At 51.5% G+C, this 142,048-nt stretch overlaps 3 protein-coding genes across 19 annotated transcripts in view; 1 reads left to right on the forward strand and 2 right to left on the reverse strand.

The window, feature by feature from the left end:
• Gck (glucokinase) overlaps window positions 1-604 on the reverse strand; it is a 36,717-nt gene extending 36,113 nt beyond the window's left edge. The window contains exon 1 of the mRNA XM_060365627.1: window positions 29-604. Within this exon, the coding sequence (XP_060221610.1) occupies window positions 29-52 (24 nt within the window). The 5' untranslated portion in view covers window positions 53-604. The remainder of the gene's footprint in view (window positions 1-28) is intronic.
• A 5,618-nt stretch (window positions 605-6,222) lies between these two features.
• On the forward strand, window positions 6,223-17,812 carry Ykt6 (YKT6 v-SNARE homolog). Its single transcript, XM_021632738.2, has 7 exons — window positions 6,223-6,467; window positions 9,553-9,635; window positions 11,286-11,386; window positions 12,426-12,530; window positions 12,790-12,855; window positions 14,875-14,976; window positions 16,073-17,812. The coding sequence occupies exons 1-7, from the start codon at window positions 6,364-6,366 to the stop codon at window positions 16,106-16,108; spliced, it is 597 nt and encodes a 198-aa protein (XP_021488413.1). The 5' UTR covers window positions 6,223-6,363; the 3' UTR covers window positions 16,109-17,812.
• A 3,880-nt stretch (window positions 17,813-21,692) lies between these two features.
• Camk2b (calcium/calmodulin dependent protein kinase II beta) lies at window positions 21,693-109,658 on the reverse strand. Of its 17 annotated transcripts, none has more exons than XM_060365633.1 (24): window positions 109,361-109,658; window positions 72,613-72,707; window positions 58,269-58,328; window positions 50,740-50,794; window positions 48,101-48,166; window positions 43,119-43,191; window positions 40,466-40,568; window positions 40,308-40,391; window positions 39,734-39,828; window positions 39,502-39,624; window positions 39,096-39,179; window positions 38,229-38,271; window positions 37,176-37,250; window positions 32,779-32,816; window positions 32,542-32,613; window positions 31,085-31,129; window positions 29,713-29,761; window positions 28,402-28,515; window positions 27,828-27,956; window positions 26,772-26,900; window positions 22,768-22,843; window positions 22,587-22,603; window positions 22,161-22,394; window positions 21,693-21,843 (listed from the first exon to the last, which is right to left on the reverse strand). In XM_060365633.1, the coding sequence occupies exons 1-23, from the start codon at window positions 109,423-109,425 to the stop codon at window positions 22,162-22,164; spliced, it is 1,923 nt and encodes a 640-aa protein (XP_060221616.1). In that variant the 5' UTR covers window positions 109,426-109,658; the 3' UTR covers window positions 21,693-21,843; window position 22,161. The 17 variants fall into 17 exon arrangements, with proteins under 17 accessions (XP_060221616.1, XP_060221612.1, XP_021488360.1 ...); XM_060365629.1 differs by having other exon boundaries at window positions 21,693-21,922; window positions 22,587-22,681; window positions 109,361-109,640; XM_021632685.2 differs by having other exon boundaries at window positions 22,587-22,681; window positions 109,361-109,635.
• Between the last annotated feature and the right edge of the window lie 32,390 nt (window positions 109,659-142,048).

Genomic DNA, 142,048 nt, shown 5'->3' on the forward strand with positions numbered 1-142,048 from the left:
GCTTCTAAAATGCCTCAGAGGTACATACCTTTTCCTTCTTGGCGGCCTCCATCCTGGCTCTGTCATCCAGCCTCTGTGCAGCCACCAGCCCGGGTGAGCTGGGACCCCTCAGAAGATTTCCAAAGCAAATATCCCAGGCTTCTCCCACAGAGTCACGGCCAGCACCAGGCCTCAGAGAACACAGGCTGGTTGAAGTCACAGTTTCCTCCTTTTCATTGTTCTCTTCAAGAGTCCTCTGTACCAAGGCCTCCTCAGGCCCAGCATTCTCCAGGAGGAGCCATGTGGTTCCAGGGAAAGGTCCTCAGTGTCGATTGACTTCCAGCGATGCTGAGCTGCGAGGGATTGGTGGCCTCTAGAAAGACTCAGCAGAGAAGGTCTCTCCCTCCAGTGGCTTGGAGATGGCTTTTGAGTAATGAGGCAACAGGTAACTGTCCCTCACGCCTCAGCTTTCTTCTCTGGGCTCAGGCACAGTTGATGCTTCTGTTCCAACCAGGTGTGGAGTAGATTTCTCCTGCCAGGGCCTCTGTGCTCCTGAGAGGGCCTGTGGTTCCTATGGTGACCATTCTGTCATTAGAGCTACCATGCAGAAAACTGGGACTGATGGCCGAAGGCCTCTACTCCCGTCACCATGGTGACCACTCTGTCACCCTGTCACCGCAGTGACTGCCAGCCTGGTAGACATTACCACCTGCTTAGTTCCTAGGCCAGTGCCTTGGTGCCTGTCACACTCACTAAGGAGCAGAGGCCTCTGTGTCTGAGAACCACAAGAAATGAAAAGGCATCTTGGCCTCCAGCCTGGCCATGGGCACGAGGCCCTGCTAAAGAGCTTCTCGCTGTGTTCCCTTCTTTCCCTGTCTCCTGTTCTAAAACCTGAACTGGAATGGTGGGCCTGAACCAGCCAAGCCCAGCTGGGTCCATACTACTCAAACACAGGCCCACGGGACCGTGTGTGTTTCTGCTGCTAGCCCAGGAAGCCTCAGACAGGGTGTAACTCCTAACTCCACTCTCACTATCACTGCCCAAATGCCCCTAGTGAAGTTGGCCTCTGCGGTGCAAGAGCCCTAGTTGATGGAACTGGAGGCCAGGGTGCTGGCTGAGAGTTCAAGCAGCAGCGGGTCTGGAAGAAAAGGCGGAGTTTCTGACCTGGTCAGAACCGTGGAATGCTATCTTCTCATACGCCTATTGATCATTGTGTTTCTTTTTTATTTTTAATTGTGTGTGTGAGTGTCAGGGTGTGAGTATGTGCTGTGAGTGCAGGTGCCAATGAAGGGCAGAGGTATCAGATCCCCCGGAGCTGGAGTCACAGGTGGTTGTGAGATGCCTGACATGGTTGCTGGGAACTGAACTCAGGGCCCCTGGAAGAGCAGTATGTGCTTTTATCCTGAGCCATTTCTCCAGCCCCTGTGTTTCTTCTTTTCAAAGTATTTATTAGCAGATGTAATCAGTGTACAAAATAATGGGTTTATAATGGCATGTTTATTCAAGTGTGTCATCTATTTTGACTACACAGAGAGAGAGAGAGACAGAGAGAGAGAGCCACCCTCTCTTCCCTAACTTGTTAGGGCCCTGGATTTCTTCTTTTAAGTATTATATGTTCAATAACTATGTTACTATTGAACTGTTTTCTTACTATCAATTGTGGGAACCATTTTTATATTTCATCTAAAATATCTAGTAATCTTTTGTTTGCCAAGTGTGTTGTATTTCACGGTTTGCTGCTAAAAATTACAACTTGACTAACAGCGTCTCACATCATACAGAAGTCTCCAATTTCATGGGTTCCAATCTCTCATCTGGGGGATTAATGTTTTGCTAAAGAAAGCCTTTTTCCATACCCAAGTTTTAAAACTAAAAATGCTCTTTCACATTTTATTCTAATATTTTATTTTATTATTTTTTTTTGGGAAATTAAAAGATAATTACATCATCTTTCTCTTTCCACCCATCTCTCCAACTCCTTCCATGCCTCCATTCCCACTTAGCTCTCTCTCTCTCTCTCTCTCTCTCTAATCCATGGCCTTTTTTCTCTGTTATTATTACATACATCTATATAAATAAATATATAAATATATAACTACAACCTGTTCAATCCGGTTAGTATTACTTTGTAAATATGATTTCAGGGCTGACCACTTAGTACGGGATAACCAGTAAGGGGGCTCATAAAAGAAGAATACTAGTTCTCCTGCTCCCAGCATTCCTTAGCTGCCTGTGGTTCCTTGTTTGAAGGTGGAGCCCCATGAGATTTCCTCCTTCCTTGTAAACATGTCTGTCCGTGCTGTACTTGTTCAGGTCTTGTTTAGGCAGCCATGTTGTTGGGTTATTATGGGTGAAGCTTCCTTTTTGTTTCTGAGAAAAGCGATCTCACAGCAAATCTCCCCTCAAGCTTTTCAAACCACCTATTTTGCAAACACACCAGTCCTTCGGTGGCTATGTTTGGCCGCATTCCGTGAGCTCTGGTTATTCTTCTGACGCTTCTTGCTACTCTTACAAATGCACAGGCAGCTTCTTGTCCCCAGTGTGAGGCAGGAGCCCTCTGGGTGGCCAGTGCTGGCATGGTGAGGTCTGGCCTGGTTCAGCAGTAGAGGCCTCTTGGGGATCACTGGCACCCACAGCCCACGGTATCATTTCCTGGTGAGCACTCTTCCTCTGTGAGTGTCGCCGTGGGTGCTGCCAGGCTTGGCTTGGTGTGGAGGCAGAGGTCTGAGGGCAGACCTCAATTTCTTGCCTTTCCTCCGTATACTCTTGTTCTGGGATGGGACCCACACCCACGGAGGCTCAGGGAAGTCCACGCAGGCTGTGAAGCGGGAGGAACCCCTGCAGGCTCTCCTGCCCACTCCTCTGTTTTCTCTGAAGCCTCCCTTCCACTTCCCGTGTAGTGTTGACCCACAGCCGTCAAGTACCATAGATGAGGTAAGCAAGCTGCCTAAATGACCGTGTATTTCTGGCGTTTGTCCAGTACAGCTAGTCCTCAGCCGGGAAAGGCTGCCTCTAGGCAAATAGAACTTTGGGAAAGCCCCATGCGGGGAAGGCAGTCTGAAAACGCCTGCTTCATTAATTCCGAAAGCTCCCACATGTCCTGACATAGCCAGCGGCAGAGGGAAAATTTCATGGCAGACCATGTCTATCCTCCCTGTTGCTTAGAGAGCCCAGCGGAAACTGGGACATCCCAGTCAGGGGTTATGGTAGCAATGCTCCTAGGGTTCAGGGTCTGCTGAGGATTTGTATTGGTTATAAAGTCTGTGCATAGAGGGTACAGATTTGTGCAGGGGATGCAGCTTAGTGGAGGAGACTGGCTTAGAATGAACTAGGCCCTGGGTTCTATCTCTAGCCCTGAAATATATACCCACACACCTAATGCTTGATAACTAATCTCATGGAAGTCTGACTACTTAGGTAATCCCTTTCTGTGTCTCCTTGATTTCTTAGGGGCTCTGCAGTGTAGCTGGGATAAACAGCTCTTGTGAGCTGGGCAAAGCTTCAGAGGCAGGTAGATGTTTGCTGTATCCACTGGGCAAATCTGGTCATGGACCCTGTTATTGCAAACATATTTGCAAAGGGGCTTTTTAAAAAATTAGGCTCTAGGGCCTGGAGAGGTGGCTCAGAGGTTAAGAGCACTGACTGCTCTTCCAAAGGTCCTGAGTTCAATTCCCAGCCACCATATGGTGGCTCACAACCATCTATAGTGAGATCTGGTGCCCTCTTCTGGTGTGCAGGTGTACATGCTGGCAGAATAATGTATACATAATAACTAACTAACTAACTAAATAAATAAATACATCTTTAAAAAAATTAGGCTCTAGAGAGATGACTCAGTGGTTAGGAGCACGAGCTAGCTGCTCTGCAGAGGTTCTGGGTTTGGTTCCCAGCACCTACATGGCAGCTTATAACCGTCTGTAACTGTAATCCAGGGAATGTAGCGATCAGATGCCCTCTTCTGGCCTCCATGGGCATCAGGCACACATGTGGTACATGCACATACATGCAGGAATAACACTCATATACGTAAAAAATAAACCCTAAAATTTTTATTATAAATCTATATTATCCAGAATACTATTATGATGTGTTTGTATGCGTGCATGAGTGTGCAGGGGCTGTGCAGGCGTGCATGTGAAGGTGAGAGGTTCTGTCCGCCCTGTGTGGGTCCTGAGGATCCAACTCAGGTCTTCAGCCTCTGCGGCAGATGCCTTTCCCCACGGAGCTGTCCCTGCTCTGCAAAGGGGCTTTTCTTCAACATCTCAGGACTCATGGGGACACTGGACACAAGAGTTCCACCGTCCCACGGTGGCAGTGCTGTGTTGTCACTGCAGTGAGCCAGCCTTGCAAGCTTTTCTCTCCAGGTTTCTTGACGCACTACAAGGACGGTGAGGGAATTTCTGGACAGTCTTTCTCTGGCTCCCTTACTGAATTTTTCTTACTGCCTCTGCTTTGTCCTTGGCGTTGTGACGTATGACCTTGGTTGTGAACTTGACTGAATCTGGAATGAACCATAGCACAAACTGCCGGGCACTCCCATGAGGGCTTTTCTTGAGCAGGTTAAAGGAAAGCAGGAAGACCCACCTTAAATCTGGGCAGCACCTCTTGGTGTTAATCAACATAGATGGATTTGAAAGGAAATTTTGCTTTTTGCGTACTCAGTTTCACTCTCCCTGGCTAGTTTGTCTCCATGGCATTCCTTCACCTATATTAAAACCAACTTTTTAGGGATTCAAATGTAGACCGAAGACCAATCTCTCCAGGATCCTCTTTACTCTTGGTATGAGACTGAGAAAATAGCACTCTCTGCTTCTCCAGTGAGAGACAGCCACTGTTGGACTATTTATGCAGACAGCACCCAGAAGCCAATCTAATGAATCCTCTTTTATTATGTATATGTTCATCTACATACATATAGACACATATGAATATCTACATATATAAACCCTTTAGTACAGTTCCTCATGTAGGCATAGATATGCCTACATGTAGGTATATATGCAAAAGAACTCTTCAAGAGTAAGCTGAATACATAATGTTCATTTGTTTCTACTCAGAAAACCAGGGAGTTTTCTTATATGGCAGTAACTGAAAGCTGGAAATGAAATCACAGTGCTATATCTAATCTATAGACTTGGCTCAGATATTAGCCTGCTTTTAAATCTCTGCTTCCAGCAGTCTGGAGGTCACCTTCAACATATAATGAGGTTTTTAATTTATTTTTTTATTTTTTGTCAGTGAACATAACGATGCAAATCAGCGTCATTCTGTGCTTAAACATCTGCAACAATAGGGCTTGGAGTGGGATACTTTGCCGTTTTTAGCAACATGCCTACGAAAACATGCCTATTTTTCAAGTGTAACAGATGGAGAGGGGAGATCCTCACTTTGGTGGTGCAGAATCCCGGGGGCTAAATTCAAGTTCGGTGACAGCTGGAGAAATGGAGTGGAAGACAAGCATCCTCTGCAACAGATTAACAAGCGTGGCTTGGGGAGTTTGCTTGTGACCAGGTGAGACTTCCTGGGGCCAAAGCGAGTAAGAGGCAGAGAAGAGCGATAAGAGGTACCGAGAGTGGCTGTGCGGGAGTTTGCTGAGCACTGGAGTGTTCACGTTTGAACCCCAAGCTCTGCCTCTTACTAACAATATTCTTAATCCACACCTCTTTCTGCCAGGTGACCTCTACCCATTCACTGTCCTGGTCATTTTGTACAACTTTGAGTGAGGCGATTTTCTTCAGGAATGGTTCTCACCCGCCGCCTGTAGAGCCACCGAGTCAGAGCAGGTGAATGGAGCCGAGTGACAGCACCTGGCCGCTTAGCTTGTCAAACAAGTGCACCCCGTCAACGCTTGCTGGGCCTGGCCACGGCCAGTGCTGTTTCTGGTGTTTATTTCTGCGGGGGAACTGAGTGAGGACATTTCTTTTAGTCGTCTGTTCTTGGGATACCCAGGGAGGAGGGCTGGTTAGCCTGGTGCTGTTACGGGAGAGGTAGAGCGAAGGGGTGGGTATGGGTTGCTGTTCTAGCTGGATGGGGAGGTAGAAGCGACGGAACGGCGCTGCACTGTCTAGGACCGCCAGCCGCGGTCCACGCGACAGCCCGGAAGACAGCACACGCCGGAGCGCCGCCGCGAAGCCCGAGACCGCGCCTTGCGACGCCGACCCGGAGTGACGCGGCGGCGTCCCGCCTCTTATAGGCCCGCAGGCGCAGGCGCATCCTCCGGTGAGCGGCGGGCGCCACCCTCCACCGGAACCGGAAGTGGACCCCGAGCCAGGAGGAAGAAGCCGGCGCGGCCCCGTCAGCAGCCGGCCGCGGCTGTTTGAGGGACTGCGGCCGCGCTCCTGCGAGCGGGTCTGGGGGCAGCCGGCGGCCCGAGGGTGCGGCGCCATGAAGCTGTACAGCCTCAGCGTCCTTTACAAAAAAGACCCCAGAGCGGTGCTGCTCAAAGCCGCGTACGACGTGTCTTCCTTTAGTTTCTTCCAGAGGTCTAGGTGAGTGGGCCGGGCCAGGGTGGCTGGACCTAGAGGCCTGGAGTCGGGGTTGGGGCCGGGAGGGTGGGTAGTCAAGCCTCGGCCTCGGGCCGCGGGCTGTGCCTGAGGAGCCATCAGCATCCCTGGCAAAGGGCTCTGCCCTCCCACAGTGTTGCCCCGTTGTAGAAAGATTAGAAGAGCGCTTGAAAACCGTGCGGATTACCAGGCACGGTACCCAGTGTTCTGAACCAGAAATAAAGATTTTGACGACCGCCTCGCACCCAGTGATTTAACCAGCGTTTGGTATCTTCGTATTTCGTCAAAGCCAATGGTTCTCACCTTCCTAGTGCTGCGACCCTTTAGTACAGTTCCTCATGTTGGGGTGACCCCCAACCATCAATTTATTTTTGTTGCCACTTCATACCTGTAATTTTGCCACTGTTATGAATAGTAATGTAAATATTTTTGGAGCTAGAGGGTTGCTGAAGGAGTTGTGACCCACAGTTTGAGACTCGCCGGTCAAAACTCTTGCCAACAGTTCCCTATGAGATGTATGGAGGCATGCCTTTTATGAGTGAAGCCACTAATTCCTCGAGGATTGGGTGTGGGGCGCAGCTATAAGTCAAACTTATTCAGTTTCTTAGTGTTTGGGCCCTAGTGATCAGAAGGGGTCTTCCCTGGTACTTTGGAAGGAACCACTGAAATTGTAGTGCTTCTAGGCCTTTAAAGGGTTTGGGAGTGCTTTAATTTCAAGTGCCACAGACACCCCGCTTTGTGGGAGTGGGCAGACTGACTCGACACAAAAGGAGAAGGACCCAACAGTGTAGGGTCTGTGGCCATCTTGCCTCAAAGTTTGGGGGGTGGGACTCTGCCTTTTCGGGTTCTGTCTCTGATTTTGACCAATCTAAAGACTTCTTATACGTGTTCTCATAGAGTATTTGTCATTTTATGTCTCGCTGATTTTACTTAGCAGACTAGCCCAAAGGTCCATCCATGTTCCTGCAGAAATCAAACTTTTCTTCCTTTTAAAATCTGTACATCATTTCTGTGCAAGCACTGTTTTGCTTACGCATCCATCTGTTGATGGACATGAGTTTGCTGCACAGTGTAGCTATGAGAACAGTGCTTGCAGGGGATTGGAAGGTAGCTTGAGCTCGGGAGATAGCTCATTGGGGAAAGTGCTTGCTGCATGACAGCCTGAGTTTGATCCCAAATACTCACGTTAAAAAAAAAAAAAGAGAGAGACAAGATGATGGGGGTCAGGGCGTGATGACTCTCACTCTGGCCTAGCCTACTCTGAGAGTTCCAAACCAGCCTCATTCCAAAAACCAAGGTGGACGGCTCCTGAGGCATGACTCCATATTTGTACCTGGGCCTGCACACGGATGTGTCCCCACATGGATGCACACGTACCAAAGACCCAGCATACAATTTCTGTGGTATATATTTCCAGAAGGTGGAATTGTGTCATCTTTTGGCTCCTTCTAGTTCTTCCTGCTACTCTGCATTATGTGCCCTGGCCTCTGTTCCCTGCTTCACGTTGTTTTTCTCTGATGGAACCTTTAGTGCCAACTTGGCTGTGGATCTTTTAAATTTTTTTTTTCCTCTTTCTGTTTCTACAAAAGGTTCTCAGAGCTTTCACTGTACCACTATCTCCTTTGTTGGCATCCTTACGTTAGCTAGGATCAGATGACTAGCAGTGACACAAAGAGACACATGTTCCTGTTGAGTGAGACCCCCTCGTTTTTTTCTTTCATGTCACTGTGATTGCTGAAGTCTTTGAGTAGTCTCTCACAATTATTGCACTTCTTCCTAATTACATGACAGTAATTGTGCTCTAGATATCATTAGTTTTATTGCAAAGGCTTTCTTTAGGATTTTTTTAAAGAATATTTTTGTAATTATTTTCATGTCATTCCCTCATGATAATACATACCACTTGTATATTATGTGCCAGGCAAAGTTTCAAGGGCTTTGTGTAATTAACTCATTTTAATTATCACACCAGTCTTAATTTTTCTACTGAGGTCGGCACAAAAATTTGCCTTCAGATAGTGGTTAGTATCCTGTAGTGCCAGATAGTGCATGTTAATCCCAGCACTTGGGAAGCAGAGGCAGGTGGATCTCTCAGCCTGATCTGTGTAAGAGTTCCAGGACAGCCAGGGCTTCATAGACCCTGTCCCCAAAAAACAAACAACTCTGCACTGATGGCCCTGGGTGCCCTTTCTTATCCATCTTCAGTTGAAGATTTCTTATCTGTCCTCTGGCTGAACATCTCCTGAAATTCTTCCATTCTGGCCAGATCTACACCTCTCTTTGGGCCCATGATGAACCTCTCCAGCAGCTTCACATGAGCTACTCTGTCTTCTTACCTCACTAAGCTCTTTCTTTATGTTTCCTCCACAGTGTCTGGGGCCTCGGAAGATGTGAGCTAGCTCTCACTGTAGGGATGTGGCAGGCACTTCTAGCCAGCGTCTGTCCTGTGGCCACAGCACTAACTGGTGTGCCTCTTCTACCTGTCAGTTTTTGCCACTAGTCCTTTTCTAGAGCAGTTTATATTTATCCCGCTTCTTGGAAATTAGCACAGGAGCTGCTTTCTGCTTTGACATGTTGGCTTTAAAAAAAAAAATGCAATCACATTTTTATTTTTGTGTGTTTTATTTTGAGTGTGTAGATGTGAGTGCATCATGGCATCATGCTCTGGAGGCGAGAGAACAACTTGTGGAGTCATCTCTCTCCTTCACCGTGTGGGTTCCAGGGATCGAACTCAGGTTGTCAGGCTTGACAGTAGGGGTTTTTAGCCAAAGAGCCATCTCACTGGAACCTGAATCATGTTTTGATCGAAATGTTAAACTGACTGTAGCCTAAAGAAGACTTCTCAGACATCTGGAAGGGGTTGTTCTGTTGGCCACTTGGTCCACGGATAGAACTTGAATGGTGGTGTATCCATTTTTGTTCATTTACATTGTGCTTATCAGTTTGTTAGGAGGGAATAAAATACAACCAGGAGGCCATGTCTCCTTAACTTAGACCCTCAGAGGTCACTTTCCATTGTGCTGGGGAGTGTGACTGAAAGAAGGTTATATATGTGTGTTGTATTTCCTAGTGTTCAGGAATTTATGACCTTTACAAGTCAACTGATTGTGGAACGCTCGGCAGTAGGCAGCAGAGCTTCTGTCAAAGAACAAGGTAAGAGTGCTGGCCTGGCTGTTACACCTTAGCATACGGGGCTGCCTGTGCCACGTCATTGCTCCCAGGACCATGCTCTTCTGCTACCCCATTTCCTCTCCTTGTTTCTCCTATTTATACAGCATTCTAAACTGAGTGTTGAAGCCCAAGCTTACTGTACAACACTTGCTGTGCAGCTGCACTTAATACAGCTTGCACTCACTAAAGGTTAGACCCTGACTCTCCCCTTGAGCTGGCCTGACAGGCTGAGACGAGATAGGCACTGATTCTCCTGGCCATCCGCAGCCTTCCCATTCTGCTTTTCCTCCCAGAGTTGCGGATGGCTTCAAAAGAGGATTTGAGGTAATACTGTGTTCTGTGTCCTTAAGTTTGTTTTTTATTTTGAGCAGGATCTTTCCTCTATTTCATAATTCGGGTTTTGGATATCAGTTTTGGGCATTGGTTTTAGATGCGTACATTTAACAGACAAAATTGAAGTTACATGAATTTCATCAGGCATAAACAAAGACCTCACTTAGGCAGTGGCCCCAGGATAGAGTTCCTGATGACAGGGTCACAGGTCAGCGGTACTGATTGTATTCTCTATGAAGAATACCTGTGCTGTGACTACCACAGAAGTGAAAAGGACTTCTGACTCTATCAGTGTTCTCTCCTTCACACTATCTTTCGCAGTTTATTACCTAAGGACTATTCCTCACATTGGCAAGCTTCTCAGTTTCTATGGAAACTGACTCCGTGTTTGGCTCTTATTTGGGAATGTATACAAAATAAGATGGTAATTCTCCATCCTACCTCCTCTCTGTTCTTGTTGAACACCTCTCTGATTCCAGAGACTTATAATCTTTCCTCTTTCGTTTTCTTTCTGTTTAACATTGGAATCTCTGGGTCTGATTTTTAAAACGAGAGGGTTGTTATTTGTAAGCCCTCATTCTAGTTTCTCTTATTTCGGGGATGTGGTTAGCCATGCCATCTCTGAATCCAAAGTGATGAAAATCAACAATCCTATGGATTATGATTATTTTGCAGAGGCCTTTCTGCAAACCATACCCTTTAATCATGTGACAGCTTTAGTGAAATAACTAGAGACCTCAGCAGGAGTGGTTAGTTTTTTCTAGACAGTTCCTCCCAACCACCCACCATAGGCTGAAGTAGGTCAAACCATGTTGTTTTACTACAGGAGATTGAAACCCTGGGAGGTAATTTTCTGCTTCTCGGGCACTCTGAAAAGAGTATTTTAAGAAAGCAGAAGCAGTTTGTCTTGTCTGCTGTTCTCTGGATTTAGGAGTAGCACAGAGCCTTAGAGGGCCATAAATTGCCAAGATAGATCTGGCCTGAGCTAAAGGCAGTGATGAGGAATTGCTCCTGGGGCCATTGCCTCTGGTGTGGTTTCCATCCCTGGCAGCTCATTTTGATCTTGTTACACACATAGTGTCAGGAAAGCTAGGGTATTAGTCAGAGCTCCTGGGTGGGCCCATAGAACTTTGGTAATGAGCCTTCTGGTAGACCTCACTCAGAGCAGTTGCATGTCAAAGTAGTTTCAGAGTGGCTTTGCTTGAACTGTAAATCATCATTATTATTACGTATTGGCAGATTCACAGCAGTCTGAAGCCCTCGTTTCAGTAGCCCTCATGAGATCATTTGTCTCCTTAGAGTACCTTTGCCACGTCTACGTCCGCAGCGACAGTCTGGCAGGTGTGGTCATTGCTGACAGCGAGTACCCTTCCAGAGTGGCCTTTACATTGCTGGAGAAGGTGAGTGTGTTGCTAGATTAGAATGACAAGGGTGAAACATGGAGATTCAGTGCCTGAAACACAGGGATGATTGGTCCAGAGGCCACATTTTCAGCCATCGCCTCCACCCAAACAGGAGACATTTGAAATCCCTGCCGATATATTTCCCCCTTGGTGCTGCCTCTGCCCTTCATGTGACCTGTATTTTTGCCACTATGTTGCATTACCTCTCCTCTGGAAAAGGGCCACCACTGCCACCCTCTCCTCTGTGCTTTTGCTGAAGGTTCCTTGTTCTCTTCCTGTTGCTCCTGCAGGCAGTCACTATAGCTCTCTCCTTTAGGGTAGGCCAACGGCTTCATGGAGTTTGTTTGTTTTTGAGACAGGGTCTTACTGTTGTAGCCTTGTCTGGCCTGAACTCATAATGTAGACGAGGTTGTCCTCCAACTCAGAATTTCACCTGTCTCTGTCTCCTGAGTACTGAGATTAAAGGTGTGTTACACCACACCAATTCCTACCCACTCCATGGAGTTTAGTACCTGGTGAGTGTTAATTATAAACCCCGAGACAGAGGCTGCTGCCTTGTCATGCCCTCATAGCACTGAAGCACTTCTAGGTGCATCTCAGGAACCAGCTTACGTTCTTTTTTTTTCTTTTTCTTCTTTTTCCTTCAAGACAGGGCTTTTCTGTCTTGGTTGTCCTAGAACTTGTTCTGAACCCCAGGCTGGCCTAAAACTGAGAGATTTACTTGCTTCTGCCTTCTGAGTGCTGGGATTAAAGGCTCCGCCACTATAGCCAGCAAGCTTACTTTCTTGAAGAGTTACTTTGGGAAACTTGAGGGCTAGTGTGAACTAGCTGAAGTTTACCCCATACTTAGGATATGTTTTAATCATAAACATTTTGGAAAGAGCTGAAGCTAGACTCTTGTTCCCTTGCCATTAGATGTCCTTGTGCCCTGGGGAGCCCACAGCTTCATTTGGGAGGAGTGCTGTGGTGAAGCTGTCTCTTCGAAGGTTCTGGTGAGCCGGGTGGAGGATAATGCTGAGTCTCCTTTGTTTTGCAGGTACTAGATGAGTTCTCCAAGGAGGTGGATAGAAAAGACTGGTCAGTAGGCTCCCCTGATACAATCCAGTACAAAGCCCTGGATGTTCATCTTAGTAGATACCAGGTGAGTTTACTGAAATGGCCTCTAGAGACTGGCACAGACGCTATGGGATCTGGAAAAGGTCAGTAACTATGACAGCTTAATCGTTTGTTTGAAAAACACAGAGAAGTTCTTTCAGACGCATAACTCTAATTCTGAGCAGTCTTTTGAGTTCTCTGTTTTGTGCCTTTTCATTGTGAGAGTTGGTTCAGCTTTCTTAGTTCAAGATTATTTATAGGTATGTACTCCAGTCTTAACTTTGATTTTGTTTTGCTCTTCCCAGAACCCCAGAGAAGCTGATCCAATGAGTAAAGTACAGGCTGAACTGGACGAGACCAAAATCATTCTGGTAAGCAAGGAGAGATGTGAGAACCAGTGGACAGAAGGATGGGCCACTGACCAAACACACAGAGTCCATTCATATTTTAATGATAGTCACAGCATGCTCCAGGGAGTGGTGACTGCCACTCCGCCAGCTTCATCACTCTCCTGTGTGTACCCATCTTAGTTCACAGCACCCTCTACTTGAAGGGGATGAGGCTGGGGTCAGTGTGGCCCTAGTGCATGCTGTCAGTGAGCTACATTCCTACCCTTCAGCTAATGTTACATCAATTAATTGTTCAGTTGTGTGCAGGAGCAAAGGACAATTTAGCTAGTTCCTCAGTTGGTACCACTCACAGTGTACAGCTAGCTGGCAGTGGCTGTCTGGGGAAGGAAATGAGCTGCTCTTCATTGTGCTCTTCATTAGCCTTCTAGTCCTCAAGGAAGGACTGGCTGCTCTTCTGAGGGCTTCCATCTCTGTGCTGTTTCCCCAAGGCAGAGATTGTAGTGCTGACAGTCTCAGGGGCAGGTGCTTCCTCTCATGGTGCTTTGAGTAGGCATGTAATCTATTGCATATATGGTTTGTGTGTGTAATCCTGAATTTTGAAGGAGCCATATTTTTAAATGACAAAAGAAAAATAGTAGAGACTTAGTGTTAATTACTTAATCTGGAATATCCAAGTATCTTTCCACCATGTCTTTAGTATAAAAAAGTCACTAATATAGTATTTCTTTTTATAATTTTTTATTTTATATGTAAGGGTGTTTTTGCCTGCATGTTGCATCCGGGCACTACATTTGGGCAGTGCCCTCAGATGCCAGAAGAAGGCATTGGATCTCCTGGGACTGCAGTAGAAATGATTGTGAACTGCTGTGTGGGTGCTGGGAATTGAAATTAAGTCTTCTGGAAGAGCAGCCAGTATACTTAACCACTGAGCCATCTTTCCAGTTATACTAATAAAGAATTTTGTATACTGAGACTGAGTCTCTGAAATGTATTGTTTTTGCACCTGAAGCACATATTAGGACTTGTCTCATGTCAAGTGCTTAGTAGCTCTTTGGCTTCTTGGTCAGATGACACAGCTTTCTTACTATATTAGTTTCCTGGGGCTGGAGAGATGGTTCAGCGGTTAAGAGCACTGGCTGCTCTTCCAAAGGAACTGAGTTCAAATCCCAACAACCACAATCATCTAAGATCTAGTGCCCTCTTCTGGTGAGCAGGTGTGCATGCAGACAGAACACTGTATACAGAAATAAATAAATCTTGACCAGAAAGAAAGAGAGAAAGGAAGGAAGAAAGGAGGGAAGGAGGGAGGAAGGGAGGGAAAAGAAAGAAAGAGAAGAAAAGAAAGAAATACTATATTAGTTTTCTGTGGCTGCTAAGAAATAGCTGAAAACTGTATGACTCCAAACAACAGAAATGTTTTCTCTCCTAGGAGGAGGCTGGGAGTTTGAATTGAAGCTTGGTCTAGGCCATGTGAATAATGTCTGTTCCAGGCCTTTCTCTGGTTTCTGGTAGTTCTGATAGTTGCTGGCCATTTCTCCTGTGTTATCACATGGCCTTCTCTGTGTGTCTACATTTCTAGTTATGGAATTAGGGCCACCCTAATCTAATATTACCACTTCTTAAACTGATGAGACTTGCAAAGACCTTATTTCCAAATAAGGTTGCATTTAGAGGTTCTGGGTGGATGTGAATATTAGATAGGCCACTGCCCATCCTAGCGCAGTCATACAGTACTCGTATACATTCTTCTCTTCACATAGAAACCTCTCTGCACATGAGTGCTTACAGCACACAGGTATGAATACAAACATGCTTTCTTAGAGCAGTGCTCACCTCAGTCTGTGCTGGGAGAGTACTGAGAAGCCACCAGATCCTGTGCTGTTGACTTGACAGGGGCATCTTCTGGTCCTGGGCCCAGGGCTTGTTGTGTTCTGGGTAGAGGCCCAGAGGAGGTACTTGTAGCCACTGAACTTCCGTAAGGGCCTATTGTCAGCAGCCACTTACTGCATGGAGCCAAGAGCTTTTTTCTCTTTTGTCTAGCATAACACCATGGAGTCTTTATTAGAGCGAGGCGAGAAGCTTGATGACTTGGTATCCAAATCAGAAGTACTGGGAACACAGTCGAAAGCCTTCTATAAAACTGTGAGTAGTTCCGCCTGGCCCTCCTGGGTATGCCCTTTCACAGAGCTGTTGCAGCTTGTTTCTGTAGCACTCTCTATTAGGCCTGGACCTTTAGCCAACATTCGATCTGGGTACCACTCCTTGGGATATGAGAACCTAAAGCAAGTGCTTCAGCCCCAGTGATTAGCAACATACACTCGGGCATTCTGCTGCTTGACTAAGACCATGCCTGGTTGGTTTCTGAGCCAGCAATCCCTTCCTGTATTGATTCCAGATTTGGTCACCAGGGTTTTTCTGATTACTCTGCTGGCAGAGCAGTTGGGCATAAGTCCTTAAGCTGCCAGCAGCTCACCTCTCTAAGGTGGGTCTTAGTTCTCTAATGCATTTCTTTTTCATTGGCAAGATACCTCCTGCCTACTGCCTGTTTCTTTCTAGGCATTATTTAAATTTCCGCTTGTCAACATTCTCTTGTTTTGTTTAATGTATACGGGTATTTTGCCTGCATGTATGTATGTGTACCTCATAAATGTCAGAAGAGGACAGAGAATTCCTTGAAACTGGAGTTACGGGTGGTTGTGAGCTTCCATGTGGGTGCTGGGAATTGAACCTAAGTCCTCTAGAAGAATAGCATAGCCAGTGTTCTTAACTGCTGAACCATCTCCTCAGCCCCAACGTTGTGCTCTGCCCATGCATATTTACGTTGTGTTGCATGTGGGAGGTAGGTGACCAGGTGGGGTTAGAAGGGTGGCCTTTGACCTAAAAGCAAGAGCAGTACCCAGCAAGCAGAAGCAGAGCCATGGTTCTTGACTCACGGTAGTCTAAGAGCACTGCTGAAATACTCAGCCAATCCAGTGTTCATTATTGTGTCTTTTACTTATTCGTGGCCTGACAGCAGGAACTTTATCAGTTTATTGAAAGCATTAGTGGGTGTGAAAAACATAAGGGACCCAGACTAGGCAGTGGAGGCAATGTCACTGTGGGCAGCTTTCTTTGAAGCCTGGAGGGCCATCCTATTCTCTTGTCTACTTGCTTCATGCTCCTTTGCCTTTCTCAGCACCCTTTGGACCTCCAGCCCTCCTTAGCATTCTTCAGCCTCTCTTTTTCCTCCCCTTTCAAGGCCCGGAAACAAAACTCGTGCTGTGCAATCATGTGATGTAGCCCACAGAGGCAGGCGCTGGATCGTCACGTCACATCAGAACTACAGCCCTAGAGATTTGAAGCGATGTCCTAGAAGAGGACCTGAAGCCAGGCAGACTGGCTGTTTTTATTTTGAAGTTCCCAAGAGGAATGGAGGAATCATTTAAGGATGGGAACATTGAAGTTCATATGTGTGGTTGTGACTTTGGGAAAGAATTTGAGGTCCTCAAAGATGTAATGTGGGAAAATGAAAACATAAACTCTAAGTGGCTCTTATAGGTGCTGAAGAGCTTATTCTCAGCTAACCCTGGAAGGCTCTGTGGGAGGGAATCTTTTTCCTGATCGTTGGTATGACTTAAAATTTCATTTGTGCATTAACAATATTAACTCTCCAGTGAATGGGGTGGGGGTGGGTTTAGGGTGATGGGGCTAAGGTAGGCAGAGTTTGAACACTCCAGAATTCTACTGCCTTTTGCACCATAGGGGTTGGGAGAAGGTCACTGTGGCCAGTAAAAGGCTGTGGTCTCACCTGTTTAACTTGCCTGTGTGCTAGGGTTGGCATCTGCCAGGGACAGGGCCCATCCTAAGGACCTTCATCCAGTACTGCAAGACCCCTTGTGGGAGGTCCTGAGAATAGGCCGAGATGGGCAAGGTGTGTAAGTTGTGGTTTTCATCAGACAGCAAACTGCATTCGGCCTGGGGCTGTTCTGCTGTTGGGTGGTCAGCTGGGAGGGTCCCGTCTTCAGGCGAAGCAGCAGACATAGGTGCCTTCAGCACACTCACCTGACTTGCAGTTAGATTTTGAACATCAAGATCAAAGTAGTGTGTGCCATCATCTCTCGAAGCTAATTTGTCTCTGTGTCTACAAGACTGTTTTGGCAACTGCTTGGGGCCTGAATGTTGGAACAAGTTATTCCTGTGGGTACCAAGACAGGTGCCAGCAGCCCAAAGATTTCCAGCACCCACCTGTGGTCTGTCCAGTTATGGCCTACAAGCCTCTTCTTAGAGACAGCTGCAGGGGAGAGGATGTTGAGGGCCTGGTCTGAGCTGGTGCCCACTGCCAGCACAGCCCAGGATGTGCTAGATCCCACATTGCCTCTTCATGTTCTGCTGTGCACCAAGTATATCCGAGAGGTCCTGTCCCCAAACCCACTGCTGGGCTGCTGGCCTCTGAGTTTTAAGCCAGAGCTGTCTTACTCTGATGATCCCTGCCCTGAGCTTGCTGAGCTGCCCTCAGAGTGCCCATATAGGGAGGATGTCTACTGTGGCTTCCAACGTCCCCATTGGTTGGTATACCTGCCTATTTCACTGGATAGTGCTAGCCAAAGGGCTCAGGCTGCCCTCTGGAGTGGCCTGCCCATGTAACGTTCCTCCTGCTACAGACTTCTCCAGCCCAGGGCCCCTGGATAGCACAGATGCATTCTGTTGCACTTGAGGTGGAATAATGGCCTGGGTGCTGCCTGCTTTTCTTGTTGCTCTGGAGGGTGCTGGGGAAGAGTAGAGATGGGTGGAGGTAGAAGTTCATGGGGAAAAGATACCTTCACCCACATATGGCTGTCTATACAGTTCACTTGCCCTGCGATGGATAGTTGCTGTTTCCTGTTCCCCCATTATATTCTAATGTTAAATCACTTGTTGAGAGTGTATTTTAATAATACCTAATTTCTCTATGTTCTGTTTGAAGGTTTCTGTCTAAATAAAATTGTCTTTTGAAATTCTAGTATTGTCCTGTGTTTACTTTTAGCTTCAGGGAAACCTCTGTCCCTCAAACCCAGCCACTGAGGGGTGGGAGAGACCGGATTCTTTGTTCCTGCAGGTACTCTGGTCCTGTCCTGGATAACCCTCTGGACCTTTCTGGTAGGAATGGTATTTCTTTTTTTTGCTGTTTAGCAGGTGAGGGAGCCTTGCCATCTTAGAACCCAGTTCTCTATATACCCGACAACTTGCCTGGGTGAGCTGCCTCTTAGCAATAGAGCCCGGGGAGGAGGCCAAACCACCTAGCCTCCCACCATGCTCAGGAAGCTTCCGAGGGCTTGTGGGGACTGCTTACTCCTGAGGAGCACAGCTAACTCGTGAGGGTTGGCATGGGAATAGTCAAATCTGGAGTATGGTTTTGAGTTTGAAGGAGCCTCAGTAACTAACAGTTTATGGTCTGAGACCTCAGCAGCCTCTGCCTCAGGTCAGCTAGGCCTCGCAGCCTGTCCTTGGTGGCCAAGACCCCTCTGCCTGGCCTGGGCTAGCAGCCCCGGCTTCAGTGGGCCGCCTTTTCCTGATCTGTGGACCTGGTCGTGTTTATCGTAACTGACCCACGATGGGGTGACGTGCCTAAGGAGCTCTGTTGGAAGTCAGCACTGTTTAAAAACGGATGAAGCGTTCAGCAAGAGTGCTCCTCTTGCTTGTTCTCGGCTCCATACCAGATGGTTAACCCTGGGTACTGCACCCTGAGACCCCTGGCAGTGTTGCCCTGCTGTCTGACACCCACAGAAAGGCTTCAGGAATAATGCATGGTGGAGGCTCAGGCTCTGCAGCATGTTGCCTTCCTCGGGGAGGCCTGGCCTGGAAACGCTCCTCCGATTACAGCTGATAGGTGACTGGAACCCTAGATAGACGGCCCATCGCTGCTGGGGGGCTGGCCTAGATTCTTGTATTCGCTCTCAGACTTACCTACTGCCTGCTTGCCCGTGTACCTGAGAGCAACTCCTTATGAGTAGCACACAGAAACCGTGAGGTAGACATCAATGGAGGCTTTGCAAAGTGAAGGGGTTTAGAAACAGAGGCTTAAGATGGAACAGGCAGTTGGGACTGCCGGCCAGTTCTGGACTCTTTGGGCCTCTCTACTCCTAGTAGACAGGACTGAGGATACAGGGGCTCACACTTGGAGACTTGTGCAAAGCTTGAAGGCAGGACAGGCCTAGCACAGATTACTGGGAAAGATTTGCTGTACGCTCGGCTGGAGATGCAGAGGAATGCCTAGGAAGGCGCCTCTCTGCTTTGCAGCCAGGACAAGATTGCCCACGGGCCCCAGCACATGCCTGTGGCCTTGGCTGTCTTGGGTCCTGGCTCTTGGAGTCTCGTCGGTCTTGGTTACGATCTTGGGCTTGAGCTCCAGGTTGGCCTCTCTGTGAAGCCTTCTGATCCCACCCGTGGTGGCGACCTAATATAAATGCTGTCCTGTGCTATATTCCTGTATAACCCATGAGAGCAGACTTGGGGGGTGCTTAATACATGACCATGTCTAAAACAGTCAATACATCAAATAGGCAGCCGGAAAAGGGGCTCAAGGATGCTTAGATTTTGGACCTGGGCTCTTCCTGGTGCAGTGGCCACCCTTTCTGGACACCACCCTTCTGGCTACTGGAATGACAGGCAAGGCCGGAGCTGTGGGGCTAGAGGCACTGAGGGATGAAGAGAAGGCCCCACTGATCACCCCAAAGGCACTTAGGTCCCCATATCCTTCTACTCTCACCAGCAGGGGAGGGTCCTAAGCCACGCCTGGGCTAGGGAGCGGATAGGTCTGTACTGCGCGGCAGGACATTGGCAGGGTCCCGGCATAAAGCACTCAGCTGTACTGGAAGCAGTTTGTCCTTTTTTTTTTTTTTTTATTTGCAGTTTCCCGAGACAGAACAAAATAAGAATAATTTTTGTACACCTACAAGGCTCAGAAAGAAAAGACAATGGAACTCAGCAAAAAGAGAAGAGGGAGGGCCACCAGCACTGCGGGCAGCCATGCGGCAGCCCTGGCCAGCGGTCGGCGCCACCGCCTGCGAACACCTAGCCAGCAGAGCAGGGGTGACCTGCTCTTTAGAGGGTCATGCAAAAGAACTGTCCCCCAGAAAAAAAACCCCAAATTATCCCAGACAGGCAGCTTTGTGGAAATAACAAGGTGGGTGGGAGAGGAAAGGAGACCCCAGGATGCCAGGGTGGCTGGCCACAGGGCCTCACGCTGTCCATGGCAAGCCCTGCCACTGTTCTGTGGCCTTGGGCCACTCAAGTGGAGCCTGGCAGATGTTTACCCTGTGTCCATGGGTAGGGGACAGCTGTCCTGGGCAGTGTGGATGAAAGGTGGTATCCACTGAGTGTCTGTAAGTAGACAGTCCCCTTTGAGTTTAGGATCCTGTGTCCCGTTCCCCACTTCGTGCCCCTCCCTTGGCTTGATTTGTAGTAGAAGATAAAAGAAAATCCTGGTTGAAAGTGATGTGAATTTAAAGTGGGCAGCCACGGACCTCTGCAATCAAAGCTCCTGACCACCCCCACCCAACCCAGCTTCATACCTGTCTCCCTAGCCCAATGCTGCAACATTTCCAGCCTCGCTGATTCCCTCCATCACCAAGGGCCAGGGCCACCCACAGCGAGCTCTGGCAGCCGGCACCTAGCAGCTCCACTGGGCCCTGGAGGTGGCACGCTATCCTAATGGACCCTCCCTCCACCCACTGGTATCCAGGCCCCACACCTATATAGCTCTGCCCCCAGCCTGCCTTCTCTCTAGGCTGTGTCTCTGGCCTACCTGCGAGGGCCTCCGCATAACACAGCCCTAACCAATTTTGGCCTTCCATGGGCCCCTAGCTGGCTCATGCTCTAGGCCCAGGTTAGGAAAGCGCTTCTACTTCATCAAACACCTGTATGGACCTGCACTGCCCAGGAGCCTAAAACACATCTTCTGGCCCCTCTTTACCACTTTCTGCAACATTCAACCAAGTCTTAAGCACCCAGACTCCAAGCTCAGTGGGCAAACACCCTAGACGCAGCCTGGCCCGTTCCCAGCATCCGTCCAGCATTTCACGTCCTCAGTCCTCCGTAGGGTCTACTGCCAACTTCGAAGAGAGGAACTGCCCGGGCCAGGGGTGGGCCTCTGCTGCTCAGCTGCTGGTGGCAGGGGAAGGGACAAGTGCCCCAAACAGGAAGGAGGCCAATCCTCCAGCCCAGTCCTCTCTTCACAGCTAGATGGGTAGGCACTGCGGCCAGGCCAGCATGCCTTCTTAACCAGCCCTTGACAGGCAAGAGGCCCGGAGGCAAGCTATGTACCTCCATACCTCACTCCCCAAAGAAACCCGAGCAGGGAGCCCAGGTCCTTCTCCGACAACCTTGAGGAGAAGCTTCTCCCACACACTCCTTGGGGCAAAGGTAGGTCCTTGGCTAGAGGAGCACCCACCCAGCCCTTCACAGGATGAGGGACGGTAGGGGGAAGCAGGAACAGCAGCAACTCTCAGGCACAACTAGCAGGAAAGGAGGCAGCCCCCAGCCCTTCCCAAGACACCTGACGCCACAACAGCCAGGTTAGCACACGTGGGGCCCATGCATGGGAGGGAGGGTGCGGACGCCCGACGTGCGGGTGAGTGCGGTACCTAGAGACTAACACGGTCAGCACGGGCACATTCACGCCCTGAGGATCCCCAAAGCCAGGAGCGCAACAGATACACGTGGAGCTTGGGTGGGGGCGTGGCCCCACGAACGCCAGATTTTTACAGCTTTTTTCCTTTCTTTAGGTTGGTTTGGTTTTTTTTCCCATTTCATCCGATGCCAATTTTTTTTTTTTTTTTTTTTTTTTGCATGTGGTTGTCGTTGTCCTCATCTTATTTTTTAAAAACAAATCTCATCTGGTCTTGTTTTTTTTGTTTTTTTGTTTTTTTTTTCTGCAGACACAGGCACCAGGGGAGGGGACGAGGCAGACACAAACATGCGACAGGCAGGCCGTGCGCCCGAGGGCGGCTGGGCTCCAAACACCAACTCTGTCCGGTGAAACCAGGCGCAGCTCTGAAACAGGGGCAGGTCACCTTCCTCAGCAAACCGTACCCGGCCTAGGGACCCCCGCCTTTGCTATCTGGGAAGGGTCCTGGCAGGAAGCCAGCAAGTTTATGTCATTTCAGGAGAACGCCTGCCAGGGGAGGTATCTGTGCCCCCACCCGTTACCTAAGCAGCCCCTCCCCCCGCCCACCATGGGCGCTAATAGTTATGAGCAGAGTTCAGGACCCACCCTGGTCCCTGACCCCATCTCTGACCCACCAAGCTCTGGCTTGTTGCAGCAGTTCCGGCCTCATCGGCTCACCCTCGGGGTATCCCCAGGTACTCACCTCACTGCAGTGGGGCCACTGGAGCGCCCGAGCAGTGGAAATGTACATTCTGCCATTTGCCATCGCGACGGTGCCACACGCGGGTCTCTTCAGACTGGCTGGTGCGGGGTCTGCCCTGGCCGTCGATGTACTGTGTGAGGCGGATGTAGGCGATGCATGCTGCGTCCTCGCCGATGACGTGCACGTGTGGGTTCAGGATGGTGGTGTGGATCGGCTTGCTGTTCTTGGCCAGCACTGTGGGCACGCGGGTATTCTGAAATGGCAGCTCCGGGCACGGACATCACCCACCCCTCCCACCTTGAATCCCCTTCACGGGGCTGCCACAGCCCTTCCCCTGACTGAAGGGAGGGTGAAGGGGTTAAGGGACCCTCCTGATGGTGTCCCTCCACATCCCCCACCCATGCCCATCCCAACTTCTTCACTCACGGTTCTCGAAGTAGAATCTGTGGAAATCCATCCCTTCGACCAGGTTGCCCAGAGCTTCAGGCTCAAATGAGGTCAGGCCTGGGTCACAGATTTTCCTGGGGGGCAAACCCAAGTGAGGAGGGGCCCCATCCTCCATCCTCGACCTCCACAACCCCCCACCCCAACCCCCCCGGAGACTCACGCATAGGCCTCAAAGTCGCCATTGTTGACGGCCTCAATGAGCTGCTCTGTGGTCTTGATAATTTCCTGCTTCCGGGCTGCAGGAAGAAAACAGGGATGACCACTAGGCTAGCCTGTCACACCCTTGGACACCCCCACTTCTGGCAGAGCCCAGGCAAGGGGCCTTGGAAGACCGGGAGCTGCAGATAGCAGCCACATAGTTGCTCTCACCCTGGCTCAGGGTCTGTCCTCTCCGGAAAGGACTTCCAGGCTCTGGCACCTGTACCCAAACTGTCTGAATCATCCTGGACCCTGCTGTGTCACTAATGGCTTTCTCTTTTCCACATGCAATAGCGATTTGGCAAATAAAATATTCTCCAAAAGTAAATACCCTATTTCGATGAGAAAAATGTCTAAAAACTGCAGCAAGGGGAAAGAAAAGAACCTGCCCGTAACCGCCCCACAGTCACCGCCCAGCCTCTGCTAGCCCTAACTGCTGGACTCCCGTCTAGCCTCTCCCTGCCCTGGACTTCTGCTTCATCTTCTGACAGCGCCTTCATCACTTAAGGACTCTTTCCTCTGACCAGCACTTAGTGGGAGAAGAGCCATCAGCAGCAGACTTGGTCAGAGGTTTCAGGGTTCCTTGGCTATGAGTAGGGGTTGGGGGGGGAAGCTTTTGAATAAAGGCCAAAGGTCAGGATGGCCTGGGGAATCTTTAGCAAGCTCGGGCTGTCTCTCTGCTCCCTTCGGTATCCTGGCCTCCACCTGCTGGTAGCCCTGGGCCATGTGCTGCCCTAGGAAAAACCCACCCTGAGCATCCTGAGCCCCTCGGGTCCACTGCCTCCCTGGAGCACTAGCTCTGGGATTCGAGATGAACTTTTTGTTTTAGCTGTGAAGAATTTAAACCAGGAAAGCACAGAGAACGACCCCGTGGCGGGGCTTTCGGTGCCAGCACCCCGTCAGGTGCCCCGAAGGAGGACTGACTCCACCACAGAGATTTCGCCCGCTTCATGGGGAGCGCATGTACACTATACGTGTGCCAGCACAGGGACTCTTCAACCCCTTGTGAATGCAGAGGCTGTGATTAGTCTGACGGTCTAGACACCCGGAAGTTGCTGGGACTTGGGTGCACTTATGTAAGAGCCCGTGTTTACGGAATCCACAGCACAATGTGTTCGTATGCATACAGCTCATGAGCGTGATTATGTGTGTGCACATGGGAAGGCACACGTGAGTGTTAATGTAAGTACCGGGAAGCTGTGTGCATGTATTCCTTGTGTTGTTATGTGCATGCCGTGTGAGCATGTGTAGGCAGGTGTGTGTGCGCGTGTGCCTGTGGAATTCCGACGTCTTGGAAAAGTCCCCTCTCCTAACCCCGTTCCCCTTCTGCTATCCTGTTTTGGTTTCTTCCCTACTCTTGAGTCTAACTCAAATCACCGTTTGAACTGAGGCCGAGGGCACCACCGCTGCCTTCCCTGGGACGCTTCCTCTAGGTGGTGGTGGGCTATGAGCTCCAGGAGCCCCTGTGTTTCCTGCCCGTGTTCCTAGCCATACAAACATGTAACCCACTCTGCCAGAGTACCAGGGCTCTGCCCCAAACACACAACAGCTCTTCCTGTCTTTAATTTCTGGACCCCAGGGCAGCCCCTGACACTCCAGTCCCCAAGTGGTACCTACTCTTCCCGGTGTCCATCATTCCTGGTACCTCCAGCCCCTCATGTTTGTTCTTTCTGGAGATGTCTCTCGGGCTTCTGGCTTGGTTTCTGCACTTGTAGGCAGCTCCTTCCCCAGAACCAGGGCAAGTCCTCTCTGCACCCCACACTTCCCAAGAACCTCTGGGGCTTTTTAACAGACTGAGCTACCCCATTCCTCCACAGGAGTCCCTCAAGTGCACAGTTAAAGTGGATGGAAGTAAGCAACAGCACCGTTTGGTTTCAAGAATGCTGTGATGCTACCACAGTGGACAGATTGTCTGTTTAAAGAAGTTAGGTTGTTTTCAAACAAACAGTAATTAAAAGTGGGAGTCAATGTTAAAAAAAAAAAAAACAAAAAACAACAACAACAACAACAAAAAAAAAAAAACAACTAAGACTATCCATGCCCAGAGCACCAGTCAGAGGTACACACTGTGCTAGAGTTTGGGAACAGTGTTCTTGTGAGAGCCACTGGCCCATTTGTCAGCTAGGGGAGCTGAGGCTTCCTATGAATGGGACCTGGACCCCTCCTGACCTGCAGAATGGCTGTTGCCCAGACACCAGTGGGAATCAAACGTGAGGGAGGGATGAAGAATCCCTGCACTCATGGACAACTGAGGTGGAGAAGCCTGAGACCAAGGACAAGCTGCTCCATACCCTGCAAGTCCAAGGAAGAAGCCAGAGAGGTGGGCAGGGTCTGGCTGGGGCCCAGCATGGGAGAATCACTCCATCCACAGCTCCTTCTGGCTTGGGAAACCAAGGAGCCTAAGGAGGCTGGCAGTTTCTGGATGGGACCAGGGAAGGTTTGTGTCCCTCCCACCAGCCCAAAGCCCCCACCCTCACAGCTGTCAGGCAGGGCAGCTGACTAAGGGATCAGCCAGGATCAGCCTGAATCCTGTGTAATCCCTGATTAGGAAGTGAGGCCTGGGGAACAGAGAGCACTGGGTGGGGAGGGGCTGGAGCCTGAAGAAACATATAACCTAGTTGATGGGCTGTCGCCTTCCCAAGAAAGAGGGACCCAAAACCATCTGACTATCATCCACATTTCCCTCCATTTTACTGAATGCCTTTATTTCCCCCTCTGCCCAGCCCCTGACAGGATGGCCAGATGCCACCATCCAACCCTTCACCACCCCCTCACAAAGGACCCACTTCCCCAGCGCTACCTACAAAGGACTCAGCACAGACCCTACAAGGGCAGATCAGCATCTTAGCCTCTAAAGTGATTGCTGAGTGCTCCCCGCAGACCTGGCCCACAGACGGGAGCAACCACCTGGCCATTGCACGGACCCCTAGGACTGATCGCGTCCCAGACTGACCCCCCTTGAGGTCAGATGAGAGAGCCCCCAGACAGGGCAGAAGCTGTCTTGCACCCACCAGCAGTGAGCACCTCGTCCATGCTTTGTGAGTACCGACTGCCATATGCCACGACCCTGTCCCCTTAACCCGTCACCAGAAATAACCTCACTTCTGATCCCCCCTCTGCCCCCTTAGGCAGCATGGATCTGTTACACCCCCCCAAAAAAAAACAACCCTGCAAACTGTGGATGCCCACCCTTGTAGGCCACTATGACCTTGTCTCTGTTCTGGCTTCCTGCCACTCTTTCCCACCCTGACCTAACAGGTGGAGGTGATAGGGATAGGACACCCCAAGCCCACCTCTTCCAGCTACTCACCCAGCCACTGCCCCGCCATGCCAAGGCCCTGGCCCGGCACCCTCTTCTCTGAAGGCATGTCAGCGCCACCCCCAGCCCTGTATCTCCCTGGAGGCGGGGGCAGCGGTGGCTGCAGCCCTGGATGTCATCCATCCCTGTAAGTGATACTGGCGGACAGTCGGCAGGCAGGCTGAAGAGCCACCTGCCTGTGCTTCTCTCCCTAACTCGTCCTTAGCCCTGGCTGCCCCGCCCCCACCGGCCAGCCTGGCCGCCAGCACCACAGAATTCCCAGGCGTTTCTTCTCCTGTCATGTTATCCAGGAAGGCAGCCCTTTCTCAGGGGTTCCTCGTGCACTGGTGGGCACCTTGCTCGCCACCTCCTCCTGTCAGAATCTGGTGGCTCGCCGCATGGTAGCAAGGACTCCAGGTCAGTGAAGTTTTTGGAGAGCCTTCCCACATGCATGAGCTCGCACACAAACTCACACGCGGCAAGACCGAAATCTGCATTTACGGAAGCCCGCTTCTTCACCCGTTTGGCTATTTTCCCGTGACCTAACAGATTCCGGGACCCACTACAACTCCACAAGCTGCTTATTCCCAGAGTCAGGCTGGCCATGCACCATGATGGGGGTCTGCCCCTCCACAGAGCCGTCAGGGGCCGCTTAAAAGGCTACTTACATGGGGCGGGCAAGGGGCCAGGGAGAGTCGGAGATGGGCAGGGTGGGGGGCCCACTGGTGGGAGGCCCTCAGCTTCTGGGGTCCCTGAGCCCCGCCTCACTGAGTTGAGGATGTCAGAAATCCTGGGGGCTGGGGCAGAACAGACACACATGAATACAGGTGGGCAGAACATGCGGGAAGGGAGCCTACAGACCGAGAGAGCCAAGCCACATAGTGGGGAGATGCGAGGGCACCAGGAGTCACAGGGACACAGGAAATGGGGGAGGTCAGAGTGGGATGTGGGGACGTAAACGCTGTAGAAGGAGGCAGCCGGACCGCAGGGGCTTTTGTCTGCTCTAGTGTGCTGAGACGGAAGCCACCGAGGGCAGAGGACGCCCTCCGAGGAGAGACGACCTGGCCCCAAAGAAGCCAGAGGCTATCACTACAAATGACTGACAGGTGGGTAGAGGGGTGGACAGAGGGGAGGAGGGATGTTCGGAAGGAAGCACTGTCTTGGCTCATTTGGGTAGCCCAGGCCAGTGGAAGACCAGGCTTCTTTCCTCCCGAAGGTCTCCTATCTACTTGGCCCTGCCTGGGGTTCCCACTCTGGCACCTTCTTTGACCTCCCCTGCCTTGGTGAGGTGAATGGTGTTCAGGGATAGGGCATATGAAGAACCAAGGGCTGCTCTGGAGACAGGCTCTGGGGCACTGTGACCAGGGCAGGGTAGGGTTTGGGTGATGCTGGTGAGGCTAGAAAATTCTTGGCAGAGATGGGCTGAGGGGCACCAGCTAATTCTTACCCAGGGGCCGGCCTGAGATGAAGTGAGGTGAGTGGCGTGCAGGGAAAAAGTAGGGGTAGGAGATGAGTCAGAGGCACTGGGCCCAGAAGGAGAAGCCAGTTAGCTGCCCAGCTGTGTTAGCGAATGTGCCTTGAACAAGGCCAGCCGGACCAGACACCTGTCAGGCATCCTGGTCCGGGGGAGCTTGGCCGTGCATGGCAGGTGCAGGAAGCTGGTGCTGGCCATTCTCAGCGAGCCCTCGGTAGCAGAGGCAGCAAGCCTGGGGGCTACTACTTACATGGGGTGGGCAGGGGGCCTAGGAGACCCGGAGACAAGCAGGGTGGGGGCCCCACTGAGAGGGGTCCCTCGGCTTCTGGGGTTCCACAGCCCCTTCTCACTGAGTTCAGGATGTCAGAGATCCTGGGGGCTGGGGCGGAACAGACACACATGAACACAAGGCAGACAGACATATGAAGAGACGACAGAATTGACAGGACAGGCGGAAGGAGGGTCCCTGTTCTTACCACAAGGGAATCTGGGACCTGGCTTCCTATTTGGTGCCAGGCTCAGAAGCAAGACGCCTCTAGAGGTAGGGTAGAGGGAGGTTTGGGTGGGCCGTGGAGGCCCTAGAGGTCAAGGCCAAATCCTTCAGAGACTGTCTAATGAACAGGAAAATAGGCCAGGACAGCATTCTCACAGACCAATAGCAGCCTGAGACTGGGCAGAGGGGAGTCCCAGTCTGAGGGTTGTGTGAGGATAGAGCCAGGGCCAGGAATCCAGGCCTGGCCAGTCCTTGGCTCTTGAATGTCCCATCAGGGAGTTGCCAGGCCCTTCAAAGTCATCCCCACAGCAGCGGGGCCCAGGCTACTTACACGGGGCCGGAAGGGGACTAATGGGAACTGGAGATGGGCAGGACAGGGGGCCCTCGGCTTCTGGGGCTCCTGAGCCCCTCCTCACCAAGCTCAGGACATCAGGGACCCTGGGGGCTGAGGCAGAACAGAAGCAAGCAGTACATGGTAGACACTCGAGACAGAAAGTGGCAGAAAGAGCCAATAGGCACAGGACAGTGGGAAAGGTTCCAGGTATAGAATCCCAGGTCATTGCTGGGGACCTAGAGGACAGAGGTGAAACGGTCACTCTCAGGAGCACCCATAGGCGTTAGGAGGGAGGGCTCATTTTTGTGGGCCCGTGCCAGGCTCTGCAAAGACTAGGCTAGGGTTTTAGAGTGGTCCTCACTGAGCATGATGGCTTGAGAACTGCCCTGCCCAAGCTCCAGTATATGGCTGAGGTAAGAGTGCCCCTGCTCTTCATTCCCAAGGTTTCCCCTACCTCGTGTCCTGCCTTGACTCTTAGCTTCATCTGCTGCTGGCCTGCTGTTCCTGTCCCCTTGCCAACCTGAGGCCTAGCCATCTCCTTTACAGCTCAGTGTCCCGCTGGCCAGCTCAAGGCTAGAACCTTTGACAGTGAGGTATGGGTACCACCCATGCTGCTCACTCTGGGGTCTGCTTCAGCTTATAGGGAAGCGTACTCTCCTAAGTGCAAGGACCAGTGTCCTGTGCTTATTTCCACTCTGGAGTGTGGAGGCCTCTTGGGGACAGCAAGGCAACTAACTGGTAAGCTGTCTGATTCCCAGGGCCATCCTAAAGGCAGCTTGAAGTGGTCAGACCTCATCCCAGGGAGGCAGAGAAAGTGGGAGAGGCTGGAAGGCCCACTCACTGATGGCAGGTGTCCTAGGGTCATCTGTGAGAACACACATCACGGACAGGGCTCAGGGTGTGGTACCGAAGCCCACCTCAGGAGGGAGCTCCTGAGTCATCAAAGGAAACAAAATTGTTCAGCCACCCGGCCACTCATCACGAGCAAGCTGGACAGAATCAGAGCTTAGGAACTTTAAGAGAGGAACAGTATCCTGATCTGGTTTCACCCATGTACTTCACACCCCAGAAAAACCGAATCCCTGGCTCTAAGAATGGAGAACTGTGGCCTCCTCACATGCTCACTAGTCCTGAGATACCCCAGCCATGGCATCCCAAACATGCTTTGACTCACACCAGTCAGGCCCCGACACCAGGGCCCTGAATCTTTGTAGCATCACCTGCACAGCAGGGCCGGAGATGCCACAGAAGGCCCACCCACTGCCAACGCCAGCCCAACATGGCCAGGCAAGGCCTCTGTGAAGGTACCTTTGGCATCTTCATCCTCTATGGTTGTGTTGGTGCTGTCGGAGGACTCCTGAGGAAACAGAGGAGACAGGGGTCAGGATGTGGTCAAAGACCTGGGTCAGGAGACAGCCCCACCCTGAAGGAAATCCTCAGGGGGCAGTGGCTGGGGAGAAAGCTCTAGCTCTGTATGTCCTTAAGAGGGCTCCAACCCCAGGGCTCATTCTGTCCCCTGCACCCCTGCAGGCTACCACATCTCCAACAGCCAGGACCTCGACTTCGCCTTCCCTCAGAGACTCTGAGAGAAAAGGCCATGTGAAATCCCAAGATGGGAGAACAAGAGACTTGACTGACTTTTAGTGAGGGAAGGTCTGGAAACCTGGGCGGTGGGCAGACTTGGTTAGCAGCTCTTAGGCGAGGGACCCCTTCCCCCAGAAGAGAGGAGACCCCTGATGCCACTGCCTCCTGAGCCTGCAACTTCAGCAAGACCCAGCTTCTACCACCTCCAAGCTGGCGGCTGACTGCTGAGGAGTCCTGTGGCAACATGTTCCCAGAAAGCCAAAGAAACCTCTCACAGGTCTTTGGGAAGGATGCTGACTGAACTTGGATCTGGGCCAAAACTGGGGCCCTCCAGATATAAGGCCAGGCCTTACCCTGGTTCAGAAGGTTGGCTAGTAGTCCCTCAGAGGGGAGTATGACCTCACTTGACAAGAGGACCCAAAGGGTACCAGTCACTCAGGTGGGAGGAAACCACATATTAGGTGCTTAGAGCTGCCCTTGGTCCCTGGCATGGAGAAGGGCCAGGTGCAGGTTCTAGCCAAAGGAAGTTGAGTACCCACTGTGTCAATTTGTCAGATCACTAGGGAGCCCAGGCCTGGGTATAAGTCTGACCTGCCAGCCCGGCACAGTTGCTGTATTGTAAACGGTTCCAACACCTGCCCATCTCTCCCACCTCACAGAAAGCCAGCCCCTCCCGGCCCCAGGTGATGATGCCGATGTGATGGGAGCAGATGGCAGAGCAGAGAGGAGCAGGAAGCACTGGGGCCACACCAGGGGGGTGGAGGTGGAGAATGGTCACGGAGCAGGGACGAGGCTCCTGGGAGGCAGACTGGCCCCAAGGCCTGCAGCAGGTAGCACTCTTGAAGCCTGCTGAGAGCCAGCCGAGGGGAGGGGCAACACAGACAGCGGCGTGAGCTCTCTTCAGCGGAGTCATTGTGTCTGCCATGGCCCTAGGCGGGTAGGCTTGTGGGCTCTGCCCTACCTTTGGGGTCAGGTCACTACACATCTGCTCTCTATCATGGGCACAAATGCTTCTCCCAGGTCACCGTCCACACCCTCCTCCTGGGCCCATACCTCCTGCCCAAGGAAAGGGTGAGGAGTGAGGTGGTGATAGTACCTTAATCCCGTCCACTGGGTTATGGATAACGGTGGTTTGAGGCTCCTATAGAGGGCGGCAGACAGAGGAAGGAGAGAAAGAGAGGGAGAGTGAGAAAGAAGGAAGCAGAGGATAGGGAGCTAGGGAGCCAGAGGAGTGAGTGGGCAGCCACCAGGGCCTGCCCAGAGAGAGTGTACAGCAGAGGGACAGGGATGGAGGCGGCAGGCGGTCAGCAAGATGGCCCAGTAGGGATGGAGGCGGCAGGTGGTCAGCAATGGCCCTGGGTGGGTGTAGAGTAGGCCCAACGTGATGGAACCAGCAGATCTGCCCAGGCCAGAGGCCAGGAAAGATGGAGTCCATGGGCTGCATAAAAACTGTAGGTGTGTGTGGGCTCTGCTTCTGGGAGTTCTTCCCACCTCCTGCCCCAGCATGGGGGTAGGCACAGGACTGGAGATGTTGTGGGGTTTGGGGTGGCATATGGGATGGGCGGGGTCCAAGGTGGGGCTGGCTGTGAGGCCGGGGTGAGCTGACGCCTGGCACCCTCCTGCCATAGCCCCACTGCCCTGAGAAACTCTCCGACTCTAGCCAGGACAGATTTCTTCTGTGCTCCCTGACTTGACAAAGCCAGATTTCCTGTGGGGGACACCTCCCTAGGGCCCGTGGGGGATGCCCAGCAAACTACCAGCAAACTCCAGACTGTGCGGGAGAGCAAACTCCTGAGACCCACAGTGCAGAAGGCTGGTGCCTGAGAACACAACTCCACGTGCCTGTGACGCCCAGCTGTGAGGCCACCTGAACAAGAGTCACCCAGGGCAGGGGACCCAGGACCTTCCCAAGGAACAAGAAGATATGATAGGGGTATCACGGGTACCCGTAGCCCTCCTCAGCAGGGGGTGCCCCAAGCTTCCCTTTCTGTGACCCACAGACCATCATGGTACATGGCTTCGGTGAGAAGTCACAGATGGGTAAGCCTACCGCTCCTTCTACCATGCACCTCCCCCAAAACGTTGCCATGGTCCCCATTAGACTCGGGATGTATCACTCCAGAGTACCATCCCCGAGGAGCCCAGCCTGGGCACCCCTAGCTGGGTTGGTGTACGAGGTGAGGTCCTTGAAGGGGACAGAGCTCCACAGCAAGCCGCTGGCCTCCCTCACTGGCACCCTGACTGCCTCTCGCTAGAGCTTCTTGAGGCAAGGTGGTCCAGAGGTCACCACAGTTGGAAAGCCGTGTCCCTCTCCAGCACCTGGGCACCTCAAGGGTCCCAAGGAAGGGCTCACCAAGCAATCTTGCACCTGCCTGGTCTGGGGCTCCTGACAGTGGCCTTTCCTCTTAAGGTTCACCCCCTCCCCCGGTGCCATGCCAATCCACTCTGTCTCCACCTGGGACTGGTTTGGTCAGAGACGGGCAGAGTCTCACCAGACCCTGCCTTGCAGGGTCTCTCTGACAGAGAGATGAGGCAGGGGCGGGGGCTCAGTACCAGGGCGGCAGGAGGGAGGGATCCTTTGGGGCTGGTGATGGCCGAGCTGTTTTTGGTGCTGTTTGTCTGGGGCTGTGGAGAGAAGGATAAAGAGTTGTTAGGGAAGAAAGGGTACCCTCCCCGCTTCAGTATCTGTTGGGCCATGGCCAGATCTCTCAAGCTAGAACCTTGGGGTCAGCAGCAGAGCTGCAGGTTCTGGTATCCTGTACCCCACAAAGGGCTCAGCTGGTGCCTCACCTTGACTCCATCTGCTTTCTTGTTGAGTAAACTCTTGGCTGCTGCATTGGGAAGGAAGGAGGGATAGTGAGTTCTTAGGGCCTAGGGTCACTGTAATCCCCTCCCTTTCCCTCCCCCACCCTTCCCTTGCTCCAGGAGTAGAGCCCAGGACCTGAGGTCCGATAGCCTGAGGCCAGAGGCAGATGTGGCCTAGGCGTCTGGCCCTAGCAGCAGCTGAACCTCTAGGGTTGCTGAGCCAAGCTGCCTGAGGAGCCTCATCCAGAACCACCCTCCTGAAGCATCTCCACTGATTCTGGAGCTCTTTGCAAGGTTCTCAGGAGCCTCCTTGTCCTGTGTCTATGACTCCCGAAAGGCAGGCAGGATGGTCTGACCCCCCACTTCCCGGGATAGCTCCGGGTCAGGACTGGTAGGCATCAGGATGCAAAGGGAAAAACATGCTCAACCTGGCCCTGCCCTCTGCAGTCCTAGGACGGTGAGCCAAAGCCGGCTGTCACACCAAAGGGCTCGTCCCAGCCCCCGCCCCTCCACCTTCTGATGGGCAACAAACTTCTGTACCAGGGCTACACCACTTGGCCTCCCTGTCCTCCCTTTGAATGCCCCAACAGCCCTTGCATGGAACCACTTCTTGGTGGCTATGACTGGGGCCAACACCAGCCCCTTTGCCCACAAGCCCTGGCAGACACCTGGGCCCAGCAAATGGAACCCTTGGTTCCAACACTCCCCTCATGGATCAGGACGGTCCTGCCTTTGCCCCACCCTTCACCCCCAGGACTTGCACCGTCTGGAGCAGAGCTTAGAGTTTTAACTACCGAATTAAAACCACAAAAATAGAGAGCGAGAGAGAAAGTCAGCTTACCTTATAGGAAAGGAAAGATGAGAGGAGGGAGTGAGGAAGGAGGAGAGGAGGAGAGAGAAAACAAGATTTGTGTTGGTTTAGAAAGGCCCCACGCAGGGCAGCAAAGCCAGCCTGTCCTGGCCCAGTGCTCCCCCAAGAAGAGCCAAGTGGCCACGTGGCCAACACAGCGGGTTAGAGACAGCCACAGCTGGTACAGCACGAGGAGCATGGAGGGATGCGCAGTCACCTGTCCCCAGGGCCCTTACCCACACATCCTGTACAGCTAGACACTGGATGGCCATACCTGACCTCAGGCTGTCCTGCCTACTAGAGGAGAACCTATGCTGCCTACAGCAGGCATGGGGACTTGGGGACAGCATATTTAGTCCTCGGGGCTGTACCACAGTCAAACGTGGTCATCTGTCACAGCAGTGACACCTCTGCTGTGGTCAGAAATGCAAACGCATAGGCCACAGCCTTCTTGAGTAAGAACCCTGAAGGGTTCTGTATCTGCCCACAGCTCTGAGGTGGTTCTTTTCAGAGACTAGACCCGGGCCCCACTGCTGCCTACTGACCACCTCCGTCCCTAGCCAGGTGATGCAGTCTGAGCCCTCCCAGGATCTGTATGCTGGGACATGGGGACATGACTCCCTGAAGCCACAAATTATCTGAACCTGAAGGGCTTTTGGAGCACCGCTGTGGTGGGCCCTGGTTTCTGACAGCTTTCCCCACTCAGGATTTTGGTACTTGTCTCAAAAATTCTGTTACAAGCAGGTCTCTGTGAGGTGAATCTGCCCTTCACATCATCTTCAGGCCTTGGGCTCCCTAAACCTTTGAGACCAGGGTAGCCTCAGGGCTAGAAGTGCTGACCTATCATTTCTCTAGAGAGCAGACTGTGAAAGACCTCTGATACTGAGGCTAGACTCCCTGGAGTTAGAGACAGGCCAGTGTTGACCAGGCATAGCTTTCCTCCTTGTCCGTGAGTTCTGTCCTTTCTCTCCTCCATCTTTCCCCATGGGTCGCCCCTCGAGACACTGCACCAGCAACATGGGCCTCCTTGGCATGAGTGCTGGCTCTGGAACTGCTAAGGCTGCCGCCTGGTACCTGCCCTCTACCAGAGACTTGGGCCTGACACAGCTGGAAGACGGGATCCTCCCAGGAGCCCTAGGAAGTAAGACAGTCTATCTTGACCATCCCCAGGAAGTAACACAGTCTATCTTGACCATACTTGTTTTGGCTTTCCAGGCGGCAGAGGAAGAGAAGCATTTCTAAGAGGTGGCAATTTCAACAGGCCGCTTGCAGAAGGCGGGCTTGAGCCCACCCCCCAGCAGACCATTCAGCCAATCTAGCATGTCCCCTGATGGATTCTGAATTGGAACCGGCGAAGGTCTCAATATTGGTCTGAGACTTAGTTGTGGTGTTGCAGCGCCCTCAGACATCTTTGAGGGGTTCTGGAGGAGAAAGACACCCTGGAAGGGTCAGGCCCGTAGAAACCCCAGGACTGTCCTTGATCTCAAAAGGGTTCCATTTAAGTCCCTAAGTCTATCAAAACCACAGTTCTGAGCTGCGCTATTGGGAAGAGGACAGGGTTTATATTTAGGGATGTGAATAGGCGACTCTAGGCCTACGACAGCATGCTTGGACCTGGATGAGCCATGTCTATGGTCCAGGCCTAGAAAACCTAGGCAGACATCAGTGTCATTTCAGCATCCTTCCTGCCCCTTTCACCAGCAGCCCAAGGGTGCACTAGACACATGGGGGTGCATGGGCCAGCCTCCATGATTGCAGGAGCTCTGGCCATATGCTTCCTGGGGGCTCTGGGGGCTGTGTTTCTCCAGCATTCACATCTGTCCAGCATTCACTGTGGCCAGGAACCCGCACACTCCACTCACACCACGGTCCAGAGGCAGAGGGGCCACACTGGCGGTGTCTCAAGTCAAAAGGATTTAATAGATGCAGCGGAGCCAGAAGCAGACTAAACAACCATGGGATTCCAGATACCTAGAGTCGGGGCTCTTCAGACCTGTGCCCCAACTCCGGAGGTCATTTTTCCATTCCCAGGCCTCAGGTCAAGCAATTACTTCCAACCCACAGCCAGCCTGATGGTCTCAAGGCACCTTATTGCGCATATCTGCTCAGTGTGGGAGGGATGACCGAAGCCAGACTGCGACACACACCACAGCAAGGGTCTTCCTGCCGCCCAAGGTGCTCTGCCACACTGGAATGTCTGACAGCATCATGGAGAAGGGAGACCCCCCCCAACACGTGCCTTAGTGTGTGGTTGGGCTGGGCCAACCCGATGGAGCAGCTGGGACCCTCAGCTCTGCCTCACCCACTGCCTTGTCACTATGGACAGCCATGCTGAGCTTTGATGACATGCACTGACCTCCCTCCAGAATCGAGGGACCCTTAGCACCTGGGACAGAGCCACAGCATGCAGGCAGCCTCATGCAAGGTTGCCCTCGCTCACTTGCAGGCGGGCGAGCATTGCAGTGGAAATCTTGGGCAGAGCATGGCTCAGAGGTGACTTGTCTCATACCGCTTTTCCCTGGCAACAAGGCCTCCCTGGCAGCCACTAGCTTTATTTCTTTTTCTTATTTTTTTTTTTAATAAACCTAGCCCCTCATAGGTTTCAAAAAGGCTATATAATGTGGATTTGGGGCAGTCTACACTGTGCCCCTGTGGGCACAACAGACCTGCCTAAGATGAGCAGGCCCCAGGAGAAGGATCCTCTAGCTGGCTAAAGCATTGCTGTGGCCCTGGAGGTGTTATGAGGTGGATCCAGGGAGGTATGTGGAGAGGGCTGGACCTCAGACTGTGAGCCCTGTGCTCTGTCCTCAGCTGACATGAAGGCTGTGGGAGAAACTGAAGCTTGGCTTGAGCCTGTGTCCCCAGTGGCTGCTTTAACCTCGTGCTAGCCAGCTCTCAGTCTGAATGGTGGCCATGGAGCTTAGGATGAGAGCTCTGGGTTACTTAATCCTCAGAGGGTCCCAGGACCATCCAAAGGAACAGGCTGACAGAGAGAGGCCACCTTTCAAACAAGGGTCTTCAGAACGAACCCTTCAGCTCCTGACACCACCCACACTTTCCCTCGGGGGAACTCTGTAGCAGAGACCACCAGATCAATTTGTTCCAAAGGAAGAACTGACCTTGGCCCTACAGCTCCTTGGGACAATACCCCTACCTCCCAAGGGCTCCCCTTCCAGGACCGAGAACCTCCAGCAGCAGGCTCAGTGGCTTCCTGTGAGGTCAGGATCATTGGGAACTGGGTCTCCAGACTTCCAGAGTCCAGGACCAAGGGTCTCAGGCAAATGTGTCTGGGGTTTGATGTGGCCTCTCCTCTTACAGATGAAGATACAAGAGTGAGTGAGGGGCAGCCTCATTGCCCAGAGGGTGGAGCCTCTGCTGGGGTGTGATGGTGGCAGGAGCAGAGCTCCCAGGGGGCTGGCAGCCTCTGGGGGAGGCTGGGGGGGCCTGGCCAGTGGCTGCGTGCAGCAGGGGGGCTGCATGCCAACAGGAGGGATGGGCAGGAGCGGGTGGACACTGGGCAAGACACATCTACCTTGTTCCACCAGCCCCATGGTGGCGCCGGAGGCCGCGGTGGACATTGTGGCCGGAGCGGTGGTCTGTCTGCCCACTGTTAGCACCAGGTTAGAGACGAGGAAGGGGGCGGACACAGACGTGGGGAGGGGCGAGGTGAGGAAAGAGAAGAGACAAAGGAAGCAGAAGAAGATTAGAGTTAAAGTTTAGGTGGGAGATGGCTCCAGAGTCCCTTTCTCGGGAGAGTCGAACAAGATTGGGCCGATGGACACCGAAAAGCATTTGCCTCCTTTCTCCTTAGAACGCCCCAAAGTGGGGCTTCCTGTGCCCTGTGGGGCATGCGGGGTACACAGCAGACAGGACTGTCCCATTAGTGTTGGTGTGGCCGTGTGCCCGTTCCCGGCAGTACAGCACCACAGCAAAGTAACAGGAGGCAGGGCGCCAGATGCAGACGGACAAGCAGAGACGACCACGAACGCTCGCACACTCGGTGTCAGACGACGACGAAGCCACAGACGTAGCTGTCCGGGCACCGGGGCTAACACGGCTCCCCAGGTGGGCCCCGAGGGTCTCTAACAGACCCCTGAGACTTCATTTTCCCACACCCACCCTGAAGAACCAGGGTAGGTGGCCCGTCCAGAACTCACAAGTTACCCCGTGCACAGACCTCGATCTCATCCACCCTGCCCCGCCCCCCGCCACTTCGGCTATCCCCAACACACAACACAATGCTTAGAGTACTGAGGACAAGGAGGCCACAGGGCTGCCCAACAGATGCTTGAATGGATACAGGTGGCAGGCCAGGTGTTGGCAGCACAGACATTGGGGTGTCAGGTGAGGGACACAGACCCAACAACACAGAGGAGGCGGGACTCGGGAGTAGCAGACTTCAGTAGCTACCCAATGAGGGAAGCCAAAAGGCCTTCTGGGCAGTGGATCTTAGAGGTGAGGACAGGAGCTGGTCCCTCACCAGCCTAGAGGAAAGGGGCTGAGGGCTGGTGAAGAAGGAAGGGGCTTTCTGTAGGACGAGGGTGGCGCTGGAACGCCGTGCCTTCCCTGGAGAAGAATGTCTCACCTGAGAAATTCCGTGTGGCCAGCATAGTGGTGAGGATGGCTCCCTGAGGAGAAAGAGAGCCAGGGCCATGCTGTTAGTGTCTGTGTCCTGCTGGCTTCTAGCCAGAAGGCCTCAGACCCCAGTTTCCAAGCTCATGGAGACCCTAGCGGCTGCGCTGACGCAAGCTGCATGCCCACGGCTGAAGCTCATACTACCCACAAACCGCGGTGCCCAGCTCCTTAGAAGAGGGCATGGGTGGGAAGGCCTGCCACCGTGCCAGCTCCTCTGGTCCTTTGGCTCCCTCCTTTCTCTAGCATAGTGGTTCTCAACCTCCCCAACGCTGAGACCCTGTAACACAGTTCCTCACATGTGGTGACCCCAACCATAAACTATCTCGTTGCTACTCCATAACTGGGATTTTGCTTCTGTTCTGTTAGGAATGAGATGCAGGACATACCATTCCACATGTTGGGAACCACTTGCCTAACAGGCCGAGGGCGGTCAGGGCTGTCCTCAGGGCCTTGAGGGAAACTCACTCGAGCAATGGCTCCCAGGCTTAGCTTTGGCCATGACTGGACAGCAACTATCGGGATCAGCCCTGTCCACCTGACTCCCTAACCTGCTGGGCCCACCAGAAACCTTCTTCTGCTCTCCCTTTACCAAACCGGAACCAGTGCTCATTGTGCCCTCGGGGTGCTGAAGCTGCCAGCTGTGCCCCTGGGGCCAAGCTCTGACCCCCTCAGCATCTGGAACCCTCGGATCTGGACTTGTAAACAGGCATGGATTCGGCGGCTTCTCCTGCCTCCTCTGCAGGCCCTGCTGACACTCCCTCTCACTTCCAGCATGGGCCCTGCTGGGACGCAGGGACAGGGACTGAGTCCTGCCTACCTTGAGCTTCCTCCTCGCGTTGAACTTCTTCAGACATTCCACAGTCTCCTGTCTGTGCATCATAGAGGCCACTGTGGAGCGTTGCTGTCGGGACAAGGGAAGTCACGGGGCAGTGAGGAGCTTTAGAAGTATCAGCCTTGTCCCCAGAGGGGGGAAACTGAGGAGGTTTAGGAGAGAGGTTTAGGGTAGTGGCACTCTAGGGACCCACACACTGAGTGCTGCCAGCCACCACAATGAGAGGTCACTTGTTCCCATCTGCCGACCCCACTTATTTCCAAGTTCAAGTCTTGTCCTTCACAGGACAAAGGAGTGGTCAGGCACAAGGATCAGAACCTCAGGGCCACCTTGGGGACTCTGGATATACCCACCAGGAAGCGGCCCCTAGAGGTTGCCAAGGATGACTTACGCAGACCCATGGGTGCTTCAGGGCCTCGTGGGCCGTGATGCGCTTGGCAGGGTTGATGGTCAACATCTGGTTGATGAGGTTTTTGGCTTCAGGGGTAACGGTGTCCCACTCGGGGGATGGGAACTACAGAAGGGCAAGGCTGAAATGAAGCACCTCCCCAGGCAGAGGCCATGGAGAGGAGGGGAGACCCAGGGTGTGGCTGTCCCCACCCTCCGCACCGTCGACCACTCACATCATAGGCCCCAGCCTTGATCTGCTGGTACAGCTTGTGCTGGTCCTCATCCCAGAAAGGTGGGTAGCCCACCAGCAGGATATACAGGATCACCCCTGTGGATGGGGAGGTGAGCAGCATAGCCCTGGAGGGCACCAGGGTCAGTCCTCAGTTTCCCTTTGCCCCTCCCTGCCATGGGGGGAATGGCATAAACAGCCTCTAATCCCTGCTCCAGCTCCCCGCTACTTCACTAGGGAGCCTGGCCAGCCTCCTCTGTTGTATCCCAGAAAGAGAAGGTCCCCGCTAAGGAGCCGCCTGGCCCTGTGGTGTGATAGCCCCTGGTCCCTATATCCTTGTGTCCACTTGCTCTGGGCAAGGACCTACGACGAGCACAGGCAGACAAACGCAATGGCCTGGGGCACACCGGTAATCTAGTCAGGGCGTGAGGTTCCTGCTAAGGCCGCCCAAAGGCACGTCTGACACGCATACTTGGCTAGGACAGGGTAAGCCTGAACACTCCAGGGCAGGGGGAGTAAGCCCAGAAACACACTGCCACACACCCACCGTACAACCGCCTCCCCCACACTGGTCTTACCACACGCCCAGATGTCAACGGGTTTGCCGTATGCCTCCTTCCGAAGGACCTCGGGGGACAGGTAGCCTGGCGTCCCTGCAAACCCTGTGAAAGGGGGAAGGGAGCATGAAGGACCGTGAGGCGCTGCCAGCACCCTCTGCCTGCCCCCTGACACTCACCAAACCATGCCTGCTGGTCTCCCTGCACCTCGATGGCCAGGCCGAAGTCCGCCAGTTTCACTGCGGCCCCTTTGCATTTGCTGGCCAGGAGCAGGTTCTCAGGCTACAGGGAGACAGCCATGAGGACACAGCGTTCGCAGGGGGCTCACACAGCGTCCGCACGGGGCTCACACAGCGTTCGCATCAGGACACGGCGTGAACACCGCGAGCAGCGGTGAGGGATGGGGAAACAAAACGGGGGTGGCAGCAGTTGGCTGGGCGGGCGGGCACACAGCCTCCTCCTAACATAGGTGTCCTTGGGCGCCGTGAGTCCTAGACCTATATCCTCGAGCTCGAGTCCTCTCTGGGGACAAGGGTGGCAGCCTCAGCCACTCAAAGGGACGTTGGCTCTCGGCGTGGACTTGGCTACCCTACTTCCTAAAATGGCAACAAACGCTGCAGCTCATCCTCACAGACAACCGTCACAGTTCTCAGCGCTGGGCTGCGGGGCTGCGTTCTGACACGGGGGAGAGTGCAGGGGCTTTGGGCAGTGGCCTCCACAGGACAGAGAGGAACACCAGGGGCCTATGATATCTGGGTCACCCCAGGGCAGCTACCTGTCAGTCACGGCCTGTCCACCAAGTCCCACCCAGCCCCAGTCAGCACTAACACCGGAGGACAGAGAGGAGGTGCGGGTCACTCGGTCCGCATCCATAGGTGGGGAAAGCTTCTTCAAGGAAGCGTCAGCTAGAGGGGCGATGGTTTCATCCTGAGGAAGTGGCCGGACAGGCTGCTGCTGCTAGGTTGTCGAGTGCCCGAGAGGCCCCTCCGATATTGCTTCCCCTGGCCTTTCTGTCTCACCTCCAGCTTGCAGGGGCCTCCGGGGGGGGGGGGGGGCATGCTGCAGCCAGACCACATACTGACACATGGCCAGCTTTTGTTGTCCATCTCAGAGACTTTACATGGCCTAACGGTGGCTCCCGGAACCAAAGTGTCCCCACCTACTCAAAAAGATGTGGGCTTTCTGAGGCAGGAGCTCTGGGGCCACGGGCAGGCTGGAGCTTCCCCAGGGCTCCAGCTGTGGGCACAAGGTGAGCAAGCCCAGAGCTGCAGATGTGCTAGAACTCCAACCCCCTGGCGATAGGTGTGGGGTCACGCTTAGCTGTGCCCATCCTCATCTTGCCACTGTGATCACGGCAGGGGCCCCAAGCTCTCTGCTCCCACATTGAAAATGTACAAACAGGGATGGTAGCTGCCTCAGTAGGACTTCTGGCTTCAATCAGTCCCCCGCCCCTTCCCTAAGGAAGTTACAATGGAGGAGATGTGTCAGGCAAAGTGAGGGTGGGGAGGGCTAGAAGGTGCAAGGGAAGACAGCCTGGGGCCTTGGAGGAAGGAGGCAACACTTGGTCATAGAGGCTGAGCTGCATTCTGGCTCCTTCACGGCCACATCCCAAGACACAGCAGCGACCCATGCTCTCTCCTGCCTTGCCTTGGGCCTGTGGCAGCAGCCTATCACCGTGCCATCCCTGGATCTGCCTCGCCAAGCAGTGGGATTTCCTCCAGGAAAGGAGGGGCATTCTATTCCCTCAAAAGAAAGGTCTTTCGCCCAGAACTGGAGATGTGAGGGAGCACATACTTCCTCTTCAGCCTTGACGTTAACTCTCGGGGAACGGAGCTCCTGCGGCTCATAAAACGGGATGACATAGGTCCCTCTCACCTCAGGGTCTCGCGCCTGACTGACGCAGATAAGACAGAACAGGACACTCAGGGGAGCAAGGGCCCATGGAGAGATTCAGGGGACATCGCGGATCTCCTCTGTTGACACTCTCCCCAGAAAAGCTGCAAAGACTGGCCCCTCGCCTGTGGCCTAGGGAAGGAGTGACTACCCATCGGCACTGACGCCCAGGGGAAGGTTGGCATTAAAGACATTCACTCCAGGACTAGCGTCTACACTGTCCCCAATCAGGCGGATTCAGCAACATGCTGAACCAGGCCTTGGCAAAGGAGAGATTACAGGGAAGAAGGAAGGAGATTAAAAAAATGTCTTCTTAGTATTCATTGCTCTTTTCATAAGGCTCTCCTGTAGGCTCGGCTGCCCTCAGACAGCTGCGAAGCCTAAACTAACCTTGAACTCCTGAGCCTCTTGCCTCAATCTCCCAGGGACTGAGATTAAAGGGATGAGCCACCACACCTAGCCACACATTTTAGCCTGGAGCCCATAGTCTAACTGTGGGCATCAGAGGATTGGAAAGAGAGATGTGAGAGGAGTTTAGCCAAGCCAGACCACTCTTGCTCTCATCACCCATGTCCCCCCTGGAGAGCTGAGGCTTAGAAGCCTAGAAAGCGAGAGGCTGAGCGTACATGTGTTAACTGCTCTAGAAGTCTGGCTCCTTCAGCGACAAAGGCACCTGGTTGTGAGTGTGCGGCCACACCTCACACACATGCATGCCCACACCCAGCTGCGCATCTACACATGCACTCAGGCCTCTATGGACAGACATATGCACATGGCCCAGCACAGAGACAGACACACATGCACTCACACTCCTTCACACAAGCGTGGAGTACGCACACGAATCGTCCACATCCCACCTCCCTCTTACTCCACACCTCCCCTTACAGGGTTTGCAGGTGTGGGTGTCAGAACCTGTTACACAGCAGGGTGGAGACTCACCTTGAGGTCTCTGTGGACGACCCCCATTTGGTGACAGTGGAGAACGGCCTCCAGGATCTGCTGGATACAGTGACTGTAGCAAACAGCAGGCTAGTTAGTGGAGCGGTCCTGGGGCGGACAGGGAGGGGAGCAGCAACAGGAGGCACAGGGAAGGCAGCAGTGCTGTAGGGAACCTGGGGGGTCAGTCCCCAGCCTTGGGGAAGCAAGGAGGATGCGGAGAATGGTGGGGAAAAGAGACGCTGGCCACAGGGAGTACTTCCTCAGCCCCAAGGTCAGCTGTTCTAGCCCTCGCGCTGCAGGGGAGGCTGGGCCCAGGTCTGCTTAGATATCAGAACCAGACCCACAGGGAAATGCTCTGGCTTCCAGCTTACCCCTTAAAGGCTGAGTTAGGCTAAACTGACCCTAAGCTGTGGGCAGAGATGCCAGCAGTGGCATCTTACAGAGGTGTGGGCAGCACTGTGGACAAGGGTGGGGACGCTAAGACAGGGAAGGGTGGAGCAGGTAAGAGCGTGGGTGCCACAGTATGTAGATGAGCCTGTCTGCTTTGGAGTGGACACAATGCATTACCACGTGGGCCTCCATCTTGAGAGGTGTGGCACCTGGGTGGCCGTCAGCCCAGCTTTAGCCACACGAGGAGGCCTGGGCAGGCTGCCTCTGTAGCCAGGGGACAGCTTGAGCACAGGGGCCCCCCTTCTGTTCCAGCTCTCTCCTAGTTGGTGACATCTACCAGTGCCAGCCTCAAACTTCCCCTGTCCTTCTGCGTATCAAACTCGGGGCTACCAGCCCCAGGTACACAGAGGCGCTGTAGCCTGCACTCAACTCCCCTGCTTCCTCAGTAGCCCCGGGAGCCAGGCACAGGGCTCATGGGACACCCAGGGGACAGCACGGTGGCAAAAGGTTGGCTTCCCTAGGGTATGGAATCCATCCTTCTCGAATACCACCCCCATCCCCAAGTTTGGCCATACATGGACATGACCAGCACTGCACTGAAAATTATAGTCAAGTTTTCCCTCCACAAAGCTCACCCTGGACATCCTAATGAATATGAACTCAGGGTTTGTGAGTTCAGAAAGAACCACGTCCAGTATGTAGGAGGCAGCCACCCACAACGTTGCCACCTCTCACCTGCTCTGGGGCCTTGAGGCCCCTTCTTCACATCCTCCTCCCAGTGTCCACCTTGGCCCAGCTCCTGTTTCTGCTGGTTTCGGAAGGACTCTGTCGCCATAAGAAACTGCCATTTCTCATGACATCCTAGTCTGCCTGATACCATCCCTTACCCTTTCTTTCTTTTTTGGTCCCCAGGAAAGCCAAACACTTGTCACCCAGGGTGGTGTTCAGTCCCGTGCAGGTCAGGGGTCAACGTAGTCATGGCAAGGCCTGTAGGACTGGGCACAGAATCCCTTACCCACGTGGGCAGAGCTCAGTCCCCCCACGACATACACCAGAACTAACAGGGGCACAGCTATACGTTCAAAATAGTTCCCCCAGCCCTGGCAGATGCAGACTGGATGGCCAGGCCCTGTGGCCCTATTTAGAGAAAACAACAGACACAGACTCTAGGTCTCTAACATGTCTGTGATCTGCACAGCCCTGCCTGGATGGCTTCTCTTCTGTCTGGGATGTTCTTCCAAAGGATTGATTTACGCTTGGCCATGGTCATTGGGAAATGCCATCTCCCTACACCACCAGCATGGGCCCAGCCTGCTCCACACACCTTCCTCTGTGAGCTTCCCCCAGTTTGGTCTTTGGAGAGGCCATTTGAGTCCAGCCAAGGCTCTAGGCCAAGCCCTGTGGCGTTACCCTCCATGATGGCATGTTCAGCACGGGTGTAGCACTGCATTTTGTTCTGCTGGCCTGCCCCCTGAGGAGGTGCCCTTCAGTGGTTCTGGGCCCCAGAAAAGCACCAGAGACCTCTTTCAGGGCCAAAAGGCCCTAGCCCATGCTGCTGGGCCCATGATCTTCCCTTCCTGGTATAGTTCAGTTCTCACACAGGTGGAAGCTTCCCTCGGAGGCCACACACACCCTGGTACTCGGGAATAAGTTGGTCAGCAAGGCAAGGCTCTCCAGGAGAACGTGGTGCCCGGCTGTGTAAGGGAACGTGATGGCACCAGCCTGAAGGCAGGTTAGGGCACTTACCCAGCCAGGAAATGGACACTCAGGGGACCCTCTGTAGGGGCCTTTCCTCACACTGCTCTGGCCCAGTGGCTACCTCCATCCCCAGGCAGAGTCAATACTTTTCTCAGTGGTTGCTTAGTTCAGAAGCCACTCTGTGGCTAGGATCAGCGTCAAGCAGCATGGTGGACACTGGCCAGGCTCTGGCCATGCATCTCTGCCTGGGATGCAGGCAGCACCACAGTAACTGGGCCTATGGGGGCAGGCCGCTGTGCCTGGCTTCGAAGACCCACAAGAATGGGTCTCAGTGCTTGGAACTTCGTTTTCCTTGTTTCGTAGGAAGACTTGGTCACCTCTAAGTTTTCTCCAAAGCTCCCGGATAAAAGCCCTGCAGCACTCTAAAGGGAACCCCCACCTTCCTCGGATAGAAACAGGTTCAGAAGAGCCACCTTTGCTTGTTTTCTCTGGGCATCAGGAGTCTGCCCACTGTGTCTGGCCAGATGGCGTCCGTCCACCTCCCTCGTGCCCTTCCTCCCAACCCGAGCACACACTTTACTCTAGTTAATGTTGGGGTCCACCCTGGAATGGGTCGATGGCTGTGGAGTAGCAACCCACAGGAGCCATCCAATCAGACTCCTCAGTAGGCAACAAAGCCCAAGGCAGAAGCTTAAAGGTCCAGACAGCCTACCGCCGTGGAGCTGCGTCCCGGCTGTGTGCTCTCCCTCCTCAGTGCAGGCCACAGGCCCAGTGACAAAGAAGCCTGGGCCACGGGGTAACCACCCTGTGGGCAATGGGGCTCTGGTACAAATGGGGTGTCGCCTCTTCGTGGGGATTCCTCATGTGCTCTCCCCGCTTCTCAGGACTCGGGGTGCCCATCCTTCCTCACCGTCTAACTATTGAGCACATGCCTTCCCTTGGATTCCTAAATCCCAGAGAGAAAGAGTGTGTGAAGAGATGGTTGGTGAGACAGGGCCAGGGCTAGGTTCAGGAAACCCCAAATACCTGAGACACTCTCGACAAGGGGTTTCCCCAGGAAGGAGGGAGTCCTGGCCTCTGAGGTGGTGTGGGGCTGCCTGACAAGAACACAAGAGCACGTGCCTCTCCCAACCTACAGGTTCCTATGGCCTAAATGGCCTCCGATCTGGGAACTCTCAGCCGCTCCCCACCTTGATCCCTCCCAGACCCAATAGGTCTTGGACATGGTTGTCTACCCTGTCCCTTCATCGCCTGTAGCAAAAAGGCTGGGAGGGCTGGAAATGGGGAGGGGAAGTGGGTAATATTTCTGGTACAGGCACCCCATTCCTCCATCACCTATAGCAAGAAGGCAGGGGGGTCCAGAAATGGGGGATGGAGAGGTTCTGATACAGGCCAGGCACCTTAGAGCCACCAGAGGGTGCTGTGGGCCTGTCAGAGATAGACTGAGGCTGGAGCCGTGGAGTGGCCCTGGAAGGACAGCAGGCCGGTATGCTGTGGGTGAACTCTGACCTCAGTGGTAGAAGCAGCCCCCAGGTTAGAGAACAAAGCTTCCAGGTGGTGCTGGGCCCCAGAAAAGCACCAGAGACCACACCACACGGAGCTATAGGAATGGAGGGGGCCAAGGGCCGACGGAGTATCAGACACACCAGCAGGCCACTTGAAGGGCCATGGCATCGCAGCTTGGTGACTTCCCACCCAGCATTTTAGGTCAGGGAATGGGGTTCCCTTCCACTTCCTGCTTCTCTTGTACGTAGAAGATAAAGAGAAATTTTATTATTTTTTTTCCAGTCCACAGGACAGGCCTCTTCTAGGATATTTTTGCAAAACACAATGTTTTTCCTGAGGGAGCCAACGAAAGGACTCCGTGCTCTTAGTTTCCTAAGACTGAGAATTGGGGCCACAGGCCTGTGCCACCCCGTCCTTCTCTGTGGTTTGACCTCTGCTGCCTGGCTCTGTGGGAAAGACCTAAGAGGCCACAATAAGCCAGGTTACTCATGGCTTCCCACAGGGACTCGGGGCCTGCGGAGAAAGGCAAGGCTGCCTGCTAGTACAGCATCAAGCCACATAAAGCTCCTGTAGAAATAATATTCATTTCTCTCGATTAGAGATGTAATACATATTCATTAAAGACGAGCTTTAAAATAGACAAGATGAAAAATTTAAAACCACCCATAACGCCACTGCTCGGAAAGGACCACAGTGGCATCTTTTCTTTTTTAAATGTGCACATCTATCTCTGTGGCCAAGGGAAGGTGGACAGGGCCCACAGGCGGGGAGTGACTATCAGCAGTTATCCTCAAGATAGGACACAGCCAGCGAAGCACGAGGTGTGTGCCTTAGGAACCCTTCCAAAAACAGACCCCTCCTCGCCCCGGCGGACACCCTTCGGTCAGGTCCTCAGCAGCCATGCCATGACACTGTCCTTCATGCCCTGGCATAGACCGGCCTGGACAGAAAGACTGTCCACACATTGATGAGGAATTCAGGCCTGGTGGAATCCATGGACTTCCACTCAGGCACACACCAGAGGCCCACGGAGCCAGGGCTCAGGCCTCTGACTGGCATGCTGGTTGGGAGGACCTGCAGCCCCTTGGCCCTGAGCTAAGGTTTCACATCTCCCTGGCCTCTTCCCACTGCGCTGGAGGGAGGTGGGTGCAAGCTCAGGAGCTCTGAATGGACAACCGGTGGTAGCTTTTCTACCAGAACAGCGTGTGCTCAGGCTGGGCGGGGCCCAAAGTGGCTCTGAGGGGATCACGTGGACGGGGATTGGCAGCCATGCAGATGACAGGGGAGCAGAGGACAGGTGTGGGTTATAGAAAGGGCGGGGCTGGGGCTGAACTTGGAAGGAGCCAGCGGTTGGGGAAGGGGAGCGCCGTGGGAGGCTCCGCACCTACCTGGCATCAGCCTCGCTGTAGTACTCTCTTGCCACAATGTCTTCAAAGAGCTCCCCACCAGTGACCCTGTGAGGAAAGCACATGGTTGTGGATCCTGGGGCGCCTCGTCACCCTGGTACCTCCATCCGTGTCACCACCACCGTTACCCATCATCACCACCACCATCATCACCGCCACTGTGACCACCGTCACTACTACCACCGCTGCCACCACAGTCATCACTACCACCACCACCACCGTCACCGCCACCATCTCATCACTATTACTATCATCGTCATCACCATCATCTCCATCACCATCATCTCCATCCTTGTACACCTCCCAGAAGGACAACTTATCAAGGGAACACTTGCTCACACCCAATGACATTTAGTATTTTATACCCATTCCCTGAGAAAATGAGTTTCTCAGATCTAAGCAGCGCCCCCAACCCTTCAGAGTGGCAGCAGAGGTGTCTGAGCCAGGGCTTTCCAGTGTTACACTCAGCTTTGTGACTCTTAATTTCTTTCTAGGTCTGAGAATATCTGGCTTCCCCTCTTCAGTAGTCCCTTGTCCTGGGCCGGACGGGTCTCACACAGTGCTGGGATCTGACCTCCATGTTTGGCTGAGGTCTTGATGTCCCGTCTCTGTGAGAGCACAGACAGCATGGGGTGCATTCGCTGCTCACACCCCCGCCTGTCCTTCGTCTCTGTCACCATCCAGCAAATGCCCATCCCAAAGGGGGAATAGCAACACGAGGCATGTGTAGTTTGCACACGTGTGGACCAGGAGAGTGGGATCCAGCAGCAGCCCGGGTAAGGGGTTGTGATCCCCAGTGCTGTGTGATTGCTTGTTTGAGTCTCAGCAAAAGCACAAAAAGTTCTCGAACTAGGCTTTGCTAACTCAGGTTTGGGCAGGGAAATGGCATTAGGCCAGTGGATCTTGGTACAGAGCTGTGGCTCAAAGGATGCCCTTGGAGGTGCCAGATCTGTGCCAGGGCCAGGCCCCCTGAGGTACCTCATGTGGTCAGGCAGCTGCACTTGGATGTATAGACACCAGGAACCATCTCCTGGTCCAGAGTCTCAGGTCAGGGAACTGGGCCGCTGCTGAGGTAGGCGCTGTGGGGGATGCTGGGCGCCCATGCAGCTTCTATGCCTAGGCCTGGTGTGCACCGGCCATGCCCCAGAACCTGCAGAGGTCTGAATGGACAAGGCCACAAGGCCTGCCGGGGTGCCACCAGACCACCTCAGAACCTGCAACCCTGGAGGCTCTGGAGGCATGGGAGGAAGATATTTTGGCCTTTTATCCACACCCACCACCTCAATCTCTCCCTGCAGTTGCCTGCCTGGCATGTGTTGAGAAGTCTGAGAGATAAATGTGTCACACACACACACACATACACACATGCACCCCTTTCCCCCATTCTCTTTCATTCTCAGCTCCTGAAACAAGTGAGGCCCTCTGTTGGCCACCAGGGGCCCCAAGCAGGACCACCCTCAGCCCATAGGCCTCCCTTTCCGGAGAAGAGAGGATGGTGAAAATGGTTCTGGGGTCCACAAGGGAAACTTGAGCCTGCCCCACCTCAGGCCACGGGACTGATGTCACAGCACAGATTCAGAGTGCAGCCTGTTATCTAGCTGATAATTCTAGGCAGAGTCTTGAGGGACACACAGAGGTAGCTGAAAAATAACCAAACTCCACACCGGGGCAGCCTAGCTCTTCACCAAAAGATCCTACAGGGCAGAGGGCGCTAAGGCCTGCAGGCCTGATGGCCTGGACATCTGTCGATGGAGGGAGGAAGAGCTGAGAGGAAGGTTCCTCCTGTTCTCATTTAGCCTGTTGCTCAAGGGCATCCAGAGGGCATGAGGTAACCCTGGCAACCGTGCCAGATCCAGGCTGCCCTGGCTGTGCAGTCTGGAGGCCACCAGGGCAGGCCAAAGCCCCTGGGCCCCCACCCAGCCCAGGGTCCCGAAGCAGCCCTGATTCACGGACAGCTAAATATAGTGCTGCTTAGCAGGAGCTGTCAAGAGTAAGGGAGATGAGATCATCGCTTCTAAATCTGGCAGGAAGTGAGAGGCAGAGTTGGCCCCAAACGCCTTCTCACTCAGCTACTGCACACACTCTCATGCAAACACACACACACACACACACACACACGACTGTATCCCCAAAACCACATATACACACACTGTCACACTCATAAAACAGACAGACATGCACACTCACGGACTTTATACACAAACCATCTCTCACAAGCTTAGGGACCGTCACACAGATTGTACATTCTTCCACTCACACTTAGAAACACATGTGCGCACACCACCTGGCTGTGCCCCAACCCTGCGCGACAGGCCTCAGAAGCTCAGAAGGTAAATGGGTGCTGACAGCTGTCTGTGGTGTTCCCACCGCTGGCCCCACCAATCAGCTTTCTGTACGGAGGACGACCTCAGCGTGTAGGCTCAGACTTGTGGGTAAAAACCCGTGCACAGCCAAATCAGCGGTGGCTAGGCTAGGATGGCTGGGGGTGGGGGGAGATAGCCCACTGCAAAGGGGAACTCAAGGGGTGTCCTGTGGGGACAGAACAGCTTCTGAATCTGAGGAGGCCGCGGGCCCCATGCTGGGCGTAGAAGAAGGTAAGGGTCCTTGGATCTGGCACTTACAGGTCGAAGACCAGGTAGTGGAAGCCCTCTTCAGAGATGCTGTCGTGGAGACGTACTGCAGGGACAGAGAAGTCATGAGGAGTGGGAGGTAGCCCAGGATACTCCCTACAGCCCACCTCCACCCCATCTGGGCTCACACAGAAGCTGAGGTGCAAGCCTGAGCGGGGAGCTCCCCTCTGTGGCCCACAGAGTCTCTCCCAAGACAAGGAGGATGCCTGGGGCCGGGGGAGCTATGAGCTGGCTTCAGGTGCTGCCAGCTGAGCCTGCGAGAGCACCACGGAGCTCTAGGCAGCACCTTGCCATTCCCCCGGCCCTTTTCTGCTCTCCTATTTCCCCCTACCAAGGGGAATCACAGCAAAGGCTCACTGCTGAGCCCCTGACAGGAGCCACGTCATCATCATGGGAGGGGATTCTGCAGGAAACGAACCTTTCTAGACAGCCCCCCTCCCCCCCCTCTAGCCCAACCCAGGACAGGGCCTCAGCTCCAAAGGATTGCCAGCTGTGGTATCAGTCACTCCTTTTGAGCAGCGGGATCTAGGAGTCTCCCTCCCTCTGGCTCTATTTCCACGCCACTTGGGAACCTGGGTTCAGGTTTTCACCCGGTTCCTGCCTGGGCTGGGCAGGGGCTGATGGGCCGTGAGGGATGAGGATGTAACAACGCTGCTCTGCACAGAGCAGTAAGGATTTTCTAGGAATGAGTCACTGTGGGCCCAGCTCTCCCACCTGCAGATTCTGCCCTTTGCTAGCATGGCACTGCATGGCAGGGCAGCTCTGAGCACCATCTGGGCTGCGGAAAAGGGAGCCACAGCACAGAGGTTGACTATTCGACTGGGGGCACACAGCCACAAAAGGTGAGGTGGGGCGGTGGGATCCAGGGTCTGGATGCACTGAGCGCACAGTGCTAGTCCTCATGTTCTTGGGATCGCTAAGCTCTTGCTGTCTTCTCCCACCCAAGACTGGGCCACGAGACTGCAGGGTGAAAAGCAGACACCTTCTCCCTTGGTCCCACAGGGCTCCAGGACCTCAGGCAAGAACAGCCTACACAATTCCTGCTCCTGGCACCCTCCCCGCTGTCCTAGTTTCTAGCTGGCTGCCAGCACCCTCCTTCTTGGCACTGGTCCTCCCAGGCACCATCCTGATAGTACCCTTGTGCCTAGGAACTCTGATCTGCCCTGCGCCCCAACTTGGTTCCAGGCACCTCAGCCCCATGGGGCATCTGACCTCCTGTATACCTTTAGCCCTCCAGGCCCCAGGGCTTCCACAAAGACCGGAAAAAGGAGAGCACTCACTGTGGCCACCAAAGTAGCTGTGTGAATCGGGAGGGGACCCCCCCCCCCGCCCCAGTCCCCTGAGCCTCAGTCTGCCACTCTGTAGAGCGGAAGGAAACCACACCTGTAGGTAGGGTGCTGCGAATTGTGTACCTATGTGAAGCTGTGATAGTGTCCCCTAAGCCGCAGCCCTGCGTCTGCCACTGTCGTCACTGTCAAACAGATATGAGAAACACTAGATGACTGAGGCTCAGAGTCTCAGGCCTAGGGACCAAGGCTGCCTTCTGAAGCCCATGGCAGTGGCCTGAAAGCAGCCACTCTGAAGTCCATTTCCTGGCTCTGAGTAGCTGCCTACCCAAACCATCCTCTAGGTCCCACATCCTTGTCAGCTTTCTGGGCTATCAGAGCCCTTTAGTGAGGATAAGTTGTTCTACTTGGCCCCCTAGACTCTCTGTTTCTATCTGGACCCCATCCCCAACTCTGTCTAGGCTGACCTATGTCTCTCTAAGTCAACATGAGTCCCTGGGGCCTGCTGGCAGCCTCTTCCGGAACCTTCCTGGAAGAAATGCCTGAGGCTGAGCCAAAGCCCATTCTTCTGGCTCCTTCCTAGCGGCGGCCCATCAGGCTAGCAGTCTGAGATGTCCCCGCTGCTCTGGGACAGGCCACTCTGATCAGAGAAGGGTCCCAGCTGTCACAGAAGGACTTTCTTCCGTCTGTCCCTGAAGGTGGTGCTTTAAGAAGGCCCAGCTGGTCATTGAGATGCCTCATTGCCCTCTACGGTCCCCAGGAAAGACTGTTAGTAGCTACCTGCCCTTAGCCACCTGCCTAAAGACCAAAGAGACTTGGCCCATCTTGACCAAAGAGGTGGGTCCATCTCATTCCTTTCTAGGACACAGGCTTTTCCCACAGAGGGAACCATGCAGCACTATGGATGTGGAATTAAGGCAGCAGGTATGTGGACTCCATTTTAAAAGCAGGTGCTTGTTTGAACGGCTTCAAAGAAATCCTAGGCAGCACATCAGACCTGTGAGTTCATAAAAAAGGCAAAGGAAAATGTGACAGAACCGTGATGACATCTATTTAAGACAGAAAGCAAATGGTATTCTGCTGGTATACAGAAAGAGTGATGTGAAAGTTCACCTCAGCTTCTTGCCAGGCCAGCCAGGAAGAGCTGGATCAGGCAGCCAGGGGCAAATTCCACCCAGTTAAACAGCCTGAGTGTCCCATGGGAGTGGGATGGAGGGGCACGATTGTGTTCCTCTTCCTGCTCTGCTGTGGGGCTTCCTGCTGCTGGGGGCCCCCTTCCCTTCTGCTGAGTGAGGCTCAAAGGCCCAGACTCCCAAGCCCAGCTACGGTGGCTTCTGAGGGAAAAGAAGCTTGGGGCACCGAAACGTTAGAGGATTCAGAGGTCCTTCCGCTCTTGATCCCTTGGCCCACACTGGCCCTGACTCCTACCTGCAGGTCAAGTGTGTGATGTCAACGGAGGGCTAGCTGTCAGAAGTCCCAGCTGCAGCTCTTGCACGTGACCCAAAGGCAACCTGGGACTGCCTCTCCTGGCACAAGGCAGGCATTTATAAACATGTGCTGAATAATGAATTCTGGAACCTCCCTGGGCCATGGCGCCGATCTCAGGGACACAGCCAGGTGAGGCACAGACCGTCTGTGCTCAAGGATAAGTGTCACACAGATGCCAACTTCACTGTCACAACCTAGTTTGGAAGCCCCTTCACCTGGGGACCCTCTTTTGGTGGCACGGGAATCCAAGACCACATGGGTTCCTCTGTTCATTCCACCTTCTTCTAGACAACCCAGAGGAACCCTTTCTCCATACCTGTTAAGGCCTCTCCATACCTGTTAAGGATGTATCGTGGCAGTTCTGCTTTGTGGCTCTCTTCTGAGGGGCTCTCTGCCTGGCCCTGGACACCTGGAGTCCAGAGACTGGGGTGACAGCCTGAATGAGTTGGGCCTCTTCCCAGGAAAGGGATCCAGGCAAAGCTGCTTTTTGTTGCAAAGACCTAATCAGACCTCCCCTCCCTCATTCTTTGAAGCACTACAAAGATCAGGCCCTACCTAGAGCTGCTGCACCCCTTGTTCACTCTGATGGAGACTGGGTCACCTTAGAGCAAGCACTGGAGCAAGCACTCGGCCAAGCACTCTCTAGAGGCTAGGGGGCTGGCAGGTGAGGGTTGAAGAATTCACTTTATGGCTGGTCCTGGGGTGAGACTGTAAGCCTCACTCACAATGAGACAGCTCAGCAGGTAGGAACCAGGCCTCCCCCAGCCTCAGGTGCTCATCACAGGGACTGCAAAATCCACCCCAAATCCTATAGCACATTTCCTCTGTGTAAGCTGATTGTCCTGTCTGTGGGCTTCAAATAGAGGATGCAGGAGAGACATCATGCCAACTCAATCATGAGAAGGCATACGGTTCCTCAAAGGGTTAAACAGAGTCCACATGTGAGCAACGCTGCTCCCGCCCAGGTGTATCCTCGAAGGCAGGGATGCGTACCTGTGTGCTCCATCAGAGCAGCCCCATTCGCAATAGCCAAGAGGTGGGAGCAGTCCCAAGGGTCCATCAAGAGATGTATGGGCCAGAAAAAAAGTGTAAGTGTCATGCAATGAGTATCGCTCAGCCTTCAAGAGGAAGAAATTGTACCTGGGTGTGGTGATGGATGCCCTTAGTCCTTGCACTCAAGAGTTAGAGGCAGGCAGATCTCTGAGGTCAAGGCCAGGCCAGTCTGGTCTGGTCTCTAAGTATCTGGAGCTACTTGAGAAGAAGGAAGAGGAGAAGAAGGAGGAAAGGAAGAGGAGGAAGAGGAGGAAGAAGAAGGAGGAGGAGAAGAAATTCTAACAAGGATGACTCAATGAAATAAGTCAGTCATGGAAGGACAGACCACAAATGGCTCGGCTCCATTCTTATAGGGCTTTGGTCGGTTGGAGACACAGAAGCAAAATGTTGTGTCCTGGGATGGAGAAGGGGTGGATGGTGAGTTGTTTAATGACGGTAGAGCTGGTGGGAAGGAGGGAAAAGGCTTGGCTCCAGGCAGTGAGGGTGGGCCATTGCATTGATATAGGTAATGCCACTGAACTATACATCTGCACAGGAATATTATCAGGCATTACTGTGTCATAATTTTTAAAGGCGATATGCCCTTCGTTCTCTCTCTCTCTCTCTCTCTCTCTCTCTCTCTCTCTCTCTCTCTCTCTCTCTCTCTCCTGTGTTATCTCATACTTGTCTCTTTTTCTGCTTTGTCTCTGTAGATTTCTTTTGGAAGTGTCCCCCAAATACCCACATATTGAAGGCTTGATTTCACATGGCACTATTAAGAGATGGGTTCTTTAAGGGGTGGAGCCGAGTGAAAGGAAGCTAGAGCTGTGGAGACATGTTCCTGAAGGGGATCTTGGGGTCCCCTCCTTTGCTTCCCCAGCTGCCATGTGTGACGTCAACAGGTCTCCCCCAACATTTGCTTCTGCCAGAGGCCCAAAGCCATCATGGACTGTCACTTTGTGTGCGTGTGTGTGTGTGTGCATGTACTCATGGTGGACACGTGTGAAGTCCATGTGGAGGCCAGAGGTTGACATTGGGTGTCTTCCTCAACTACTCTCGGCCTTAATAATACGTTCTCACTTGAACCCAGAACTCACTGATTCAGCCATCCAGCTTCCTCTGGGCATTCCCTGTCCCCACCTCCTGAGCACTGGGATTGCAGGCTGGCACCGTGCCTGCTTGGTATTTACATGGTGCTGGGTTTGGGTATCTGTGATAAATTAACCCTTTATCCTCTGAGCTCATCCCCCATCCCTGGACTGGCCTCTCTGTAACAAGGAGATAAAAGTTTTTCTTGCAGGGTCATGAGCGCGGTAGCTCTGTTCCTGCTGCTGCTTTGAAATCCTTCTTTAAAAATTATCTACTTTATGAGTACTTTGCCTGTGTGTATCTATGTGTGCCTGGTGTGCACCTGGTGCTCACGGAGTCCAGAAAAGGCACCAGATCTCCTGGGATTGGAACTAGTAGGTGGTCGTGTACCATGTGGGTGCTGGGAATCTGACTCGGGTCCTCTGCAGAGCAACAGGTGCTCATAAGCACAGAGCCACCCCTCCAGCCCTGCTGGGAAACTCTTAATAACATTTGAACCATGGACACGCACTGGCACTTGGCAGTGGGTCTCATGAGCTCCACGGAGACCTGCCAGCCGGCCCCGCTGCTCTAGGGAGCACAGGCGACTCAGGCTGGGCGGCACAGACTTTGGGGTTGTTTGTTCTGAAGCACAGATGATGCCATACTTGTGAAACCACTTTGTGAGAGGGGGAACCTTGGTATCCCCTTCCAAACAAAAAGAAGTCTGCTCAGAGCATGTGAGTGGACCTCAGTTCAGGCCTCTGAAAAGAACGACCTTTAGAGTTGACTCTGCTTCCCCTGAGGGGGAACTTCGTTTTCTATTGTTTCCCAGGTGAGTCAGTCATCTCAGCTCATCCTACAAGGTCCCTGAGAAAGAGGAAGGAACATCTCCAGTATCAGGGGGGCGAGGGAGGTGACCCCCCGGCCTGCCACACACTGCTTCCTGACTGACCTCACCCAGAGCCCCCTCTACACATGTCCCCCAGCACTTGCTCATGGTCCCGGGGTGGCCTCTGGATAGCTTTCTGTTTAGAAGTGGGGCTGAGGTGAGGAGACTGAGGAAAGGCCGGGGGTAGCCCTAGGAGTTCCCCTCATCTCCTCAGGGAGCTCCTGCATCTTCAGAGAGGGTCCCACAGGAGCCTCACAGCCTCTGTGGAATGCTCATCTCTGGGGTCCTAACCTGACCCTGGGACTTTTAGTGGACCTTTCTCCCCAGGCCACACAGAACGCTGGGGCCAAGCCACTGCTTGGGCCCCATCCAGAGCTACACTAGGTTTCTGGGAGATGTCTCACTGAAGAGCCGAACAAATTAGCAATCTAAAACACACCTGGATGGCCACTCACCTCCCCCCCTCCAAAAAAAGGCAGTTCATGCAAACACAGGCAGAGTCACAGCTGTTGCTGCACAGTTGGGGACAGGTAAGCAAGGGCTTGGAGGTACTGGTGGGGCTGGGTTGGGGTGCCATCTTCGATGATCCCTAAGAAGAGGTGAAGTGCCCAGTGGTGAGGTAACAGCTCTTGGTGCTGAGCTGCAGGCACCAGTGGCCAAGCAGTCCAATGGAGACTGCTGAGATCCAGGTTCCTGGGCCTAGCCAGACCTCCTGAGTCAGCTCTCCAGGGCCGGCCCAGGCACCTGCCTGTCAAGAGGATAAGGTTCTATGCTGGATGTCGTGGTGCGTGTTCTTAATCCCAGCACCTAGGAGGCAGAGGCAGCTAGACCTCTAAGGCAGCCTGGCCTACACAGCAAGTTCAGGGCCATCCAAGACTACATAGTAAGACACTGTCTTGAAAAACAAAAAGGAGGGTAAGGCTCCAGAACTATGAGACTAAGGATCCATCAACTGGTGGTTGAGATCCAGCTGTGGGAGTGAAGGCTTTATCTTTCCACATCCAGCTCTCTGTCTGGGCCAGTGGCCAGCACCTGGGAGCAGGACAGCAGCAGGACAGCCCATATTCCCAAAGCAGATTATCTTTCCCTCTCTACCTCAGACCCTAGTCTGGAAAGGGATGTAGAAGCCAGATCCCCAATCCCAACATTCCTTGCAATCCCTGGGGATCCCTTTAAGACAGATTCCTGGGCAACATCCTGGCAAAAGTGAAACTTTGGAAGGAAGAATCCAGGAACCCCAGTGCCTCTGAGGTCTGTGAGCCCTGAATCTGCAGATGGGGGCAGCCACACCCAAGTCTCCAGCTACTCCCAGCACAGGTAAGATGTGGGCTCCCAAACTCTTCCTCGCTTCTGGAGGGAGGAAGAGGCACTCGTGGGCCTTGCTATAACCAGGGAAGGACTAAATGACCCAGGGAGATCTGAGCCGACTTTCCAGGTCAGCACAACCTTGGGCCCAGCAGCTCCTTGAACATTTGTCTGTTCTTTCGGAAGGAGACTGACAGGCAGAGCAGCTGGCCTTCTGGGGACCAAGACTTGGCAGGGGAGCCAGAACCTGTGACTATCCTGTCTTGGCTGGCATCTATGCTGAGCGCGGGCAGATGGGTTCTTGTTGAGTACTCACTTCCTCCTGGCAGGGCCAGCAGTCCTGGCTCTGGACACTCACCCCACATGTGAGACTTGGACAGGCCACTGGGTCCAGGTTGTGGGTTCTAAGTACCTCTATAGTCATTCTCTACCCTCCTCTGGGTACTTACCAATGTTGGAATGCTTCAGCAGGCGGCAGATCCGAGCCTCTCTCTCCAGTTTCTGGTGATCTGGCAACAGAAAAGGGCGAGGTATCACCAACTCGTGCCTCAGCATCTGGGGACTGACAGCTGCCACATCAGGATAGGTTCCCAAGTGTGTGTGGCAGCCACCAAACAAGAGGCTACCCAGGGATGATTTCCTGGCCTCTGGGCCACCCAGGTGGCTGGCTGCAAGGGAGAGAGAGGCTGTGGATACCTACAGCCATAAACAACTGCTGTAGACTGAGAGTGGTTCCAACAATGCCCAGAACAGGAAGTCTGTCAGTGGCACACTGACTTAGCCCTTTACTCACTGTTCTAATTCCACCTCTGCTGATGGGGTCTGTACAACAATGCGTCTGCCAGGTGGTCGTCCTCAGAGGCCAGAGCCCCCTGCGTCTCCTTGTTCCCCCAGGCCTAGGATCTGGCTCTGAGACAACTAGCCACGGGACATCCGGACCCTGAGTTCTCACTGGGGCTGATGGGTAGCTCACTTGCTGAATAGCCACCTCCTCCTGGCAGGCCCACCAGTCCTGACTGCTCCTCTGGCAGTCCTTCCCTAAGGCCCCAGAAGATGGAGCAACTTACTCCAAACAAAGGTGCCAGGAAGCTTTTAAGAGCTGATAGAGATAGCAATAGACCCCCCCACCCCGAAAAAAAAAAGCCCTCTGTGCTGGGGGGGTGGGCACAGCCACAGCCAGAGTAGAATGCAGGGCAAGAAAGAAACAGCTCACAGCTCTCACCCTAGCTCACGCACACCCTGTCCTCCCAAGCATGAGTGCTTGCGTGTGTGTGTGTGTGTGTGTGTGTGTGTGTGTGTGTGTGTGTGTGTGTGTGGCTTATCAGCACTAGCACTAAGGACAGCGGCTCCCTCCCTGCCAAGGCTGGGAGGGGGTGGGACAGGGAGGGGAGGGGTGGAGGCTGCATTTGGAACCCCTACCTCTTGCTATGTGCAGAGCCCCTCCCAGAATGCTGAGCCCATAATGAATACGCCAATCCAAACCTCAGAGGGGTGCTTTCCTCACGAAGGGAACTCCCTAGGGCCAACAGAAAAGGAAGAATGCAGGCACCCTTTTAAAAAGGTTGTTTAGGAGGTGTGCAAGCTGGTCTTTGCGTCTCTGCAGGAAGGCAGACCTGGCTGAGCCTTCTCTGTGGTCAGATGCTGCCTGAGGTGGGCATTGTGGTCTAGGGTATGAACCACTGTGCCAACACTTGTGCCTGTATTCAGGGCAGCCCAGCCTCCAACAGGCATGCCCTTGGGATAAACCCAGGAGGCTTTCCTACCTCCCCAGGCTCAGGCATCACCAGAAGCCTTGGCCTCCCCACTCCTTCAAGATAATCCACCTCAACAAGCACTGGGTGCCTCTGAAAAATTATATGCAAGCCCCATATGGAGTGCCAGCTGAAGAGGCAGGGGCGGCTGGGGGTGAGCTCGGAGAGGGAGCTCCTGAGTCCCATCATGCTAGGAGCACAACGTAATGAGAATTTACATCCCAAACAAGAAAAGGGCACCTGGGGTTGTATGTAAGCTGGCACGCGCGCGCACACACACACACACACACACACACACACACACACACACGAGCACGCGCGTGCGCTACATGCCTGCTAACCCAGAGGGCTGGTTAGGGAAACTCAGGCAAGAGATGTGCTATTTTTTTCCTCCTGCCAGAGGAACAACCCTCAGATAGAATACAGCATTCATCCACACTCCCATAAAAGTACTTATCAGAAAATAACAAAACAAAAAATACCCAACACAATTTTACTCAGAATCTTTCACTCAAGAGGAGCCTGCAATTATCCACCCGCCTGCCTGAATTCTAATGATAGTGCAGTGTCCTGAGATGCCACGCTTGGGGATGCCGAGGCCTGGAGGCTTTTCTAGGTGGTTATGAGCTCAGTGTGCAGGCCTGGCTCGCTGGGTTGTCCACTCGGCCAGACACAAACCTCAGGTGTCCCCCAGCTCAGCAGCATGCATGGAGCCCAATGGTAGGGCATCAGCAAGGTCCAGGCCATCAAGGGACCCAAGCAAAAAAGTGGCTCAAACAGAGCCTGCACACCCATGCTGAGTGAGTCACAGCGGGGGTGAGGCAGCCCACCTCCCCCGCTTGGGATGCTCCCCTGCACCCGCAGAGCAGGTGACCCAGTTCAGCTTCAAAGCTGAGGCCTCTTCTCCACTCTCTGGGGCTGCGACAGAGCCTTTTCCTGCATCCTCTGCAGCCTGCAGCTTCCACACGGTGAAGAATCTGTGTCCTCTTGTAAATGCTGCTGCAGAGGCACAAGCAAAGCGGCCAAGGGCCCAGCGGCCAAGCTTCCCTCCCGCCTCAGCCCATGGCCTCCTGAAAACCACTGTAAGACCCCAGGCAACCTGAATCACTCACTGGCAGAAACTGGGCCAATGCAATCTGCTTGTACTGTCCCTGGCTACGATGGTTTATGACTTAAGGCTCAAACTGCCTTTCAGGCCCAGGGACTATTTCTACTACAGCTTTTGGGCACTTACGTGACTCTCTCAGGACACAGGGGGCAGAAAGAAACTATCCTATGTCACTATGCAGGTGTCAGGGCTAGTGTCCATCACCTTACAGATGACATGGGCAGAGTCTGCCCTCAGGCGCTGGCAGCTAGGCCGCGGCATGTGGCACGTCCTTCCGAAGCACCTGCCACACGACAGGCACCATCTGTGAAAGTTACAGGTGATAACCTGTTTAATTCCAAAAATGCCTAGGAGGCAGCGGTGGCAAGCTGGTGGCTGGGCACGGGAGGGATGGTTCACCTTTGACCCCAAAGACACTCAGGGTGCGGCTCCAGGGACTCAGCACCCGGAAGCCAGGGCAGCAGGCCTCCCAGGACAAGCTGAAGTGACATTTGTGGTCAGTTTCCGCAAGTGACTCTCATTTCCTGGCCCTTTTTCTTGAGATAAGGAGATGGTCTCTGCCCACTCCATGCACCGGCCCCTCCCCCAGTTCTCCACCCTCGTGCCCTCCTCCCAACCTGCTCCCTGGCAGAGGTGACTCACAGCAGGAGGGCTGGGCTGGCAAGCAATAGGAGCCAGCAAGCGGGGGACAGGAGGAACGTGGGTGGCACCCGGTCCTGCCAGCTGCAGGCTGTCAAGGGAGGACACTGGGTGGGGCGGAGGAGGGGCAGGGAGAGGGAGCTGTGAAGCCCACTTGTGCAGGAGGGGGCTCCCTTCTCTCACTCCCATCTGTGGCCCTGGGCCTCTACAATTCTGGGCACCAGAGCCCGTGTGCAGCTGTATGGGCATGAGTCCCACATGTAGTATGGCTTGGGGGAAGTGACACTCCTTTGCTGGCCCTCATTTGCATGACGGGTCCCAAAGGATTGTGCTAGATTGAGCACAAGACCGTGTACACCCGTGCTTGTTGCAGGGCAGGTTCCGGGGTCCCCCCACTTATCAGTGGGCACTCCCGACTTTGCTGCCTTTGGGGGGCTGCCAGTGATCCCTGGAGAGCTTCTCCCTCTGTTCTACGGGCAGACTCGGGGCCTTTGAGGGGCCCCCCCGAGACAAGCAGCCCAGGAAGGAAGGGCCTGGGGGCGTGAACCCTGCCAGTGGGAGCCTCAGGGGGTTCCTGCTCACACTGCCCTTGCTCACATCCACAAGAGACTGGGGGAGGGCTGGCCACGGCTTCCTGGCCTCTGCTTCTTGAGGCTAACTCAGCTTCCACGAGCATGAGCCTAAGGCCCGCATCGCTGACTCGGGTGGATATCAGCCTGCCTATGCTGCCTGGGGCGGCTGCAGGGACACTCGATAAGGGGTAGCTGGAGGTTCCTGGTGTCACAGGATTCTGGCCCTCCCTGGTGAGCAGCAGTGCGACACAGATTACCAATAAGGCTTTCACTGAGCGTCCAGGAAACTGCAGCTGCTTTCAGGGTCCACTGGGGGGCTCAGTCTGTCCCCATTCAAGGGGTAACAAAGATGCCACATCCATCCTTGCTAGTCCCATTTAAAAGCAACACGCTGTGGCAGAAATGGGCTCTCCTTCCAGCCTCACTCTGAGTCCCATCACTTAGGGAGCTGGGCCCGTGACTAGCCAGTGCTCCAGACTGCAGTGGGATCAAGACCCTGTCCTTTTGTGGAAAGACCTGTCTCAAGGTAACTGGCTCAGACACAGGGTCCTGCTCTTCTCATCTCTCTCAGCCACATACATCCAGGGCAGCCTGGAAGTTGGTCTTCTGAAGTCTCAGAGGCCTTCGAACAGCCATGTCACATAACACGGGGCACTGGCCCAGCCCAGCCTGGTAAAAAGACATGTCAATCCCAAGCCCCACCCACCTGGAAGTTTAGCATCAGGATTTCACACTCCCAAGGGACAGGTGCTCAGGAATGCATCTGCCAATCCTTTGTGGCAGTGAGCCACCGGGCTGGGGGCTGGGGGACATGCTGGACTTTTACTCATGGGGTGGCTTTGATGCCCTGATGTCCACAGTTTTATCAGCACCCTGCAGACCCTGGGTGGATGCCAGAAAGGCAGAGTTCAAATCTCAGGGCTGGTGCAGGTTAGGCCAGGGCCAGCAGGGAGACCTCAAAGCTACAACTTTGGATTTGCTCGAGGATGGGGAGCCTGAATTGAGTGGGAATTGGTTTCTGAAGAAAGAATGTCATCCAGGTAAAAGCCCCAGGCAGAGCTAGTTCCCACGGAGGTAAAGCAGCCCAGGCTCTCCCTGGCCAGCACAGACTACGAAGTCTGCATGGGGCCTGCCTACCCAGACTTGGAGACACAGCTGGTGCAGAGGCTGAACATGGATGCTGGGCAGAGACTAACTATTCCTTAGGAAAGACAAGTGGCTCTTGAGCAAAGAACCCTATTCAACCCCTGGGGGAAAATGGCTTCTGTCTGTGCAGCACTGGCTTTGGGCAGGCCTGGGAGAGTTCCCCCATTCCTTCCTGTACTAATTCGCCAAGGCTGCTCTCCAAGGGCATCCTGGGAGTCCGCAGACACCTGACAGGTGGAGGCGATGATGACCTGGGCCGTGGAGGAGGGCAGGCACTCTCCTGCTTAACTGCCGGTATCCGAGACAGAAAGGATTTCCTGTCAGGCCCGCACTCGAGGCTGAAGGGTGGTAGGCCAGAGAAGTGGAAGGAGGCGGCCCCCGCAGTGGCTTCCGTACATGTTTTGTCTTAAGAAAGCCTCAAGGCAACCAGCAATTAACCTGACAGCATCAGCCAGCAGCCACCATGAGGAGAGGCATCTGTGTCTCCCACAGCTGCATGCCACCCCACTAGCACCAGGACAGGAAGCAGGGACCTAAGGGGACCTGCCCACCTGCACGCAGCACACAGCTCTCCCTAGGAATTGCTGCCCACAGCACGGCCGTGGGGCTCTGAACTATTTCCCAACTAGTCAGGGATGGCTGGCATTCTGGGGTCTGGACACGTGGGGTACAGAGCAGCCGTTCTGGGGCTGCGAGGTGAGGACATTTTCTTCCCTCCACAGGGTCACCGTCCTTCTGGCTGACGTGCCGCTCCCAGGTCCCTCTTCAGAAATGAGAACCTTCCCTCTGCTTTGAAGCAGACATGTGGCTTGGCGTGCCTGCTCTCTCACTGCCAAGCTGGCCTCTGAAGCAAAGTTGTGGGGTGAAGCCTGAAATTGGGGTCAGTGCTTTGTGCCGCCATAACAGAGAAACCAGGAAGTCCTCACATGCTCAACCATGTGTCCCTCCAAAAGCCAGTCTCTGCGGATAGGACAGTAACTCACCGCCACCACCTCCACCACCTCCACCACCAGGACAGGCCACAGCTCCTGCTCATCCTTACAAACCACAGAATTATGCAAACATCCTCTGGTGGGCACCTGGGTCACCTCTGCTGGCTATCGCCCAGCCTGCCTCCCCCAGTCTGCTGATTCACCGTGTTCACCACAAGCAGCCTACGGGCCCCTGCACGCATCAGCTTCCCTGGTCTCTGAGTTCCCGTGACCGCCCCTAGCAGTTCATCTCATCCGAGCAGGGTCAGCTACTGTGCTGGTTAAGCCCGTCCCCCGGGGATGGGACTCAAGGGAGAGGTCTGAAGCCTCGGCTTTGTCAGCTGTCAAGTTGACCAATCACTGCCCTTACAGCAGGCCTGAACGGTTGTCCCCTCTCCCAGCTCCGGGGCCATCAGTCTAGACCCGAGGCAATGTCTCCCCACACGCAAGCCCCAGAGCTGCCCACCTCTCTGGATACCATCAGAAAGTCCCCCAGAGACAGTGGCCTGCCTGTGGCTTTGTGCTGGAGACTAAGTACTATGAGCTACACACTCATTGGACAAAGAGGAAAAGCTTTGGGTCAGTGGCCTCTAGAATACAACACTCACTCGCTGTGACCCAACACTTAAGCCACAGGCCCCCTCAAGGCTCTGGGCTGTGTTCCTGCCGCAGCTTCTGGTCTTGGTGGCCTTGTGCCTCTCCACTGTGCCCACCTCCTTCTCACTCTTTCCAGAGACTGGAACTCCTGCCCAGATCTTCACGCCCAATCTAGCCTGAGGCCTGCTCCCATGAGGACAGGAAGCACTTCTCCCTGCTAAAGGGATACCGGAAAAACAACAACAAAACCTAGCAAATGAGCTTGTGTGGCTCCTGCCCAGCCACCTAAACCATCCAGAGAGGTCCTGTCATGTTCATGTAGCCAGAAAGGCCTGATACACAAGTGTCTCCAGTCAGCTGAGGCCGGTTTGCTGAGCCCCAGCTCCCACAGGAGCACAAGGAGAGGAGTTGTCCTTGAAAGGAGTTTCCTCTTCTTTGGTGTCAGCATCTCACTCTGGGGGCTGTCCTCTCCTAGGGAGAGAAGCCTGGGCCTGCTCCAGCCTCAGAGCTGCAACCAGCATCAACCATTTCACGTCAGACCTTGGGCCGAAGCTCCCCGGGAAGACGCTAAGACAGGAAAGCATCCTGACCCAGAGCACCTGGCCACCGGGGGAGAGAGGCTCCTGCAGAGTGAGGGGGAGGTCTGGCGGAGTCTCCCGCACCTTTTAGGTTTCTCTAAAGCTGTTTCCCACGTGGACTCCAGCTCTTCAGAATGTCCAACACCAGAGCAGCACTACCCAGCACCAGGCCCCGCTCCTCCATAGGGGGCTTGGGACTCCATCTTGCCTTCCATGCTACCACTCAACCAGCTTGGGACCCAGATTCAGTCTGCACAATGCTTGCCTCAAACCCTTTCGAGTCCATTCCTCTTTAAATTTAAATTTAGGAGTATGAGTATTTATGTATGAGTAGCTTTCCTACGTGAATGTCTATATGCATGTGAGCCTGGTGCCCACAGAGGCCAGAAGAGGGTCTGGATCCGCTGGAACTGGAGTTACAGAAGGAGTGATGAGCCACCGCGTAGTTGGCTTGGAATCAAATCCAGGTCCTCCAGAAGAGCAGCCAGCGATCTTAACCACCGAACCATCTCTCCAGCCCTCTCGGTCAACTTCCTATGTGCCTACCACATAACCAGTGCAGCCACGGGGCATCCCTTTCCCTACTGGGATGGACCCAAAGTCAAAGCAAGGAGAGATGAGCTGCAGAGAACCAGGCCTCAAACAGGGCTCCACAGGGTTGGCCATGGACCCCTTGGACTCTGTGGCGGGTGGTGGCAGGGCTCCTCCAGACATGAGGGATGTTAGAGCTACAAAAGCCAGGCCGCCCCCGAGCCAACCTCGCTCATTTTACAGAAGAGGAGGATGAGGCAGGAGGCCCAGAGCCCAGCCCCTCCAGGCCATCCTCAGGAGCCTCTCTGAATAAGGCTCAAAGCCCCAGCCATAGCCCTGCAAGAAGGTGAGTGCCAAGGACAAAAGGCCCTAGGAGAGCTGAGCTCCTGGAGAGCCCCTCTCTGATAACCAGGGCCCAGGCTGAGGACTATCACATGGGGGTGAGACTGTGTACAGCATGGTCTCAGGGGCTCCCAAGCATAACCCCTAGCAGCCATTTCCAACCACACTGACCCCAGTCTCCGGGACTTTTCACACCAGCGGCCACACCCTACAACCAGTCATCGCTGGGACGCCTCATCCCCTCTCCATCTCACAGGTGAGGCCACCAAGAACCAGGGCTCCTCAGCCAGGGCCTGTCTCTCCACTTCCGGTTCTTCTGTGGGTCTCGAGGGCAGAAGCTTAGACTAATCCAACCGAGTTTCTGAACTGTCTCCCTAGTTCGCTCTACCAGATAAAACAAGGGATGCCCAGGTCAGTTTAAATTTCAGACAGACTTTTAAAAATAATTTAAACTTATTTAAACTGCTGCAGAGATGGCTCAGTGGTTAAGAGCACTGGCTGCTCTTCCAGAGGTCCTGGTTCAATTCCCAGCACCCACATGGTGGCTCAAAATTGTCTGTAACTCCAGTTCCCGGGGACCTGACACCTTCACACAGGCAAAACAGCAATGCACATAAAATAAAAATAAATAAATTATAAAAAAATTGGCATAAGAATGCAATATGGGACATAGTTATACTTAATATTTTGTTTATAATACTATAAATAAAACTGTCCTTCAGTTAAAAGATAAAAGCTATTTACCAGATGCTAAATCCTGCAAACCCAGTCTGAATCCCTGATTCAAGGTGGCTGGCCCTGGGGATGGGGAGCCCTCCCAGGGCTCTTCACCTTTCCTCTACACCCCATAAGCCCAAGTCCAGCAGGACAGTTACAGGCAGACCCTGGCCCCGGGGAAGGGGTGTTCCCCAAGGAAAGGCATTCCACACACCAAGCCCCTAGGAAACTTCCCTGGGCTTCCCTTGACAAAGGAGGGAGGGCTGTGTGTTTGGCCAAGGAGATGGAAAGGAGGGAGGGTCTCCGGAGGAGAGTGCACTGTCAGCTCAAGCAGCCACGCACTTCAGCGTGTCGTCTCTATTAACCCAGTTCTGTGAGTTTGGCATGCTCATCCCTTGGGTTGGGGGTGTTTAGGGTTATGGGTAGTGAGGCCAAGGAAGAGGTTCAGCTACAGCAAGAACCTCATGTGTGCCACACACATCCCAGGCAGGTTTCTGAGAAGACCCTCAGAAGGCTGGACCCTCCCTCTAGCCTTCCCTCTCCTGGGGTGCAGCCTCAGCACCCCAGGACCCTGAGACACCAGGACAGCTTCTCCTTATTAGCTTTATGTCGAGTGTGTCCCCTAATGCAGAAGGCACCATGTGACCCTTCGGATGGCCAGGTGCCAGGCATGCAGCTAGGGCTGGCTGGGCACGGGTCCGAGGGCAAGAGGAGCTTGCTGGATCTGGAGACTCATCTGTGAGAGTAGCCCAGCATGGTGGCAGGCCTGTCAGTGGGTCCACCTGTGAGAGTATGCCACCTGTGACGGCCCGTCATCAACGTGAGCCCCCACCTGGGCCAGCTGACCCCCACACACACCTGTGAGCCCACTGCCTGCCCCAGCTGGCTCCTTCTACTCACCAGCTGTGGAACTCAGATCTCTTTAAGACTGCTGCCTCCTATGCACCTGATAAGGCCGTGGTATCTCGGCACTGTGAGGACCACAGGGACAACCCCCCTTCCCCACCCCTCCTCACGCCTGCCACAGGAGCAGCTGTTTGGTGTGATGGTGGAGGGAGCAGCAACAGCAAATGTTCCTAAGACTCGTGTGCCTAATGATCTCTCTACCTCAGTCAATTCATTTTCTTTTAACTGCCTTTGTTAAGAGTAGCTTGATAATCTCTAATTATTCAGTACATTCACAGACTGAGCGTCTCACAATCCTCCATTTAATCAAGTATTAAATTTTAAAATCTGAGTGTTGCGGCCTTTGACATAGTGTGTGTAACTCTAAGCACTGCCGTTTACTGGGAGGCCTCGCATCTCTCTCTCTCTCTCTCTTTTTTTTTTTTTTTTTTGGTTAAGAGGGAATTGGATTCTATTACAGGTGGTTTGCAGCCACCATGTGATTGCTGGGACTTGAACTCAGGACCTATGGAAGAGCAGCCAGTGCTCTTAACCACTGAGCCATCTCTCCAGCCCGAGGCCTCGTCTCTTCTGGATTCAGTACCAACTTCCTCCTCCCTGAAGCAGCTTGAAGGACCAGAGCTGCTGCCTGGGTGTGCGCTGGATGAGGGGGGCCACAGTGCTCCCCACAGTCTTGGGGATGTCAGAAAAGCCGGAGGAAAAGCTAGGCCCCCATCTCGTCACTCATGTTGAATAACAGATGTAAATAAAGGTTGCTGGCAGGTTGTCTAGAATCCCCCAGCATTTTGGGGTCCCCAACGCTTCCCTACATTAAGAAGTCTCTGTCCAGCACATAGGAACGAGGAAGTTGAGGCAACCAGGCAGAGGCCCCATGGAGAGCTGGGCATAATAGGTGTCCACAGTCCCGTAAATTCTCAGCTCCAGGCTGGGAACTGGGAGGCTGCAAGGTGAGCCTAAGGCCTGCAGGGCTCAACCAGCAGATCCAGGACAGTTGCGTGGAGAAGAGGGCCAAGTGTACAGACGACAGCAGGGTCCAGGCAAAGCCAGGGTCAGTGCCACAGCCACCGGCCAGGTAAAGGGGCGGTGGGGAGGGGACTGCAGGCATGGCTACCCAGGCAGCCTACACATCATCCCTCTGAGTAGTTCCGTTTTCACCTGGGAAAACTGAGGTGTAGGGAGAACCCATGAGGTCATAAGACAGCCAGGTGCCAGGCATCCCATCAAAAAGTAGCCAACCACCTTGAGGCTGACAGCTCACTTGACACCCTCTCCCTCACCCCTTCCAAAGGGTGCCAGAGGCTTAAGGAGCCTTGGGGACCTAAGGGGAGGTAGGTGGGGCAGCGGGGACACAGGACAGAGAAATGCAGACAGTGGTGGGGGATGAAGGCAGGGTTCTGTCTGGCAACCAGGAAGGAATCTCCACAGTGCCACCTCCTGGGCATCACTGGCCTGTCAGCACGGTCACCAACATCCCTCGTGAGGCAGACTGTGGACACAGAAGGAAACAGAGGCAAAGCCACAGCAGTCAAGGCAAGGCCAGCTCTGGCTTACTGCTCAGACCCCAGATCAAGGATCGATAGGGTCAGCTTCCTTGCTGGGCACTCAGTTAGTCTGGGGCTTTACCACAGTAGTGGCCGCATGGCCCTGTTGGGTCAACCAGGTGTGACAAGGCAGCTGCTCAGAGACGCCACCCAGAGTAAGGCTCAGTGTCAAAGATGAGCCAACTACGTGGTCCCATTACCATCCTGTCGCAACCAGGCACATATTAGAAACAGAGCTGAGCATTTGATGACAGCAAGGAATTACAGCCGGGATTACCTGCCAGGGATACACGCTGAGACATTCCCAGCAGGACGGTAACCGTCCTGGGGTCTGGGACACAGAAAGGCAAGGCCAGACAAGAGCTGGTGTTTGGGAATGAAATTTCTATGTTAAAAAGTTCATCATGAAAAAGAAATGCTCAAGAGCAAGCCAGTTTTGCTGGACAGTGTGGGGACCCTCAGTGGAAGGCAAAGCAGCCCGGGTCAGTTTGCCCTTCTGAAAGCCGACAACAGGACATCCCTAGACAGGGAGTAATGGGGAAGAAGGTGAGGCGGGGTGCGCACACAGGGAAAGGGGGGCGGTGTTGCTGATGTTCATAATTTCCAACCCACTCCTTGCTGCTGCTCCACCACCCACCATCCAGCCCAGCTGGCATGGAATGTGAACAGCAGGGTCTGTGGTAAGGCCTTCTCCCTCCCGTGCCTCAACACACTGGCAACTCCAGCTGCCTGGCAGTTAAAGGGGTCCTAGTCAGGGAGGAGCAAGGGCAGGGTCAGGAGAAAGAACGCAGACCACGCCTCGGGGTTCAGATTTCCCCTCCTCTCAATTCCCCCAACCTGCGAAGCACTTTGAGGATATAAATAGGGGGACTGATTAATTCCAAAGAGGCTGACAAATGCTATGGAAAAATACCCGGATGGTTTTCTGCTCAAGCCTGACAAACTTCTACTCACCCCACAACACTCAGCTAACTTTTGGCGTGACTTTTTCTGGCCTCTCAGCCCCGTCCAGCACGCGGGCCGAATCTGTAGGGTAAGTGAGGGTCTGTCTAGACATACTGGGGTCTCGTATAGGCCCGCAGGCAAGATTAAGTGTGAAAAGGGCCCAGAAAAAGCTGGCAGGGACGAGGTGACCTCAAACGGCCCGGCAGCACAAAAGGTGCCCAGTGAGTGGCCCTGTGAGGTCACACAGCCTGCACAGGCCCACCAGCCGAGGAGGGGCTTGGGCCTTACGACTGTACCTCTGTGTGAGGGGGAAAAAGTCTAGGTCCGCAGGGCTTCGAGGGCCCCCCGTGAGGACCAAGGACGGCAGAAGAGTGGCTACTGCCTCTCAGTGGTGAGGCAAATGGAGACATGCAGCATTATGGATTCCGGTTGCCTAAGTCAATGCCTCTGGATGGGGTTTCAGACTATTAGATTGACCGGGAAAGCAGCTTGGGTTGCCAGACAATGCATGCAGCTTCTACTGAGCAACTGGCATGGCCAGGGCTCCAGTGGGCCCGCTATCATGGCCACGTGCCAGAGCTGGAGAAAGAGCAGTCTCTGTTCGAAAGAACAGCGCACGACAGCAGGACGCAACCTGCCTTCCAGACACCCCTGAGTACCAGGCGGGCCCTGTGGCAGCGAAAGACACAGGTGGGACAGAACAGCAACGTGGCGAGAGCTGGAGAAGTCTAGGGATGGTGACAACAGCCAGGAAGTGGGACTGACACACAGGCGCTCAGGCACCTCCTGGGTACAGGAGGCCCGTGCTCTCCACCTGCCCTGTGATGCCGAGAACGTCTCACATCTGTGTGCAAACCAATCCCGACTGCGGCGGGGAGCACAGAGCATCCCGAGATTTGGCACAGTGCGCACAGCAGACCATCTGTGGGAGTTAACTCCAACGCTGTCACCATCGGCGGCTTTGAAGCGCGGACCCCCTCTCCTCTGTGCTCTCTCGTCGGGAGCGGTGTGTGCACGCTTCAGGGATATTGCTTGGAGACCCAAGGGAGGTGGCCTCCCGCTGGGCCTGGGCTCACTCTGAGCATGGAGGGCTCCATACTGTGTCTTGTCAGAGAAGAACCAGGCGCACAGCCCCAGATTCAGGTGACCCACATCTAGCCAATGAAGACTCTCAGGAGAAGGGACACTCAAGCCTCTCCCACCCAATACAGCTCCCCGTCTGGGGTGTGGAAGAGATCTTGCTCCCTGTTCTTGCAAGGCTTCTGTACGTCCTCACCTTCCGTGGCCCTTCAGGGCTGGAGGTCCCACACGGAGACTAAGCAGGCCCAGGTATTACTCAGTGACGGCTGGTACAGAAGCATCCCAGGGCCTTGAAGATCCCCACTGTAAGTTCACAGGATGCTTCCAAGAGGAAACACACATGAGAGTGCCAATGGCCTGGTATACAGCAGGTGCTCAGACATGCTCACACATATGTTGATACATTTGTAAGACTGGGGTCAACTACGTGACCCATGGGTTGTCAGACTGTAAACTGTAGATCCTGCAGTCAGCAAAGCGGTTCACACCTTCAACATGCTTCCTGGATGAGGCCTTGACCCTGTCCTAATTCAGCCCCCAAACATCTCCCGGTCAGGATGAGGGAGGGCAGGGGCTCCTTGGCCCCCAATTGGCTCAGATTTTAGCCTGGAAGCTCACTCAGGCTATAATGTCTGAGGACAGGAGGAAGAGAAGGAGAGGAGGAGAAGAAAGAGGGGCAGGAGGGGTGTGAGAAGTGAGGGGTGATGTGGCAATGGCGTCTCACATTAGCAGCCAACTCCACGGTCTCACCAGGCCTCCAGCCCACCCCACTTGGGGACTCTGTCCAGATCCCTATGCAGTTCTACAACCCCCCACTCACTCTGTGCCTCACCCCCAGGAAATCACAGGAGAGTGGCTTCTGAAAACCAGCCCCCACACAGGCCCTGGCTCTGCCCGTCTGTCTGGGTGACCTGCCCAGCCAGCACCATGTAAAACCTTCTTTGCACACCTGCAAGCCTGCGGAGGTGTCCCTGGGGCAGGCAATGGTGTGCCCTGCTCAGAAGACCTCAGTTAAGAATCCATCTGGGACACCCCAAGTGAGCCTAGGGGACTTGACTAGCAACTGGGTGCCAACAGCAGCCCTGCCATTACCCACCCACAACTTAGCGCCCTCGCTCTTCCTGGAGCACAGTTTTGAGGGAAGCATCACCCAGTCCCCCAGTGCCTCACTGGCATGAGACCTGGAGATGCTACATGGGAACCCCCAAATCGGAGAGGTGAAAGTTGTGATGGGTCTGAGGGCAGAGTCCTCCCATGTCCCCGCAGACAGAGCCATCTTGAAGGCCTGGGCATTCTTGGTCCCCTCCTCACGGTCCCGATAGGCTGAGACAGCCCACCACCACCACCACAAGCCCCCGCCGGGTCCTACCTCTGGCTGACAGCTTCTTGGTGTTAATGATCTTGGCTGCATACTCATGGCCGGTACAGAGCTTGACGCAGCGTCGGACCACAGAGAAAGCCCCCCTGGAAAGAACGCAGGGGCAGAAGACAGACACAGGGAGAGAGAGAAAGAGAACCAATTAATCTCCAAAGACACGTAGAACCTTGCCACTGCCAGGCCGTGGGCACACGGCCAGTGACCAAAGGAAGTCTATGGCCCTGCCACTCAGCTTCTGGCCACCCTACTTGGCACCAGCAGCACAGGGCCAGACAAATCCTCTTGTGGAGATTCTTTGAAAAGGAGTACTAGCCACGCCTTGAGAGGGTCCCCACTCAATTACCGTATACCACCCCAGTCCTGACCCATCCGTCAGCTGGACTGAGAGGCACCTTCAAGTTCATAATACCCCGGCATGTCCTTCCTAGGGGCGAGGCCGGGCTGGAGGGCAGGTGTGCTGGAAATGGGTGCCTCCGGACACAGGGACCCATGGAAGGCTTTACAGAGAGAAGCACTACCCAGCTTAACTGCAAAACCAGAGGCAAGGGAGCCCCGGACACACCACTGTCCCTGCATCTCAGAAGAGGCCACGAGGTCCAGGGCAGGCCACAAGAACAGAGTACCGGAGCTCACCAGCGTGACTTAAAGTGTCAGCCGTGTCAAGAGAGGCTCTGACTGCTGCCCATAGAGCCGACCCACAGAGACCCGGAGCCGTGGGGAGAGGAGGCCGCGCCAGGTCAAACACTCCCTGGTCCGGTCCCTCACATCCATCCATCTCTGCACCCCTAAAGTACTTGGCTCGGATAACCACATCTCAGGTGGTGACCACCAGCATTTTGAAATAAGCCTTTGTAAAAAAAAATATATATATATATATATAATTTTTATTTTATTATATATATATATTATATATTGTTCACTTTCCTAGGAAAAAGTAAGTGACTGCCCTCCATCTGACTGGTTGCTGAATGGCTCATGCCATTATGGCCAGCACTCCTCAGACACTGAGCTCAGTCTCACTCAGGCTGGCCACCACGGCCTAACTGCTGTGACCCTGTGCACAGGGTCAGGGCTGCCCAGGGGCGGGGGTGGCCAGCGTGGCATGTGTTTAATCTGTAGCTTCTTGTTCCATTTTTCCACTTATGTGTGAGTTACAGGCTCAAAACCTCCCTTTGTAAGGAAAATGTAAAGAAAGAGTTACTGGGTTTTTTGTTTTTTTTTTCCTTCAGTCTCAACAGTTTTCTTCTTTTGTTTTGTTTTTGGCCATGCTAGACAGAACCCGGAGCCTCCTGCACTGAAGGGAAGTACTCCACTTTTGAACCATGCCCTACCCTGGCTTACTGTTTTTCACAGCCACCGTGTCTGGCCAGGCTTCCTTCTGTCTGCCACTTCCTGGTTGCACAGACTGATGTACTCTATGAGCCTCAGTTTCCCCATGTGTATAGTGGAGCAGCAGGGCCTCACATGGCCTTGTCTGCTGTGTGCCCTCACCTTCCCTTTGCTCGGGGCCCCACGTTGCCATCTGTGTCACTCAAGCCCAGAGAGCACAGCGCCTGCAGCCTGTGAGTTCCAGGCCAGCTCCTGAGGGTGGGAGATAGTCTAGGCTTTCCTGTGACAGGGGCAAGACCTCACAGGAGGCGGAACTGTACATCTGTGAGACACCTTCTCAGTGCGGGAGCCCATATACAAAGCAGGGTAGAGCCCCCCCCAACACACACACACACACTGTCTTGTCAGCGGAGTAGGCTCTCAGATGCCAACCTGACCCAGGGAAGGACATTCCTAAGTGTCTGAGCCACAGCTCTCCCCTAGCGCCAGGGCATCCACACACCAAACTACCAAGCGTCTGTGGCAGGTGGACAGTCTACAGACTGCTTGTGCACACTGCCCCCCTTTCCTCTGCAGAGGGCTCTGCTGTCAGCTCAGGCTTCGGCTAGGCACCCAGCAGGGATGGAAGAAGCCAGGCCTGGGCAGCTGCCAGAAGGAAGAAGCAGGGATGAAGCTGTAAGGTGGGGAGGTGCAGGCACAGCCAGGCAGCCAGCAAGTGCTCAGGAGGACTAGCCAACGTTCCAACTGCATGGCCCCTGCTTGGCCTCAACCACAAGCAGGACCCCCTACAGGGAGCTGTGTGCTGAGGGGGAGAAGGCTGACCCCAATGACGTCTGTGCTTGTGCTCAGGGCCTCGGGGCCACCTCTTCCATCCCTTTGAAGCCAGCCCTGAGAAAGTCCCCTAGCGGTCACAGCCGTTCCCCAGACCACTGCAGGCATGAGGAAGGAGCTGCAAAATCACCCTCTCCGTCTGTGCAAATGACACAGTCACAGTGGCCACAAACATGGTTAGGATATATCATACCGGCGGGGGTGAGGGGGGCTGACACCCTGGACATCTTTAAGAACAAGGAGGCCAAGGGAATTGCTGTCCCCCTCAGGACTCACAGCACGTGTTTACTCATAACACCTGTCACTCAAATTTATAATTACTGAGAAACAACGTGGACAAAGATCCTTAGTCTAGACTGTGACCTTGTGACTGTCTCAGGCCAACTCATACCCATTCTTCAAGACCCAATTCAAACAGCCCAGTCTCCTCTCAGTATCTGCCCCTCACTGAGCTTCATCATAATTCCACCTGATGGTTTCCGTCCCCGACCTCACCCGACCCCCATGCTCCCTAATACGGGACCTAGGGCTTCCTTCACTCCAGGTGGGCACTCTACCATCTAGCCCCCACTGTAATGGGGGTGTTGGTTTCTTTGTAAACTCAGTCATGTTATGTAAATATGTTTTTGCTTTAATCCCAAGCGTGGGATTTTAGTTTGGGCTTTAGTTTGTCCACAGCTGGTAACTGCCTCCTGCTGGGCGTGGTCTCTGCCAGCTGGTAACGGCCTGCCCCATGCAGCATGGAGAGGGGCGTGGCCTAGGCCTCTGAGGGATAGAAACAGAAGAGCCCAGAGAGAGAAGGTGTGACAGTTTGGAGGGACCAGAGATGGACGGCGTGGTGGCTTGGAGGAGACTGAGGGAGAGAAATATTTCAATACAGCGGCTTGGAGGAGACCGCTGGCTGTGTTTGCTGTTGATGGAGATTGATTTTTTTATTGCAGTTTACTCACTAAACTTAAAAACAACAACAAAATCTGATGCTTCGGGGAAACTGTTCCTGAGTGGCCTGCCAGTAGCAGCTATATCTGATTCCTTAAACGTAAAAAGAACCCACTGGCCCTAAACAGCCCGGAGAAGTAAAGGGGTCTGCGCCCCTCCCCCCCAACCTCTCTCTTACCTAGGGTTAAAGGACTGGTGGAAGGGAGGTAGAGGCTTAAATGGCCCAAATAAAATAGAGTTTAAAAACCAGCGCAACAACCCTTTCTTACTTTTTTAAAGACAGACTGTCACTAAGTTGCCCAAGCAGGCCTTGAATTTTTTAAATTAAGAACTACCATTATTTTATGATTTTGCATCCCAATTTTTAAAAATTGGGAAAAAAATACTTATTTTTAATATATAATATTTTGATTTATTCTTTCGAGAACTTTGTAGGTGCATACAATGCATTTTGATCATACCCCTCCCCACCCCAAATTCCTGTCTTCCAACTCCTCCTGGATCATCCCAACACATGCCCCTCCCAACTTAATGTTTCCCAGAGTCCACTTGGGCCTTGAACTTTTGATCTTTCCGCTTATTGTCTTAAGTAGCTGGGATTTGTTTCTCCACTTTATTATGACCAGCTACCTGCCCATTTCTGCCCTTCTTCACTGCGACTAGCAGGCAGGCCTCAGTCCTACCCAGCCTGGATTCTCATGCTGGGACCTCGGTCTGACGTGGAAGTCAGAACAGACCGGAAGTGTCTCGGGTTGGCTTTGGATGCTGGAGCTGCTGGACCTTGGTTTTGGTCCGGCCTTGTAGAGCAGGAATGGCTGCAGGAAAATGGCAGCCAGGGAAAGGGCCAGGAAGCAGAAGGGACCTGAAATGGCTCATCAGGAGGGGTTTTCTCAGGCTCTTACGAAGTAGGCAGACCCCACAAGAGTGGTCCAGAAAAAGGGGGCCCACCCACCAACGCTGAGGCCGAGTGGTCAGACTCAGAATGAGCAGAGCTGGGGAATGGGGTGCAGACACGTGGATAGGCTTGAAGCCCCATCTTGAAGATGTCCAAGGTGTCAGGGTCCCCCCTTGACTAGGCTAAACATGTTTGTGGCTACTTGTAGGGGACATTCCCGTGACAGTGGCCCTGGCAAGTGGCAGAGTCGCTAGGGAAGGAGAGGGTGGCTCTACAGCTGCTTCCCCATGCCTGCCGTGGTCTGGGGGATGACTGTGCCGGCTAGGAGTCCTTTTCAGGGCCGCTTCAAAGGGATGGAGGAGGCGGCCCCAAGGCCCTGTGTACAGGCACAGAAGCACAGGCAGGCAGGATGGGTAGTGGCAGCAGTCACCTTGGAAAACACTGCCGGCTCCCAAATCAGGCCACCTACCCGTGGCAACAGCAGCGGCAGATACACGGGCAGAAAAATATCCAGACGGGGTTGGATACACCAGGGCTCAGGCTAGACACTGACTCAAACTTCACCTCAACCCCAAGGTCACATGCGGGGCGCCTGGGGTGGGCCGACTGCTTCAGAACTAATAGAAAGCGATTGGAATAGCCTGCTCAGATCCCGAGGCCCCAGGGCACCAAGCATGTTATAGGGCTTTTAAAATCAAATAAAGCTAATTAAAACAAGAAAAGACTCCTTGAGCCCTGACTCGCTCAAGGCTCCAAACGCGGTCTCATTTACAACAGGATCAACAGTACCTGAAAACAGGTCCTGAGAGAAAAGGGGGAGAATTAATTCCACGCAGGCCTGGAACCCTGGAGCTGGGCGGCCCTAGGCATCTGCTCTCCACACTTGCTTCACCACTGGAGTGCGGTCTCCTTTGCAAGCCCCTAGGGAAGGCTGGGGGGCGGGAATCAATCCTATCAGCTGACCACAGACAACCACAGGAAATGGCAGAAGTGCTCAGTCTTCAGGAATCCCACCTGCCTCTAACTCCCCAACAGTGTGGCAATGCCAAGTCTATACAGACAGTCTGGCCACCTACTATCCCCAGCTCTGCTGCCCTCCACAGGCCGCATCTGCCTTCAGGATTCCTAAAGACCCTGGCTCTGAGAGGCCTCCCAGCCCGCCAACACCAGGAGCCTGCGCCCATTGCTAATCATCTGTGGCTTCCGTGGACCATGTCAGAACTCCCTTCCTGTGCCACGCTATGGCCCTCTCGGTCCTAGGCCTTGCTACCTGCACCTTTGCCCTCTCTGCTGTCCAGGCTGCTCCCTGCTTCCTCATCTCTGTATGGCTACTGCAGGGCTGAAGCTGGTACCCGCAGAGGAGGTGGTAGACCAGTAGTCTTAGGTCAGTGGTTATTGACTCTCAAGATTCCTGTTGGGGTGGATTGAGTCACTTTCACTGTGAGATACCACGGTTCCCAGCTCTTGCAGTGTGGTTAAGACATTGTAATGCTATCTTCTGTCCTCACAGACTCTGCTCAGATGGGGACTTCAGAAGGCAAGGGGATAATGGCTGTTCATCTTCTTATAGACCATGTCTGGGGAAATGAGATGACCCATGCAGATGCCAGCACTGCCCAGCACTCAGAAAGCACTAGCAACGTGATTCGCTTCCAGGATGGTATAGCTAGGGAACCAGACCCCTGAGACCCCCACGACAGGCCACAGTCACTGCAGACTGAACTCAAGATGGCTGAGGCAAAGGGGTGTTAGCCACCCCTCAACTCTTGGATTCCATCCCCTTAGTGGACACTTCGCCACTCCTTTCTCTGTGCCCCACCATGCTAATGACCTCTTCTTGCCACCCTGGGCTTTCCTGCCTCTGTCTTGGGCCTCTGCTAGCCTGTGCCTGTGAGGGAAGCTCATTATTTGCATAAGTACACCTGCCACCAGGACTTTGGCCCTCTCCCACAAATGCCTTTGGTTGCTTGACAACGAAGTACAGTGCATTTCACACGCTCCCAGAAGCCAGCTACAATGGAAGCCCAGGGTTGAGCTGCAGGCTTTGCCATCCACAGAAAGGCTGGTGGCAATTTCTGGAGCTCCTACGTTTTAGGGAGAAGCATGACCAGAAGCCCTGAGGGAAAATCAAAACTCCAAGCCTCCTGGCTGTTTACAAATGGATGTTTCCCAGTCAGGTTCCTTGTCTAGGGCCTATGAGGGTCAGGGATATGCCCCAGGAACAAGCACCGTATTCTCAGACAACCCCCAGAAGATCCTCCCAACAGGTCCACTCCAGCCGACCCCTCGGCAGGCCCACACAGGAGCTGCTCCTCAGCAGGGCCTCCCCACCAGATCCACCCCAGCAGAACTTTTTGGAAGTTCCAAGCAGGCAATGGTTTTATTTGCTGCTGTAAAGTACTAAATGGCTGTTTTGAAACCTCCTCCTGACCATTTGTCCAATCTTCTGACCTGGACAGTCCAATCAGGCTCTACGAAGGGGTCAGAGTTAAAGACAGACCAGTAGGTGCAAGTCATGGCCATGCAGAGGGCTTCCACAGTCTATCCTTAAATTGCTATTTATGTACTAACCTGAACAAAATCCTTTTCTCCCTCTGATTGTAAGGAACTCTTAAAAGTGAAGGGGAAGAAGGCTTCTCTGTCGTCTATCTAATATCTGTCCATCCATCCATTTATCCTAACCTAAGGTGAGGTCCTGATGTTTTCCAGGCTGAGTCTGAACTGCTGTTCTCAACCCATATGCCCAGCTCCTGAGTGGCTGGTACTATAGCCTCACACCCACATGCCTAACCCTTTCCTATTTTAACCCTGACTTAAGCAATTTTCTAGAAACACTAACCTCTGCTTGGAAGGAAGTGTTGATGCCACCGCAAGATTTTTCTTTTATGTGTTTTTCAACTTCTAAGCAACAACTCAAGAACAGAATCCTCTATCCACCAGTCACCAGCAGGGATTGCTTTTGCATTGTTATCATTACGGTTACAAGGTTTGCAACAGAGTAACCAAGGTCATTAAGAACACACAGGAGTCACAGTGCCCTTCCTAACCTGCCTGTTTCCTGTGCAGCAGCGGCTCTGCGACTTGGGGAGACTCCCTGTCACACAAGAGTGCTTGTCTAGCTGTCTGCTCCCTGTCCCCATCAGTTGTCCGCGTGCCCCGGATACATCTTCAACAGCTTGCTCTGACCAGTGAGCATTGCTTGCTGTGTGGACAGGCTGTGAATGAGCCGCAGTAGTGAGCCTCCAACGCTTCCCGCGTCCCGCATGAGCGCAGGTGAGGAGAGCGTGCCAGCTGTGTGTTGCTAAGCTCTGCCCAGAGTCCACGCGTCCTGGATTCTGAGCGCTGGGCTTGAGGCGGCCCTTCCGGGGACAAGCATTTGGACAGCACTGAATTCTGTCTGCATGTGCACAAAAGTCGCCAAACACCAAACAAGACTTTCTCAGCAAGTCTTTCCTTAGATTTTGCCTTTTCCACGGCCACATAATGCACACATAACGCCCATGCTTTGACAAGAGCCCCTCCTCCAGCTGTGGAGAGCTTCCCTCATTTGAAAGCCAAGCACTCTCTCCTGGCAACTCAAGGGTTGCTTCCAATTTGCCATCTCTTAAAAGACCTGCTGTGAGCAGTTTGGTTATTTCCATGGGCTTTGTTTCCAAAAAGCAAATCATTGGGTGTTTTTATCTTAATTTATGACCCTGGCACCAGTCAGGCATGTTCTGGCTGCCAGGCACTCCAGCCACAGTCCTTCTGGGGTCCCTGAAGCTCTCCCCTGCTCTGTACTGAGGCATCTGTTTTTCATGGCATGGAGCACCGCCATTATGCGTGAGTGGCCACATGGTGTCCTCTGTATATTTGTGGGGCCAATTCTCCCCTTTCCATGACAACAGCAGCCATGTCTCTGGTATGACCCCGTTCTAACATAATGGCAAATGCAACTATCCCTATTTACTTTTTAATTAAAAATTTTTTAATTTATTTACATTTTTGGTTTTTTGAGACAGAGTCTCTCTGTGTAGACCTGGCTGTCCTAAACCTTGCTTTGTAGACCAGGCTGGTCTCAAGCTCAGAGACCTACCTGCCACTGCCTCCCCGTGGGTGGGTTAAAAGCGTGAGTGTAAGCTGCCGTGCCCATCTCTATTTTTAATTTTTTTCACCTTATTTTGTGTTTGTTTGTGTGTCCATGTTCATGTACATTGCATGTGTAAAGTGGAACATTCTTTTTTTTTTCAGGCTTTTGGCACAGCCATCAGTACTATGAGTCTCCCAGGAAGGCAGGTTTTCCCCTCACCTACAGATTACAAAAATCTTCATTTAAAAAAAAAAAGAGGCCCTAAGAGAACTGAACAGTTTGAGGACCGAACACCAACTCCTGCTGGAAGCCCCGTGTACCCACAGAAGCCTGTAACAGATGCTTCCGGAGGATGAATGCATTGTCCATCAGAGTGTGGACAAATAAACACCCGATTCCTTGGCCTCACCCCAGGACCACAGCTGCTGCCCTTGGAGGCACTGTGAGCACATCTCAGAGGGGGAGCTCCCCAGAAGGGCCCCCATCTTCCCTCTGCATTCTCAGCTGGGCAAGGTTAAGCCAAGGAGACACCCTTGGCGTCCTGGGATCGGGCCCGCTGCCTGGCAAAGCTTACATGTATGCACTGGTTCCACAGAGGTATCCTGCCACCATCACCGCAGGAGTTCAAGCACTGTTGGTGCAAGGATGTCTTTGCTCTGGAGATGATCCTCCGTGATCTGTGTTCAGGACCCTGCATTAGAGTTCGGCCTCACAGGCCGCAGCTCTTCTCAGTAGGCAGGACTGTCTGCTTATCCCAGGGGGTCTCAGAGCAGCAAGACCCATGTGTTGGGGTGGTACTCTGGGGCCAGGTGAGGTCTAACAGGCTCTCAGGGACTCCTTATCCTACCAGGAGGGCTGGTCCATGCTCTTCTTCCCCAGCACTCCTCACACTCAGGCCCCTGTCTGAGGTATGTGACAGGGGCTGGGTCCCTACCTCTCTTCCCGGACCCTCCCCATCCCCACCAAAGCCCCTAGTGTCAGAGGCCCACACAAGGTCACTTCTGTCTACTTTCCACACAGGGACAGGTCAGGAGGTGGGCACTGGGCCACAGGCGTCCTGGGAGGCTGCCAGTGTGACGGACAGCTGAGAGGGGCATGCTCGGGCAGAAGCAGGGATGGAAGACGGATCGCCAGTCACCAGGCCCTGACTGCCGACTCTCCCATCCCAGCAACAGGCCAAGGATTGGCTGGAGAAGTAACAACTGTGAGGCAGGAACAGAGTTCTGGGGGACAGCCGCCCACATGCACGGGAGGTGACCAGGAACGTCTGCCGACCCGAGGGTGACACTGGGGGCTGTGTGTCATGTGATCTCAGGCTTACAAGGACCCACAGGTCAACAGGATGGCCCTCCACTTTCCAATGTGAGTGAATCCTATCTCCTGACCTTCTACTTCTCCCCCCACTCGGGCACAGGGCAATCTGGAAATCTGCCCTTGACTTGGCAACTAGCGTTTCCACCATCCGGGGCCATACAAACAAGGTGGGGGTGCTGTCAGCCAGCTCAGGCCTGCCCAGTGTCCTTTTCTGATGTAAGCTCTAGAACAAGTTCCCCAATCTTGGCCCATTCCCCATTTTCCCAGTCCTCCCCCATAATGTACCAGGAAGCACATACCAGTCGAAAAGGTCACACAAGGCTCACTTGCTCATCTCCCTGGCACCCCAGCCGTGACTCAGCTGAGGCTCATAAGGCATATTAATAAATTCCTAGGGTAGGCATATAGGACACTGACTTCCCCAGGCTTCAACATGGCCATCCTTGGACCGAAGAAGTGACCTATCCCCACCACAGCACACAGTCAGCCAGGCGGCAGCATGAGGTCAGAGGCAGGTGGAGGAGAGAGTCTGAAGACAGGGCCCAGCAGGCATAGATGGTATATTTACTAATGGATACGCTTGGAACAGGGGATGTCAAGGGAAGAGGATCAAGGCTCCTCTCTCCAAACTCGGAGGTATTGAGGAAACTGTAGGGGGAGGGGGAAATACAGCTTTGAATCAGACAAACTGGGGTAAAATAAGCTCCAGGTAGGTTCTTGATGTTTTCTTCTGTTTAAAGAACTAATATGGGAAGCAAACCTGAGGCATTTTCTGGTCCAGCATGAAAAGCTTAGGAGCTGTCCCTGTTCTTCGCACACACAAGGCTGAACGTGTTAAATAGAGGTCATTAACTCTTCCTCGACCCACCAGAGAACTGAGGTCACAGGCAAACTGCTGTTGCACTACACACTAGACTCAGCAGAGCTCAGCCTTTGAGAGTCGGTGCTGGGGTAGGAACTCGCTTAGTGCTGGAGGCCCCATGTGGAGAGCCTCAAGGACATACACTCGCCCTTCTGTGAGCCTAACCTCCGAGAGCCCTGCCAGCTCCCACAGGGAAACCAGAGGGCCATTCCCTAAGGCTTCAGGCAGCGGGACGGGGCCTGCCGTCCAGGGTGCTGGCTAACTAAGGCAGCCCCAGCCCCAGCCCCTTCTAGCCATTCTGTACCTCGTGAGAGGAGGGGGAAGGAAGAGAGGGAGAAGCAGGCATGAAGGTCACAACCTGAGTGCTCAGACCTGAGCACGGGGTGACAGGGCTCTGTCCCGGATGTGTGTCACTGAACACCTGTCTACCAGGGCTGTAACCTCTACATCACGTCCATCATTCCACCAGGAACTGCAAGTCAAACAAAAGGACAAAAGGAAGCAGAGCGAGCAGGCGCCAGTGTGGCAGGGAGGTGCTGGAACTAGCAGACTGGGAGTTGGAACAACTATGATCAACATGCTAAAGGCGCTAATGGGGAAGATGGGAACACACGCAGGAGCAGATGGGCAGTGTGATCAGAGAGATGGAAATTCTGAGAAAGAATGAAAAAAACATGCGGCGAATCAAAGACATGGACAGAAATGGAGGATGCCTTACAGGAGCTCAGAACCAGCCTGGGTGGGGCTGAAGAAAGGACAAGTGAGCTGGGGAGCAACAAATGGCAGAACTGAGAAGTACCCAGAGAAATGCCCAGGATAAGGGGAAGAAAGGGACAAAAAAACAAAACAAACAAACAAAAAACAGGAGAAATGCTGACATGATGATGGAGCAGGCTCCACACATGTGAGACTAAGGAGTTCAGGAAACAAGAAGCAGGGTGAGGTTCTGAGCCTTTACATTAGCTACTATTTTCTCCTTTTTCTGTTTCTTTTCTCCCCCTTTCCCCTTTATTTCTTTATCTAATCACTTTACAGCTTGAGCCCAGCCCTTCTCTCCTCCTGCCCCTCCCCTCTTGCCTCCTCCTGCCATTCCCCCCTCCTTTTCTGCTTCTTGTTTATCCTTCTCTGCCTGATGTAGCTAATAAACATTTATATGCTGATTCCATCTTCTCCCCTCTCCATGCTTTCTCTTTCTCTCATTCTCATCCCTCTCCTCTCCCAGTGTACCTCATTTCTTCATTAGCCATAATCACCAAATATGTTGTGGCTGCATTGCTTTAATAAACTACTATCCACCAGATCAAGTAATAGTATTTTATTTATTTATTTATACCACATTTTATATCACCTTCACTTATTCCTTCTCTTTCTTCCTGTAGATCCAAGTTTCTGACCTATGCCATTTTTTTTTTCATTTTGAAGAATTTTTATGTGTCTTAATCAAAGTTTACTGGTGCACAACTTCCCCCATGTTTGTTTGAGCAGACTTTATTTCTCCGTAACAATAGCAGCAACAACATATTTGGTGATTATAGCCAATGGGCAAGTGAGTGCCCACAGGTACTGTACTACTTTGTGACCTGAGAATCAGGGCAGTGTTGAGTCCTCAGAGCAACTGCAAACTGCAAGCTCCAGGACAACCAGAGGATCATGGGGAATTATTACTGATACACTGGGATGGGAGAAGGATGAGGATGAGAGAAAGAGAAAGGAGGGAGAGGGGAACGTGGAGTCAGCATAGAAAATGTTCAGTTAGGCCACAACAGACAGAAAAGGGAAGACAAAAGGAAACAGAAAAGAAGAGGAGACAGTAGCTAATATGATAGCTATGAACCTACAGATAGCAATATTAATTGAGTCTAAATACAACACTTAAAAGACACTATAGCTGGGCTGTGGTGGTGCATGCCTTTAATCCCAGCACTTGAGTCGCAGAGACAGGCAGATCTCTGAGTTCAAGGCCAGCCTGGTCTACAGATCAAGTTCCAGGACAGCCAGGGCTACACAGAAAAACCCTGTCTCAGAAAAACAAAAGCAACAAAACAAATAAACAAAAACAACAAGATACACTAAATTATAGTATAATGCAAGACTCAACTATATACTGCCTACAAGAAACCGACTTTCAAAGTAAAGGCCCAAACAGATTAGGAGTAAAGATATAGATATTATCCAAAACAATTACAGACACAGTACTATCCTATCAAAATTCCACTAGCTTCCCTACCCACAGAAATAGTAAAATCTATCCCCAAATTCACATGTAATCTTAAGGTACACCAAATAGTCAAAACAATCTTTTGGGAGAAAAGCTAAACAAAGCTAAAAGACTCACATTTTCTGATTTCAGAACTCATCACAAAGTGAAGGTAATGAAAATGAATGTGGTGCTGGCATAAGAACAGACCAGCAGGATGAAATATGGTCCAATAACTTGCAATAAGGATGCTAAAACCATTTGCTATAGAACAGAAAGTCTTGTCAACAAATGGTCCTGGGAAAACTGGATAACTACATGCAAAAGAATGAAGTTGGGCACTTATTATTTATATCTTAAATAAAAATTGAACCAAAAATGACTCAAAGCCCAAATTTAAGAGAGCCAATTATAAAAAATACTTAGAATAAAACATAGGTCGAAATCTACGCGACTTGGCAGTGATCTCTTAGATGTGACACCAAAAGGCAAGCAAGAACAATAAACTGAACTTCATGAAAATGTTAAACTATTGGGAATGGGACGTGGCTCAGTGTGGCCTAGCAGGCATGAGGCAGTGCTCCCAAATCACACGCACACAGACCTGGATGTAAATCCTACCAAGACAATAAAAAAGATAATCTAAAACACTGGAGAAAAAAACCTTGTAATTCATATACCCTATAAGAGCTAAATAAAAAGAATTCTGAAAGTCAATAACAAAACCCAAGAGCACCGTTCTAAAAATAAGCCAAGGACTTGAGTAGACATTTCTCTAAAGAAGACACATGGTCCATAAGGACTGTGAGAGATAGTCAGCATCCCAAAGCCACAGGGAAATCACTCAAAAGCCATGGTGAGGTGTCACTTCCCATTCATTAGGGTGATCACTTTTTACTATAAAACAAACGAACAAACAAACAAAAAACTTCAAAAAGCTGAAGTCCTCTGGTGAGGAGGCACAGGACTCGCAGCTTTGGCATCAGTGTTGAGGATGTGAAATGGTAAGACAGCCTGCAGTTCTTCAGAACATTTACACCCCGGGTCAGCAAATGATCCGGCAGTTCTGGGTAAAGCCAAAGACTTGAGGGCGGGGACGAAAACAGAAACACGCACCATCCTCGGAGCAGCACTGTTGACAACTGCCAAAAGCAGACGCAGAATGGCTGAGCAAAGGGCAGCACGAGCCCACACAGGGAACGTTACTCAGCCTCTGAAGGGAAGCCAGTCCCGGCGACACACCGCATCATCCACACACCTTAGAGATACTCACTCAGTGAAACGAGCCAGGCGCAGACGGTGAACACTGCAGGCTTCCCCTCCCCTCCCCTCCCCGCCACAGGTGTCTAGAATAGGCAAATCGGAGAGAGAAAGCAGAGAGCGGCTGTGGCAAGGGCGTGGAGGAAGGAGGGAAGGGAATTGGTGTCAGGTGGCTAAGGTGCTTCACCCGGACGGAGCACAGGGAAAAGTTACGTGGGCAGCAGGAGTGTACTTAGTGCGGCTGAACTCTGACCTAAAATGGTTACCGTTTCGGAACAGATACGCTAGAAAATAAAATCTAAGAAGCACTTTGACTAGTCAAGTAGCAATATAAATAGGCGCGTTGATAGGTATGTAAATTAGAGAAAATAATAGTACATAGGGACAAACTTACAACTGACATTTTTTTCTTATTTCTCCGTTTGTCCATTAATTGACTCTGCCACTTCCTTATTATGCATACTATGCTGAGATAGTATCATCAGTAAGTAAAAGTAGTATTTTATTTAGAATTTTTGTAAAATTAAGAAAATAGGGCATGCGACGTGGTAAGCAACCAAATGTTACCTATAATCCCATTCTTTATAGTTAGGAAGGTACAAGTTATGTACATTTGGCCACAATTTTTTAAAGTTGGCAAAGATAACACTCACTGAAAGGCTTGAGTAGCCTCATTAACTTCAGGCAAGAGTCATTTCAGAATGAGGGAAACTGAGGCACGAATGAGCCCTTACACAGCAATGGAGCCATTTTTCAAGAAGACAGAGCAATCCAAGACACGGTCACCCCAATAACAAAGCACGGACACAAGACTGGAGCTCGTGGAACTGTGAGAAAAATTAGACAAACCCAACACCACAACTGGAGATTTCAAAACCCTGGATCATCGACGCACAGACACAGTGGCTGGGGAGGTGGACGGCTGCACGAGCAGAAAGACCCGAGCCTGAGCCCCAGCACCCACGTAAAACAAACAAACAAGCAAACAAACAAACAACAGTGCTAGGAGGGCTGGCGCACACTCATACCCCAGCCCTTGGAAGGTGAAGGTGGGTGGACATGTGGGGCTTGCTGGCCAGCCAGCTTAGACCACTAGGCACATCTCAGACCAGTGTGAGACTGGTTGGCACCTTAGGAGTAAGCATCTGAGGCTGTCCTCTAGCCTAAACACACACACACACACACACACACACACACACGTATGTGCACACACCCATACATACAGCCATGGGAAAATCTAGAGCAGAGAATCAAGAACCATTACTCATCTGGACATGATGGAGGTCTAGAGAGAGACCACCTTCTGCAGCAACAGCAGAATCTACCCACCACTCTCAAGCGCACATGAAACGTCCACTGAGACAGACCCCACGCTGGGCCATGAAAGAACAGAAATCAAAGTATGCTCTTGGGCTGTGATGGCATCAAACCGGAATAAATAACAGAAAGGTAGCTGGAAAAAATCCTAATACATAGTTATTAAATGCCATTTTTCTAAATGTTATAAGGATTAATGAGAAGGGCTGAAGGAAACATTTGGGAGGTATTTTTGATTTTTAAAATGAAAGTAGAACTTATCAAAAATTGTCAAATGTGGCGAGAGAGGTCATCAGTGGAAATTTTGTATCACAAAGTGAATATATGTAAAAAAGAAAAAAGGTATCTAAGATCAGTAACCAGAACCTCTCCTCAGAAATGAGAAAGAGGCGCTGGAGAGCTGGCTCAGCGGTTAAGAGCACTCACTGCTCTTGCAGAGGGCCCAGGCTCAGTTCCCAGCACCCACACTGTGATGCTCAGCCATCCATAATCCAGTTCCAGGGAGTCCAAAGCCCCCTTCTGGTGCTGTGGGCACCAGGCACCAGGGACACATGGGGTGCACATGTGTACATGCAAGCAAAACATCCGCACACGTAAAAATAAATAAATAAAAGCAAATAAGAAAGGGAGAGAATAAAATTGAAAGCAAGCAGAAAAAAAGAAACTAGAGCAGAAATCAGTGAAACTGCAGACAGGAAATCAATACAGAAAATCAACAAAGCCAAAAGCTTTGAAAAGATCAATGCCAGTGAAAAACTGCTGGCCACAAAAAGTGAGACCCAGATGAGGCGAAGGCAGAGGGTGGAATGCAAGAGCTGGATGAAGAGCGGACACAGCACCTGCAGAAATGAAGGCAGGGCCATTGCTCCTGAGCCCACCAGGCCTGAGAAGAGTAGGGATGATGTGGACACCCCTGTGGCCATAGAACTGATAAACGTAGATGAGATGGACCAGCTCCAAGAAAGACATAATCCACCAAAAGTCACACAGTGGTCGCACATAGCTGTAGTTCTAGTGCTTGCGAGGCCAAGGCACAAAGGATCTCATGTTCAAGGCCAGCGTGGGCTCCATAGGAAGATGGTTTAAAGGGTGTGTGTGTGTGTGTGTGACCTGACCAGGATCTCTCAAAGAAATTGAGAGAGTAACTGAGAGATTTCCAAACAGAAAGAGCCACGTCCCAATGGTCTCATTTGTGAATTTTATCAGACATTTAAGAAAGTAGCACACATCTCTAATCCTTGCACTTGGGAGGTAGATCTCTGTAAGTTCATGGCCAACCTGACCTACACAGAGAGTGACAGGTCAGCTAAGGCTCTATAGTGAAACTCTGTCTTAAAAATAAAACCAACAAAAGGAAAGTTATCAATTCTCTTCTAGAAAGCAAAAGCAAAGAGAATATGTAACTCAATGTAGGCAATGGATCTCTGTGGCAGAGATCTTTCATAAGATGAATGCAAAACTCCTTGACAGAGATCTCCAAGTTGAATTCATTGGGACTCACCCTTGGTATTCAAAACTGGCTCAGATTCAACATCAATATAATTATCCATCAACAAATGAAAAACAAAGAAATCATATGACCCTACAGAAAGCAAAAAGAGCTTATCACAAAATCCAGCACTCACTCATTACAACACACACACCCTCTGCAAACTAGAAATATAGTAGAACTTCCACAACTTGATAAAAAGAATTGACAGAGACCTACAGTTTCTATCATACTTAAAACTAGATACTACCTTACATGATCAGAAGAAAGCAAGGATGTCTCCTTCCCCACTGGGATCTGCCGTCACACTGGAAAATCCCAGCCAATGCAATAAGACAAAGAAAAGGAAATACGGGTCATACTGATAGGGATGGGAAGACATAACCATTTTTGCTTAGAAATGACACATCCATCTAGGTAGAAACCCCCTCTGGCCAACAAAAGCCAAGTCACAAGTGGTACCCAAGGATGAAGACTATTAGACTGATATTTAAAATTCAAGTGTTGTTTCATAAGCAATTTGAACTTGAAACTTAAAACATAATAGCATCTATGTCAGCACCACAAAAAGTGAAGAAAGCTGGTATCTCTCTAGCAAAATATGGACAAGCTCTAATAGGGAAAAGGACCAAATTTGGATGAAAAAAAAAAAGTCAAAAATGAACTAACGGAGGGATGTTAAACCATCATGAATAGACTGATGTCACCTCAGCGCTTCCCAGCATCAGCTACGGATGAGGGAGAAGAGCAGTGTGTTACTGATCCAGACAAGCTTACTCTAAAGCTGATGTGGGAAACAAAAATATGCAGAATGGCCAACACAGGTTCAGGTCTCTGGAGACCAGGTGGAGAAAGGAAGTTCTTGCCAACAATGATGTTGGGACAAGGGACATCCAGGTGGAAAACAGAATCTGGTCAGAGATCTCACATCTTCTTTATTTTTAGACAGTAGCTCTGGCTGGTATAGAACTTGCCATGTACACCCGGCAGGCACTGAACTTACAGACCCACCTGTCTCTGTCTCCCAAGTGTTGGGATAAAGGCCTGTGCCCCCCACACACACCTGGCAAGATCTAATGTCTTCTAGAAAAATCAACATGAAATGAACTACAAACCCGAACGCAACACAGGAAACCCCAAAGAGTAACGTAAAAGAAAATATAGGTGACACTGTTTGACCCTGACTCAGTTACAACACCAAAATCAACAGGGAGTTGGACTTAAAATCCAAAAGTACTGCTCTGAGAAGGACTCTGTTTAAAGACTGAAAGGGCAAACCTCTACTAACTAGAAAACAGTGTTTGCAAAACACATATCTGGTCAAGGACTGGCTTCCAAAATATGCAAAGAAACTTTAAAAGCAAACAACACACAAAGGAAAAATAAGCAAATGATCTAAACAGCTACCTAACTGTAGAAAGTTCTGCAGATAGGAAATTGGTGTATTGAAGGACACTCAACATCCATCATCATGGAACTGTAAACTAAAACAGCAAAGACAGCACTATACAGCTGTCCTGACCTCTGGAGAGGCTGTGGAACTACAGGACAGCTCAGTGATGGTGGGCGGAGCTACGGGAACGCTCAGGCTAGTGGGCGGAGCTATGGGAACCGCTCATTGACAGTGGGCAGGCAAGCGGCCCTGCCACTGAGGAAGACAGTTTGGTGGTTTCCTGCAAAATGAAAACTACTCGGCTCTCTGAGCCGGCACTTAGATTCCCTAGGAGTGCTCTAATTAGGCGTAAACTTATAGATCCTGAGCCCAGAAGCCGGAAGCAGCTCCAATCACACTGCCAAAGCTTAGAAGCCACCGAGATCGTGCACTTCCACAGGGGACGCAAACATGAATACGGTTGCGCAGAGTATGCAATGTTAGCGAAGACAAATGGACATCAAGTCCTGGGAAGTCAATGAGGATCCTGACGAGGGCGCCAAGTGGAAGAATTCTGTCTGAAAGGCTAGACCCTGAATGGCTCGCATGCCCTGACTTCTGGACGGCAAAAAAATTAGAGGTTGCCAAGGTTTAGGGGAGGAGGGAAGGGATGAGGAGGGGGAACCCAGAGGGAACTTACTGCAGTGACACCATATGATGTGACAATGGTCATTACACATCTGTCCAAACCCAAGAACGCACGAGGTGACCTCTGATGTTAACTGCAAACTTTCGTTAAAAATGACGTATCAGGGGGCTGGAGAAATGGCTCAGCAGTTAAGAGCATCCTCTGCTCTTGCAGAGGTCCTGAGTTCAATTCCCAGCAACCATATGCTGGTTCACAACCATCTATACTGGAATCTGCTGTCCTCTTCTGGAATGCAGGGGTACATGCAGATAGAGCACTCACACCGAAAAAAATAAATAAATATTTTTTAAAAAATGACATGTCAGGGGCTGAGGAGGTGACTCAGCAGCTGAGAGCACATGCCGCTCTTACACAGGACTAGAATCTGGTTCCCGGCACCCACATCCAGGGGCTCACGACCTCCTGTAACTCCAACTCCAGTGCATATAGTGTCTTCTCCTGGTCTCACAGGCACTGCACTCACGTGGTGCTTACATGCACACAGACAAAATGCACACACACACACACACGCACATAAAATAAAGACAGAGAAGTCTGTTTTTAAATTATGAGAGCGCAGGGTGGGTGGGTAGGTGCTGCGGTTAGAGTGGGAAAGAGCCTCGCAGGTGACGGCTGTAAAAGCTTCCCGAGTCGGCCGTGAGACCTCAGCGTGTGGGCCTGGAGGGAGTCTGCGCTGTTTCCTGACTGTGGATGCGATCTGACCGGCCCGGCTGCCTCCGCTCCTGCTGCCTTCCCGGCACGGCAGGCTTTCCCCTTCAACCGGGAACTAAAATAAACCCTCCTGGAAGAGTTTATTTTGTCTTGTCACAGCAGTGAGAAAAGTTACTAATACAGAGGTGGAGAAGGGACAGGCGGGAGCCCCGTGCTTTCTGTGCCTGTAGGCATAAAACCACTCTGGAAAGGAAGCTCATTTCATAAAACGAAACATCACAGACGACAAAACCTTTCCATTTTCTTTTTTGAGCCAGAAGTAGCACTTGGGAGAAGATAGGAAAATTCTGAGTTTGAGGCCAGCCTGGGCTACATAGTAAGAACCTGCCTCAAAATGAAATTATAGAGAGACAAAAGACAGAGGATCTTAAGAACCCAGTGCAGAGAAGGGCCAGCCTTAGGACAGCACTGGGGCACTGGCCACGCAGGGAAATGTCAGCACTTGAGTGACAAGGACCCGCACAGCATTAGGAGATGATACTTCAGGGTCCCGGGGGACAGAGGGTGACAAGACATGCCATACACTGTCAGCACCCCGTCACACACCTTCCCCTCTGTGGGGGGGTGGGGGGTGGGGGAGGGGGCGGAGGGAGAGGGGAAGGGGAGGGTCAGGGGAAAGAGTGAGGGTGGGGCTCAGTGTTGTCAGCATTGTCTGGCTGTCGGCTCTAGGGGACAGGCCCTTGGGCTCAGCCACATCTTTGACATTCCTTAACTGCCCACATCAAGAAGCCTTTATGCACACCCAAGGCTGACCCATCCCCAGTGCTCACAGGCCTGCAGCATGGTCCTCATCCACAGGAGAGCCGAGCCTGTGTGGGGCAAGGAGGCTTAACAGCACCAGGCTACTGAAGACCCGGAAGGCTGATGGAGGCTGGCTCTTGTCTCATTTCTTGGTTTTACAAACATAAACCTTCACTTACTTTTTGTACACTGCCTGCTTCATCCATGTATCAGCTGGGGGTTCTGTCTAATAGGAAACCACCTCTTCATCACCGTCAGCTGCCGATACTGTGTGAATCTGCCTGGTCTCATTGACATAGAAAGTGCTTGAGAGAGATGGCACAGAACACATTCTTTTGTCCCCAAAACATGAGGGTGGGCATTCTGAGGACAGAACTGAATCTTCACTATGTCTCAAGAGTCCAAGCGTGCATCAGTCTCTGCCTGTTAGGGGGTGCTGGCACTTAACTGTCCCTGGGCAGTTGCCACCCTGACCGTGACCTTAGAAATGGCAGGGACCAGCAGGAGCCAGCAGGCTCAAAGGAACAGCCTTTATAGGAAGACTGAGACCTCCACCACTCCACCTGTTGCGGCCTAAGTCCCTGCCCCTCACAGCTCCTGTCCTCACCACATGCCCCTGGTATGTCTCCACATCCTCAGGCTCTTCCCCCAATGCCTACCTTCAGGACTCCCCTTTGTCTGGATGCCTGGGGCAGGACAAGGTCACCCCATTTTGCTTAAAGAGGACAAAGGTGAGAGGGAGACTACAAAGAAAGGGTTGTAAAGGGTCGCAGACATGGCCTGTGTCACAAGGTTCAGTTCCAACCCTGTGCAGAAAACACAGGTGACCCTGACACCCACACTGTCTGTATGATGCCTACAGAAGGCAATTTTGCCTAGCAACAGGCCTGAGCATGCAGCACAGCTCCACTCTCTCAATACTCCTGCTGCAAAGCTAGGGACTGCCTGGCCACCTCTCCCCAGGCATCTGTCCACACTGGCCTGTCCTTGTTGCCTGCCCGGCTGGGCAGGGTCAGAAAGGTGCAGCGGGCACCGAGGGCTGTCAATGGGCCTCTGCAAGGAGTGGCTTGTGTCCCCAGCCCAGAGCCCTGTGTGCTTTGCATGCCAGCACCCACTACAACCACAAGCACCTCAAGGCGCCACCTTCACACCAGGTGTCCCAAAGAGCAGGCAGGCACCAGACCAGCTCAGAAAAGCGGTCATACTACAAGCAGGTGGGGTCCTCCTTTGAGCAGGCTGCCCAGGTGGACGAGGGCTCTCAAGTGAAGGCCATGCTACTGGCCTGGTGGGGCCAACTTCCAAACCACTGCGCTAAGGCAGCCCAGAACCTAAGCTCTGAGGGTCTGAGAGCCGCTCTCTGCACCCTCAGGGCCCATCCCGGCTGTTTGAACCCTGGCTCCATCACACAGTGATGGCTCTGAAGGAACGCAAGGCATCTCCAAATGCAGAGGAGTCAGCTAAGCCCAGGGTAAGGGCGCAGACAGGGGTCCGAACAAGGATGGTAGCACACTGTACGATACGATCTCCAGCTTGACATCTCCAGCTTGACAGCCTCAGTCTCCCGTCTGCGGCCTCTCGGCACGCCAGCAGGAAGGACTCACCTTGGATAGCAGCCTGTGACATTGAGACATCTGTAGGACGTGAGCATTTGAATGTGTGCCAACGAGGAAGAAACTGTCCCAAATCGTGAGCCGACGGAGGAGCAGCCCAGCAGTAGCTCCCACAGAAGGCCACAGGCACGCTACCACCTTCTAAGGCATCACTCCAGGGCCTGTCACATCCTCCTGGCAGAGGCTGCTGGTGGCTGTGCCCAGGAAGGGACAGTGGAGAAATCACCACGCAGAGACAAGAACTGCACCAAACCCCAGAGGGTCTGAAATTACCTTTGAATAGAGTGACAGCCAAGGCCGTGTTGACTCAAGGAGGACAGGCAAGGAGGGGACGTGATGTTCCTTGTCTGGGAAGGGTATCTCAAGAACGCCGGACACGGAGCAGCCGCTTACACTTAGAACACACAGCTTCCCATCACGGGGGCTGCCATCAGGTCCCCCCTTCTCCCCTGCAAGGTGGGTATCATTTAGAGCTCCTCAGGACCGGGGATCTGTTACAGCTCGGGCCAATCTGATTTCACCCTTCTTGTTTCATTCTTAAGGACCCTACCCGACATACAGATGCGTGCCCATGTCACTTGCAAGGCACTAGGCTATCCTCCTTCATGAAAGCTCAGCAACAAGTCTCATCCACAAGAACTGGGTCTCCGCAGAAACAACAGAGGGGCCTGAGGGACACCAGGCTCCTGGCTTACAGGTGGGCGACTGAAACCCACAGACGCAAGGCCAAACAGAGCAGCAGCTCCTAACATACGCCCCGCAGAAGGGGACACACATCACGTCCATAAAACCGTCTTCAACAAGCTGCCATTCAAAGCTGTATCAGCCACACGGTGGATGAGCCCCGGGTGTCCACTGATGGGTAGACAGATGCATAAAAACGTGTCCAGTCAGGCAACAGATTCAGGAGGGAGGTTCCTACTCATGCTCCCACATGGGTGACCCGCTGAGTGAGGTGATGCGCTGTCCCTATGAAATACTTACGAGAGGTCAGGGGCAGAAGGTAGAATGGAGGTTGCCAGGAGTGGGGGAGGAGAGGGAGTTAGTAAGGGGGGTGGGGGTGAACAGTGATTGGTGTACAGCAGTGACTATCGCCGAAGCCGATGAACTGTAGCTGTGAGCTATCTCGATGCTAAGTTTCATGTGTATTTTCACACACACACACACACACCACACACACACACACACACACACACACACGTTCCAGTGGCGTATGTGGCTGTGTCTCTGGAAATCTTTAAGCAATAATGAAACTCAGCTGGAGAGTGGCTCAGTGGCTAAAAGCACTGGCTGCTCTTCCAGAGGACCTGGCTTTGATTCCCAGCATCCACATGGCAGCTCACAACTGTCTATAACTATGCTTCTGGGGGATCCAATGACCTCTTCTGGTCCCCACAGGCTCTGCACTCAAGCGGTGCACAGACATACACAAAGGCAAAATACATGCACATGAAATAGAAATGTAAAAAAAAAAAAAATCAATAAAATTAAAAAAAATTTTTTTAAGACATGAAATAAGCTGGTACTTGAAACACAACTTTAAAATGTTCTTTTCGGATTGCGTATCAAAACTGTGCTCTACCACTGAGCTCCATCCCCAGCTCTTAAAATATGGGTCTAAAATGAGTCCCCTGCAGTACTGTGAAAATCAAACCTTAACCTCTGGTGGCGAATACGAAAGGTTCGAGGGGTCTAGAATGGTTCCAGGCAGTGAACTGTGAACTAAAGGTCAAGGGGGCGGGATAAGTTTTGTGTCTAGGCCCTTGAAAGGGACACAGAACAGCAGCCCCTGCCCCTCCACAGCCCTGGCACCTTGGAGGGCGCCCTGCCACAGACAGAGACAGACAGAGGTCCTCCCGACAAGCCAGGCTGTCTACCACGTCTGCCACTGGTGAAGACGAGTGTCCATCCGGGTAAAGATAAAATGAATCTGAGCCTCCAGGGGTATGGAGGGGGGGAAAGGCACAAAATCACAGATCTGGGTAGGACGCTTAGATGAAGGATATTCTCCCTCGGCCCAGTTATGACAGAGAAAAAAGATGAGGGGGGAAAGGAAAGAAACAGAGGGCCCAGGAGGGGAAAGGGTCCTCGTGTCTGCAAGCTGAGCGACATTAGTTTCTGGGGACACACGAGGCCCGTGAGTCAGGGTATATCCAGCCCACGGTAACCCTGTGAGACCACATTCTCACTGAGCCCAGGGAATGCAGCCCATGATGATCTACCTCCCATCCTGCCACCCAGCCAGGGTCCTCATAAAGTCAGCCAGCGCTCACCTGGCCCCGGTCCACAGCTCACCGACCCTCAGCTGCCTTTCGGGGCAGCCACGTATGTGTCCTGGGAGGCTCACCACAGAGGAAGCTCCAAGAAAGAAAAGTGGGTGGAGAAGGGGTTACAAGAACACCAAATGCCAGCTCATGCTGGAACCATGGATGGGACAACACAGAGAAAGAAAGAAAACGAGACGAAGCCACAGCAGCAAAGGTTTGAAAGCCAGGGGACTCGGTGGGTCCCTAGAAGTAGAACCTTCTACAGGCATCTCTGGAAGGGGATGGAGCAGGGCAGGCTCTCCTCACTCCTCTCCTGTCTCTGGGAAGGATGGGCGCGGGTGCAGCGTGGCTCTTCCACATCCAGCTAGAGCGTTTGCAGCTCCTGGCTTTGCCCGAGGAGTTCCCAGGTCCAACATGCTTCTCACCTAGTGGGAACCTGACTCTGCCGTGCCCCAGGCCCGAGCCCCAGTCTGAGCTCACACTAGGCAGAGACCCAAGGAATGTCTAAGTTTAGAGACACAGTCACCAGGCACCTGCCAGATGCTTGGGGACAACAGGACTCCTCACTGAGGGGTCTGTGAAGGCTTCACAGCAGAAGTTAACTTGACGGAGCTGGCCCTTCCACACCTACCCTTCTGGGAAGCCTGCACATGAAGGGAGGCCCCAGGGCCTCTTGGGATATATATCATATGCCAGTTCACCCGGTGGCTTGTAACATATCCAAATAGGTGGGCATCCATTCATGATCTAAGTTCCACTTTCCATCGCTGCACGTTCTACTCCGTGACAGTCATCCTTCCTTCCCGCTGCAACTGGGGGTCAGGGACCTGTGACCCTGAGCCATCGAGCATTGGCTTGCCTTTCAGGACCCTGGCAGGGCGGCCGGATGGGACGTGGGTCTACCATCCACTCTGCATGGGGGGTGCGCGCGTGCACTCGGAACCAGAGGGAAACTGCACTTCCTCAGGGGCCATCTACCTTTTTATTCAGAGACAGTCACTGGCATGGAGCTCACCGTGTAGGCTAGGCTGGCCAGTGAGCCCCAGAGAACCACCTGTCTCTGCCAAGCGCTCTCTCTCTCTCTCTCTCTCTCTCTCTCTCTCTCTCTCTCTCTCTCTGTGTGTGTGTGTGTGTGCGTTTTCTGGGATAAAACTCAGTCCCTCATTCCTGCAAAGCAAGCATATTTCCTCAACTGAGCTTCTGAGCTTCCTCCCTGGCCTACTCTGGCCATTTTTAAAAATTGGGTTATTTATTTAGCTGCTAGGTAGGGGGAGTTCTTAAATATTCTGAACACAAACTCCCAGATACATGATTTTCAAATCAGTTTCTCACCCTCTCAGCTGTTGTCCATACCCTTTGAAGCACAAAAGATTTTAACGCGGATGAAGTCCAATTTATCTGTTTTTCTTTTGTCGCTTATGTTTTAGTGCCACGTCTAAACAAGCGTTGCCTAATCCAAGGCCACACAGACTTACTCCATCTCCCTCCAAGCACTTTGTGGTTTTATTTTCTACTTTAAAAACTATGACCCATCTTGAGATGAATTTGTACGGGCTGGGTTTCAACTTCATCCTTTGGCGTTTGGATACTGTTTGATTTTGTTCATTTGTTTTGAAACACAGTCTTGTTATATGAATCCTAGGCTCACAATCCTCCTGCTTCAGCCCTGTCAGTGATAGGATTTACAGTCATGTTCCACCACAATGACCCAATTGTCCCCTTGTTGAATGAACCACAACTCTTCCCTCACTGAACTGTCTGGGTGCCCTTGTCAAGTATCAACTTATGGGCTGGGAGATGGCTCAGTGGTTGAGTACTTGACTCGAATTCACAAGGTCCTGAGTTCGAGTTGCAGCATAACCAAAAGCACAGCAAACCAACAAAAAACTGAGCATGAGGATACAGATTTGTTTCAGGCACGCAACTCAGATTCACTAGCCTTACATCATCTTTCTGCCATCATGCTCATGTTCTGATTGCTCTTATCTGTGTACTTTTGAAGCCAAGATACTGGACCTCCCCAAGATTACTTTTCTTTTCTAAGATTGTCTGGATCTCTCTAATTTCTGTGTAAATTTTAGGACAGACTTGTCAAGTCTGGTAAGAAGGACCCTAGAATCCTTCCGGCATTACACTGAAACTGCAGTCAAGCTGGGCATTAGTGGCGCTCGCCCTTATTCCCACCATCTGGGAGGCAGAGGCGGGTGGATCTCTGTGAGTTCAAGGCCAGTCTACACAGTGAGTTACAGGACAGCCAGGGTACATAGTGAGACCCTGTCTTGGGAGGGGAAAAAAAGACTGTATGGTTCAATTTTGACCATCTTGCTTCAGTTTGAATCTAAAATGTTCCCCCAAGGACCCCTGGAAAGGCTTGTGGCCAGCTGACGGGCTTTGGGAAGTGACGGGCTCCAAGGACTCCAAACTCATCAATGCATTCTACGGTGAGGGACTCGAAATTTGAACACATCCCTGGAAGGTGATGGAAGCTACAGCGGGGCCTCGCTCGAGGAAGTAGTCACCACCATGCAGTGGGGTGCGTTCCCACCCCTTCTGCCCACTGCCGGCCTCCTGTCTGCCCTGAGGTAAAGCCCTTTACTGCAGCTGATGCTCATCACCATGACGCCCTGCCTTGCCAGGCATGAGCCCGGAAGCAGCTAGGCCGGTGATGACGGACTGCAAGCTCTGAGGCGCTGAGCCCGTCAGTCTTCCACAAAGCAGCCTCCTCCCGTATCACGTTTCAGGAGTGGAAAGGTGGCGACATAGCCCTCCATAGTCCTAAGCCTGCTAACCCATGGCCGGGAGCTGCCGGTCCGTTTGTTTCGGTCTTTACATTTTCTCAACAGCAGTTTGTAGTTGTCAGTGTACAAATGATTCTCTTCTTTTGTTTCTTTTCTGCGGTAGTGGGCACTGAACCCAGGGCCTTAGCCACAGCTGACCTCTTTTGTAAAACTTATCACTATATTTTATTCCTTTAGACCTTATTACAGGTAGAATTGTTTTCCTAACTCTATTTTGGGATTAAACACTGCTGGTGTAAACCGGGCGTGGTGGTGAATGTGGCGAATGCTGTTAATCCCAGCACTCGGAGGAAGAAGCAGGCAGATCACTGTGAGTTCTAGGCCAGCCAGGTCTACAATAGCAAGTCCAGGACAGCCAAGGTTACACAGAGAAACCCTGTCTCGAAAAAACGAACAAACGAAAACATTGCTAGAGTAATGGGATAAAACAGATTTTTGTATCAGTATTCTGAAATTAGCTGGGTTTTATTCTTTGACAGTTTTTAATGGATTTCTTGGAATTTTGCACAAGAGCACATACACCATCTGTAAAGTTTTACCTATTCTTTTCCAGTCTGATTATTGTCCTTTTCTTACCCAAATATTTCTGGCAAGAACCTCATCGCTGTGATCAATTAAAAATGGTGGTGTCATCTGGGCGTGGTGGCACATGCCTTTAATTTCAGCATTTGGGAGGCAGAGGCAGGCAGATCTCTTTGTGAGTTTGAGGCTAGCTGGACTCACTACAAAGTGAGTCCAGGACAGACTCTGATACACAAAGAAACCCTGTCTCAAAAAAAAAAAAAAAAAATGGTGATATCACTCTGCACTTTCATCAACGCCTTCTGTCAAGTTTGGGAAGTTTGCAATGTTTTTGTTTTGTTTTTAAATCAAGAAAGAACATATGATTTCATCCAATACTGCTATGGCTCAGATGTAAACTGTCCCCTCCACACAGGTCCTTGCGTTGTGGGCTTGGTCCCCAGCTGGTGGTAGCGTCTAAGGCACCCGGTTGGAAGAAGCAAGGTGCTAGCAGCAGGTCTCAGAAAGTGCCAGGTCTGTGGAGATGTGGGGCTCTGCCTCATCTGCTCCCCCCACACCCCACCCCCCACCCCCCCCACCCCCCCACATACACCTCTGCTCCCATGGGATGGACTAAAATGACCCTGGAACTGTGAGCCAAAGTCAGTCCTTCCTTCTTTACGTTACCTCTGCCAGGTATTTTGCCCCAGCAATGAGGAAAACAGATAATAGAGGGGTCAGGGCTGGCTTGGCAAACATGCCTCCCATGCAGCCAGGAGGGCCCGAGTTCAGATCCCAAGCACCCACTAGAGGCACAAGGTTGTGTGCCTATAGCCCTAGCCCTGAGATGGAGGAGGCTGAGCAGAGACAGGTGGAGTCCTAGAGCACGCGGGTCAGCCAGTCCAGCAAGCAGATGGACACTAGACTCGGTGAGAGACCGCCTCCCCAAAACTAAGATAAACAGCAGCTGAAGAAGGTAACTGATAGTGACCTCTGGCCCCAACACGTACGTGAATAATCTATGCACACCACACCACACACACACTCACACACGCACTATTACTACGCACAGAGTTTTAAGTAGCTAATACAAATGTTTTTCTGCATCCTTTGGGATGGTCCCAGTGTTGCTGTGTTTATTCTATCAACACTACCTAGTAGAGAGACGTCTTTCCGAACGTTAAACCAGCGTTTGCTATTTCTGGGGTAAATCCTACTTGTCATCTAGTGTATTCACACACTGGTAGGTTAGTGTTATTAATTTTGTTTAGGATGTTGCATTTGTATTCATAAAGGATACTCATCTGCAGTTTTCTTCTAACATTAGTGAGCTAGTGTCAATTACTGAAGTCACGAAATAAACTGGGAAGCCAACCATGGAGGCTATGATGAGTTACTAATCCAGAGTCTATGACACGTCTATTCTGACTTTCTATTTCGTCTTGGGCCAGTAGTTTGTGTCTTCCTCAGAAATCTGTCGACTCCACCTAGGTTATCTAACCTTTGGCACACAACTGTTCATAATATTTCTGGGTAATTCGTTCTGTTGGAATGGTAGTAATGTCGCCTCTGTCCTTCCAGATCCAATTAGAACCTATTATTACTTTTTTTCTTGACCCTGCTAACCCTTCTTATAGATGCACTCCTTCCCCCTACCTGATGCTCCGACATTCCCAGAGGCGCCCATCACTTGTTGCCCTAGCAGGTGGTTTGTTTAGCCCTTCTGTCTTTTGCCCGTGTCTTCTCACTAGCCCAAGGCAGGCATCCTTGACTGCTTTGCTCGCTATTATTTCCCAAGTACCCCGAAGAATCCTGGCAGATGGTGAATGTGCAGTCAGATCTGTACAATGATTGAACAAGTCTATGGGGGAGAAACCAGGAGCTGACTGTAACCACTCTCAAAACAAACAAACAAACAAACAACAAAGCCTCCAGCCCAGCAGCCACGGCCACCAAGTTAACGGCAGAACCTGAGCTGTGGCTGGCCCCAGCCGATGCATGGCATGAGTGTACAATACACAGCAGCTAGTCATGATATTAAAATGAATGCAAAACATGCAATAATTTTCTTTGATTGCATGGTGTAATATATTTGAGAATATGTTAAATAAATTATTAAATTCATTTACCATTTCTCTCTTCTTTATTTTTTTATAACTATTAAAAAAATTTAAGTGACACTTATGGCTTCCCTTTGTGAGCACATTTCCTTTTTCCTAGACCAGGGTTTCTCAACCTGTGGGTCACGACCTCTTTGGGAGTGAAATAACCTTTTCCTAGGGGTTGCCTGAGACCATTGGAAATATCAGATTTTACATTATGGTTCATAATAGTAGCAAAATTACAGTTATGAAGTAGCAACAAAACAATTTCATGGTTGGGGGGGTCACCACAACATGAGGGACTGCTTTAAAGAGTCGTAGCATTAGGAAGGCCGAGAACCGCTCTAGACAGGGCCATTCCAGACAGAATGTATAGGGTAGAAAGTCATGTCATTGTGAATTAACAGAAAACGAAAGAAAATTCCAAATGCAGTTAGTGTGGTGGTCAGTGAACAAAGAGGATGCAGGTAAGGTCATCAGAGCCACCTGGGCGGCTTTCTAACCTCCCGGCCTTCCTCCCTCATGTCTGAAGAGGTGGGCTGGAGTGACACTTAAACACTGCCAATGGTGGAGGGCCGCGACACAGATCACCTTCTTCAGCAGGACCTGCTTCACCATATCCCCAAAGTCCCTAACAAATGACCCAGATGAAACCTTGCAGACTCTGAGCATCAGAGTACGTTAATGCGCAAGAAGTAAGAGGAAGTATTCCGTTAGGAAGGAAGGATGCAGATCTAGAGGGCTGGGAGCCGATGGACAAGCCTCTCCAAGTGGTACCACCAGCAGGCCCCTCAGACAAGCCATCTGGGTACCCCCGAGGTCCCTCGGCTGCCTGCAGTAGGAGGTTGTGTTGTGGCCCTGGTAAGCAGTCACAGCAGTAAGACTTGAGTGGCCCAGGCCATTGCTGAGCCACTGCTGAACACCTGCTGTATGCAAGGCATGGTTCTAAGCCATTGGATATATTGACTCTTTGCTGCAAAAGGTCCTGTCAATGTACATGTCAGTACACCATAACCCCTGGCATTCCCCGAGGAGGAGAGCCTACCTTTCCCCTCCAGTCTCTTTGCACACGAAATAGAAGGACAGTGTCTGAGGTTCCCAAATGATGCCCCCCGTGCAACTGTAGACTTTGATCTCCCCATATAACACAATCACAATCTTAAATCATTGCCTGGCTCTTGCCAATCTGTTCTAGAATTCAACAAAAATGTGTATCTGGCTTCACAATGAATCATAATTTTGTTATTTTAGGATCATTATGCCAATACTAAAGCACCCTGTCCAAGAGCAGCTGAGCCCTGATCAAGTTTGTGACTAACCCAGGAGAAAAAAGCCATCCCAAGTGAAGACAGCCGGCAACACCACAACTGACAGGAAAAGACACTTTTATTGTCAATCAATTCAGATTTTCATATGAATAAAAAATACGCTTGTATGTACGATGCCCATATGATCACTCATGAAAAACAGAGCCGATACATAATGCATTTTGTCTCTCCACTAACGCAGTGACTTCAGCTGCAAATGAGGCTGGGCGCAGTGGCTCAAGCCTGTAAGCTCAGCACTCAAGAGGTGGAGACAGGGAGATCAAGAGTTCCAGACCAGCTGCAGCTCAAAGCCAGTCTGGGCTACATGAGACTCTGTCTCAAAAAGAGAGGAACAATCCAGACGCTTTTCAAAGAACAAAGGCTTCCTTCCTTCCTTCCTTCCTTCCTTCCTTCCTTCCTTCCTTCCTTCCTTCCTTTTTTGTAGAGGAGCTAGAAAAAGTGGGACTAGTTTTAGAAATATATTTAAAATTTCCAGAAAGGCTACAGATCTTGCTTGGACCAGGAAGTACAAGTCGAAGGAGGTTCTCCTCGGGGGCAGAAGTTGCCCTTGAATCTCTGTTAGGTCCTTCCTGCTAAATTAACTACTTGCTGAGTTCTAGGATGGCTTAATGTGGACTCTTAATCTCCCTGCCTTCCACTTGGAGGGAGTCTTAGAAAAAAAGAAAAAATAGAAGAATATATTCTTTGGCTCCTTCAAAGAGACCCAGGACTCTATCTCTCTTGGTACCGAAGTGACCTTGACTTTAACAAACATCTGTGAGGTCATTTCCCCACAAGAGCCCAAACCTGCAATGAGCACACAGCCCCTACTTCATCACCTTCATCCCATCTTCCTAACGACCAGCCAGGTTCTGACTTCAAATACAGTGTCCCTTCACTCCCCATCACACATCAGAGAACTGGTGCCAAATTTGGGGTTTTAAAAGCTAGCTAATGGGTGTACAGAGGTACAGTCCATGCCCATCAGAGAGACTTTCTAACATGAGGGATCTGGAGATGGCTCAGTCAGCGAAACACTTGCCCCGAGGACTTGAGGTTAGCTCCCCAGCGTCCGTGGAAAAATTCAGGTTTGGTCCTCCAGGACAAGAAGGTCCCTAAGGCTTAATAGTCTTGCCCCAACGAGACCCTGGGTGGCGGATGACTGAGGGAGACACGTGACTTCTGGCCTCCACGTGCTCCTGCACACGCACAATCATGAAGAGGCTGACTTTCTGACAGGAGGAGTTGCTGTGTAGAAATGTCAGGTTGAGCAAATAATGGGGCCACATACAGGGCAAGCCTGCCTGTTTCCAAACCACACACGTGCTAAAGATGTGTATGTGCCACAGCAGCTCGCACACCCATACCTTACACATGGTTCCGCTGGGGGGAGGGGGGAGCAAAGAATCACATTTTACCGCATATAAGTCTGTATTGCTTGATTTAAAAAAAAATAACAAGACGATATTAGCCTAGTTTGGTTAATGAATAAAATAAAATGTTAAGTCCTGCTGGTCTCAAATGGGGTCAGAGTGTTGGTTGTCAAGGAGAGAGGTGATAAAAAGAAGTGACGTTTTCACGAAGGGAATGTGGATGTGGCCCTAGGTTTGGAACTGCACAAAGACGATGTGACAGGCCGCTGGAGGACAGGCATGGTCCTCAGGAGCCTGGGGTCCCAGGAGACTGCGAGGTAGCCAAGTCTGTCAGCCGAGTGACAATACTTCCAAAGCACAGAACAGGGCAGCCTCGTCAGCTCCAACAAGCAGAACTGCGTTCCAGAACAAAGTCCCTGGTGGAAAACGTGGCCTTTGCTAAGTTAGGGAGCTTCTCTGCGCCCCTCCAGCATCTCCCCTGTAAACCAGAGGTGACCGCGGTACCTGCCCCACAGACCCAGCATTGGAACAGGCACCACCGAAGTGCTAGCGACTGTCACCAGAACAGCGTCCAGCAGCAGGCATGCAGATGTATTCTTAGCTCTCAGCAAAGTAGGTTATGGTATAAAAATACCATTAAATAGTAACTAAACTAGCGTCACCTTAATGCGCATCTTGCCAGCAAAGCCAGCATGTGCGATTTCTTTTTAAATTACCCTATATTAGAGAATCAAGACCAGGGCTCATTCTGGAGAGCAAGCCGCCAGGCAAAGGCCAGAGGTCCACTTACCCCTTCCCCTCAGGTGATGTGAAACCCACTCTGGCCAAGCCCTGAGACTCAGACCCCAGGCAGGGGTCCCAGACCCTGCTCTCCTGTGAGCAACTAGTCCAGGCAGAGGGGGCACAAGGCAATGCAAGGCACTGTAGGCAGTGCAGGTGGGAACAAGGAGATGGGGGACAGCCCTCGCAAAGGCCCTGAGGCAGAAAGAACCTGGCATCCTCCAGGGCAGGAAGGAGAAAGCAAACCTAACGGCAAGCCCAAGAGTCCAAAACTGGCCCGCTCTGAATGTTCTAAGTGTATTAACTGCCCAGCAGGCCACCCACCAGCTCAGAGCAGGCCGGTCAGAAGAACCACCAACAGCGGACAGCAATGACCCCAGAGGGTGGGTGGCACGCAAACACGCCAGTCGGCTCAGAATGCTGACTGGGGACGGGAGATGGAGTCAAGGACACATTAAGGTCAGTTCTGGGCTTATGGGGAGGGGTCATCAAGAACGGTGGGAGTTCTCTGGGTTGAAGGTCAAGGGTGGTCTCCATGGCCCAAGATTGGCAAAGGAGTGAGCAACCATAGCCGTTGCTATAAAAATACCATTCAACAGGAAGTAAGCTAACGGCTGAGGCTCCCACGCCCTCTCCTCCAAAGTAGGAGTGTCCATGAACCCCCAAATTATATCCAAAACTTATGAAAGTGCTTCTCTCTAGGGAGACTACCTATATTTTAATGAGACAGCCACTCTCTGAAAGCGGAAAATTCACAAGCATTCATCCAGAGCTTGTGATCACTTTCTACCCATTACCGCCCCGTACCTGCCAAAGGCAGGATGGGTGCGTCGGGCTCCTACAGTGGAAGTGGGCATGGCAGGGGACTGTAAAGCCTCACCAGGAACCCTACCACCAGGCACAAACACCAAAGTGACTCTCACCCTTGCACCATGAAAACTGCGCACAGCGTTGGTCATGTGACGAGGGGGAAGGAACAGGAGGCAGCCTAGATTTCCACGAGGAGCAGAGCAGGTGACACGTGGCACTCACACCACGATCGCCACATGGCAGCCACGGCCACTGCCCATCAGCGCCACATATGTCAGCAAGACGATCCTGACTGAGAACACACGTTCTGGATCTTTACAAAGTTATAAGATCCTTGCATCCACGAGAATGCGGTGAAGAAGGGGAGTGCTTGTGCCCAGGCAGAAGAAAATGGGCTATTTAATATTTACTACAGTTCATTGCTTGTTATTATTTTTAAGACAGGACTTAAAAAAAAAAGACAGGACTTAAAGACAAAATGATGAATAATTTTTAGTTCTGGGTAGAGGAGACACCAATGGTTATTGTTCCTGGGGTTTCTGAGCTTTTAGATTGCACATCCAATACGAAATGATTAAACCACGATAAAGCTGGCCCATGCGGACTGAGGGCTCCCCCTTTGCACCATGCTTGCTTCTGGGACCCTGGGCTCATGGTGGATCTGCAACCCAGCATACGAACCCCCCAGGCAAGCATTAGCCGCAGAGAAAGACACACACTGAGGTGCCTCATGGGCCAGGCCCCAGAGAGCCATTCTTCTCTGCCAGCCCACCTGCTGCCCAGGCCTGAGGAAGGAGAGAGCCGGACAGGAGAGAGCCGGGAAGGGAGGGGAAAGCCCAGAGCTGCCACCAGACAACCAGGAGCAGCTGTGGGCCGGGGAGCAGCCCTTCAGCCAGGCAGGGGATTCAGCATCTTCTGACGGGGTGCCAGGGACTACAGCTTTAAATAAACTTGGACGGTCTACCTGGGGCTCTGAAGCTGCACCAACTGTGCCGCAGGCAGGCGCCGTCAACAACTAGCCAACATGGCTACCGGGGGCGGGCGGTGGGGGGATGAGGTGTGTGTCCCCCCCCTTCCCCCCGCTCATCCTGAAGGTACCATCCCCTCATCCCTCTCCCTGCCCATCCCTAGGCCTGGCACCTAGCAGTCTCCACAGAGATAATGCTGGCTAGAGGGGCCCTCCACACCAGGCCTGGGGTCTCATCCTGGCACCCGTGCATCCTCGCCACACCTGGGTGAGGGCTCACTCCTTTTACCTAGGGAGGAGCTGGCAGCCACTCAGCCCTCACCTGCATCTACTGCAAATGTCATTCTCCAGCCTCCACTCCCCAGCGGGGGTGGCAGTGGCCACCTTATCCTGCTGCTCAGCGAAGGCTGGCTCACACCGAGGTGGGGAAGCAAGTCCAGGTGATCTGTTGGTTATGCTCTCTCGACATGGACTGCCTGGAGGCTACCGAGAGGCCCAGGGCGGGGATGCGGGCTCCTGGGCACACAGGAGATGACAAGAAGGTTCCCCAGGCAGGGGAGACTCACGACTGCTCGCTTTTCACTGCTGCCCACCTGCCCCAGCAGCACAGGGCACAGCCGTGGCGATGAGCAACTGGCTCCGAAGAGCTCGCTTCAAGGCATCAGAGGGTCTGAGAGCTGAAGGGCTGGCCCCCCATAACCTCAATGCTGCCTCAGCCCCACCTGAGGCCTGCCAGCCCATCACCTCTTCCTCACAGAGCACAGCCCCGCCGGCTACTGGAAGCTTCTTCAGTGACTGCAAGCTTGAGACACGGGGCTGAGGAAAGGGTGCTGGGCTCTCTGGGCTCGGGGGCCCGTCCGGGTCCACCCAGCCTTGTTCCTTGCCATCCAGCATCGGCCCCTCCTGTCACTCCACTTGGCTTCTCACCCCTTCCCCCCCAAGGCCTGACCCAAATCCTCTTGGCACGTGCAGGAAGAAGTGGGGAACGCTCACACCCCCACACTCCTCCCGCTGGGCACTCCACAATTATCAATGATCAGCGTCCCTCGCCCACCACAAGCGCTCAGACGCTTTTTTAGTAAAAGGAGAGAGAGAGGGGGGAAAAAATGATTTGCGGCTGGATGTGTAAGAGGAAATCTCGCCAGCGCCCCCACGGCACAAGAGGGGTGGGGGAGGGGAGAGCGAGTGGGAAGGAGGTCCCAGCTCTGGAGTCATGTAGCCGGCATCGAAGGATGCCCCTGCAGCCACCTTAAGTCCCAGAGGGAAGCCCCAGGCCCCTGGGGGCTTGGCCGTTTCTGCAACCCCAGGGACAAAGCCAGGACTTCACCCCCAATATGGCTTGTGCTGCGGAGCAGCATCTTGGCTCCAGGGCACCTGTTCCCCCACGAGGCCCTACCCGAAACTCGCCTTCAGAGTCCTCCCCTAGCCCTCCCACCACAGGAGTGGGGGGAGTCCAGAAGCCAGCCTCCGTCTGCCTCGATGACCCTGAATTCAGAGGCCCAACTGGTTCCCTGCCTCACTCTCTCACCCCCCCACCCCCACCCCACCCCCACCCCATGGCCTGATCCTGGCTCCCTGACCTCGTCCACCCCCTCCAAATTCTTGTTTCCAGAAGAATCCGGGGGAAAATCCTCCAGAACCCAGATTCCCCAGGGGACCGAAGGCAGAAGCTGCTCCCACGCTGCTCCCCCGGAGCAGATGGGGCCACGCGAGGAGCAGGCGCGGAGCGGCTCCGCCACCGCTGTCGCCCGCCTCTCGGGTGGGGGTGAGGACAGCATGCCCACACTCGGGGGACGACCCCCTGGGGCCGCGGCCGAACCCCCCCGGGCGCCCTAGGCCTGGCAGCCGCCCCCGCGTGCCGCCTGTCTCTGACCTCCCCGCCGCCAAATGCGTCACGTCTGCCCGGCGCTCGGGGGACACCTGCTGCCGCCCCCGCCGCGCCGAGTCCAGATCCCCGAGTCTCGGTCCCCGCCAAGCCAGGGCACCCGGCAGGGCCGTCCGCGTTGCGGAGGGGCAGCGGGGGCCCGGGACCCGAGGCTCGTGGGGGTCGGGGCCGCACGGGGCAGTGCGCCTGGGCCCGCAGCTCGCGGGAGGAGCCGGGGGCGCGCGGGGCCCGCAGTGCGCGCGGCGACGGGGGTCCCCGCTCCCCGGGGTCTGCGGCCAGCCCGCGCGCGCGCCGAGGCTCTTACTTGCCAATATCCTCGTAGAGCTGGTATTCGTCGGTGAAACGGGTGCAGGTCACCGTGGTGGCCATGGCGGTGGCGATCGGGCTCGGCGTGCGCTCGGCTGCGCTCGGGCGGCGGCGACTCCGGCTCCCGCTCGCGGGCACGGCGGCGGCGGCGGCACGGGCGCGGGCGCGGGAGACACCTCGGCTCGCGGCGCCGGGCGGGGGCCGGGCTGGGCTGCGCCGGGCGGCGAGCGCACGCGAGATCTGCTCGCTCCGTCCCCGCCAGGAGCGCGCCGCACACCTACGCGCGCAGGGGCGCGGGCGCCGCCGCCGCCGCCGCCGCCGCCGCGCCCGCCCCGCCCGCCGCCCGCCGCCCCTCGCACGCGCCTCCCTCGCTCCCCGCACACGCCGGCCCCCGCGCGCCCACCGCCCCGCCGCCTCGGACCTGCGCCGGCTCCCGCGCGCGCCTCGCGCCCTCCGCCCCCCCCCCTGCACCCGCACCGCGGCGGCTCCACTCGCACACACGCGTCGCGCCCGCGCCGGCACCCGCACTGCGCCCGCACCTCCCAATCCCACCCGTGCCCGCGCCCCGTCCGGGCACACGGGCTGCACCACGCGGTGCCCACGCACTGCGTCTGACCCTCTAGGCCCGCGCCCTGCACCGACGAGCCACTGCCGCAGTTCAACAGTCAACCCAGACTCCCCCCGCCCCCCAAAGGCCCACTTGGGAGGGGGCTTGTGTAGTCCTGCGCTGGGCTTCTCCCGGTCCCTCATAAGATGCCACCAGCCCTTCCCGCCTAGCCTGGCGGAGCCGCCCGTGAGTCTGCTAGGCTGAAGGGGATGAGAGGAACATGGCAGGGCGGTGGTCCCGAGCCTTTCCCGGCTTCTTCTGGGACCAGTGACTGGCGTGTCCTCTGTTCTTGTGTGAACATTTGGAGTCCAGATGGGGCCAGCAAAACTGGGGCCGCTCTGCTCTGTCGGGGACTCCTGTCGTGAGAGCTCACTGCCATGCATCCCGGATACCCTGGTCCAGCCCTTCACCTCTGCCCTGGCCAGGAAAGAGACGCACCCGGCTCTTTCTCCCTCTCTTCCCAGTCTCTCCTGAAAGTGGCCCTGAAGGAAGGTGGGCACAGGCAGGCACACAAAGCTCCCCTCGCTCAGCAGCCGGACTGGACTCCTTGCGCTTGGGGCCAGGTATTCCCCCAAGAAGCTGGGAGGGGACTTTGCAGCTAGCCTGGACGGCGTGGATAGATGATTGGCTGGATTCCTTCCATTTACTGATCTCCCAGAGCAGATCTAGTGGATTCCTATCTCAACCGAAGGCTAGCCATGGACACTCTGGCAAGGATCGTCTTAAAAGAGGGAACAAATGGGCAGCTATTAGGAGTCCTCCCAAAAGGTAGGCTTGACAGAGTGCTGCCAGGTGAAAACAGGCCTCTTGGCAAAATGCTCGTGATGGGTGTACAGACCTAGCCTCCGCCGGAAGACAGAAAGCTGGAGACCGGATGTTCAAGGGCACGTGTAGGTTCCAGTCAGAAGCGTCTAGCTGAGAATGTAAGCATCTTGGCCTTGACTTCGGCGGGACCCGAGCAGGAAGGGAAACCCCACCGTGAGAAACAGTGTGACAGCTTAGGCGGAGGATGCTAGCCCATGCAACAGGCAGGCGGAAGGGTGGAAAGGGTGAAGGCCTGCCTGAAGCTTGCTCTTAGGGCTGATGTGACGCCCCGTGGCACCTGCTGAGAGCAGCTGTTTCTGCTCTTTCTGAGCCCTGGAGGGAGAAGAGGGCAGGCTGCACTAGAGTACAATTAGCCAAACAAACAAAGCAAAATTGCACGCACCCCCCCCCCCCCTCACACACACTCCCTCTGAGTCAGGCTGTCTTTAGGCTACCGGGTCACACCCCCTCCCACCAGCGGTCCGGAAGATCACAAGGTGGTGCCTGAATCCTAATGGTAGCTGATCTTGAGTGTGCTTGCATGGACCTTACCCTTATTTTACTATTCGATTCTCAACCCCAGAGGCAACGTTTTCCTAGACGGGGCAACACAGAAACAGCAGAAGTAAAGATGCTCTGGGAGTGTGGCAACTAGAGAGAAGGGTCAGTGGCAAGGTGTGTGCTGTACAAGCCTGAGGACCCAGGCTTGTGAACCTGTGGGAAAAAGCACAGGCTTAGGGATGGAGGTCTGAAGACCCCTGCGGCTTACGGGCCAGCCAGCTTAGCTAAATTGGCAAGCTCCGGCTTCAGTGAGAAACCCTCGATTAAATAAAAAATAAAGTTGGAAAGCGACCAAGGAAGATGGACCTTGACCTCTGGCCTACACATGATTATGCGTGTGTGCGCGCACACGCACACATCACATTCACAAAACAAAAATTGATCCAAAAGAGAGGAGTGCCTAGGACTGTCCATAAAGTCCCCCTTGCCTTTTATTTTCACACAAACATACACACCAAGATATACACACAGCCTGATGGTTGGTAGCACACACCTTTAACCTGAGCTCTGGGAAAAACAAAAAAACAAAAAACAAACATGACCACACATGCACAAAAATGCATATAAAAAAACATGCACATGGGCACACAATATACATACACACAAAGCCACAAAAAATGTACACACCAGGCGAGGCCACAGCACCACGCTGGGTGCTCCCTTGCAAGGCCCCCTTTCAAAAGTGGACAGGCTGTGTCATGGAAAGAGTTGCAGTCACTAAAGGGTGCGGTTGGAAGCCCACTGTGTCCTCAGCCTCTCCCCCATTGTACTCCTGTGAGGCCCTGGACATCCCCGCAGCCCCTCCCCTGTGAACTGAAGCATCAGAGGCAATCCTTCAAGTCATCCGGATGGCTCCGGAGAGGCAAATGATCCGGGAGTAGACAGTGGGGGAAGAGGTGAGCTGCCGAGGCGTGCGGGCTATCCTTGCCCAGACAACACAGCTCACGCTCTGCCTTAAGATGCAGCAGACTGAAAAGATGGGGAGGGAGAAAGGTTTCCAGCTGTGACTTTTTCTGCGCTTGAACCCCAGAGGCCTTCTCATGTAGCTTCAGCTCTGGATCAGAGGCGAAGACTCCTCCCTCATCCCACCCCTTCCCCTGCCTGCTACCCCGCCCCACCCTCGCCCCATGTCATCTCCACCTCCCACCTTGTCCTTTCGGGTTCCCTTCTGTAAGCAAGGAGGATTCTCCCACCCAGGTGGCAGCTGGGGTGGTTGTGGGGAATATCAGTTCTGGAAGGTTATTGTTAGGACAGTCACCATGGCAACAAGCATCACATCTGCAGAGCCACAAGTGATGCACGTGGGGCTCGTTCTCCCAAAGAACACCGCCGCTTTCCTGATGCCTTTACCTTCAGGGTCTGCCGCTGGGTAGGGGCATTGTTACCACTCCCTCTGTCACGGGCACAGCAGCCTACCCAGTAAATCAGGCTGTGTCTTCTGAGCCCGAAGAGCAGAGCCCATCAATCCCCAATCACCTGGCAGCAGTGATGGGAGCGGTGGTGACGATGGCAGTAAGAGTATTGGCAGTGATGGTGGCGGCAGTGGTGGCAAAGGCATTGGTGGTGGTACCGGATGGCAACATCAGACTGACTAGCTTCAGATCACAAAGTTAGTCCAGTCCAGATCCGCCTTCATAACTAGCTCATACCTTTAACGAGGATGCTATGGGTGAGAGTGATCCCTCGCACTCCTGGTGCCATTGCTGTGTACCAGCTGTATGCATGGCCCTGCCCCGGCAGAGAACACACCAGAGAATGGCAAGGTAGTTGTGCCCATGGGGCTTATATTGACAAGAACACAAAACAGCGTTCCGCAGTGATGCTTAACACACACAATAACGTCCCACCCCCACCGCCATGACTGCTTGTTTCTCCGTGATTTCAGTGGCCCTGAACCAGCCACAGTCCAAAAAATACTAAACGGCTTGTTGCAAAAATTGCACGCAGTTTCTGGGTAGAGCATGTGGTTGCACTCCATACTGTACTGGCTGCTAATTATCCTTTGGTCCTACATCTCTCTGCTATATTGTATGCATGTGCGGGGCAAACGGCAATAGGATTCAACACTGTCTGTGGCCATGGGGGCCTTGGAACCCCACACACACTTTATGATTAGGGTAGAGAGGCTAGTCTACATAGAAAGCAAGTGATCTGCTAGAGGTGACAGGTACAGCCTTCAGAGTGTCCGTGGAAGGTTTTTTGTGGAGGTGACATGTAAGCTGGGGTCTGGATGACGTGGGGAAGGCGGCCTTAAGAGCATCCTCTGAAGAGAAGAGAAGAGAAGAGAAGAGAAGAGAAGAGAAGAGAAGAGAAGAGAAGAGAAGAGAAGAGAAGAGAAGAGAAGAGAAGAGAAGAGAAAGGGGTGTTAGCAAAAGAGGCTGCTAGGCAAAGGCCCTGCAGGTAGAATGGGCCCGTGTTGTTTAAGGAAAAGAATAGGGAGACTGAGGCAGAAAGAGCCCCACTGTGTTTTGTTGGTCCCCTCTGTAGCAGACTCTGTCTGGCATCTGAGTTCTCCAACAGCTGTGAAGCCACCATTATGGCCAATACAGCATGATAGATGGAGCTTGCTAGTCAGCCCTGAGCAGTGTGCACAGGCCTGCCTCAAAGGTTCAACTTGAGGATATCAGACAGTAACCTCAGGCTTACTCCTGCTCACCACGCACCAAGCTTAAGGGGGGTACCACCCTGTCCAGAAGGGGCCAGACCACAGCCGTGGGCACTGCCAGGCTACAGCTTGGTGCCGCCTCTCCTGTGCGCTGTCTAGGCTTCTGGCGGGTTGAGTCTCCCTCGAACGCTCCTGGTACTCCCTGGACCCTTGCTGAGGCACACCCCTTCAGAGTGACCTCACCGCGTCTATTCTAGTTGGTGTCACCTCTACTCTCTTGGCGCAGCCTCGGGACTGGACACAGAACATACACTATCCCAGCTCAGCATAATCCAAGCAGTTCTCCTAGCAGGAGTGACGACTGACAGGACAGGTCCAAATGGCCAGGAGAGCCCAGGGAATGCTCCAGCTTACCCCATAGGGACACTAGGGGCTTGCCATCGCGGGGACTCCCTCCTTGGGAGACCTGCAGTGGGGCCTCCCATGCTCTCCTGTGCAGCTTCTTCCCATAGGCAAGAGGGCTAAACATGAGAGGCCTGGGGCTGGGGCTCGAGCCTCGCCAAGGACAGGGGCCTGCTGCCCCGGCTAGGCTGACAAGAAAGACAGCGTGACCACTGTGGCGGTTAGGGGACCACAGAGTTTCGTGATGCCTGCACACTCTGCTCTGGCGTCTATCTAAAGTAGGTGCTTTCTTTGCTCTGACACCAAGACCCAGCTGCCCTCTTCCTGTCCCAAGTAGGGTTTGATGGAGGAGGACAGGGGAGCGCGTGGAGGAGGAGGGAGATTGGGGAAGTGTGCCGCAACGATCTCTCAGTGCCACGAAGTAACGGGAGCTGCTGTAGGGTGGTAGTCAGCGTGTAACACTATTAGACCGTGTCCACAAATGTGGGATGACCAACTGAGGAGCTGTTGGGCAGTTTTTATAAAACTAAACAGACACCTGCCCTATGATCTGTCCGTTTCCCTCTTGGGCATTCACCTGGTAGAAATAAAAAGACGTCACAAAGTAACAGAAAGAATGAGATTTATATAAGAACATTCATGGTCATTTTATTCACACAGCGGAAACTTGGAGTGAGTGTAGGCGAATAAACCGGAGTGAGTCAACACGAGGACTTACTGGCACACTCCCTCTCTCGAGCAGGACTGAAGGGCTCACACACAAATGCCCAGGGCATGGTTCCATTCCTACGGAAGTTCACAGACACAGATTCAGAACATGACCAGGGCTGACTGGAAGGGTCCAAAGGAAACATTTTGGATGAAAGAATTGTGCTTTTTCTTTTCCATGGTTACATGAGTGAATACATTTGCCCAAAGTGTTGGAAACTTAAAATTGGTGCATTTTATGTAAATGCAGTTTACAAGAACTCCGTGTGATTATGTGTGTAAATCACACCTCAACCTAAAAATTACACGAAGTATATTCTCATGTCGTTATCCCATATGGTGAATATATTGTTTCTCGTTCACATGGAGCAGTCTTAGCTACAAAGCAAGAGTTGGGGGACAGAAGAAATCTTGGAAAAAAAAAAATTCTACAGAAGCAGGGGCCCCTGGCAACAATGTAAAAGTTAAAGAATAACCAAATGAGACTATTGCCTGAGCAGGAACTTTAGCTAACAAGGGGCTAAGGAAAAGAGTCTCAGAAACACACAGAGTCCTGTGAGGCCTGGTCATGGCCAAGGCAGCGCTCAGAGATGCCCTGTGCCAGTGTGCACTTACCAGAGAACCAGGAAGATCAGCCACAACCTGTGCTTTCCAGCTCAAGCTGGGAACAAGCAAGACAACCGGAAAAAAGTGGGGGGACAAACTTGGCAATGTCAGACAAAAATTAGCAAGCAAAAAGAACAGTCTTATTTATTCATTTTAATTTTTGTTGTGATGAAGAATGGACGAAAAGCCTTGCTTACTAAGCAAGTACTTTACCTCTGAGCTCAATCGACCCAAATCTTCCAAATTTTAAAAGATTTTAAAAAAACTTTTTTAAAGTAAGAGAGAAAAATCATTGACAAGTCTGGTCAGAAAAGAAAAAAAAAAAAGTCAGGAAAGTAGAAGAAGCCAGATGTGGTGGTGCTTGCCTTTAATCCCAGGGAGGCAGAGGCAGGAGGATCTCTGTGAGTTCAAGGCCAGTCTGGTCTACAAAGTCTAGGACAGCCAGGGCTCTGTTACACAGAGAAACCCTGTCTCAAAATAAATAAATAAATAAATAAATAAATAAATAAATAAATAAATAAGAAAAAGAATAATGTTGAACTTTGTACAGTAAGGATATACTCGTGCATTATACTTGCACATTTTAAAAAGACAACAGTGTGAGCATTAAAAGGTGGAGAGGAAAAACAACCCTGGATGAGGTGGTGGTGGAGAGATGGTTCCAGGGTAAGAGTATTCGGCACAGTAGCATGAGGGTTAGAGTTCAGAGCCCCACACCTCCTGAACACATTCTCTCTCTCTCTCTCTCTCTCTCTCTCTCTCTCTCACACACACACACACGCAAACATGCAAATTAATATGTATGTTTTTAGCATTTTTTTTTTAAGCTGGTGCTCTTTGCCACCAGGGTCCACTTCCTCAGCCCCAAACATACAAAGAGATGTTTAAATCCTAAGGCATTGGTACTTGAGAAAAAACAGTGACAGGAAGGGCATCTGCAGGTTTAATTCCTGCTTGTCTTCTGCCTGGGAACTGGAGAGACAGCGAGCATCAGCTTCTATCTAGTTCATGGTCTAAGAAGCACAAGGCTGAGGTCTCCAGTTCTGTCAAGGCTTTGTGTGGCAGTGAGCCTGGGTTCCGGATGCCTGGAGGCTCTGTAGCTCCGGGTTTCGGGGTAGGAAGGGAATTTGTAATGAAGATATGCACAGCAGTGCTATTTATAACCAAGAAAACTGGAAACAGCCCAAATTGCCCCCCACAGGGGACAGGCCTGGTGGAGAGAGTCCCGCAATAGGAGGCAACTGTTGGCCACGTGATAAGCAAGGAGGGCGAAGGCTTGGGAATGCAAGAGCCTTTCTTGTGGAGGAAGACAAATGTAATGCAATTTGTACACAGCCACCATAATTAGGAAAAGCTGCTGGCAGGGATGTACATTCAGTGTTGGGTGATGGCCTGCATTCAGCAGCCGGGCTGCCTTTCTCCAGGCTCATCCTAGTCTGCTGCTAAGCAGAGCTATGCATGAGGAGGCCATAAGCAGCGAAGGCAATTACCTGAAGGCCAGCAGCAGTGAGGGAGGCAGTAGGAGGCTGTGGGGATCCCATTCCCTGCCTCCCTCTCCAGGATAGGCCAGAATGAGGCTGTGAGCAAACCACAGGCAGAGACAGTCTGTCAAATGCACAGGGATATACCGGAGGCCATGGGGCCTTTTCCCCAGAGGGAATTCTTTGGGGCCCTACCATCTCCTCCCCAAGATTTTGTGTCCTCTGGAGTAGGAAATGGGAGGCAGTGTTTTGTTTTGTTGTTGTTGGTTTGGTTTGGTTTATTTGTTTGTTTTGCAGTACTAGGGAAATGAGCCAGGGCCTCCTATTTCCCAGATTTCTCACTGCGACCTCGTAAAAATTGTTTTGAGATAGGATCTCAACTAATTTTGCAAGCTGACCAGAGCTGACTGACTCAGGCTCCCAGGTAACTGGCATGGCAGGGCAGCTGTGCCAAGCTTGGATGGGAATGTTCAAAACCCGTTTTCTCCCTTGAGGACCCTTCCACCTCCTCCAGGCATTCTCCGAACTACCTGAGGCCAGCATCTTTGAAAGGGCCTCTGAGTCTCCTGCACCGACCCTAAAACTCAAGAGTCCTGGCAGGGTCAGGGGGTCGAGGAAGGCCAATGGATGGGCCCTGTGGCTCGCAGAGGGGGGTAGCCCCTGCTTGACTCCCAGCCGAAGGGCACAGGCTGCACCCTGCTGGGGGCCTTCTGTGTGTCTTACGAGTTTGATCAGAGAGGCAGAGCTCTCTTGGTCTCCCCTGCCCTACTCCACTTCCACTGGACCCCAGCCCAGCCCAATTGGCACCAGGACTCAAGGGCCCAAAGGAGTAGAAGATAAAGGCCGCGCAGTGCCTTGGCACACAGTCACAGGTGGCACTTATTACGAATCTGCATCGAGTTGGATTTGAGGCCTTAGTCCTTCCTTCCTGTGATCCTCTCTGAATGTCCCTTCATTTTTGGCCTAGTTGGACATTAGTCATATACGTGGACTACAAGACTTCTGCTGGAGCCTCGGCCTCCAGTCAGTGGGCCTACACCTCACAGCAGCCAGTGTGTGACAGGCAACCAATACAGACAGAGCCAGACATAGCCACTGTTGGCTTAGCCATCAGGCCAGGGTACCCCACCACGTCCCCAGAAGCACTGTTGCATGGGGTACAGTGACAGTGACTGCACCCCCGCTTAGTTCCTATCACAGCGGCCCTTGCTTTCTGCCTGGGGCATCAGGGTATTCGTCATCAGTGTATTCATTACGCTCTGTTCCTGTGAAGCAGCACTAACTGGAAGGATCACGGGGAGGGAAGGGTTTATGTGGTTGTTTATGTGGTTTATAAGTCACCATCACAGTCCACTGTTGAGGGAATTCAGGGCAGGAATTGAAGCAGAGACCACAGGGGAGCACTGCTTATTGGCTTGCCCTCTTGCTTTCTTCAACAACCCAGGGCCACATTCCCAGGGGTGCCACAGTGGGCTGGACCCCCCCCCGTCAACCATCAACCAATAAAATGCCTCAGAGACTTACCCATAGAATAATCGATGGATTGCTGAGTCCCCCTTTCCAGGTGGCCCCAGTTTGGTGTTGGCACAACCAGCCTCTGCAAGGGTCAAGTGGACCCTGGGGGCCCTCCAGGCACTTCTCAGCGTCCCTTACTTTCTTCCTTCTTAGTCATGCCTCTATACCCCAAGGTGAATTGCTGGGGCAGGCCTAAACAGTGCCCTGCCAGACCCTAGGTACTGTGTTTACAATGACGTCACCTTTGGGGGTCACTAACCATATTAATAATAGCTGCCATTTATTTGGCAGGAGACTAGAAGGGCCCCCATTGGAAGGTATTTTGGAGGCAGGATGTAAGCAGTACAGAACAGGTGGCTTGGACCACTCCTGCCTTCCAGGAGTCCAGGCAGGATAGATGAAAAACGAGAGTGAAGAGGCTTGGGATCAATACTGAGTTCTGCTTAAGGGGTGCGGAGGCTCAGGGCCTCTCACACACCTTGGCCCACAGGGTCAGGTGAAAACAAGGTCTTCCAGAGTATCACAGGAGCAGCACGGGAGAGTGAACCACAGCTAGGAATGTCACAGGAGGAGGCAAGGGCCATCCGGTTCTCTGCCGGTGCGGCGCTGAGGAGGTGGCCTGAGTAAGATGTGAGTGAAACAGAGAAACAAACAGAGCCCAAGAGAACCAGAGGGAAGGGCCAATCTGGAAAGTCTACCGAGGAGGTTCAAGACAGTCAACACCAGCAGGGCAGCGGGCCACAGCCAGGTGGGGTGCTGGTCAAGGAAGGGCATAGTGCCAGGAAGTAGGGTGTCACCATCTCTCTCAGGAATTACTTATAACTTTCCTATATGATAGCCTGGATTATTCCACTGTAGCCTCTCTCGCTATAAATAGCCGTAAACCTGGACAAAATTCAGGAAGCAATCGTTTCAGGCAGGGGACACTAGTAATAGAAAGATGTGGGTCCCTGACTGGCTCATCCCCCGGCCACTCCACTCTCCCTCAAGCACAGCTCGAGTGGCCATTGCAACAGCCTGGTGAAATCCCACGTCGTCACATCCCCTCTCTACCATGCTGTAAGCCATCCCTTTGTTTAGCGCACTACCGCTCTGCCACGGCAGACCTCCTAGATGCTTCGGAGCACACAGGAGAACACGCAGTAGATATGGTTTGCTCCTATGGTCTTGGGCATCTGCTAGGAGTCTTGCCACATGTCCCTGGCGGATGGGGAGGGGGTGGTCTTCTGTACAACACAGAGCCGCAGTGGCTACTGCATCTCCCCCACCAAAGTCCAAGTCTTAGGGGAAAGGTTTTAAATATTTCATCATTAAAGTCTTTTTTTTTTTTTATAGCTACTCTTTAACAGAACAAGAAAAGTTCCCTTCTATTCCTGGGACATGATCTGAATAATTCTAATCCTTTAAAATGTGTTGAAGCTTATGGCTCAGCCATATGATCAATTCTCGTAATGCTCCATATGCACGGGGAAATGATGTGTATTCTGTCATTACTGGGCCTGGTGTTCTGAATGTGCCAAGCACACCAAGTTGTGTGTTACCCACGTGACTCAGACTCCCTCTGAGTCTTGTTGTCTGCCTGTGCTCTCATTTAGGATGGGAGGTGAGTTAAAATTGTCTACTGTGGCTGCCAAAGTTTCTATTCCTCCCTTGAAGACTGTCAACTTTATGCTATGAAGTTACTGAGTTCATGTGAAATTTTAAAGCTTTCTGGTAAGTACACGCCTTCATCGCCACGGTATGTCTCTGTCTCTAGTTAGCCTTATTTTCTTAGTGCCTGTTTTATCTAAAAACAATTCTGTTGGGGTTCATAGTGTACAGGAAAGGCTCAGTTGGCTCAAGTGCTGTATGTTCCAGGAAAGAACTTGCCCTGAATAGACTCCTGGGAAGCCCATGGCATCCTGCCCCCAGTGTGTTACACGGCTGAGGCTTTCGGCCATGCTGTAGCAGTGTTGGCTTCTGAATGTCGTTCATCCTGAAATCCTAACCTAGCGCCTCGGAATGTGACACTGAGGAGATGACTGAGGTAAGAATGAAGCTAGCATTGTGGACACTGATCCGGTAGCTGTCTTTAGAAGAAATAGAAATTTGGACAGAGGCATGCAGAGGGATGAGCTATGAGGGACAGGAAGACACTTTTCCCATGCCAAGGAGAGGCCCAGGGAAACCAGCCCTTCCCACATGTCTGAGACTTTCAGACATCAGGACTATGAGAAAACCCTCCTCTGTTTAAGATGCATTGTCTTTATGGAAGACCTAGTACACAAATGTGAACAGGCTCCTTATGCAAAGTGTGGTGTACGGGGTGACCTATGTGTTTAACCTCTTTGCAGCTTATGGGGTCTATTTTCTTTTACTTTTAACCTTTGCATCTTTATTAAGACATACCTCTGGTAGCAATGTAGCTTTTCATTTTTCCTTTAGATTATCATGATCTTTTGCATTGAATATTTAGTCTGCTTACATTTAGTGTACTCCTTGGTATTCTGTATTTTCTACCGACTATGTAATTAATCTTTCTTCTATTTATATCACCTATGTGTTTTCCTATTGTTTTTCCTCTTTGCTGCCTGTGTTTGATTAAATAGCTTGCTTTTTATTCTCTTCCACATTAGTCTTGGTTATATGTTTTAGTTATCTTATTATTACTTGCTTACTTATCAGCATTTACACACTTTGTAATAGCTACTCCCAGAGACAAGAGGCCTGATGAGCTCCATATATTCATTCTAATTTTTTTTCCCTAGAAATGTATCTTCATTTTTGAAAAGTATTTCTGCTACAGAATTCTAAGAAATTATATGTTGGCAGTTATTTTCCCCAACATTCTAAACATGTTATTACCTTCTGAGTGTGTACTCAAAAGTCTGCTGTCCATCTTTGTGTGGCTGCTCAGGGTCCTTTAAAGATTTTGTTTATCCTGCTGGAGTTCATTGGTTATCATCCATTTGTGGACTTATGGTATTCTTTTGTTTCTAAAACAATTATAACCTAATAGCACTTCTTAAATATCATTTCTCTTCCATCTGAGACAATTGTGTATCTTTTCAAGATTTTCAGTATGTCCCATACATGTCTTATACTCTTTTGTATTATGTATTTTTATCTTTTTTCAAAATAATATTCTTTGGGAATTTCACCTCATACACCCCTGTCACACTCACACCCCAGTACCTCCATGTCTACCCCTGCAACTTTGTGGCCTCCTGCCTTAACAAAATAACAATAAAAAAGTCCAATTTGTGTTGTTCATATGGTGGAGCATGGTTAAACTCTCAGTAGCCGAGCCCCCAAAGAAAACGGAGTCCTCCACCTGCACCCCTGCCTGAAGCCATCAGATTTTGAGCTGCGCTTCAGCATCCTCACTGCAGTTTTTTCAGTGTTCTCTCTGACGGCTGCTGCTCTGAGGGGTGAGGGTTATGACGGAAGCCCTCCATGCACCTCTTTCTCAGTTGTGCATCTGCAGCCATCAACATCACTGCCAGAAGAGCTTCCTTGCTCCTTACAGTCATGGGCTTCCTCTTGGTTTCTGATGTCAGCACAGACCGCAGACATGGCCCTGGCTGCAGGAGAACCACGGTCCCAGACAAGGCCCTCGGAGGCGGCCTAGATCAGGACATCAGCATGGCTTCAGGTGGCAGCCCAGGCCACAGACAACCTCACGGCCTTCAGTGGTAACATGGGCTACGGCATCAACACAGACCCTGGCTGCAGGTGGATCTTAGACCCAGACATGGTCCTGGCAGCAGCCCAGACCTGGACGCCACCATGGCCTCAGGTGGCAGCACAGGCTACTCACATCAATACGGCCCCTGGCAGCAACTCTGTCTCTTTTAGAGAGTTTCGATATGTCCTACATGTCTTATACTCTTCTGTATTATCCATCTTAAAAAAAAAAAAAACTTTGTACGCTAGCCTTGATGTATTCTACTATCCTATCTTCTGATTCTCCAAGTCCTACCAGTTCATTTCATTAATCCTCTCCTGTTCCACCAATAATTAAATCTATCTATACTGCCTTAATTGTTTACACACACTGTGTATGTGTATGTACACACACATATATAAAATATATTATTGGCAGAGGTTGCCCTTGTCTTCTGGAATAGCTATAGTGTGAGAAAACCACAGTAATCAAAGTGACATGGCTCTTGTTCTTGTTTCATTTTGCAATACCACTGGTAAAACCTGCTCCTAAAATGTTGCTCTCCACAGACCTAAGATCCTGAACTCTGTTTTTATTTTTCGGGTTTTGTTTTTTTTTCCAAGACAGGGTTTCTCTGTATAACTACCCTGGCTGTCCTGGAACTCACTTTGTAGACCAGGCTAGCCTCAAACTCACAGAGATCCACCTGCATTTACCTCCCCAGCGCTGGCACTAAAGGCGTGCCACCTCATACCAGCTCCTGAGTTCCCATTTTTATCTCATCAGAGCCACGGGATCATTGAAAACCCCACTCACCTCCTCCCTGACTCTGTTAGACTCAGCCTCTCACCATGTGGACTTAATATGTAGGCAAATGTTTCAAGGGAAACCTCTATATTTGGGGCTCCTGGCTCCTGGGGTCCTGGCTGGTTTGTCGACGCTACAATTAAACTTTTCTCCTTTCCTGATGAAATTCCTGGAAGTTCTGCCAGCTTCCTTACCTTGGCAGTACTGGCTCTGTGCTTGAATTCCTCGTGTCTGTCTCTTCTCTTTTTTGGCTTTTTTAAATTATAATTTTATTTTTTGAGATTATAGTACAGTAACATCATTTTCCCTTCTTATTCCTCCCTCCAGATCCTCCCATGTAATACTCCCCTCCCCTGTGCACTCTCTCAGATTCATGGATCTGTGTGTGTGAGTGTGTGTGTTTCTAAATGTATAATCACAAACTGCTCAGCCCATCTAATGCTACTTGTATGTTTTCAGGGATGACCTTTTGTTACTGGATAACCAGCTGATGTGCTCCCCCCTGAGGAAGAGCTCTCAGCATTCCTTAGTTGCCTGCAGTCTTCAGATGAGTCTCCTGAACTTTCCATCCACAGTAGCGTGACTATTGTTGTTCTGATTAACCTCTGTCTCCTAAACTAAAAACACCCAGGGGCTGAACAGTATGGATAGCTCCCCCTGGCCAGGTCTCACCTTTGGAAACAAGGTTTCAAGAACCTGGTTCTGGTGGTCAGCAGCTGTCCAATTCATTCAAATCATTGTTCAACTTGGACCGTCTAGCTATTGTCAATGTTCTCAGGAAACATTACTTTAACTAAGATTTATTTATGTATCTGTGTCTCTGTGTGTATACCCCACGTATGAGGCGCCTGTGGAGGCCAGAAGAGAGTCAAGATCCCCTAGAGAGAGACACACACTGGCAGCTGTGAGCCACCAGATGAAGGGACTGAGAACCCCTGACAGAGCATGAAGCACTTTCAACCACTGAGCTATCTCTCCACCTCCCAAGGAAATGTGTGTGTACATGTGTATGTGTGGGGGGGGAGTCTCACCATTTAGCCATGGCTGGCCTGGAACTCTTATATAGACTAGGCTGGCCTCAAACTCACAGAGATCCACCTGCCTTTGCCTCCTGGGTTCTGGGATTAAAAGTGTATGGCAGGAAATGTACTTTTAAAGGAGATTTATTATTTGTACATGTGTGAGTGTTCTGCCTGCATGGCTGTGCACTGCGTATATGCCTAGTGGTGATGGAGGAAAAAAAAAAAAAGGAAAGCATGGATCCCCTGGAACATGGTTATGAGATACTACATGAGTGCTGGGAACCGAACCAGAGTCCTCTCCAAGAGCACTAAGTGCTCATAACCACTGGGCCCTCTCCCAAGCACCAGAAAATAGTTTTTATAGTTGGTATCAAACAGCATGTTTCTAGACAGAGCAATTATGATCACATAAATATGGTTTCCCTCACTGAACACTCATTACTAGTCAGACTTTGTGCTAAGTGGGCACATGGAGTACGCTATTTGGTTTTGACAACAATCGCACAGGCTAAGTAACACATTTAGTCCCACTGAAGAGAGGTAAAGCAGCAGACAGAGAAATGATTAACTTGTCTAAGCAATCTATCTCCTGGAACCAGCATGCATACATTTGTTTGTTTGCATTTTATTTCCTTTCGGACGGTGCCTCCCTGTGTGGCCTAGGCTGGCTGAGAACTCTCTGTGATCCTTCTTTCTCAGACTCCTGATTTCCGGGGTTACAGGTGTGTGCCACCACACCCATACATTTTTGACCCTTTAAAACTGATGATAAAGTATGTGTATAACACAATTCAATTTTAACCAAAGTATACAATTCAAGTGGCATTAAGTACTTCTACCGGGTTATGTAACTATCACTAATATGTTTCCAGAACTACTCATTGACCCACACAGAACTCTTCAGCCATGTATCACTATAATCCGCCTTATTTCTGTCTCTATTGATTTCCTGAATATTGAAATATTCAAGTAGCAGAATCCTAACTTAGTCTCCCTTCGTGTCTGACTTGCTCCTTTGAGCATGTGTGCACGCTTCACCCATGCCAGAACCCATGCGCTGTCATGATCTAAACAACTTCCTCCCCAGCACTTCTATACCAGACTGGCTTCAAGCTCCCTGTGTAGGCAAGGATGAGCCTCATTTCCTGATCCTCTCTGCTTCCACCTCTCAGGTGCTCAGGTTACAGGCATAGGCCACTATGCCTGGTTCATTTGGTGCAGGGGCTCATTTTGTGCAGCCTTATACCAAATGAACATATCCTCAGCCCCCAAACATCTTTATGGTAGAATGTCAGTTATTACATAGACACACCACATTACATTTGGTGTAGCCACCCAACAGTTGTTGGACACCTGGAATTCTCTCTTCTTTGGGCGATTATGATACTGCTTCACTGACCGCCAATATCTACCCGAGTGGTCTTAATTCTTCTGGGTCTGTGCCTTAGGAGTGAGAATTACTGCTAAACATTCCATGCTAAACATGAGAAAATAGCAGATTGTTGCTCATAGCAGCTTCCCATCATGTCCAGCAGGGAATGAAGGCCTTCATTTTCTTTCCTCTTTCCTTTAAATTTATTTTTATAGCTTATTCACTTTACATCTGGACTGTAGCCCCTCGCCTCCTCTCCTCCAAGTCCCACCCTCCCTCCATCTTCTGCCTTATTCCCCTCCCCTATTTCTTTTTTTTTTTTTATTAAATTTTTATTTTTTTTTTAATATTAGTTACAGTTTATTAACTTTGTGGCCTTCATTTCTTTACAGCCTCACCAACACCTTTCATTTCCTCTTGGGAGTTCAGACATTTGAATATGTGTGAAGTATATGCTTTCTCCCACATTTTTCATCTGTTTTGTTTCTTTTGTGTTGAATAGAAAAGGTTCTTTCTATAATTATTTTTTGAGGGGGGGTTTCTGTGTCACATAGTTCTGGCTGTCCTGGAAACTGTAGACCAGACTGACCTCGAACTCACAGGTCGCCTGCCTCTCTGTCCCCTGAGTGCTGGGGTCAGAGACATGAACCACCATGCCTGGCATCCTTTTACATTCTTGACCTTGAACATATATAAGATACACGACCACAAATTTTTTGTTTCATGTGTGCTGTTCCTGGCCCTCCCCACCTCTGACAGTGTGACCAACCACAATCACAACTGGTGGGTCCTGGGGGGGGGGCAAGGCAGGAACAGCTGGGGGATGGACACCTCAGGTGTCGGTGAGCAAGCAAGAAACGGACTTCTCGGGAGACAGGCTTCAGTGAGACAGCCTGTTTTAATTGGGGGAAACAAAAGCTAGCTAAACCTTTGGGGAGTGGGTAGAGGCTTTTGGGATGAGTGTACATCACTGGCCGGGGCCGTATTTGCATGAAGAGGAATTCCAGGTGCTTATTGGACATGACCTTATAAAGAGACAGAAAGTTTAACTTGTAACCTGGCCACAGGGTACGTGATCATGTCAAGGGTGGCAGAGGTGGGGGCCCACAAGGCTATGTGTGCCAGCACATGCAGGCCCAGGACAGGGAGGGAGCGGTCCTACTACCTAGATTTTTGAGGTTTGGACATGCCTTAACCTCACTCTTACTACAAGCTGGCTCCCCTGGTTGCACAGCTCTCTGGCCCCGTAATTGTAGGTTATTCCTTACCTTCTTGACAATACATTTTGATGTACTAAAAGCCATAATTTTAATAAAGATCACTTGATCCATGCCATATCAAAGAAGCCATAGTCAAATCCAAAATGAAGATACTTGTATTTCCTTCAGAGTTGAATAGCTGGGGTCAGCTCTTAAAATTTAGGTCTAGATAAATTTTGGGTTAATTTCTCTTTGTGGTGTGAGGTAGACGTCCAACTTTATTCTATGATAGGTAAATTCAAAGAGGCAGAATTGGTGAGTAGATTGGTTAGGCTTTGTGGGGATGAGAGGCTGACAGCCAGTGGCTACAGGATTCTTCCTGGGGTAAAAACATAATCTAAATTTAGGAAGTGGCAAGGGCTGCACAATGCTGCGAGCATCCTAAAGCACTGAATTGTACACTTTAGACACTGAATTTTATGCTATGTGAATTATACCTCAATAAAGCTGTTATTAAAGGGAACAAAAAGAACAGCTGGTGGCCCAGATGAGGGAGGACATGCTGACACCCCTGCCTCTTGCCTCCCGGAGAGAAAACATGCTGCACAGAGCCCTTTGGGCTATGGCTGGACCCCCACAGTGCAGGAGACATGTTCTAGCTTAAACAAACGTCCCGGGCTCTTCCACAGCACTCTTCAGGGAATGAAAACTTTTCATTCCTGTGTTTTCTCACTCTTGCCCCCAGTGCTGCCACTGGCTCCTCAATCCTGGAAAGTTAATTCACACGAGGAAAAACCATAGCAGCACCAACACTGTGTCCTCTCTTGGGAATAGATTTGAGGACCCTGGCAGCCCACAGAGTCCTGGCAACAGGCCAAGGCAAGGCACAGGTCTCCCCTTCTGTCTCTTTAAGGAGAGTCTTATTTCCCTGGTACAGAAAGGGCTGGCTAAGGAGTGGGATAATTTCATTGTATTTAGCTAGAGCTCGTTTACTGGCAAACCCACCTTAGGTCACAGCTGGGATTTGAACGTGTCGACTGCCTGGTTCAATGATGCTTCTTTATGGGTGGTAGGAGTTGAAAGTGTGTTGGGGTTCAAAGTTCTCTCTGTGTACAGCATAGCATGACTTTCTGACGCTGAGAATCACAGAGAACCACCATATTTCTGTCCTTGGAGAAAAGAGGGGTGGGAATGGGGTTTAGTGTGCTCTAAGGGCATCCTGGTGGTCTACCTGTACAGAAGATATTAGCAGCAGCAGACCATGGTGAGTACTGGGAATCTGCATCTGGGTCCCCAGGGGTTTCATAGAGTCTACCTGATGTCACTGTTATATAGATGCTGTCTGGGCACAAGCTAGGAAGCCCACATCCTTCCGAGGCCTTGAGCCCTCTCTGGATTTTCACCACTAACCATAGGAGTGAGAGCAGTCCCTAAGGTCTGCTTAGGAGGCCATGAAGAACCTCCAAAATAAGGCTGGCTGCTCTAGTTGGGAGTTCATCCTTCTGAGGAGTCCTGAGAACCCAAGCAGCCTGGTTGGCCCTATGGCCTTCACATGGCCATTTGCAGCCCTTTGCTGGGCCTAGCTCAAGGTTTGACTTTATGTTTTAAATACCCTCCTTACGATAACCCTGGGAGCACCTGACCCTAGTGTAGCTTTCCTGGGTCCATCACACAGCTCCCTGTCAATTCTTCCTGTTTCCTTGTCCAGATGTCCAGCTTGAGGGGCCATGCACGCTCTTTTCAGATCTTCACCAGTCACTCAAAGGTTAGACACTGCACATGGAAGGGGAGGGGACACCAGCACTTTCTCTGAAGATCCTCTTCCCTGGTGTCCATAGCTGCATGATGTCTGTCCCAATACTAAGGTCCTCAGAGCTCTCAGGATGGCCATCGCAGACTCACACTGCCTGTGCCCCCACCCTGACCATTTCCCTCTGTGCTGTGTCTTTATAAACCATGTGAGGCACAGCCTTCTCCACAGCTTTCCAGACAGTTGAAGACAGCTCTGCATCCAAGACTAGTCCTCTCCCGTAGGCCAGACCTTCCTTTCCATAGTTGAGCGGGATCTGTGCTTTTGTTTTTCATGTCTGCATGTCTGGCATTAGGGGTGGGAGAACTGATAATATCCAGGCTATACCCCATAAAGCAACAGTCAAATGCCTGCCTTCTTGCGCCTCCTCCAGGGCCCAGAGCTAGCAGGCGGGGAGAGTCTGATTCCCAGGAAAAGCTGTTCAGCCAAACTTAGCACAGAATAGCAATTCAGGAGCTGAACTCTACCTAGCAACAAGATTAGCAGCTGATTTTGCAAGCTGGTATTTTTATCCTAGGATGGGAACGGCTGAGAGCGGCTACCTCCTGCTCCTCTCAGTGCTACACCCTCTAGTTCCACCCAGGAACCTTGTTCCCTGCAAATCCCTCCTGGCCCCATGCCCATCTGTGCCTTCCCTTCTTGCTATGGCACTTTCTGACCCACCGAGGCTTGGGTGGGGCCCGAGAGCTTCCAGAGCGAAGCATCTACCTTGGATCTATAAAGGAACATCAGAGGCCAGAGCTCAGAGGCCCAGTTGACCTTTCCTCCTCTCCCCATTGCTCTGCCTTCCTTTTTCCTATCTTTCTCCCCCCCCCCCCCCACACACACCGTGTCCCCGGCATTTGTGTTTTCCATGATTTTCAGAAGCCCCTGACATTCTGTGGTCTACTAGACAGGGTGCTCTGTTAATAGAATTTCTTCTGCTCATGTGGCACACAGCGGGCTCCTCGTATCTTGTGTTTTCTGGTCCATGGCCTCTCCCTGTACGGTCGGTCTGCCCTCTCACCAGTCCTCACAATGACAAGACTGTTTGACAGCCTAAAGCCCAGGAACTTTTTGTGTGCTGCCACCTACAACTACCCTCTTTGGGGAGAAAAAAACACCATGAGGAGATGGTGGACGGTGGCAGAACTGGACTTCCAATGTGAGAATAAGATAGTGTAGATTCACTTTCTTAGGTCTTCTCTCCCTCGATCTCAGTCAATGTACACAAATGAAAACTGGGAGCTGGAACAAAGGCAGAGATTGGCTGGGACCTTGGGTCTTGAGGATTCCACTGTGGCAAGCAAGTCTCCTGGGTTTCTGTCTTAGCTCCCACACGCTCAGGCAGGAATAGACAGATTACCACAGGAAAATCTTCACCTTGTCAAAGGACTGGGAAAGAGAGTCTACCAGAGCCGGGACTCCGTGTTCCATGAGGGCACTGAAGGGAGGGAGAATCAGTACAATCCATCTCTCCACCACATGCCATGAGAGCCCAGACCCACTGCGAGGACTATGTCTTCTGGCAAGCTGCACACCACAATAGCAATGCAGGGTCTCTGGAACTTCCATGCCAGTAAAACTGCGTCTCACAGAAGCAGTCCAGACATTTACTCAGGTTATACCTAAAAATGACAACTATCTGCTGAAATGACCTACACAGAAATGAGGGTCCCCCAATATAATCATCAAAGTTTCCATGATATAATCTAAGATCACTCACAATACCAAGAACTGGGAAAGCCACAATTTAAGAGAAGCTATCAACTGACGGCCTTGCTGGGTGGATTCAACACTAGAACTCTCTCACAGAGACTTGAAAGCAGCTATCACTAAAATGTTCTGACAAACAATTACAGATTGTTTTGAATTAAGTGTAAAAATAGAAAATCTCAGCAAAACATTTAATATGTTAATTGATTGATTGGGTTTTGTTTGTTTTGAGACAGGGTCTTCCTATGTCCTGGAACTTGCTAGGTAGACCAAGATGGTCTCTAACTCACAGAGGTCTGCCTGCCTCTGCCTTCCAAGTGTTGGGATTAAAGGTACTAAGACAACACACCTGGCTTTTTGAAGTCTATTATTTTCATTTGTATGTCTCTGTGTGAGGTATTTTCATGTGTATGCGGGTGCACAAGGGAGCTGGAGTTACAGGTGACTGGGAACCAGCTTTGCTGCAATCAGAACTTGGACCCCTGGGAAAGCAGTACATGCTCTTAACTGCTGAGCCACCTCTCCAGTCCCTAAGTTTATTTTTAATGAAAAGAACCAAGCAGAAATTAGAAAACTGAAAAGTACAGCCCCTGGGTTTAAGGCCTTGCTGCGTGGACTCGTGAGCGCACTGGTGATGACACAGTCGGCAGCACTCAAGACAGGTCAGTGGGATTTACTCATCAACAACTAAGACCACAGGCTGGAAAAGGAACGAGCAGGGACTGGAGAACAAGCAGGGAAAAGGAGTGCTTTCATTCTTGTCACTGGGGTTCGTGAAGAGGAAGGAGTGCAGGAATAACTATATCTGTAACATGATGTTGGAAAGCACTCCAGTTTTCACAAAGGAATCGAGCCTACACTGCTAAGAAGCGGATCAAACGCCAAATAGCACAAACCCAAATCAATTCACATCACACTATTAAAACTTCTAAAAACCCGAGGCAAAGGAGAGAAGTTACCGCAGCCCAAGAGAAGCTGGTGTATTACCCACAGAGGGACACTAGTCCACACAACAGCAAGTCTCTCAGGACCCATGGCAATCGGAAGCAAGTAGTGTTTCAACTGATGGGGAATTAAAAAAAACAAAACAAAACAAAACAAAAACAAAAACAAAAAAACAGGCGGGGGAGTGGGGAGAACACCACCACCACCACCTCTTACCTGAAAACTCTACATCAGCAAATGAAGAGAAAAAGGAGAGCTGGTTGCCAGCATCCTAACCTTGAGGAATAAACATCCCTAAATAAGCAAAAGGGTATCAGGAAAAGGCTAGTAATTTCCCAAGGAAAAGGCAAGCCATGGAAAGAATACTGGGATTTGCTGCTTTCCCAAAGGATCCAAGTTTGATTCCCAGCATCCTTGTCAGGCAGCCCCCAAGGGCCTGTAACTCCAACTCCAGGGGATTTGATGCCAAATCTGGCCCCTCTGAGTGCCTGCATACTTGTACACACACACACACACACACACACACACACACACACACACACACAAATAAATAGATAGATAAATAAATAAATAAATAATACTTTTTAATGTAAAGGATAAAAGTAAGGTAAGCAAAGCAGACTGCTCAATTCATGGATTTCTCCAGTCACATTCAATAGCTGAAATAAAAACAGCAATACTATCTGATGTGGTTCCTTGGTGTAGAAGGAATCCTTTAACAATTGCATTCTTAAGTCTGAGAGAAAAAAAAAAAAAACATTAATGGAATTAAGGTTCAGACACGGTAAAATTGATGAGGCGTGGACACTAACACTATACTGAGTCACTGATGTCTGTCCATGGTAATGCCAAGAGCAACCACTCTGAAAGCTTGCTGCTCTTGCACAGGACCTGGGTTCAGCTACAGGCACCCATGTGCTAGGAGTCTTACAACTGCTTCTGACTGCAGCTCCAGGAGATCTAATGCCCTCTTGGTTTAGGTGTGCACAGGGAGTACACCGTAAGTAAACACTTATACCATTAAGTAAACATAAATAAATCTTTTTAAAAGGTAAATCTTCCATGAAAGTAGGTGTGTGTGTAAGTGTGCACACGTTTGTGTGTGTTTACGAGAGATTTTTATCACTGTGATGTAACAAACTACCCAAGAATATCTAAAGTAGAAAAGATTTATTTTGACCAAGGTTTCAATTTCAGGTCACTTGGCTTCTGGTGGCAGCCTATATAAAAAGACATGGAAGAAGGAAGTTTCTGCTTTTTGCCTGTGTGCCCTCACTCTAGCTGATAAGTTCATCTATCCTGCTTCGGAGGCATTCTTTTATTGGTTTTAGAACCTACTTCTTTAGGATCCCAGCGTATTCTGAAGATCACCTGAGACATCTAGCCTCATGGACTGAACAACTATGGATTCTTGGCCTTTCCATCAGGAGACAGCAATTGTTGGACTAGCCAGAACACAGCCTGTAAATGTCTCTAATAAATCCCCTTTTAATATGTATAGATTCACTCTATCAGTTGTTTCCTTACAGAACCCTGACATAGATTACATACATATATACATACAATAAAACACATGCAGAATATATGAACTATTAAATGATAATTATCCTAGTTGAGTTTGTCAACTTGATACAAGTTAGAGTTAACTGAGAAGAGGGACTCTCAATCAAGAAAACGCTTCCTTAAAATTCACCTGTAGGAGCCGGGAGTGGTGGTGCATGTCTCCCAGCACTCAGGGAGGCAGAGGCAATCGGATCTCTGTGAGTTGGAGGCTAGCCTGGTCCAGCCAAGGCCATGCAGAGAAACTGTGTCTTGAAAAAAAACAAAAGGAAAGAAAGAAAGAAAGAAAGAAAGAAAGAAAGAAGGAAGGAAGGAAGGAAGGAAGGAAGGAAGGAAGGAAGGGAAAGGAAAAGAAAGAAAAGAAAAGAAAAGAAAAGAAAAGAAAAGAAAAGAAAAGAAAAGGAAAGGAAAGGAAAGGAAAGGAAAGGAAAAAATAGGCTTGTAGGCAAGCCCGTAGGTATTTTCTTAGCCATTGATGTGGGAAGCTCCAGCCTATTGTGGGTGGTACCACCCCAGGCAGGTGGTCCTAGATGGTATGAGAAAGCAGGCTGAGCAAGCCATGGGGAGCAAGCCAGTAAGCAGCGCTCCTCCATGGCTTCTGCATCGCTCCTGCCTCCACGTTTTCTTGCTTTGAGTTCCTGCCCTGACTTCCCTCAGTGATGGGCTACAAGTATGGTGAAATTAATCCCTTCCTCCCCAAGTTGCTTTTGGTCATGGTATTTCATCACGGCAAGAAAAGCCCTAAGACAATAATGAAATAAATCATTGATCTGAACACTTGGAAACATACCATGTTCTCACAGGTTAGAAGACTCAACACAGCAAAGAGGTCAAATCTTTCAAATTGATTCATAGGTTTAATCTTTCATATATTAGAATCTCAACATAGGCCTGTCAACACTGCCCTTAGGAGGCTAACATGGGAGGACTATGAGTTTGAGGGTATACTGAGCTCCATAGCAAGCATCTGCCTTGAAAACACAATCCTTAGTATGGCTTTTTGTAAGCATACATATTTGTTTCTAAATCCTAAAATTTATGCAGAAAGAGTTTGCAAAAAGCAACATAGACATAAAGAAAGAGTTGAATATGTTGAGGCTTACAAAGTAGCTACAGAATGAAAATGGTGGTATTAGTGGAAGGGTTGATACAGATGAATAAACATGAACAGAAACCTCAAACAGAAAATCAATATTCCTACTGCTCCTCCTCCTTTTGGTTGAATATTGCTCTGTGTCCCAGAATATTCTCTTGGATTCAAGTGGTCAAGTAACCCTACTGCTTCAGCTTCCTTCGTAGCTAGAATCACAGGCACTTATTAGCACTCGATGGCAAGAGGATCGGTTGGTCCTGGAGAAAGAAGTACATCAATTTTAACATAAAAGCCAGTTACCAGAAACACTGGAAGCCCTTCCCCACAAGGGCTACAAGAGACAGAGCATGCTCTAGAAAATCATGATACACACAAATATAGGTGGGGAGTGCAAAGGACATGACCTAGACAAGTCAGAGCTCTCGGTGTGGGGGGTGGGGCTTTTGGACCTTGAACTTGTCCCAACCCATTTCCATTCTGGGAATATCCCCCCCACACACACCTTTTTTTTTTTTTTTTTAAGGTTTTGCGATGTATTCTCAGCTGTCCCAGAACTCAGCATGTAGCCCATGCTGGCCTCAAATCCCTAAGAGACCCACCTGCACCTGCACCTGCCTCCGCCGATCAAGAGCTGGGACTAAAGGCACACACCATCACACCAGACCTTCTCTGAAAGTGTCTCCTTTCTATCACCATCTGTACGTCCTTGGTCCAGTTCTCTGTTCTGGAACACAAGATCCTGGAAATCTCAGAGGGTGTCCCTCTGAACTCTGACCCGTTCCTATTACAAAACCTCATTTCTTAGCTTCTTATTAATTACATGTATTTGTATGTATGTATGTGCGTACATGTATGCACATGTCAGAGAACAGCTTGTCAAGAGTCAAGTCTCTCCCTCTACCGTGTTCTAGGAGTCAAAGTCAGACTGTCAGGTTTGGTGGCAGGTACCTTCACCTGCTAAGCCATCTTGCCGGCCTCTTCAATCCACTTTCAAAAGGAACAAAGCAATCAATGGAGAGAAGACCGTCCTCTCAACGAATAGTGCTGAAGCAAGGAGACGTTATGAAAACAACGAAAGCCTGAGAAAGAACCCTCAGATTTTATATTTTAAAATGACTCAAAATGTACTTCGGGGGCTGGATAGATGGCTCAATGGTTAAGAGCACTGGCTGTTCTTCCAGAGGACCCAGGTTCAATTCCTAGCATGTACAAGGCAGCTCACAATTGTTTGTAAATGCCAGTTTCAGGGGATCTGACACATCTTTCATACAGACATACATGCAGGCAAAACATCAATGCATATAAAATAAAAACAAATGATTTAAAAATAAAAAAAGGACTTCGAACTTAAGTACAAAATATAACAACAAAACTTCAAGAAAACGTAGGAGAAATTCTTGGAGAACTAGGATAAGAAAAAAAAGATTTTTTTTTTTTTTTAGATCTGACACCAGAAGCCTGATTCATAAATGGAAAATTTGAAACACTGGATCTCATCAACATTAAAAACTTCGGCTCTAAGCAAGACTATGTAAAAAGGATGGTAAGATTATGTAAAAGGGATGAATTACTAACTACTATGATGTAGAGTATAGATTTGGACTTTTTTTTTAGCACACACACACACACACACACACACACACACACACACCATATTTGGACTTCTCACAGCTTCTAGGCATGCAGACTCCAAAACTCCTTGGAACTTGTTGGAGTGATAGTGTCTTTTTTTTTTTTTTTTTTTTTTTTTGTGCTAATGAGATAGCTTTGTGGCTGCTGTATCCTAAGTGTCTGATGGATGGGTGATGACACTACAAAGTTTAAGGCAGGACTAGAGATCTTTTGCCCATCCCACCATCCTCCCAGGACAGGGAAGAGTTGAAAGTTAGACTGACCACCAATGAGCTTTCATTAGAACCCACTTAGACATGGTTGCCAGTCTTGGGAGGTTTGTACAGTTAAAAGCTGTGAAGGTCCCTGCAGTTCTAGGAAGGCCCCTTACCACACACACTGCTCTGTGAGTTCTTCCTCTACAGATTTCGTTAATGCCTGTGAGTATACAGGAGTCCCCTCAACTCTGTAAGTTGCCCAAGCAAATTCTGAACCTGAGCAGAGAGTTCTAGGAACCCAGTTTGTAGCCAGTCACTTAGAAGCACAGGTAAAACACCTGCACTTGTGACTGATCCATGAAGAGCGGGTAACCATGGAGACCAAGCCCTCCATCTGCGTGATCCAATGCTGTGGCCAGAGAACTGAGCCAAAATGGAAGATACAAGCTTGTGTCAGTTGCTGCACACTTTCTGGGGACATAAAAGTCTTCTATACTGATCACAGTTCACACAGGACGCTCAATGCTCAAAATCACTAGCCACTGGAGGCATACAAATTAAATCAGGAGATGCCTTCATATGTCTATTAGAAGGCACAGAAAATTTTCACTGAGGTCAGATGCAGTAGCATACCTTTAATCCCAGAACTTGGAGGTTGGCAGATCTCTGTGAGTTCCAGGCCAGCCTGACCTAAACAGCAGACCTTGTTTCAAAAAATAAAACAATCCCGTTCAAACCTGTATCATTCTCCATTACTACTGTAATAAAATATAATGAAGTTAGTCTTAGACAGAACAAAGTAGTCCACAATCTACGTCAGAAATCCTCAAGCTCATGATCACCTTCCGTCCACAGTGAAGATCAAGTATCCACGGCATGTTTTTCCAACTTTTCTATCTGTGGGGCCACATGATGATCTTTGGGCCCACCCAGGAATCCAGAATAATCTGTTGTGGGGGGAGGGGAGTCAACTGCATGGAAACCTAATTTCTACCTGCAGCCCTGGTTCCCTCACCCCCATCCCAGCACAGGTTCTGGCATTGGGACAGGACTTGTGTGGAACCACCACCCTGCGCACCACAGCATCAGACGATCTGGCATAGACGCGGAGAAACTGCAGCGCTGATGTTGCTGGTGGGGACAGAAAATGGCACAGCTGCTCTGGAAACAGTTTGACAGCTTTAATAAAGTTACACATACACTTAAACATATGACCTAGCAATTACATTCCGGGTATTTGTTCCAAAGAAATAAAAAATGTCTGTTCACCCAAAAGCCTGTGTATGAGTGTTAATAACAGATTTGTGACAGGGGAAAAAAAACCCACAACCTGGAAACTGTCACTGGCAGCAGAGACTGAGGCTCCGCTCCCCTGGCACTCTCACATATTCCTTTAGACTTTAGAGACCTCAACTCAGGTAAAACCTGATCCTCGACTTCAGTGCAGAAAAGAACTTCATGGCAAAGCAGCGCAAGCATAGTTGGAGCTTATTAAAAGCAGAAAAGCAGCCTGGCAGTGGTGATGCGCACCTTTCATCTCTGCACTCGAGAGGCAGAGGCAGGTCCTAATGCTAACCCTCTGTGAGTTTGAGGCTAGCCTGAGTTCCAGGACAGCCACGGCTACACAAAGAAACTCTGTCTCAAAAACAAAAACAAACCAAAATCCAGAAAGGTGCCCGAGAATATGCATACTTTCAAAAGAAGAGTTGCAATTTAAATTATTACATATGCATGTATGAGCATACACGTGGAGGCAGAGGTTGCTGTCAGGTGTTTGTCTACATGTATATCTGTGCACCATGTACACACACCTGGTACTTATGGAGGCCAAAAAAGGGTATTTGATCCCTTGCAGCTTGAGTTACCCATGTGGTTGTGAGCTACTACATTGGGGCTAGGAATTGAAGTTGGGTCTTCTAGAAAAAAGCAACCAATGTTCTTAACTGCTGAGCTATCTCTCCATCCCTCTCTACCTTACTTTTTTTGAGACAGAATCTCTATTAGAACCTGAAACTCTCCAATTGGCTCCACTGATTTTCTTGTGTCTGCCTTCCTAGTGCTGGGATTACAGATGTTTGCTACAACTGGCTTTATAAGTGGGTGCTGGGGTTCCAAATAGGTCTTATGCTTGCATGGCAACCACTTATACTGTATTACTGAATGAGCCATATCCCCAACCCCAAGATTTGCTAGGTATTAAAAAAACTCAAAATTTAAAAGATGGTGCCTCTCTATGTAGCATGGACTTGCCTGAACTAGCTACATAGACCAGGATGGTTTCAAGCTCATAGAAGAGTGCCTGCCTCTGCTTCCTGAGTGCTAGGATTAAAGGCATAAACTACCATACCTGACAAAAGATATTTATTCAAATACAGATTATCATCAGGGGGTTAAGAGAAGGAGACACTCAGGAAAGAATAAAACAAATCCAAATGTAGGTACGGGCTTCTCAAGGGACAGCATAATTATGCATCTTAGCATTAGCTATATATATATACCATTTTGGTGGCACTCAAGTTATACCAAAAGAAAATTCTCTCTCCCAACCCCAGAGTCTATGTAGCCCTGACTAGCCTAGAACTTGCTATGGAAAACAGGCTGGCTTTGAACTCAGAGTGCAGGGATCGAAGATGTGTGCCATCAAACTTGACCCTTCCCCTTTTGACAAATGCAATTACTGGTGCCTTGGATAGGATTAAAATCTGGCAAAGTGAAACTATGGGCCATTTGGATTATATGAGGGTCTAGGGCATGTTTTGCTATAAATGGGTTCCTGTTGAGAGTCCTAGGTTTACAGATGGGAAAGAAGGCCTTTAATCTCAGCACTCGGGAGGCAGAGGTAGGTGGATTTCTATGAGTTTGAGGCCAGAGTTCCAGGACAGCCAAGGTCACACAGAGAAAGCACACTGTGAAAACAACCCCCACAAAATAAGAAAGAAAAGTGGGTGAACAGGTTATGCAAACATTAAATATGATAGAATTTTTTATTCTCAGCTGGTGAGAGGCTCAAGCAAATTCCAGATTTTTTTTTTTTTTTTTTGAGGGTGGGGGAATCTTTTCCCTTCCTATGCCTCTATATTTTCCTCTATCTTTCAACTGATGGCTGGTTAAGCTATAGTATATCAACATTATCTGGCATGCTACTCTGCAAGAAAAAGGAATAAACTGCAATACACTGAGCAACTGAGTGGGTCTCAGGGAAATTTTGGTGAATGAAAATGCCAGCCTCAAACACATACACTACCAATGAACAAGTGCAACTATAGTCAAGAGCAGAGTAGTGGTCTCTAGAGGTTAGGAGCAGGGTACCTAAAAAGAAGTATAAAGGAGCTTTGTTGTGGCCAAACGCTTCTATATTAATTCTGGCGGTGTCTCTGTGCAGTCACATGCAGCTACACAGACATAGACGACACACCCACCCAAACACTTGGTGGAATCTGAATGCACTCTGTGGCTTTAGTCTTGTGTTTGCACCGGGGACATTGCAGTATCTTCACAACTGTGCTGCCGTGAAACCCTTTGGTTACATACGGAAGGTAACCATGAGTGAAAGGTAATCATGGCATGTTATGACAGCAAGGCCTACAGGACCATTTCATCCTGGCCATCTTTGTCCCCATGAAGGGCCTTCTGCTAGGCCCATCTCTTAGCTATATCCCAAATCCCAGACACAGCTCCCTACACAAAGACCAACAACAGACCAGTCCATTCTCAGTTGGACATTCCAAGTCTTACCCTGCAGAGCCTCACCCACCAGCCTGTCAGGAGATTGTCCCTGGCTGGGAACTCTGCTGCCCCTCTAACCCGAATGCTCTCACACTGAAGTCCACCAATTCCACTCACTTTTATGAAATAATTAAAACCAGGTAGGCTGGCTGCAGATCCACAGGGCCACCATCCCTTGTCCCTACAGGAGAGCTGTGGTGGTCAACCCTGCCACTTGCTCCAGCTAGCTGACCCTACGATTGGGACCCGCTGGCATAACTTGTGCTTTTAACTCTTCCATGAGCGAGAAAATGGTCTTCTGTAACATTTCTTCTAATCAATGTCAGCAACAAACTAAAGTTTAACGTTTTAAAACATTCTGGTGGTGGATGGTGGTGATGGCTGTCCCACCAAGTCAATGTACTTAATGCGACCGTGGGAATGTACTCAATGTCAATGAATTGTACCCTTGGTTGATTGGGGCCTTCAGGATGGCTCAGCAAGTACAGGTTCTTGCTTGACCACTTGAGTTCCATCCCTGGGACCTACATGGTAGAAGGAGAACCAATTTCACATGCATGTGCACACACGCACACAGGCACACATGAGCACAGGTAAGCATGCACACACACACACACACACACACACATTAAGTGTTAATACAAACTATGAAATAATTTTGTGTATTTCACCACAATAAAAATGTAAGCACAAAAGTCTGCTGATGGAGGTGGGGGAGTATGCCAAAGGTGAATGGGGAGTAAAGAAGATTGGTGGATTTTTTAAGGTTGGGGCAGGGCACCCAAAAGTATTCCAGCAAGCAGAGGAAGCAACAATGGGCACAGGTGTAGAGGTTGGAAAAATAGAAATTAAAGGAAGAGAAACTTGGATCCCGAGGCCTCTTAGGCAAGCCCTCTGGTGGGAGAGACTGGGGGACCATTGGGTCTTATAACTGTCGACTCCCCATGGTTTAAATAGGGAGCCACTGAGGGCCACAGTTTTGCAGTTTAGGTCAAGTACAGGACTAACTCCCTAACCCCCTGTAGGGACACCTGACTCTTGCCTAGTGGTCAGACCACCCAGAAAGTATATAGCATCTAGCTGGTATGGAGATGGTGGAGGAAAAAAATGGGCATGTTGTATCATAGATGGCTGTTGAATGCAGATCTGGAGAAGGCACCTAGTGGCTGAGGCAAATTATTATTCATATTATCCCCAGATCGTGTGTACAAATGGTCCAGGCCTCTAACTTTGTGTCCTGGACCCAAATGTCTAGCCTGGGAGTCTAGGGAGGAGAAAAGAAAATATCAAGAGAAAACTTGGGGCAGGGAAAAGAGGGGGGCAGTGTGGGCTTGGGGCGCATGGAGCTGCAGCAAGGGCCCCGGGCTCTGGGACTCTAGCTGGCTTGAGGTGCCTTATCTGTATCCCACCCCCTTGGGTCCAGCTCCTGTCCTCCTGGAACCCTCAGGAATCTAGATAAACGACACAGAACCAGTGTCTTCAAGATATGTTCCAGCCCTTGGAGTCATGCATCCTCAAGTTACAACCTGAGTAGTTTGGGGGTTCGGTGTCCACTGCCAGCCCCCACCGCTGCGTGGTGAGGTACGGCAGTCTACATGCCCATTTACTAGTGGGATCTTGTGTGTTCGCTCACCAAAGCATCATTTAACACGCGGCTGAAAGCTATGTCATCTCTTACCAAGAGTCCATGACTCCATGGTCAGATAGGCTGTGGGCAAAGCCTGGGGCTGAGGCTCTGCGGGAACACTGGGCAGCCAGCTATTCTGAGGAATCAGGACTACTGTGAAGGCACTGTTTCTGGTGTGTGGCTGGGTTGGGGTGTTTTGGAGTATCAGCTCTGAGCTCTAACGAAGTTAGAGCAGTGGTTCTCAACCTTCCTAATAAGGTGACCCCAACCATAAAATTATTTTCATTGCTACTTAGTAACTGTAATTTTGCTATGGTTATGAATCATAATGTAAACATGCAAGATATCTGGCATGCGACCACTATGAACCCCGGGGAGGGGGTTGCAACCTACAACCTGCAAGTTGAAAATCATTGGGTGAGAGCCTAAGCTGTATCCCAGCGTGTGGATCAAGGTGAAGTGGGACCACAGGATTTCCCCAGAGAGGAGGAGAGTGTTTAGGTTTGTGATCTCTGGCAGGAGGGTGGAAAGGCTCAAGTCAAAAGCCTCCTGCTACGGCTTCCTACTTCCCTCTCACCTAGTTGTGGACCCTGCTACATGCCACAAGCTCTTCTGTTCCCCTGTGAGGAAGGGCCTTCTATGAGGACATGTTCCTATGTCAACATCACTGTCTTCTCACAAGGTTGACATTGCCCCTCTACCACCATTTCCACAAACCACCCAACCTCCTGTTAACCACCATCAGGCACAGAAGTGCATGGGGAGACAACCTGTGGGGCTCTTGCACCTTCCTGTGTTTGTTTCTGCTCATGCAATCTGCATTCTTGCGTGCATTTCCAAGTATCCCTCGCTGCAGTCCAGTCTGCCCCCTTGCTGCATTTCAGGGGGCTGCTTAGCCCCAAGTGGCAGGTTTGGACTCCGTTCCCACAGCCAATCCAGGGCAGTGTGTGAGGTAGACTCTAAAGGGGTCAGTTCAGAGAGCTGGGCCTGGCTCATTCCTGACATCTGTTGCCTGCTGACACTTTATGCTGCTCATCAGGACTTCAGTGAAGGGAAGGACTCCATG

The sequence above is a fragment of the Meriones unguiculatus genome, chromosome 12, assembly GCF_030254825.1.
Source record: "Meriones unguiculatus strain TT.TT164.6M chromosome 12, Bangor_MerUng_6.1, whole genome shotgun sequence".
In the NCBI taxonomy this organism is placed as follows: Eukaryota; Metazoa; Chordata; class Mammalia; order Rodentia; family Muridae; genus Meriones; species Meriones unguiculatus.

Excerpts from the sequence above, each read along its gene's own strand:
- Ykt6 (XM_021632738.2), top strand. The coding sequence starts at position 6,364 with ATGAAGCTGTACAGCCTCAGCGTCCTTTACAAAAAAGACCCCAGAGCG. Across the intron at positions 6,468-9,552 it reads AGTTTCTTCCAGAGGTCTAG|TGTTCAGGAATTTATGACCT; the intron begins GTGAGTGGGCCG and ends TGTATTTCCTAG. Across the intron at positions 9,636-11,285 it reads AGCTTCTGTCAAAGAACAAG|AGTACCTTTGCCACGTCTAC; the intron begins GTAAGAGTGCTG and ends TTGTCTCCTTAG.
- Camk2b (XM_060365629.1), bottom strand. The coding sequence starts at position 109,425 with ATGGCCACCACGGTGACCTGCACCCGTTTCACCGACGAATACCAGCTC. Across the intron at positions 48,167-50,739 it reads CACTACCTGGTCTTCGACCT|GGTCACTGGTGGGGAGCTCT; the intron begins GTAAGTGCCAGA and ends CTTTCCTCACAG. Across the intron at positions 26,901-27,827 it reads AGGCCCCCTGCCCACCCCAT|CCCCCAGGATTTCTGACATC; the intron begins GTAAGTAGTAGC and ends GTTCTGCCCCAG.